General features: G+C 36.5%; 1 protein-coding gene across 2 annotated transcripts; it reads right to left on the bottom strand.

Annotated features, from left to right (window-relative positions):
- Positions 1 to 25,878: 25,878 nt before the first annotated feature.
- Positions 25,879 to 103,122, bottom strand: LOC149771765 (furin-like protease kpc-1). 2 transcript variants are annotated; one of them, XM_089948159.1, is made up of 18 exons: positions 102,744 to 103,122; positions 95,392 to 95,523; positions 93,378 to 93,467; positions 92,412 to 92,543; positions 90,929 to 90,990; positions 88,761 to 88,849; positions 86,761 to 86,933; positions 85,958 to 86,164; positions 82,042 to 82,142; positions 52,849 to 52,961; positions 47,700 to 47,817; positions 47,155 to 47,447; positions 46,431 to 46,487; positions 43,437 to 43,556; positions 42,676 to 42,795; positions 41,256 to 41,378; positions 33,107 to 33,214; positions 25,879 to 26,990 (listed from the first exon to the last, which is right to left on the bottom strand). In XM_089948159.1, exons 1-18 carry the CDS (start codon positions 102,909 to 102,911, stop codon positions 26,608 to 26,610), a joined length of 2,589 nt encoding a protein of 862 aa, XP_089804285.1. In that variant the 5' UTR covers positions 102,912 to 103,122; the 3' UTR covers positions 25,879 to 26,607. The 2 variants fall into 2 exon arrangements, with proteins under 2 accessions (XP_089804285.1, XP_089804286.1); XM_089948160.1 differs by lacking the exon at positions 92,412 to 92,543.
- Positions 103,123 to 129,235: the final 26,113 nt, after the last annotated feature.

Below are 129,235 nucleotides of genomic sequence, written 5' to 3'. Positions count from 1 at the left end.
TGTCTTGGCAAAAAATGTGACTAAAATATTTATATATACTTTGATGAATATTATATACATGTATAACAGGGGTGAAAGTTCTTCATTATGTAACGGAAATTCAGTCTTAAGAATGTCTCCACATGTCGATCTTCCAAACCATGCAAATCTGTTGAGGACAAGTCATTATATTCCACTGCTATTTGCCTCATAGAAATGATAGTGGATAGAGAGTGCTGAATTATTTGAGACATATCAGTCAATTCTATACGTCCATGTATATCTTTCTACCTACATTTACTCTTAACAAAACTACCCCCACCCCTTTGCTTCATTGAAAAGATTTTATTTTAAAAATAATTTGTTGCATTATCTTGGCTTGGTAGTCATCAGTCAGGATGAATGGATTTTTGCCTTTGTTAAATTCACAGACAATTACAGTATTATTTTTTTCTTCTCTCAATTCAGTACAGTTAAAATGTATAAATAGCTAAAATAACAGCACACTCTATTCCCCTCTCTCTCTCCCTCCCCCCCCCCCCCCAAGCAGAAACCTGACTGTTGCTCCTGTATGGAGGAAAATATGTCATCAATTTCAGCAGCTGTATGCAATGTACAGGGGATATATGCTGACCAACCTTCATGGTGAAAGCAGGAGAATGACTTTGAAACATAAAAGGCAATCAACAGTCAACATTCAAAAGCAGTGCATGATAACAGATTTAAAGCTGAGAAAATATTATTCATTGACAAAGTGAATGAAAGTGAAATTGTTTAATATCAGCTTTTTAGAATAAGCATTTGTCATTATTTATTAACTGAAAGACTCAGAAATGTTGTCATGTTTGTATTGCATTCAGATTTGGTTGTCGTTTATATATATATCTTGAATAAATCCTGATTTATAATGCACCAAACATTTCCGTTTGAATTTTATGTTCAGCTCCTGAATTTCATGTTTACAGAATGATAATGGAAGATTTGTGATGAGATATAAAGAAATGCAATTATTTGTTCAAAATTTACTGTATCAGTGGATCTATGCATCATATTAATGAATCAGAATTTTGGATTGTTCAGTTACAATTTTCATGCCAAAATGTATTGTTAAAATGACTGTTTATAGCTTCTAAAAAGCTTCGTCCCCCCAGACACAGCCCCCACCAACATTTTAGCATTGTGGATTTCCAAACTTTCACTCCAGGTACAATGAAACGAAAAATAATTTTTCATTTTACTCATCCATATATTTGTTCATACAGCCATATTTTGTTTTTTCATCCCTACTTTCATCCAGTGATGCACCCATGACCAATTAGTGTTTTCAATATGAGTCACAGTGGGTTATGGACTGAGATTTATACAAATATGACGTGTTTTCAATACGAGTCACAGTGGGTTATGGACTGAGATTTATACAAATATGACAACCTGTATTTGCTATAAATGTACAATTCATAAAGTTTAATGGTTACTGGTTAAACTTACTTTTAAATCTTTAAAGCTTATAAACCAACTATTAATTGTAAAATTGTGTTGCATAATTCTTAATTTATTTTGTGTCACTGTGTTAATGACACAAAAATGGAGCAGGAATTACCTCCACTTCATAATGTACCTGTGCAGAAGTGAGTTAGCTGGCTGTCCAACAATGACTCACTTTAGCAGAGATAATAGAGAACTGAAATATATTCAAGCAAAGAGTTGTGAAGTGCTAAATAATGAATGGAAATTTGGTCAGTAGGTTTGCCAAATTGTCATTGAGAGTGATGATAAAATGAGATATGTTGGAAACGAAATTTCAGGAATTTATACTTTTTTAAAAACAGTCATCACTATGACTATGCACCTCACCGTGAAGTGGTGAAGAGAGAAATAAAAAGAGATAGTCTTTTTGCTTCTTTATATGAACTGTGTCTAATTTTGATTGCATACAGCTGATTCAGTTAAGTGTAAATGTTGAAAAGATGCATCATCTTTTCTTCCATTCATCCCTCGTGTTTATATTTTACCATGAAAGTAAAAGAAAATCACTGTGATCTTGTCATTTCAGATGTGTTATTACAATGACATTTGTTCATTTCGTTCTCACCTCCCACCCCATTCCCCTATTAAAGAACTGGGAACAAATAACAAGTAAAATGCTTGTATGAACTGAACTGTTTTATTTTTATTGGGAGGGGGTGAGTATTATAGGATCGTTAAATTCTACAAGCAAATATTTTCTGTCGAAAAGCTTACTGGATACAGTAGACCAACTCGTTTTTACTTTAATATTATTACAATTAATATTTAAATATTTACCTATTATTATAATTAATATTTAAATATTTATATCACAGATGGAAATGCCTTGTTAACATTCCTTGATATAAACCAACAAAGTCAATCATGGCAACAAAATAAATCTTAACTTGCAGCTTGTAAAAACAAGGTTCATCTATCACATCAATTTCAACTTTCTCACACTCTTCTTACTCAAAAATTTTATTCATTTGAAGGATTATCTGATGTAGAGCAAAATCTTCCTGTTAAGGACTATTTAGAGGGTATTATCTACAATGTGAAACATTTCAATTCAACCAATTTCACAATAACATTTTTGACAACGGGACTTTTCAATCGGTTCCTGGAACAAATTAAAATGGAATTCACTTTTGATTCATCCAAGTCCAAGTTTACTATTACAACACATGCTGATGGACTGAAATGTGTACTTAGTTTTATTTTTAATTGTGCTGAAAGTTTAATAGACGTTTGGGGTTTAGAGTCAATGAAATGGAAAGATAAGAACTTCATCCGAATGGCTACTAATCTATTTTTAGAATCCCCTATGAGTGAGGATAGCTTCAATTCCACATGTGTATCAGATATAGTGGACTCAAAATGAGAGTTGTAGTCATAGAAACCAAGAATTATCTGATGAGAGTGCTGACCCATTTACTAGAGTTCCTGCAATGAATAGTACTCTAATGACTATGACCACTATGCCATCTACAGAGGGCCCTACTAGAGATCTTAGTCAGCTCTCTCCATGTATGTGTAATACTGACCTGCTGCTGACTGTAATACAAACACTCCGGAAGCAAGTGGGCAAGATGCAAAAACGGATTGACAAGCTAATAAATGAGAAGGTTAATTAGCTGCCCAGAGAGAGAAACCTTTGACTGTCATCAGACATTCACAAACCATTGGTCCTAAACCTATTTCTCTAAGTAAAAGTGTACAGGCACCCGAAGTATTGCCAAAAGAAAACCCAGTGCAGTTTTCCAACTCTGCCACTGACTTGGCCAGAATTTTGATAAAGTTAAGAGTAATAAAGCACCATACAGACTAACTACATCAATACAACGTAAACTTAATAGTTTGCCTTCTACCATTCTCCTTATTGGTAGTTCCATTTTACATGGAATTAATGGCTGAGGCACTGTGTTAGAAAGCATGCCATTTCAGGTACCAAAATACAGACAATACTGGAAGATATAAAAATATAAGATCTCTCCAAGTTTACTAAAATAGTCCTCTATATTGGAGGGAACAATGCCAGTGAAGGGACTGATCTAGAACTTTTTGAAGAACTATATGACCAGTTTCTTACAAACATCCATAAGCAAAATCAAAGCTGTCATGTCGCATTGTGTGAAATGGCCCCGTGGAGAGATTGTGATATGTTGGATATCAATGAGGTCATCCGAAGACTGGCAAGTGAATGGAAGTGTGATAGTGTTTACATGAGTTTCCAGGATGAAGAGGGACAAGTGATGCAACATTTATTTAGAAAAAGAGATAGTATCCACCTGTCTACCAAAGGGGTAGAAATGCTGGCAAAAAATATAAATGCAATTTGTGTAGTCTGGTCTTACAGCCACATTACAAACTTTATCTGTCCCTATAAACCCAGTGTAGGTCAAAACAGCATCAGGCAGTATGGTCAGAAATATCAATACAGTCAGTACACTTTGGGATGTGATTACTGTGGTGAGATCAAACATTCAGCACAGGAATGCTGGCACAGACAGCCAATACAATGCCATCAGTGGGACACAAAGCCAAAACTCAAACTAGATTTTATGCAATAGGAAAAGTCCAATGAGGCCATCTCAACTCCAAAGGAAGACTCTATTCATTGTGGGGGACCAATCTATTTATCAAGGACTGTGATATACACCAGGCATCCTTTGTCAAAACAGATTTGATCCCCTTGCTGATGGATGTTCTGAATGTGGAAACTTACCAGCTACTTGATACTTCAGATTTATACAATGATTATAAAAGTTGAAAATGCAGTTGTAGAAAAACTAATATTTGATATAGTAATGGAAGTTGTAATGATGATCACTATGAACATAGTTTTAATACTTTTAATGTCTCCTTGAGTGCCTCTAATAGCATTGACGTTAATCTCGTGAATTTAGGAGTTTCTAGTAAGGGTTTACACATAGGTCATTTAAACATTCAGGGTTTTTGTGGAAAGATTGATCAAGTGAAGTTACTGCTAACCTCTTCAAATAATAATATCCATTTATTTGGACTCAGAAACAATGTTGACAGAAAATCAGGGTGAAATTTTTTTGTATATCAATGGTTATGACAAACCTTATTGAAGGGATAGGAAAGCAGACGGTGGTGGTCACCTTGTGTTTGTTAGAACTGGTACTATTTCTAAAAGACGGGAAGACCTAGAAATGCAGGAAATATAATCCATTTGGCTACAGATCACTCCAGAAAAACCCAAGCCCTACTTAGTAGGTTTTGTGTACAGACCCTCTTCATCACATACTGATTGGTGTGAATATTTTGAACTTCAGGTGATAAAATTTCAAATGAAGAGAAAGAATTTTACATTCTAAGCATTATAAATAGAGACCTTCTCAGTGATCAAATAAAAGTGAATTGGATGGTTTTTATTTGTTGCTTCGTTAGGTATGGAGCAACTAGTAAATGAACCCACCAGAGTAACATCTACCACTAAAACACTTGTAGATCATATTTATACCAATACAAAAGAAAAGGTTGTGGATATAATGGTTCCAAAGATTGGTATAAGTGACCACTTTGCAATTTATCTAACATGTAAAGTCAGTGGCAAATCATCAAAAAATAATATCCATAAATCCATTACTTATAGATCTTTTCAAAACTTTGATACTGTTAAATTCATAGAAGATCTGAAACAGATTTCATGGAATACAGTCCAAAATTTGAAGATATTGATGATGTTTTAGATACTTTGACAGATCTGTTCATCAGTATAGTGAACAAACATACCCTTTTAAAAACACACAGGATAAAGAAAGACCACCAGCCAGGCTGGATCTCCCCATAAATTTTAGAAGCAATAAAGCAAAGAGATCAACTAAAATCAGTAGGAAATCAAGCTGAATATAGAGTTTGAAGGAATAAAGTTAATAAAATGATACGTCAAGCCAAACAAGCACACTATAAAAAAGTGCTCAATGAAAAGCAACATAACCCGAAAGCTATCTGCAAAGTGCTTACAGATTGATGAAGGGAAATGTAAGAATAAAACTAAAAATGTATCCCTCAATCATGATGGCATTTATACCAATAATCCAGCTGACATCTCAAATATTTTTAATGACTTTATCGTTCAGATTGATAAAAAAAGAACCCCGAACTTATCTGATCATCTGGAACTTAAACAGTTTTGTGCTAAAAAAAAATACCAAACAATATAAAGTTTGAAATTCCTAAAATGAGTCCAGAATTTGTGTTGAAATATATTTAAAAAATAGATGATTATATTACTACAGGACTTGATATGATTGGATCAAGGATACTAAAGGTAGCTGCACTTGCAACTGTAGAGAGTATCTAAGCTTTCATTTGCAATTAAAGTATTAGGTTTAATAAATTTCCATGAACGTGGAAAACTGCCAAGGTTACACCATTGCATAAAGCAGGAACAAAAGATGATGTAAATAACTACAGACCCATCTCTATCCTTCCTTGTGTCTCCAAATTACTAGAAAAACATGTACATGATTTGTTTCTCAAATATTTGAACACTTACGATCGTATTCATGATAATCATTCAGGCTTTCAATAGAATCACTCCCGTGAAACTGCACTTGTATCTTTGATTGATAAATGGTTGAAAGCATTAGATCAGGGAGAAAGGTAGGCACTATTATGGTTGATTTTCGTAAAACTTTTGATCTTGCTGACCATGACATTTTGCTTGAAAAACTAAATATGAAAGTATCTTTAAATGGTCAACTTTCTCAAAGTAAAAATATTAACTGTGGAGTACCACAGGGCTCTATCCTTGGACCTCTATTTGTTAACGACTTACCTCTTAAGATTGGAACTTCAATTTCTTCCACTGACCTCTATGCAGATGATACTACACTGAGATGGGTAAAACAGACTTCAAGTACGGTGCAAGGAAAACAGTATGATCATAAATACAGAAAAAAACAAAACCCCTCCTACTGTAGTTACAACACAACAAACACGAGCAAGGCTAGATAGTGACAAACTCCAGGCTCTGTTTGACAATGTGAGCCTTAATGTGACCTCTCAAGATAGAATTCTTGGTGTATTCATAGATAACAATCTTACTTATCTATTCACATTAAACATGTTTCAAAAAAGGTTAATTCTTATCTTTGGCTAATGAGGAAAATCAAAATGTACATTCCTTATCAGTATAGGGTCATCTATTATAAAAGTTATATTCAGCCATATCTGGACTACTGTAATGTAATTTGGGGTAATACCTCTAATTCAAACATGGCAACACTTTTAACACTCCAAAAGAGGGCTTGCCATTTAATTCTAGATCGATGTATAGACAATTTCCAGGATGCAATGAATAATATAAAGATTTTAACAATACATGCCTGAAAGAATATTTCTTAGAAAGGCCAAGTGAATAAAGTATCCAGAAAAAACATTCCTGTCCAAGCAATATCTTTCACCAAAGACATGCTGATGGTACTCCAAATATAAGGTCCATAACAAGTAAAAATTACATTATACCAAGGCCAAAGAAGGAATTGTTTTAAAAAGTTTTCAATTTTACTGGTCCACTGGTATGGAACAACATTCCCAGTGACATAAGGCAGGCTCCTAGCATTTCTTCTTTTCATAATCAATGTCTCAAATGGATGAAATCTTCAGACAATTGAACATTACTAGTACAATAAATACCACCTGCTTTTCTGTAATTTTGCATCATTTTTACAGTTGAATTTTTCAATGCAGGATGATATTTTATATTTTATATATGTTCACAGATGCATGTGCATGTGTTTCAGGCTTGATACTTTGATTTTTAAAATTATCAATCTTAGTATCAAGCCAGATTCTTCACATCACGTTGTAAATACTGTATATATTGTATTAAACAGATAGAAGGCCAACAGCAGGGAAGGCGAACAGACCACTTGGTTGAAATATAATTTGCTTAAAACAAAACATCATACGAAAAAAATATAAGGTCACGGGTTATTTTTCGTATGTACTTTGTTTACATATGTGAGGTCGCGCCTTCCCTGCTGCTATTAATTAAAAAAAATTATTGTTATAATAAAATGGTACATCCGGAATCTTATACTGCAAGAATAGCTCGAGAACGATTAGAAGCAATTAAGAAATTCCTTCCTGTTAGAGATTCATTTAGAAAAACCCTACAAGCGCAGCAGGAAGCACAAGTTGAGTACGAAGAAGACACTAAAAAACTATTTAAACCCGTCACTACAGCTACTGAAAAAGCTGCAGCGGCTGCTTAAAAAAGTATATGGGGAGATATTAAGGAGGAGGAGGAGGAGAGGAAAAAGGGTATTTTTCCAGTATTAAAACAAACCGCTGCAGCTCAACTTCCACCCATCGGCGAAAAAATACTTGAAGGTATTAGAAAAGATATTGGAAATACTAAAGAAGAAAAATTACCCGAAAAAATATGATTTGGTATATTTAATAAATCTGATATTTTAAAACCCGGTTATGAAAAAACAAACAATGAAACTTTTATTAAATGGGTATATCGTATATATTACAACATTAAACAAGTAAAAAATAATGATTATAGATACGATGCACTTGTTAAAGAAATAAAAAGACTTGATAGAGAGAGACTGGAACAAATAGAACAACAGCCGGAACCTTCATATCAACTTCCTCCACCTCTGCAACAGATAGAAAAACAACAATCTTCTTCACCGCAACAAAAACATTCACCTCTGCAGCGATTATATGCCCAACAACGTACTAAAATGAAGAAAAAAAAATGAGGAGTTTAAAAGAGAAAGGGAACAGATGTTGACAGGAAAGGATGATGATGATCCTCCGAGTGCTGTAGGAAGTGGTTTCCTGACTACATCAGGAGAAAATAATTCTGTTAGTCCTGATAATATCTTCAATGATGTGTCACGGTTAGAAGTTCTCATAGGGTGAAAACGTGCCGGAAATAATTCACCAGAAATAATTAATGAAGCAGCTGATATTTGTCGGCGATTATTTCAAGGTGGTATCATGGATATTGGTGTTTACCGAGAACTTATCGATGAACTTGTTGATGATTACAGTGACTCTAGTCACCATGATTAGATAAATGGTAAATAAAATAATAATGATCATGTACAATAGACATTATAGACCCGTACAGGTCAGAGCGGTAAACTCACGATTACCAATCTATAGAGCAACTTACGGAGGTGGACTTGGTGATGTTGTTCAAGGGTTATTTAGAAGATTAGCTCCAAAAGTAGCACCTGTTCCAAAACAAGGGGACGTCCATTAATTATGTCAACAATTTATGGGCAATTTTTTACCCCCTCCCCCCTTGTCAACAACTGTCAAACTTTCAGTGACCCCCTAATAAAATTTCCCCCCCCCCCCAAAAAAAAAAAACTAACAATATTTTATACGGCTGGCTTTTATGCTAAAGATAGAATTATGGAAATTAAAAGGTCTACAAATAAATTTTAATACATTTTTTTACTTGTTTAACAGATTTCAAATTGACTTATAACACTTTGAATTCATGAAAAGATCGAGAGTTTATATTCTCGCTTCTATCATCTTCCCATGGGGAAGCCAAATGTTCCTCAATTGTTATAATGGGCATAATGGCTGATTCATTAATTTCTTGTGGAACCGATACACCCGACAAGTCAACATCATCTTCATCTAACCATTCTGCGCTTAACATCTCTCCATGAGCAATAATTGCCATCAGCTCTCTCTGTCTTTTGGCAGCCACTCGTATTGGCCGAATTCTTTGCGGTTGAGGAGCATGTGGTAATTGCCTAGGCCCAAGATCGTGTTGTCGGTGCTGTTGAACATGCTTCTTCAACATGACTTGTGAAGTAACATAGAGGTGACAGATTCTGCAGATTCGTTCAAGCAACGACAACTGAATGGAAGGACAATATAGATCATATGGAAGAATTTTGAATGCCTTTGCCGATCGAGGTAGCATGTTATCAACTTTCAAAGACTGATTGAAGAAAAGAGATGGAAATCGGTGCAAGTCGCTTTCATATGCATCTGGTGCTTTAAGGCCTGTCTACAGTCTACAATCTACATTGAATAAAAACAAAATATGATGATGCAAGACTATGACTTCTTTGGCAAGAGCTCAACCGGTTTAGGATTAAACTGGTGGGCTGTTGATGGGCGAGCGAGTGGGTGCCATACGAACCCACCGACTAATTTCTTATTTTTTTATTTATTAAATTTATTGTAAAATATACCATTGATGACGTCAGTTTATCTTGAATTCCCCCCTCCCCCATGTCAACAATTGTCAAACTTCTTCAAACCCCCTCCCCCCTATTTTGTTGACATAATTCATGGACGACCCCCAATTATCTATGAAAGCTATCGATGTCGTTCGTGAAAAAGCTCCTGGTGCAATTGTCAATGTTGCTGGTAAGGCATTTTCGGTGATCAAAGATAGAATTGCACGATTAATAAGACTAAAATCCCAACCAGTAAAATTACCCAGCAATACAGATATGCCTGTAAAATAATAAATCAAGCCGCAAATAAAAAACTAGTAGCCTTGATGGATCAAGAATGTGATGAAGTACAAAGAAATATTACTGCAAATTTGATAGCAGGAAGTGGACTTCGTGTTCGTCGATAATTGATTTAAATCGAAGATACATAATAAAATGTTTAAACGTATATCCGACCCAGCATTTAAAATGGATGAAACGGTCCTCAAAGATAAATCGGTACGTGATTATCAATTTTATTCCTATGATGCAAAACAACCAAATCAGCAGGGGCGTATCGAACTTCAAATTCAGGATACAAGTAGATATTTCTTACCCACTGAGGCATTTACTGAAGTAGAAGGTGAGCTTGTAAAGGCGGATGGTACTGCAAACGATGCCAATGCACGAGTTGGTTTTGTCAACAACGGGATCATGGCATTATTTGATAGCGCCACATACATGATTGATGGAAGAAATATCGAATCGATTCAGAGGGATGTCGATGTTGCTACAACATTAATTGGTCTAGCAAGATATTCTGATGATTATACAAGATCAGCTGGTCCATCAATGATGTTTGCTAAAGATATTACCAACCACGCTGATCGTACTCAATATATTAAAGTACAAACACCACGAGGTACTGCATCTGATCCACAACCAGTTGAACCTAGATACGAAGATAACCAGGTGTTGCTTTTGATATTATAAAAGGTATTAATGGAAATTACAACTTAGGATTTGCAACACGCTGAGCAATGTTGTTAGGAACTAGAAATTTTTCGTGTGCGATTCCGCTGTCTCACATCTTCGGATTTTGCAGAGATGTTAGAAAATTCATCTTTGGAGTTAGACACACAGTTGTACTCGTAAGAAAAGGTGATGACAATAATGCGATCTGGAGAGGGGATGGTGTTGCTGATGCTGGTAGAATAAATATAACGAAACTCTCATTGTGGATGCCGGTATTAACTCCATCGGTCACAGAAGAACAGAAATTATTGTCTTTTATGGATCAAGGCGGTAAATCATTGCTATCATGGTTAACAGTAACCACAGACGCTGTTCAAAGTACCGTTAAAAATATATTTACATGGCATATATCATCACAGCAGGGTGTTTCTGCGCCACGACATATTTTTATTGCGCTGCAAGATAATCGTCGGTTGAATAGTCAGGAACGTTCACATATGATATTTGACAATTTCGGTGTTAGCGAGGTTTCGTTGAGGATAAACGGACAACAAGAACCATCCGAAGATATATCATTAAATTATACCATAAATCATGTGGCACGCGCATATCATCGTTTGATGACATTTATGGGACGTGATCTAAACATAGACACAGGGCTGCAAAATCACAGTTAGATTTTACAAAACTGTATCCGATTTATTACTTTTCGCTGGAGCATCTTGATTTATCCAAACAATCTGTCGTTGATATACACTTCCGAGCTCATGTTAATACCCCGCCAGAACTCGTGGCTGGTCCACCAGTTGTTTATGGTTATTACAGAGCAATCGCGGTTATACTCAGCGACAAAACCATGTTACTTGAAGGTGGTAGTGGTCGAATGAGCATCGTTGATGCACCAGTGGAAAATCTATAATCATTATTTGGAGCGTGGCAAATATTTATCATAAAATGTCATACAGTCATGTTAATGTCACTCTGACTGCCGGTCAGGTGAAAAAATTACAATCAAATTCAACAAAAAACTGCGGAACAAAAATAACGTTGAAACAAGATCAGATTTCTAGTGGTGGTCCAAATAAACTGTCACTAACCAAAAATCAGATTAAACACTTCAATAAAGCACTGAAATAAAAAACTGGAGTTCAATTTCATCTTTCTTCGAGTGCCATTAAAGATATGGTTAAAACAGGTGGTATTTTTCCACTTCTTGCAGCAATATCAGCGTTAATAGCTGCTGCCGCTCCAACCGTAGCAAAAGCAGCCGCGTTAGGTGCTGTTGGAACCGTTGCTGGAATGGCTCTAAAGAAAGCAACAGGAAAAGGATATTAAAAAAAGGGAAGGGGTCTAAGATTACCGGGATCTCGTTGGGGAAGACGTCTGAGGCTTCCAGGATCACTTCGTTAGACGCTTCAGCATCAAATTTTGATTTACTCGATGCTGCTAAACGATTAAAAATAATAAAAAAACTTCAGACGTGTTTTTATACTATTATTAATCTCGACTCGAATTCAGGACCCGGTACTCATTGGGTATCATACGCGGTTGATCCACGTGGAATCGTTTATTTTGATTCATACGGGTTAGCTCCACCTCGTGAGTTTATCAAGTATGTCGCGCCACTTCACGCGCAAGTTTGGTATTCAACGCTACCCACACAAACTATGACGGATCCACTAATATGTGGCCGTGAAGTAATTTATGTACTTAACGCTATATCAAATCATCCAAACCGCCACATAAAGTCGTGCATGATTATACAAGTAACCGATTCGTTTTAAACAGATCTTAGATCTTATATAATGGTTGATATTTACGGAAGAACATCTTCTACCGGCGTTAAAAAAGAAAGATGACATTGATCTGTCGAAGAACGCGACTAAAGATGAACTCGCTGATATTATGAATCTTGCTGGAGTTGACCCAGATGAGGTTGTTATTTTTCAGGATCGATATGGTAAACTAAAAACTAGCAATATCAAATGGAATGATATAGTTCGACGAGTACTCGGTGCGGTCACGGATAATATCCCTGTGTTTACTGACAGCGGAAAAATCAGGGATTCAAGTGTATCGTTTACAACTATCAGAGATAAATTGCAAAAAGCGTTGATAATCGCGTGAAACATACCGGTGACACAATGACGGGAGAATTCAGTATGAACGGGAATAAGATAGTGGTTTTAAGAGATCCAATATCCGACGAAGATGCCGCAACGAAAAAATATGTTGAAGTCAACTACAACACCGTAGATGGTAAATTATCCACGTTGCGGGCCGAGTATGACGTTCACGTAAAAGCGTTCACAAATCTCCGTAGAAATTTTAGAAAACTTAACGAAACCGCAGATAAATTTTTTGGTAATCCGTTGATCGTTGACGCAAAACTATCTGATATTAAAAAACAAAAATCATTAGATACGATCAAACAAACACAGCAATATATCGTAGCGGGGATTCCTGAAATCATTAATAAAACTATTTTGATTAAAATTCCACCCGGAATAACTCCCGGGCATTACCACCAGCAACTGTTCTTAGATACAATAATGATCCATACGGAGGCGGTAGACATGTATCCCCCGGAATCGTTAATATAACATCGACAATCACGGTTAATCTAGTTTGTGATGTGATCGATGGTAGCTATCAAATAGACCTTGGAAAAATAAATCAGGCTCAACAAGGCTATATTTTATATACGTTCACACCACAACCCCCCCCCCGCGAAGTTTAATCGTGCAAGAAGCAACTAATCCTGTTTAACTGCGGTGTCATACTAACATGTTAACACGGATACATTTTAAACTCACAGACCACCTCGGACGCTTAATTGACCTGCGTGGGGAAGAACTAGTTGTGAATCTGTATGTAAAATCGTAGATTTTTATCGTAATGATCTTTGATCAGAAATATTTTATTATTATTCTGAAATATTTTATTATTATTCTAATATTTTATTATTATTCTGAAATATTTTATTATTATTCTGAAATATTTTATTTTTATCAGAAATATTTTATTTATTCTGAAATTGGTGGGGTGGTTGATACTCAAAATCATGTAAATCGATCAGTTTGTTAATTCTCATTTGTAGTTAGGTAGTCAAAATCATATAAATCGATTAGTCTTGTAAAAAATACTACAAAAAATATCTTATTATTATGCTGAAATATTTTATTTATTCTGAAATATTTTTTTTAATTCTGAAATTGATGGGGTGGTTGGTACTCAAAATTAAAAAATCAATCAATTTTGAAATTCGGATGGGGTGGTTGGTACTCAAAATTAACAAAATCAACCAATTTTGTAATTCTGATGGGGTGGTTGATACTCAAAATTAACAAAATCAATCAATTTTACAAAAAATACTACCAAAAATTATCTTATTATTATTCTGAAATATTTTTTTATTTTATCAGAAATATTTATTTTATCAGATATATTTTATTTTATCAGAAATATCTTATTATTGCTCTGAAATTGATGGGGTGGTTGGTACTCAAAATTATACAAATAGATCAGTTTGTTAATTCTGATGGGGTGGTTGATACTCAAAATTATACAAATCGATCAGAGTGTTAATTTTGATGGGGTGCTTGGTACTCAAAATTATACAAATAGATCAGATTTTATGGAAAAAATATTTCAGAATAATAAAATATTTCAGAATAATAATAAAATGTTACATGTGCTCTTGCTCGGTCGTTTCATCAGTAACGAAGTTACTTTGGATCGTTTCACGATCTAACATAATTTTTCTTAATTGTCTTACACGAGCGTTAATTATTTTCTTTGCCTCATATTCACGAGATAACTCCAATCTAATTTTTTCTACTGCAGCAGAGAGAGGGACGAATTCCTTGACCTGATCATCTTTTACTGCAGCTGGTGACTGGAACATCGCCGCCTGAATTCGTTTTATAAACTTGTATTCAGACGACAGTGTAAAACCACCATCAATTTTACGTTGTTCTAAAAATTCAAAATCAGAAATAATCTTTTCAGGATTCAGTTCATCAGATATATTAATACCGTCTTTTTCTAATTTTTAAATAGTAACAATTACATCATTGATATTTTCATGGTGCATTATATATATATATATATATATATATATATGTATATATATATATATATATATATATATATATATATATATATATATATATATATATATATATATATATATATATATATATATACACACACGCCACTTCATTCTAGCAAGTTTAGAGGATAACACAACATATAAATCTTAACTAGTGTTTAACTTATTTCTAAGTACGATACAACATATAAATCTTAATTAAGGACAGCACGACATTAAGGACAATACTACATATACGTGGTTATTTTCAACGCTCAATAGATTTTTTCACACACCCACCCCAATAATCAGCCCGTGGGTTATATAAAACATGTATCCACCAAGTAGTGACATGGTGGGAAGGTGTTTTTTTTCTATTGAGTTTCGGCGGAGCCCCAATTAATTATAAAATCGCAAATAGGCGTAACCACGGACAGTTGTCAGTCATGGAACTCGATCGCCAGACCTCGAGTTTCATAGTTCGACGCGTTCGCAATGAGCTACGGAAGCATCTGATATATATACTTTTAAGAAATTATTATATAGTTACCTATAGTTACGGTTTCTGAATAGATTGTAAGTTATATATATTTCTGCATTAAAACAGCGGTTTCTGAATAAATCGTAAAATATCTGCATTAAAACAGTGGTTTCTGAATAAATCGCAAAAAAAACTACATTAAAACAGTGGTTTCTGAATAAATCGTAAAATATCTGCATTAAAACAGCGGTTTCTGAATAAATCGTAAATTATTTCTGTATTAAAACAGCGGTTTCTGAATACATTGCAAAATATCTATATTAAAACAGCGGTTTCTGAATAGAATAGATTGTAAAATATCTGCACTTAAACAACGTGTTCTGAACAGATCTAAAAATAACTTGCTGTATTGTACGATGTAACTACGTTTATTTTTCTATTTTGTAAGTTAGAAACCATAAAAATCCTTCTACAAGTATAATTTTTGATATTAATTACGACGTAGATGATTAATTAACTAATTACGACCATGAAAATCACAATCTACGGAGAACTATATGTTTACAGAATTATCTCCCTTCGCTCAAGTCGAAAAAAATAAGTAGTATGTGAGTGGGAATTTCTGACCAAAATATAAATAATTAAATAAATAGTTAATAAATATAATTTGAGGTAATTGCTTGCTAAAGATGATAGTTTATCTCATTAACAATAATAGAAAATAATTTTTTGTTTATATTATTTGGAAAGAGTGGATTTGGTTATATTTTCTGCGACGTATTTTATCACACGCGAGTTAATATCAAAATATCTCGCAGCAGCATTCGTTGATTGAAACATTTTCTTTTCACCGGTATCTGTGTTTATAGATAAAAATGCTCTGGCATTCTTATCATTATAACCAGTGTTTCCAAATCTACAATTCTGGATTTGTGTGACAACCCTCAGATTGGATAAATAATTATGAGTTTTATATCGTCGATATGATCGATCACAAGACCGTCTTTGATTATCCCAAAGAAACACTCGTATATAAATCGATGACAGAGATTCCTTTTCTTCCCATCAAAGTAAACATTAGATAACCAGTATTATTAACAGTACCAACTGGTCTCTTCAACCTGCAATTTCTAATCACACCATCAAGATTTGCTTCGTATTTCGTTATTGTAGGATGCTTTATAAACTCGTGGTTCATATTTTGCTCCATTTATATAATAATATTATTTGTTTAAATCATAATTTGTCTGAAAAACTTAGATAGTCCTCCACAGATTTTATTGCGTTGTTACTGTTATTATTTTTTTTGTCATAGTATCTTTTCAGTTCGCGATATTTTTTCCACCACATTTGCGCACAACTGTGTTTTTTCTGGTACTCAACACCACATCGCAGACATGTGTTGGTATTGGTCCTAAACAACCTCTACGAACGCTCTGCAAATGTTGTCCGCAGAATTCCTTTTTACAGGATTTATTACAAGGAGTCAATGAACCGATCATCAACCATTTGCATCGAGACATTGTATATATAATATTTTAATTTAAATACTTGTTTGAAATATAATATGAACGAATTTGATAGATTATCCAGAATCAAGCCTTGGAAAGCAGATAAATTTAATCTCGACAGAATATCTCCTGACCTACCCATGCAAGATTTGGTTGATCCGAAAAATAAAAGTTTGATTAATAAAATTCACGACGCCAAGAAAGAATTTCATGCAGATGGTGCATCTCATGTCTGGTTAACGTTCAAGATTATACGCAACAAAGATATCATCGACGCTACGATGAACGACAAACGAGCGGCAACTATCATTAATTACCTTGACAATCGCAAATATCTTTTCAGAATAAAATTTGTCGTGCTACCAGAGTTAGATGATTGGATTATCCGTGACAAATATGATCCTGTTGATGCTAATAAAACAAAAAACTGTCGTACTAAGTAAAGATTCCAAACCAGGTCTATTAACTGGTATTGACAAACCGTATTATGAACGACATACCCTGTAACAGCAGTTATTTATGGAATCTATCCGATAAATGAAAAACCCAGCGTTGATAATCTGCCGATGAAATTTTCAAAAATAAACTGTGTAGCTGAACGAGTAACAGAACATTTTACCGTTTCGGCTCGTGGAAATGGTTTAACAGATAAAAGACGTAAAATAATAAACGAGTGGGGAGAAATTTTTAAAGATAACGGAGCGTCTATCAAAGATGTCGCTGAGATAGGAAAAAAAATTAAAATTCCCAATAAGCGTAGCGACGATAACAGGAAAGATTTTGTATGAATCAAAATATAAATCAATAGGAGCTTCGATTAAAATTATTGATCATAACGCACACGCGTGGACTAACACAGTAACAATATTTCCACGAGATCGAACTGTTAAATTTTACCCCCCAGATAATTCTGGGGGAGGCATGTTTGATTTTATTAACGACATAAGTAAAAACGATCCTGTCAGTATGGTTGTTTCAAAGTTCTGAAAACGACGAATCAGATATGGAAGAAAAAAATAAATTTGATCAATTTATAAGACCGAATGGCGTTATTTATCGAACAGATCTTCTCCACGAGAAAATGAAAAATCTTGCACTGCAATATACTGATGACACTGACGAACTATTAAGCAACTGTTTTACTGTTCCGTCAGTTGCGGCTCATTTTGCTAGAAAGAAAAATTCGTGGAAACCAACTAGATTTGATTTTCTCAATGATATAATATCGAATTGTGTTGAATACGGACACGGTGGACTATGGAATACTAAATACGATCATAAAGATATTGTTTCAGTTGATATGGTTGCATGTTATCCGGGAAGTTTTCTCGGATACGGAGATTGTTCTGTATATTTTAAAAGATTCGTTCATCCGACACGTGAAATGACACGAGTATCAATAAATGGACCATTACCGGATTTTGACCTGGCTGGATTTGCTTGTGTCGAATCATTCGAGTTTGCTAAAGATCTTCATACTATTTGCTATGTTTGGTTCGGAAGGCATTTTTCAGAAAAAGTTTGGTTACCACAACAAAAAGATTATTCCGATGATGAAAACCCCAACAAAACTGATTATGAGAATAAAATCGCAAAAGATCTTGGAAGAAAAATAATTGGCAAGTTCACCCAAGGAGGATCATATGATCATAAACGATATTGTACAAGATTGATCATGGACGATGCTGAGTTAGATTTTATAATCGCTGATACAACGAATAGAAACACGTTTATAAGTCGAGAAATAGCTTTGTTACCAAATGGAAATAAACTAGGTACAATTGTGAGTTATATGGACGGTGAGTCACCTCAATATACTCATTTAAGATCATCAATGTTAGCGTACGTTTCAATAAATCTATTATCGATGACAAATAAGGTTTCTGAGTTTGCTGTCAGAGTCACTACGGATTCGTTTTATATCAATAAAAAATATTCAGGACTGTTAGAAAAATTAAACATAGACACTTGTGCATCGTGGGGATCGTAGAGAAAAAAAAAAGAAAATATACTTAATTATTCCGAATCAGCTGATGTTGCGGTTAAAGATATTTACCTGATAAAATCAGGCAAAAATAATCAGACATTAAAGCTATCGTCTGCATCATCGGTATACGGTCCAATAACTAGACACAATACAGTTTATCTAAACGGACCTGGAGTTCTGGTAAAACCGCTCGAGCGATCGAACTATTTCAGAACTCAGATATGATCGTGCTAACACCTACACACAGACTCACGCGAGAAATGAAACAACGAGGAGTACAATCATGTACTTATCACAGCTTTTTTAGGTACAAAGGTGACGCATGGACTCCTGATCGAATGGGAGAAAAATATATTCCGAGGATTATCGTTTGGGATGAAATATGTATTGTGTCGTTGGAAGTATTAAAAACATTTCTTGATTGGTTATTAACAAGAAATACTGCTTGCGGCGATCATGGTCAACCACCACCTTTAGTTGGACCATCTCCACATGATTGGTTGAGAAATTTTGTTGATTATTACGAAGAAATAAATGATGATCATAGAGCACTTGATGCAGAATTAAAGGAATTAACAAAATTAATCAGACTACAACCGAATAAAATTCAATGTGAAATTATGCGCGAGATTATTTCAGAAACACCCATGAACGATTTTCTACAAACGTGGAGACCAAACGATTTGATAGTTGCAGGTAGAAAGATAGTTCGTGATACGCTTCAACGGGAGTTGTTTCAGTTACAACGAGAAAAGTTTCCAACGTTGCCAGTTCCGTTATGTTATGGACCAGCAGATACGCGACGGCAAAATATTGACGTTGATATACCAGGACAGGGGAAACATAATCTTGTGTTGAATGATATTGTCGCAGTTGATGTTGATGTTGTTGAAGATGCTATACGTGCTGATAAATCCCTGTGGACGCTTGGATACGCGATGACGATTCATTCATCTCAAATATTAACTATTACTGATACAATTGTTTGGATCGTTGATGAGATCGTATCGAATGGTCGAACTTAGTTTATCTTGCAGTATCTCGAGTTAGAAAAATATCTCAACTGCGGAGAATCATCATGGATTCTTCAGTGATCAATGATGACCTCGATACTGATATAATAAGAAAAAAACTGGCTGGTTATAAACAAAGTGACAAAATAATAATCGAGAATTTGATCTTGACGTTGAATTTATTAATGCGCTGAAACAACAACAGAATAATCATTGTGCTAGTTGTAATTGTATAATGTTATGGCGGTATCTGAAAAATGATCCAAGACAATTTACCGTAGATAGAAAAAATAACAGTCTTGGTCATACACGAAAAAATACTATGTTGACCTGTCTTGAGTGTAATCGACGTAAAGGTGCTAGTTAAGTGATTTAGGTGGTAAATGAGTGTCCTCAATTATTTGTAATTGGTCACGTTGAGCAGCAGTTGAATCCAGTCTGTAGATTGCGGGTCTACCAGTAGATCTTGTTATGCTAGATATCTTTGCGTCGTAATACTCCAAATTGGATATGTCGCTCTTCTTTTTTTTTACCACCTTCATGTTCACCGGGCTCATATAAATATCTTACAGTGGTATTACCTAATACTGGCTGTGTTGAAAAATCACGTCGTTGTGTAGGTGTATGTTTTTTGTGACTACGCTAATGGGTTTCACGTTGGTTGTTCGAGTAATCTCATTATTTAATGCAGTTATCACATTTGGTAATCTTGCCACCTATTCGCGAGATCTCTAGTCATGAATAAATTCCTTCGCGTATTGATATCCAAATAACCGCTCAGCAAGTGTTCGATTAAATCATTCAACAATTCCCTGATCACGATGAATTGCAGTGTGTCCTCGTCGTATTTTGACATTATGTTGTTTCATCAACGATGATACTGGACCAAGAAATTCCTTGCCAGGATCAACCTGTAATAGTTGTGGCCATCGTAAACCACCTCGTTGATAAATTCGTTCAAACGCATCGGCTACTTCAGATGATGTTTTAGTTGATAATGGTTCTGCATCTTTGTATCTACTTGCAACATCAACTACAGTTAGCGCGTATTTACATGTTATTTGACGTCGACCTATTTTAACGGTATCATGTGGTAGAAATAATATATCAGCCGGATGAACTTCATTAGGAACACTAACATCGAAATGTGCAAATCGAATTTGCTTAGGTGGTGGTAAATAAAATTGCCATATTGCTTGTTTGGATAACCATTTTGCGGCTGTAGAATACTTGACTTTTGCAGCATCAGCGAGTTTACTAATCGCTGCTTTACCCCTCCAGTATCCAACTGGGGAATAATAAATCGATTCCATTTATATATTACCAGCACCTAGCGCTAATTTACATTTCATCGCGGATCTTATTAACCAATTAGATAATGATTCTTTTATATTTTTATTTTTTATAGAATTTAATGAACGAATCAACTTCACATCTGCAATATGTCTGTCTTGTAGGTTTTTGCTTTTATAAGTTACATCATGAACATGACAGGCTTTATCAACAGCGTTTATTGGTTCCTCGCCTGGTTTTGGTTGATCCTGATTATCAAGCCTGATATCAAGTCGAGTACCAGGACCGCAATAATTATATCCCGGTAGATGTTTTTCTCCAGAGTATTTAGCCCAGGGAGTGCCTGGGAACTTTGCCATTAATTTAGCAATATCACCACCATCTTTTCTAGGCAAAAAAGAAACTTTTTTCTGTTACATACTGCACATTTCCCACCATATGCTATTCTCGCAGTTTTTGTTGTAACCGTGGATAGATCATTAGTTGAGGTTTTAGTTCTACAGCGTAAAGAATATAGATTCATGAATTTATATAATATGGATATAAATGATTTCTCAGCGACACGAAAACGAGAACCTGTCAAACACCATCCTGCGTTACCGAACTCGATTAGAATGATAATAATAGGACCATCTGGAAGTGGAAAGACACAGTTGTTACTTAATCTTATAATGAGATGGCTAAAATGGGATAAGTTATATTTGGTAGCACCATCAGTTGATTATCAACGATGTTATGGTGTGCTTAAAGATTTTAATGAAAACGCAAGATTATTGGATAAAGAAAACGATGTTATCGAGTTTATAACCAATATTGATGAAGCACCATCAGTAGATTCCATAGACGGATTTATTAATAATTTGGTTGCATACGTTGATGTGATACTAGACAAACAGTCAAATCCTGCTAGGATTTTTTCACGTGGTAGGCATAAAAACACTAATGTGATTTATGTTACTCAGCGATACACACAAATACCAAAGGTGATCAGAGACAACTGTAATATTTTAGTTGTGTTTAATGGAGTTGATGCACATACGTTGCGAAATATTCATCAAACTTGGTGTGGCGGTGACATAGATATAAATAAATTTAGAAACTTTTTTTCACGAGCGCAAGCTACTCCGCATGGATTTATAACAATACATTTACATGATCCTCGAACACGATGTCAAATTGGACTTGATAAAATATTTGGATAAATTAATAGCAGCAGAGAAGGCGCGACCTCATATATGTAAACAAAGTACATACAAAAATAACCCGTGACCTTATATTTTTTCGTATGTTGTTTTGTTTTAGGTAAATTATACTTCAACCAAGTGGTCTGTTCGCCTTTCCTGCTGTTAGACCTCAAGGAAGATGTAAGGGGGTTGTTTTCTGGTGGGTGTCCCGCTTAATTTGGTTTTCGTTATGTAGGGGTTGACCGCCCTCGATGTTATTGCCCGGTTCGAGTAAATATAAATATAAGTGGTGAAACTTATAGGTCAAATAGATAGAGAGCTGAGCCCCCGTACATGTAAACAACAATTTAATCAATTACATAAAACAACTGAGAATTCATTACATCAGAAATATACTCTGCTTTTAGAAATAAAACTTTCACCGAATTACAAAGAAAACACAAATAGATTTAAATAAAATAGTCGATCTGTTTACTGATAGATTTAGTTCATCATAGGATCGAGTGAACAATTGAAGTCAACGTCTTGTACGATTGCATAACCTGCTAGTCCCCAGTTTGCTCTGCTTCCACTGTAGCTGTTCAGAACCTTGGATCTCAGGATGATACTTTCCACCATCCGTCTCAGGATACTCTTAGAATACGTTTCAGAAATTAATACGTCGCAGGATTACGTCACAGAAATGTACGTCCCACTGCACTTCTCTCTATACTTCTCAGTATACGTCTCAGGATAACGTCACAGTATACGTCTCAGGATAATGTCACAGTATACGTCTCAGAAGCTATTTCTTTCTCGCTTTGCTTTCAACGTTCCTCCCTCTAATCGCCAAATTAGTTCGTCGGTTTCTTTCGACAAAAGTCCCCTTTAGACAACAGTTCTTTTACGAGGTAATTTCTTGCAAATCCCCAGTCCTACTCTTGGGTTTCCTCTTGCAAGAAAAGCTTAGACTGATTAAAATTTTCGATGTGGCGATATTAAAACCTAGGAAATTTTGTGTGGGAAACACGCCACTTATTTAACGTAACCAATCAGAATCAAATATCTCTGCCGCCTTTTCCAGAGGCGCCAAAGTCGGGGTCAGCTTTACCTGGTAGTTTGATAGTTACAGAGCTTCTGCAATCTTTCAATTGTGACAACTTCACCATGAAAATAAAGTTTACCGTGTCCATAATAGTCCGTCTGGCTGCTGTATAAACAAATGCTTAATTAGGAACAAAATTCTCCCTCTAAAGGACACTACCGAACATGGAAGTATGGCGATATGATACGCTCCTGTCTCCATAAATCTAATTAATGGTTCTCTGGTCTCAACTAATGTATTCTTGTTAGATCGCCAGAAATTTGCCCCTTCGCAGTAGAATGAGTTACCTTCTATAAATATTGTCTTTATTATTATTATTATTATTATTATTATTATTATTATTATTATCATTATTATTATTATTGAATGTAATTTATTACACAGCATGAATATAGATTTCTCACTCTTCCCATTCGTTTTGACTGTTTGATGACAAAGATTACCAGAGCAGATTGTTTGACAAAACAAAACCCATTTTGATTTCAAAATATGTTTTACCAAGGAAAATTATATTATTAGAGGATGTTTTCGGTTGAGTTTTTATTATGAATATGATGTCATAGCGAGTCCCTAACAACATTTTACGCAATTTAAAACATATGTTTAGATATGTGTACATTCTTCCTACTGGAGGTGCAAAATTAGATTTAAATCTAATTATATTTGATGGTTAAAATGAAATTACCTTTTTTAATTTTTCAATTTATTTCATTTCCACTTATTAAATTGAGTTTTAAAAAGTACAAATATTTATTTTATTTTAATAAACTTTTAAAAAGTTACAATGAGGGCAAATTAATATTTTATGGAGAGACTATCACTGGGGACATCACCATCTCCACCACCACTACTACCACCACCATCATATGAACAATAATAAAGCAGACAGTGTATACTATATTAATGTGTCTTTATGATAGAATGTCCAATAACAATGTATTACACTACTAATAATAATGAAAACTGCAATAACTTTAATTCTCATCATCATTATCGGCACTGCAATAACAACAACTACCACATAAATTACCAGAGGAAATCATTGAATGCATATTTTATATATGCTACTATAAATAACTATAAACATGTATAATAATGAAAGAAAACAATTAACCAGTTACATATTTCATTGATGTTTGTGCTGCATTAGGCAGCAGTGCTTATCTTAAGAGCTTCACAACTATGTATTAATTAATTGTCCATTTATGCCCTTATTCCTTGATTCATGCCCTTATTCCTTGATTCATGCACTTATTCCTTGATTTATGCATTCATTCTCTGGAAATAAATAACAGTTTCTAAAGTCGCATAATATATTAACAAATGTCAGCCAGATATATCCATTGTAAAACAAAGTTCTGTCTGGTGTACCTTTCTTTACCATTGTTTGCTTTAGTACACTACCTTCTTATCAAAAGGGTACTTATTTACCTTGTTATCACAAGGGTACTTACTACCTTGTTCAATTTATTTGTACATTGGAACTCGCTTCTGTTTGAAACATAGTGCACAAGAAGTGTACGGTATGCAAGGTTTTGCTTAGGTGCAACTGTAGATCGGATCTGTGCAATTGTCAGGTATGTATCAGTTGAGCCTGCATAGCTGTGTATAGCACAGCGTATACAAGAACATAACATAGCATATTTTAGACCTAAACTCAACTGCACCGTCACTTGCTGTCATTTACACCGAATAAGCACAGTACAGCCGTGTAAGAATGTAACCTAGCATATATTACTGACTTACACTCAGTTAGACTCTACACCAGCACAAGCTGAGTGTCATTTACACTTGATTAGCACAGTATAACCCATGTAAGAATATAACACAGCATGTAATTGACGTACTTTCAGCTGCAATATATACAGCACATTATTTACACCTAGCAAGTACAGCGTAGCACATGCAATAATATAAAACAGCATGCTTAATTGACCTGCACCAATCTGTGTGTGTGTGTGTGTGATTTAGATTTTTAACGTACCTTTTACCAATTTTTCAGTCATATCGTTACGATGTCTGCAGTTTGACAGTTTACAGTTATGTCTAGCACTGGGGCATCATGCCGCAGACATGTATCATGATGCCCCACCCAGTCACATGATCCTGATACCAGGCAGACCAGTCCCAACACTAATCTCTTAATGCTGAGCGAGGCAGCTGTTAGTACCATTTTGTATGTTTTTGGTATGACTCGGCCGGGTTCGAACCCGCGACCTTCCGCATCCGAGGCGGACGCTCTAACCACTCGGCCACCGGAGTGGTGCACCAATCTGTACTCTAAAACAGCACACATTGAGTGCCATTGACACAGAATAAGTAAATTAGTCTTTAAGAATATATTTTACTGTCCTCCATTCAAATGTACTCTAACCGCTCTGGCCTAGTGGTTAGAGCGTCCGCCTCGGATGCAGAAGACCGTGGGTTCGATCCCCGGCCGAGTCATACCAAAGACTTACAAAAATGAATTTTACAGCTGTCTCGCTTGGCGTTCAGCATTAAGAGGTTAGTGTTAGGACTGGTCAGCCTGGTGTCAGGATAATGTGACTGGGTGGGACATCATGCTACATGTCTGCGGCATGATGCCCCAGTGCTAGACACCACTATAAACTGTCACATTGCAGACATCGTAGCGATATGACTGAAACATTGTTAAAGCTACGTTAAAAATCAAAATCACACACACACACACACACACACACACACACGTCAAATGTACTCTACAACAGTACAAATAGTGTAATTTACGCCTGCCACGTACAGCACAACATGTGCAAGAATGACAGCATGTTTTTGACCTAGACTCAACTGTATTCTACAGCAGCATAAGCTGTCATTTACACCTGAGTACACTACAGCCCTTGTAAAAATATAACAGCATGTTAATGATCTACGCTTCACATTCTACACCAGCGCAAGTTGAATGTCATATATATATATATATATATATATATATATATATATATATATATATATATATATATATATATATATATAGTCAATTCAGTACAGCACATGGAGGAATAAGACAGTTTTGTTAATGCAGTCTCTACCTGCACAAGTTTACCGTCATTTACATGTCAAATACAATGTAGCTAGCGTATGAATCTAACACAGTATATATTATTGGTCAACACTTGCACCCAACACTTATACACATGTGACATGGTAAATCCACTTAAAGTGTGCTCTATCGTATATTGGAATCAATTTAGTCGGGTTTCAACAGTTTCTTTGTTTTGTTTACCTGTTTTGTGGTGTTTTTGAAATAGTTCATAACAGCATGTGAGTAATTCCTCTCTTCAAACAGGTTTATTATCATCTGAAGTCGACATAAAATATTGATGTCCTTAAAGATTCAAGATCATTCTTGCAGTCTGGCATGGTCCAGTTATCTTCTAAACTCACATTTTCTGCCATTACTTTGGAGCAAGGTGACACTTTTGATTTTTTTATAACTTTGTGTACTTGAGTTGTGTTCTTCGAGGCTGTAGTCCTATTAGAAATTTCACTTTGTGAAGGCTGTTTATGTTTCCTATCTCCTGCCACGAATGTCATATTAGAAACTTTACTTTGTGAAGACTGTTTATGTTTCCTAACTCCTACCAAGCATAAAACAAGACAAATCCCAGAAGCAACACATGCTGCCCCTATTGCCCATTTCTGTTCAGGTGAAAGTTTATCTTCGTCTGGAGATGCATCTAAAATGTAAAAGATAATGGCATTACAAATTTACTGGTGTATGTTAATAGAATGTGCTTTCCTTTGTTACTGGTGTCAAGGACTGTATATGTAAGTCTTGGCTTGAGTGGTACAAGTTGTTAAAATTTTCATGACTTGAATGTTACGTGTTGGTCTTCAGGTAGAGGAAACTGCGGTTCTTGAAGAAAAATTGAGGCGATAAAAGGCATTCACAAACTCAAGTTAATGTAAAACAAAAATTGGAATCAAGCCAGGGGCAAAACAGGATGCAAGGTACAAAGAAATATTTTGATTTAACTGATTTTTTTAATATAAGCTTTATCATTAAAACAGAAATGAAAAGCAGCAATCTGTTTCTTTGTGTAAATATAAAACTTTCATGTTTTATTAGCTTCTGTTAATATATAAATTATATAGTGTTATGCATATTTAATTTGTATTATGTACTTTACTTTTGTCATAGTTGTAAATTGTAAAGTGACTGTTTACATAGTTCACTATTGTCCGTGATTGTAAGTTGTAAATATGTTTACATAGAAAGAGTTCAAGATCAGTCTTGTTTACATTTAGACTAGGTCTTTTGATTAGAAATCGTCACATTCTATTGCATTATAGTTCAAGTGAAAATGAGTATAAATAGGGATTTGATAAATAATTCATTACTGTTTTAGATCAATAACTGGGAATCAAGTTGTGTTTGATGTCATATATGATTCGAGAGGAATTATTTATTTAAAATATTCATTGGAATTACTAAAGTGCTAATTCACTTTTTGTATTTATGCACACTACTTCGGAATTTTGTGAACTCATTCAAAGATATTCTGGATTGCATGATTGTGATACATCTGAACATTTAATACTATTGCAACGCATGCAGAACATTTTATATTTTTAGTCATGCGATCAGACATTTTGGAATATTTGGGATTCAATTCACAATGCCATAAGCGTCTCTTGAATTTTCTCATTGTATTACTTAAATTGTTGATTTCACTTCCTTCTGTTACATATTTGAAGACCTAGAGTTGTAACAAAAGACAATCATATATTTATAGATGTCTCTGCAGACTAGCATTTGAACCTGTCTCTATGGATTTCGTACGTACAATCCTGATGAAGAGTGCACCAAAGTTGTGTGAACTTGATCCAATTCCAACATCACTGATGCTTGAGTGCTTAGATCAAGTATTGCCTTCACTAACTGATGTTATTAATACCTCTCTCTCATCCGGGGAATTCCCATCATTTTTCAAAACTGCCATTGTAAAGCCTCTGCTGAAGAAACCAACACTAGACCATAACGATTTAAAGAACTATCGCCCAGTTTCTAATCTCCCATTCATATAAAAATATCTTAGAAAAGGTTGTTCTATCCCAGCTTGTATCTCATCTGAATTCAAACAGTCTTTTTAGCAATGTACAATCTGCATATCGCCCTTGCCACAGTACTGAAACTACTCTTCTAAAAGTAGTTAATGACATTCTCTCTGCTTTGGATAGCGGAAAGATTTGTCTGCAACATTTGACACAATAGACCATGATATATTACTTCACCGTCTCCAGCATGTATTTGGCATTCATGATACAACCTTACTGTGGTTCAAGTCCTACTTGGTCAACAGGACACAAATTGTGTTTGCAAATGGAATACACTCTAGCCAAGTTGATCTATGTTGTGGTGTTCCACAGGGGCTTGTTCTTGGACCTGTTCTCTTCATTCTATACACTCAGCCGCTCTCAAGTGTCATAGATCATCATCCAGTGTCTCACCAATTGTACGCTGATGACACCCAAATATACAAATCTAGCCACCCAACTGAAGTTGATGCTACCATCCAAGATGTAGAGAGGTGCATTTCTGACGTGAAATCACGGATGACATGTAACAAGCTGCAGATGAATGATGATAAAACTGAGGCCATTCTGATTACAACACAAAGACTTACTCATTCACATCCTTTACCTCAAACAATAAATATCAGCAACACCAACATTAAATTCACATAATCAGTACGAAACCTAGGTGTTAGTCTGGACAGTACTCTCACACTGCACTAACATGTCATGAACATATGAAAGGCTGCATATCTTGAGCTGAGACACATCAGATCCATTTGCAAATATCTTTCAGTTCATGCCACTAAAGCACTTGTGTGTTCATTAGTACTTTCAAGACTGGACTATTGTAACTCAATTATGTCTGGTTCATCTCAATATCTACTCCAAAAACTTCAAAAAGTTCAAAACACAGCTGCACGGATCATACTTAGAGTACCACGATCAGAGCACACCTCCCCCGCTGCTCTGTACCCTACACTGGCTATCCATTTGATCCAGAATTAAACACAAAATTTGTTCTCTGTGCTACTTTTCACTGACGGACTCCAGTCCAACATACCTATCCGACATCACCGATGTGTACACACAGCAAGATACTTACGCTCCTCTTCTGACAATCGTATACATTATTCCCACTATGAAAACAAAGTCATATGGACGTTCTTTTGCATACCAGGGCCCAGCAACGTGCAATGAACTGCACACTGAACTTAGACACAAAGACACGGTGATCACATTCAAGAGTGCTCTCCAAACTCATTTATTTCGACTGCAAGAACAAACTTAAAGACCTAATAATGTTACCAACCTTAAATATTCTCAGCATGTTTTTTTCTATGTTTTCTAATTTCATGGTGTTTGTGTTTGCAATCATATCATTATATATGTTTTTTTTTTATCTTATAGGTGTTGTCTAATGTTGTAAAGCGCTTAGAGCTTCTAAAGATTAGGCGCTACACAAAGTCCTCATTATTATTATTATTATTATTATTATTGATATAGATAGGCTGCACATATTTCCAGAATATATGATATATGACTATCCTTATCCGAGTACGCTAATTCTGTTCCTATATAAGCTCTGTGCACTAAAATTGATGAATTTATGAAGTTGGGCAAAACAATTTCGATCTTTTCTTTATGCTCCCGCTATAACTGGAATGGGTATTTAGTGGTGTCTATGTGTGTCCGTCGTGTCATGCCACTTCCCATCTGTTACAAATTTCCATAACTTTAGAGGGATTCAATGGGTGGGGGCCACATTAGATAGGAAGCATTATATTAAGCGACAACCAAGGCCATATGTATATATCCATATGTATATATATATATATATATATATATATATATATATATATATATATATATATATATATATATATAATTTTCCTCTTCCCCTTTATAATTAAAACGTGAAAGCAGGTCGCATTTTCAAATTAGCAATGTTCCTGGGTGTAATGTGAAGGAAAAAAACAACAGATAATAAAAAAACACTACATCCCTTACAAAAATGTCCATGATACAGTTAACTTCATTCTGTTGCATAATCTGTTTTTAAATGAATGAGAATTAAGTGCTAAAGATTAGGACAAAAGGAAAATCCGTCAAATTTAGGATTTTTTTTTTTTGTTTGATTGGTTAGGTTTTGGTTCGGTGTGGTGCTCTACTGCACAGCAACACAAGTAGATTATTTTGTGCTGGGGCACTTGGTGTGACGTGCCTTGCGCAATCACACCCCACGATAGCTAACCAAGGCTGGACTGATCTTAGGATTTGAACTACACCTTTTCGGTCGTGAATTAAATGCACTAACCACTGAACCACAGTGGCTAAAGACTCATTATGTAAAATTAGATGGTCTCCCTTGGATTCTGCTATAAAGAGATTGTCCAACAATCAAAATTTTAGTTTGTGAGTGCATTTTGTTTAGATGACATGTATTGTTTATTTGCAAGATATAAATACACAATACAGCCAGTTGATTTCCCACACCGTTTTATGTTTAGAAAGTGGACCAATCTGATCAATTTGATCAATTTGATCTACCCTTTTATGCATGCTTTTATCTGCACATCTTTTTTTATCTGCAGCAATCCAGTAAATATGTATACTTGCAGTTATCACATCCATTAGGGGTACAGTTTGAAGCTATACATTGCTGCATATGTAGCAGCTGACCTTGAACTTAAATGATAACTTGTTACAGGAAACTGTCCTAAAATGAATGCTCTATATGTGTCTCAACAGACTTTCCTCACTGAGTGCTCTGAAACCCAGATGTCTCAACAGACTAGCCTCACTGAGTGTTCTCTAATCCAGATGTCTCAACAGACTAGCCTCACTGAGTGTTCTGTAATCCAGATGTCTCTGCAGACTAGCCTCACTGAGTGATCTGTAACCCAGATGTCTCTGCAGACTAGCCTCACTGAGTGCTCTGTAACCCAGATGTCTCAACAGGCTAGCCTCACCGGGTACTCTGTAACCTCGATGTCTCTGCAGACTAGCCTCACTGAGTACTCTGTAACCCTGAGGTTTCTGCAGACTAGACACACTGATCGCTCTATAACCAAGTTGTCTTTGCGGACTAGACAAACAGAGTGCTCTGTAACCCAGGTGTCTCTGCAGGCTAGCCACATACTTTCCATTTGGTAACAATACGGCTATTATAATAACAATCAAAAACCTAATTACACAAGTCACCTCTAAACGGATAAGCTTTTGAGTCCTAACGTGTTTCATAGAGAGGTGAAGGTAGAAAAGAGAAAACTTTCTGGAAGAACGTATTCATATTTCAATTTACACGAATAATCAATAAAATGAACCAATACAGTATGAAGGGACACAACTCTTAAAAATCACAGTATGATTACTGAGTGACATGCACAGGATAACTTGATGTTAATAATGTCTGCCAAGTTTTATGGTTATATATCAAAAGCTGTGGTCCAAGCTATGAACATAGAACTGATCATATTTAGTACATAAATTTAGTATCAATAAAGGGTATGACTTTAAAATTGCATTGGAATGTGATGACAGTAACTTGCACCTGCGTAATACCTAATTTCAATGATGCTGCCATGATTTTAAGAAATTCATAAAAAGAAGCGGGATTTGTTTGGTGTAAATTGTGTTATGTATATAATTAATCTACATTGAGTTAGACACAAGCGTTGATAAAATCTTAAAGCAAATGCATGCACAAGTATTTCAGGACGGACGGACAAACCTAATACAATATGCCCCTGCAATGTTTGTAGGAGGAGGATTTGAAATTGGACAATTACTAATACACAGTAATGGCGTCACCATGACGGTATTAAATACAGGTTGTACATAGGCTGGACGTTCTTTCGTTTCTTAAATTTCAATCAGAAGGAATCTTGTTTGGCAGCAGAGACCTTCAATACATACAAATTTGGAGTGAATGAACTTCCTTTGCAGCAGAGACTTTGAATATGTATAATGTTGGAATAAAAGAAATAATTGTCACGTAACAGAGACCATTAGTACACACAACTTGGGGCACAAGATCTAAGTCTAAGACACAAGTCGGAAAGGTGAGGTTTTGGAAACATTTCAGAATTTGAATATTTGTAAACAAAATATAATAACTCAAGAATTAAAGTTGACCAGATCAAACAACCGTCTTGGTATACATTTAATCTATTTTATATCCATATTTCAAATATTTTAAGGCATTTCTTCTAGAACCAGAAAGTTCTATAAATTGGCAGTCAGGTCCGTTTAAAATGATGTGAGGGCAGGAATATTTTTTACCTGTTCAATTCTGCATGTATAGATCAAGAAAAAAATTAAGATTTGTGTGCATTTTCATTAAATTTATCCTATATGGCTAGTTGATTTCAGGATTATGTCAGCTATCCATAAATCTCATATCAGGATTTTGTTGGTGTCAGATAGAATTCTAATTTGTCTTGTTTTATAGTTACTGTGGGAATTTCAAAAAGGACCAAATTTACAAGTTCCTGTGGTACAGGTTTGTGTGGGAACTTAAAAATGGATGAGCTTGCATGTTTGTGTGGGAACTTAAAAATGGACCAACTAGCATACAAGTTTCAGTGGGAACTTAAAATTGGATCAACTTGTATAAAAGTCTAATTCAGTCATTATCAAAATATATCTCGGATATTTAAGGAGAAAATGAAAAAACTGAAAATTCTGATTTAATCAATGTTTAGTAATTGAGGGGCAAAAGGATATTGATATATCTGAGATGTTAGATATGTTAGTAAGAGCATGTAGTACTTACATGAAATTGTTCGTTGACGTGTACAATTGCAGGTATAACTGCCAAGTATATTGAAACAATCTATATCTCTACAACACTGATGTTGGCGCAGCTTGCATTCATCAGCATCTGAAATGAAAACAACAGCCAATTACACACGTGGACTTTGGTGATGGATTTTTAAAACTTTGACTTTTGAGTATCACTGGACCGCCACCACTGTACTTCAAGGGGTGTACCATTAGACCATCACTAATGTATCTTAAATGTTGTATCAAATTCACCCCTAATGTAGCACAGTGGTTATATCATTGGATCACCACTAACATACATCATGGAATGGGATTGATTCTCTCAGAGAAAAAAAACCCAGTAGTTCTCTTGCTTTGTTTTTATTCCAGACCTGTTTATAAACAGTGTACGAACTTCTCAGTTAAAAAAATAAAAACTAAATAGTTTGTTATTTTGAAGGTAAGATTCACAAAAAATAATACATACTGGACAGTGCGTTACTTTAAAGGTAAGATTATAGTGTTACTTTAAAGGCAAGATTCGCATAACATAGCCAGTACTGGACAGTGCGTTTTCTTGAAAGTAAAATATACATAAATGTTAGATAGCTACTGCATAGAATACAGGTATCACTTCAGTTTGGTGCTGGAAATATGGAAGAAGTTTAACTGATATTATGTAACGTAGTGCATTTTTGTAAAGTCTTACTCATACAATTAACTTACCTACCTCAAAAAGACAATTTTATTAACACAATAATTGAACTCGAATACACAGAGTGTTAGGCTTGACCAATGAGGGTACACGAGAAAGCTTGCCAGTAGCTTCTCATGGGTTGGTGTTTTTTTTTTTCTGGGTTCTTTCTCCACTAGTTATACTGGTCACCATGTATAGTTTATCTTCTGATGAAAAGTGGCGTTAAACCCCACAACAACAACATCACAAATATCATATTGTCCTTGATTTGTTTATGCATTACATTCTCAAAGTCACATTCAAAGGTTAAAAGGACAAGTTTCTTGATCATTTCTTTGTCAGACAATAAATAAAAGTGTCACCAACTAAGCATCATTCAAAGGTGACTAGGTCTTGTTTAAACAGTTTGCGCGATGAAACATTAAAAGGTGTCAGTTAAGCTTGTAACACCTGCAAGCTATACCACTCACAGTTAAGCTTGTAACACCTGCAAGCTATACCTCTCACAGTTAAGCTGGTCACATGGGGTTGGGTAATGGTAATTGAATTAGGTATCAACGATTGGCTTCACGGTATGATATTTCTTTGTTATCCTGTGGAAAAAAATTGCCGTAAATTACCATGAAGCAATACAGGTGACGCTTGATTGCCGCAGAGGCGTAGCTATGATATTTTGCGCCCGGGGACGAACTATAAAATTGGCGCCCCAGCCCCCTCCACGTTTAATCACAGTTTTGAATATTGCCCTTGTTTACTTATTATAATGTAACGTTGTAAGCCTCATTTTGGCGCCCCTGTACCTTGGCGCCCGGGGACATATGTACCCCCCTGCCCCCCCCCCCCCCCCCCCAGCTACGCCTCTGGATTGCCGTACATTACCATGAAGCAATACAGGTGACGCTTGATTGCCGTACATTACCATGAAGCAATACAGGTGACGCTTGATTGCCGTACATTACCATGAAGCAATACAGGTGACGCTTGATTGCTGTACATTACCATTAAGCAATACAGGTGACGCTTGATTGACGTACATTACCATGAAGCAATAGAGGTGACGCTTGATTTATGCAATAAATTTGTTCCTGGGGTTATGACATAAATCAAGAATATTTTCCCCATAATACTTGTAACTTAAGGAAGTTCTTGGGTAAACTATATCTCTAAGTTCTCAAGGAATAATTATTTATGCATAATTATCAAACTGAATAATACATATAATACGTATGTGAGTTGCATGGAAGTCACATCCCATGGCGCCAGTGATTGTATAAAAACAAGCAGATTGGCACGAATATAATGTTATTTCTTTTTATTTTTATTAAATGACGTTAAAATTAAATAGTGTAAATCGAATCAGTTCAGCAACACCTTTATTGCTTCAATGTAATTTTGGCAAATCTCTGTATATAGTCATTATTTTAATGAAATGATTTTTGCCAAGTCCATATCTTTTCTCTCTTCCCAACGTACTGATTCCCAAAATGCACTTCGGCCTTCATTTATTAGATATACAGTTAAATGACCCAACTTTATTCTGTTACCAGTCAGAAAATTGAATAACAGGATCATCAATTTGTTTGTATTTCAAAGTTTTATTTATAAGTTTAAAATGAGGGTTATTTTTCATGGTCGTATTAACTAAACTTAAAATTGTTTCATATCTTTTTTGTATTGATCAGTAAGTAATTGTTAAACTCTTGTAACAGGATCAGAAATATACAAGTCCATCTCAACTATGCCCGTGTGAGAATCACAGTGTCTGGGGCCCTGTCCTGTTTTCCCAGGCAGCCCATGTAAAAATGGTTCAACTTCCTGACATGACATGGTACATGCATACCAGCCATTACGCTTTTGGCGTAATGATTGCGCTTTTTTTCCCACCAGATTGCGTCTTATGCTCCCCTGTGTATGAATTACGCTTTTCTGGTACATTAAAAATAAGAAATAAAACAATAAATAGTTGTATTTGTCATTTATATAATATAGTTTTAATTCCACTCGTCTAAATAAAAGTTAAGAATATTCAAATAAGAAAGACTGTTGCATGAAGATAACATAAGATCTCATTTGTCGAGCATATACCTACGTTTAATTTCCCAATTTTCTATTTATAGCAACTGTAAATGACCCATTTCCGAGAAAAAGCACCCCAAGTTAACGAAGGTACAAAGCATGATGATGAAATGGCTATTACGTGTCTCCAGTATAATAATGTATCACTCCTAGGCTTTGGCTAGTGATGTAATAGATTAGTACGGAAATTGAATCTCGTTCTTTTAATTATATATTAAAAGGGACAGAATGATTTATATAGCTGCTAATACAACCGTAACAAATACAATATCTTATTGGTCAGGAATTTGTTTTAAATGGAGACTCTTAACACATTGCAAAAAGGACAGAGGAATTGATCCTGAAAAGTGTGCAATTCAACAATATACCCCCCACCCCAGATGATTACTGTGGAAGAATTACCAAAATGTTTATTTACAAAGGTATTAGATAAACTAACAGTTTACAAGAGCAACTAAATTATTCTGTAGTAAACAAGAAAATGGATTGTATAAATAATATTAATGCAAATGTTTTATAATGATCCGCATTGAAGAGAGAAGGCAACATATTTAATAAGCTAACATTCAATAGCAGTCACTGTAGAGAAAATCTTTACGGGCAAACGATTTTTGTAAAATTGCTAGATTTATGGTAGTCCTTTGCTCAAAAGGTCAAAGGCTATGGAACTAATTTAATGACTATGATGTAGTACCAGCAGTTATTATAAATGAATTAGTTGATACTTTAAAATAAAAAGGAATCGACATTTAATCAGGCTGGAATATCTACTTGACTACAAGATAAAAGGCAATTAACTAGGAAATTAATTAGTAAATCCATGCACATAGGTAAATGTTGTCAACTAAACCATCTTTATCATCAAATGGTGAAAGAGCAACCTTTTTATCTTGGCATTATATATCTCGTGACGATTTATAGTTTGGTTAAACAAACCATAATGGTACAGATCTAGTGTGAGATTCCTTTTATCAAGAGGTTCTAATACCCTTACATACATCAGATTTGTATAATACCACTGCTAAAGTATATAACGTCTTGTATTAATATGCCATTCATTTCATCTTTGAACAATTCAGCGTCTTTTTTTTTTTGGGGGGGGTAACGTTATTACGTAAATATTGTCATTTTTGGTTCCGCTGTGTCGTAGAGCTGTATATTCTGTTTGATATATTTATATAGGCAGTTTGTTTCAACACTAATAAATGTAGGATCTGTAGCGGTTATTAACAACTTCGTTTTGTCAGAATATTGGTTCTTTATCTTGTTTTAGTAAAAATCACAGTCAAGCAATTTATTCAATTGTGACGGTATAATATTATTTTCTTGGTTTTTAACTTATCTAATGAAACATCCTTGACATTTTAAATATTTCCTTTCTTCATTATGTAATTTTACATCGGTCTCCTTTTCATACATTTTCCATGTGTTCTCCAACGAAGGGATTATTCATTAAGTTAAAACACTTTTCAAAGTCGTTAGTTGCTTTTTGTCTGAAAGAGGAATTCAGTTCGATGTATGATTTCATCCAAAGCTCTTGATCGGATATAATTGCTCTCTGTATAACTTTAACTTTTATTCCAAACTCAGTGTACAACTTAAGATTACTATGGTGAGTAACATATCTTACTTTGTATTTTAACATGCTTAAAAATTAGGTCTTGTAACCTCTTTTTATCTACTATTAATTTATTTTGTAGTGGAGATAAATTACCTTCATTAAAAATTAATTTGTAAATAATCTGCAAATATGTCGGTACTTCTAAATGTGTTTCTTGAACTTATCTAAATGCAGTTTTATCACTTCAAGGCAGTAACTTTCCTTTTCTATTTCAAGTTTTTAACAGGTATTGATTGACCTTGATCATCACGTATTGTATTCTACTTCATTTAGAACCTCAGACTTGTTCTCTAGAACTTTTTTTATTTACCTCTATGCTTACAATTCTCTCAGTTGTTTAGTAACTTTTTTTATTTACCTCTATGTTTACAATTCTCTCAGTTGTTTGGTCCTCGTTATAATACTCATGAATTGTTTGAGGCCATCTGTTAGGTGTCGTACTTATCCCTCCTCTATTTCTGGATTCAATCATTAAAACATTTCAAAATTACTTACCAAGTCTAATTCTACCATTATTATTTTTAACTATCATCATGAGCTAGTCCAGGTGCACCAAAATAATATGCTGGGTCTAGTTAGTAATTGTACTTACAATTATTCATCTCCTTTCACAGATATGACATATATTGATGGAATTATATTACTCTTTACTTTTATTATTGAATTTCAATTCATCGGCGTTGTTTGATCTTAGTTGTTCATAAACAGGTTTAACAATTGATTATGTATATTCATAAGTATAGTATTATCTTTTACTTACTAGTTTATACTCCTTATATGCTGATTAAACCTACTCCTGCTATATTTTTGGTAGTTTTATTTTCCATGACGTATTGGACGTCAAGACGGCTTAACTAAGTCAGTAATGTTAGCTAGTGGCTCAGTAGTGTTTTTCAAATTACAATAAATACGAAAGAGCCTTTAGATAATTTTGGAAGTTTTTAAAATTAACGTAAATATTTTATTTTGGTAGATTGTCTATTGTGTTAGATGTTTTGGTACATAATGTTTTTGTTCTTGTAATTTTAATTAAGATTTTTTAAAAATCAAGCAATTCTTATAAAATGTTTTAATTCTTGTGTTTCTTTTCTCTGGAGGTGTTACCAATCTCGATAAATCCTTAATTACACAATAATGACAATCATAATTGTTTTCTTTCAAGTATGATTAAAAGATCTATACGCTTCTCTCTTTCTTTTACCATGATGCAATCTGGTCTTATGTTTTCCTCAGGATCATTTTCATTGACTGATAGATTCAAGTCATTTTCAAATGTTTTCATATCTTGAATATTTATTGGATATTTATTACCCGATGTTAATATTTATTAAGTTATATTTGTTATGGCCTGTACGTATTATTCTATTGCATAAAAAGTTTTTTTTATTGCATATAAAAGCATCCATTATCACTATTAAGTAAAATGATGCACATTTTCTTAAGTTTATCCAATCTGGTAAATCTAAGTATGATTTGTGCGCTATTGGCATAAATTTACCAACCTTTAAATTTTACATAAATTATCTTATTAACATAATAATACGTATCTACACTTACTCACATTATGTATCTAGTATATATTTATGTAATGGCCAACAAAGATCAATAAGCTGGAAGCAGCTGCTTCCGATTTTTGATCCGTTTTTGTGATATATGTCACACTGTGTTCGCTGACTATCTTTGTAATTTCGTTCATCATGCACTCGCTGTTCTGTCGGAATTCGTTTCAGCTGCTTCTCTTGGAACGAGAACTGTCTTTTTTGCTTCTTCTCAGTCGTTTGCCCCACCGCTACGATTGTCTTATTGTTGAACATACCGCCATCACGTGATACCGGTCTGTTTACCCATTTATGCTATTACTGACCATCAGTAAGCACATCAAACAACCACTAATCAATGCACCATACTACATTGTGATCGAGAGACCTACATTCTTATTCACTTAAAAGTCGACAGTAGCGAGAATTTTTTTTTTCAAACCCTGACAACGTAGAACAGGAGGAAAAATTAAAGTTATCTCCCTTTTCTTCACATCAGTTTGAAAACTCGACCGTCATTTTCAACAATTTAATTCAAATTTCTCTTCAATCGCATTCTTCGAGTCAGAGCAGGAACTGCGCATCGCACTATTCAATGCCTTATCATTTTGGCCACGGGAACAGCGCATATAAATGGTCAACGTTATAAATGCTCAGGATATCAACATATTTTTTCTTACGGAAACACAACTAAAAACATCAGGCCAAAATACGCGGATCTAAAATACCTTGGGTATTTCATCAATTTATTGCACCGTCACTCCCGTGGAGGTGGAATTGCTATCATCGCAAAGAACTATATACTCGAAGTCATAACTACACTGCAAACTTTAAAGTCGACCATACAGCGTTTGAACTACTCCAAACCACCTTCACAATTTAAAAAGAGTCAGCCCGTTTCTTTTTCCTCAACCACCCTCCTCCTAATAAACCCCCCAACTGACAGAATCAATATTTTTGAAGAAGTTTCCGAATATGCAAATTCGATAGGTGGCATTTTGATTATTCTTAGAGATTTCAGCTTTCGCTTTGGCAGTCTTGAAATCCCATACACATCAAAACGCTTAGATTTCATTCCCGTATTAAACCTCAGCAAATCAGTAGGCCAACCCACCCATAAACATGATCACAATTTGGATTGGATTCTTCATAGATCTGATAATAATATTACATAGTCTTCATCGGTGTCCCGCGAACTTACATCAGATCACCTCTGCGTAATATGCCATCTCGACGTATCAGTCCTCCATCTTTGTTCGTTACATAGAGAGAAAACAATATGATAGAGATGAGCCAACTAATGCACGATCTCCAAGCAAACTCAACAACTTTGTTGCGTCCGACAGATGAGCAACTTGATCAGTAATTGCCTTCATTGCTTGATGAACATACTTCAGCAGCCAAGTGAATAGTATCCATTCGGAAGTGTTCTTCAAGGTATTTTTGTATTATGGACCAGTTTCACGCTGCTAAAAGAGAACGCCGTAAGGCTGTGCGGCTTTGGATTGAACCAGGTCTTACTGTTCATAAATCTAAGGAGCCACCAAGAGTAATATCAACATAGTTCATTCAGCGAAATCATCCTAATTCAGTACAATGATCCCTGAAAGTTTCAGCTGCAAATTTAAAAGAGCTCTTTGATATTACTAACAAGCTAATATTACGGAACAAATGTACACCACTTCCAACGAACATCTTTACAGTCTACCTTCCGGATTTGTTTGCTAGACATAGTGCAAACAATCTGAGATCAACTTAACACAATTTCAATCGACTCATCGTCACCACACAGATGTGATAAGGAATTTCAAAGTAACCTTTAGCAGCGCTTGAGCCTGTTTCTGTGGATTTCTTATGTACAGTCATGATGAAGTGCGCCAGAAAGTCATTTAAAATTGATTCTCTTTCCGACATCACTGCAACTTGAACGCTTAGATTCAATATTGACTTCACTTACCGATGTGCACACCACGTCAGCATAATTAAGCTCATCTTCTGACACTCGTACTCTCAATACTCCAACTATAAACGCAAAAACTTTCTTTTGCGTACCTGGCACTGCTACCTGGAACGAATTGCCTCTTGAACGTATACACAGTGATACTGTGATCTCATTCAAGAGTGCTCTGAAAATCCATAGTCTGCCTGTATAATTTCACAGTGTTGTTTTCATAATCTCTCTCTCTCTCTCTCTCTCTCTCTCTCTCTCTCTCTCTCATATCCCTACCGTGACAGTCCCCTGTAGTTTTATTGTAGGTATATCCACTAATACAGGCACAGTTGTACCCGTTCACTTGGTCTTCACAAGTTGAATTTCCCAGACATGGATTGCTTTCGCATTCGTTTATGTCTGCAATGAAGAGACAATTACGGATAAGCACCACATTAAACCATTATTGGCACATTTGCAATATTATCTGCATCTATGCTTTCCACTATAGCTGCTATGTTGTAATAATAATCTTAATAATAATAATAATAATGATAATAATAATAATAATAATAATAATGATAATGACAATGATACTTTAGTTAATAGGCGTAACGAATTTAAAGCACACGAGCTCCCTCACTACCTACAGAGGAGAATTTGACAAAGATTCACGAAAGAAATCTGTACATTATATAACAATCTATGGAATATAAAGTACTTGCTCTTATAAACTGTCCATTGTTTATTATTTTACACACACATAATCACACAAATGAGCACGCACGCACACACACAACAATAACAACAACAAGGCATAACAATCAAATGAAAGGGAATATATTCACTGAAAGATCGTTGTTAATAAAATAAAATAAAAACTTATGAGAAAAGGAATGAAGTAAATTCCCCACACATACATTTTATGCACTCATATCTACAAACATTAATACAATAATTCACTTTGACTCATCTTCGCTAGCCAAGGTTCCGATATGTTAACTCTATCTACACCTTGGCGGATCGAGCAGATATTTTTGTATTTCGGGCCTGTGAATTTCATTGGATGCGGCAGCAATCCACCGCATCCAATCAAAATTAACTTGTTTAGATTTGAACACTGTTCCGACATGATCGAGACAAAGGGAGCACGTTAACTTGAATGGACTCGTAAATAAGCAATTTTCCGCTGCCGGTCCGTGCTTGTACAAATACAGTTCTCTCAGATATACACGCAATTGCTTCTCTCTGGTAGATAGTCATACTTTCGATGTTAAACTCACAAGTATCCCTTTAAAGTCAATTGCCTCTAGAATTTTCGGCCGATGTACAATGCACCGCTGTTACACGCTATTGGTTTTTTGGCATTACATAGTAAGGCAGACAACTCATGAAATCCAATAGATGTCGTAGAACAAATCACGTAAAATATCTGCTCGATCCCGCCAAGGTGTAGATAGGGTTAACATATCGGAACTAGCTAGCGAAGATCACTTTGATTCCAATTACTTTCATTCTTTCACAGCTGCCGAAAATAATCTGGTTTCAAGTATTTGAGAGATCGAGATCAAGAGAGAGATCAAGAGAGGGAGAGAGATCAAGAGAGAGAGATCAAGAGAGAGAGAGATCAAGAGAGAGAGAGATCAAGAGAGAGAGAGATCAAGAGAGAGAGAGAGAGAGAGAGAGAGAGAGAGAGAGAGAGACAGAGAGATCATACCTTGACATTTATTAGCGGTGCGATTGTAGAAATAGCCGGTGGAGCACGTGCAGTTATATTCATTTATCAGGTTCTCACATGTAGCACCAGGGCAAGGATTACTGGCACATTCATTTATGTCTGTGATAATTAGTAAAGAATGAAGAATGTGGCACTAATATTTTTGCCTCTACGCTTTATTTTCGTTTCTCATTCAAGTTATTGCATATATATATATATATATATATATATATATATATATATATATATATATATATATATTTATATATATACCTGGAAAGACAATTGTTTTCCTTTCAATGTTAATGTGATCGGGGGATGCATTCGACGGAGAAATATGAGCAGCAAATATCCAGCAGAGCATGGCAAAATTATATTATGTTAGGATATCAGGGACAAAAAGCTGTATATAACTATAAAAGTTATTAGTACATAGAACTCGGATTTCTGCTTCGAATGCACAATATTTTAATAATTCTTTCCAATAATTACGAATATCTTATTCTTTTTTATATTGATGACCATATGGTAGGTGGATATTGCATTAGTTATTGTAGTTTCATACATTTTCATTGGTTCATATAACAACTTATTGCATATTCTCTTCTCTATGCTATCTGCTTTACTGAATCCTCAGCTCTGTTGATACGGAAATAACCTCAAAGAATTTATTGAAAAATAGCTATTTATAGTATGACTGCATTATTATATCGTCATTTAGATGACAATACGAATTAAAACTTAACAAAAAGATAACCTACCTGTCTCACAAAGTTGGCCAGTATACCCAGGGATACACGTACAGTTATAGGTGTCATACTTGGAAGATGAACTGCACGTGCTACCGTTCTGACAAGCTGAATTGTTGCAGGCATTTATTCCTAGAGAAAGTGCCAAAAATCATACATATTCAGTCTCATATGTTACATTTTCTTCAATACACACCTCAATTGCCGCTTCAACAGGTAATATCGTATGATTCATTGAAAGATTAAAAAGGGTAGATCACCACGGTCACTGAGAGGTACTGACTTTTGACTGGAACACGTACACATTTAAGCAGTGGCGTACTAAGGGTAAATGGCACCGGGAGTGCGGGGTGGGGACGATGATCCCTTCCAATGATTTTCCTTCAATTTAATTTTTACCAATTGTTTTGGCGTCCCTAAGGCCTCTAGCATCTGCCCCGTCCCCCCCCCCCCCAGTTAGAACGCTACAGCTTTTGAGAACGCTATCCTGCATTCTAGTAATCCAATATATGGCAACAATTCATCTTTTTTAACAGTCGATTTTCACGATATAAATGCTATTGTAAACTTCACAAATCCAACCTTATGCGCAGACACTTTTGCTTCTCCTTGCATACCGAGTAAAAAGTCCGCATATTCAAGAAATGTATTGGCATCCTTAACACTCAAGCCTGAAATACTCTCCAGAATTGCACAGACAACAGCCGCGCAGACAAAACTGAAGCACATTTGGAAGGACAAGAACATCGCACTCACACTCAGCTCAAAAGTCAGACTGATGCACTCACTGGTGATCTCCATGTTTCTATATGCCTGCGAATCATGGACCATAACAGTGGACTTGGATAAAAGGATACAGGCTACAGAGATGAGATGTTTCCGAAAGATCCTCGGCATCACATACAAAGACCATATAACTAATGAAGAAGTACGGCAAAGGACAAAACAAGCCACTGGGCCTCTTGATGACCTCTTGATAACAGTGAAAAAGCGTAAACTGCAGTGGTATGGGCATGTCTCACGATCATCAGGACTTGCCAAGACAATCCTGCAAGGCACTGTACAAGGAAGAAGAAAGAGAGGCAGGCAAAGAAAGAGGTGCGAAGATAACATTCGAGAGTGGACAGGTTTGACACAGAGCGACTCACTGAGAAAGACAGAAAATCGAGAGTAATTGAGGAAGCAGGTTGTTAGGTCTTGTGCGGTGCCCCAACGGTCTTCCAGACTACGGGACTGATGATGATGATGAACACTCATTATCAAAACCTATAAAAGCGTCATCGTTAACAATTCCTAACAACCTGTATTTTGCAATGTATGTATTCCATGGCACAATAACTTCAATCAAAAACTTAACGTTAAACTTCAAAAGATGGGGCCAGTCTTACAGAAGAGACATATACTCACTAACACAAATCTCAAATGACGTTGCATGACACAACACTGAACAATGCACGGGAAAAATGACTTAAACACTAAACTTCAACAAAATTACTGAAATGAAAAATGTAAGTCACAATGGTTTATTTTTCTAGAAGGAGTATTGCACATACCAATAGGCATCCATACACAAAGTTGTACAACCACTTACACGAGAAATTGATATAAATGTAAAAATCAACTGAAGTGTGACAGAAGAAAGGACGGAGGTGACGGACAAGAATCGTGAATTGGGACTAATGGTTGATATGCTGTGTTAATTTTTGCAATTGTTCACAATTAACCGTTTATTCACGTTTATGGCATCCTAATTCGTCTATCTTTCCTTACATTGCTGTTAATTGCAAGGGAAAAAAATAACTTAAGGTTAGAATACAATTCTAAAAAGATTTGTTAATGTTATACCTGGGAAATTTATTCACTTCGTTGAATACACAAGATTCGTTCATTTTTTAATACAGCACAGTGTGTGTGTGTGTGTGTGTGTGTGTGTGCGTGCGAGTGTGTGTGTGTGTGTGTGTGTGTGTGTGTGCATTAGTGCTTTTGTGTAATAAGGATCAGTAAATCATCATCACATGTATGAGTATTCGTATATAAAGCATCATCACATGCATGAGTATTCTTATATAAGGCATCAACTCTATGAGTATTCGTATAAAAGGCATCATCACATGTATGAGTATTCGCATACAAGGCATCATCGCATACATGAGTATTCATATTTAAGGCATCATCACATGTATGAGTATTCGTATACAAGGCATCATCACATGAATGAGTACTCGGATATAAGGCATCATCACATGTATGAATATTCGCATACAAGGCATCATCACATGCATGAGTATTCATATATAAGGCATCGTCACATGTATGAGTATTCGTATATAAGGCATCATCACATGTGTGAGTATTCGTATATAAGGCATCATCACATGTATGAGTGTTCATATATAAGGCATAAACACTTTATGAGTATTCATATATAAAGCATCATCACATTATGAGTGTTTCGTATATGAGGCATTAACACATTATGAGTATTCATATCACAATTGGTTTTATATATTATCTCATGTTTAATATGGAAAATTAGGTTACTAGACAAATAGATGTTTTAGATAGCAAATGACCCATATATATATATATATATATATATATATATATATATATATATATATATATATATATATATATATATACATATACATATGCGTCTGTGTGTGTGTGGCTGTGTATACTTAAGCCATCGTCATAGAGCACTTTACTTTCTAGGTCAATATGCAAAACAGAGCACTTTACTTTCTAGGTCAATATGTAAAACACATATGCTGTACCTATACTAAATAGGTGTAATAGATACGGATTGCCATATAAAAATCTCTAGTTTTCTACATTTCGTCTTGTTCACTTTTTCATGGTGATCACGGCCTTGTCACACATTAAGAAAACGAATATAAAATTACCGTACAGAATATTAAACAAGTTCTTTGTAAAATTAACTGGACGATTATTGATATCGATTTTGTCGTTTGAAAAACATTGAGAGATGAAAATGATGTTTACCTGGAAGAGGATCACTAGATGTACCATACAGTATCAGCTGCCATGACGTCAAGCTTCCTGAGGAAAAACATATCAGTATAAAAAAATAACATAAACAAAAGGTGCTTTGTTGTCTTTTATCAGAGGTTTTAAAAGACATGATATTTATGAGCAGTTCAAGAGTACAAGTTATCGTAAACTTGTAAGTCATTTTATATCATTATTGCAAACAAGAGGGTTAAAAAAGTACCAAGATTTCTGCATCATCAGCATAAGATAAAAACGACAAAGCTATGTACGGTGAATTTGTATCCTTTGAGATGAATTTATATATTGCTTGCTCGATCTACTGACGGAATTAGTGTGAAATAAACTGCCCTTCCCAAGGAAACCGCATACCAGTAATCACTGGGTGCAAACTTAAGACCTTCCAATTTCAAGTTCAAGTTTGACACGCCTGCTTTGAATCTCTATGGTCCCTGTTTCAGTTCTTGCACCGGTTCTTGCAAGGGTAAGTGGTCGTCCATCCACAGTCGCTGTATTTTCCATGTTGTCTCGCGATATTTTATTGTTCCACTTCAAACCCCACGACATGCCAACATAAAAGCGTCAAAAGTACGAACTTTAAGCTGTGTGAACATTTTGTGTTTATTCAGCTTGAAATAAACGCAGTTTCAAAATGGTCTCGATATACATCATCGCCTGCTAGATTAAAAATACAACTAGTAGTAAAACCATCTCTAACCTGTTTGATTCTTGGGGATAGTCATATAAAATGTCCAGTTTCCTGCTGCGGCCTCGCCCCAGAACTGTACGGACATAAAGGTCCATTCCTGTTCTCTGCTGACCCCACGGTCGTATCTTCTTTGGGTCATCAGCTTACTGAGAGTACCCATCGGAGAAACTAGCTTCAGTTCGACATACGCACGCTCACTGCTCTGAAATATTGCATGTACCCTGACATGCTCCAAATACCGGATATTGCACGCGCTGACCAGAAGAGATTCTGAGGTCGTTGTCAATGAAGAATTAAGCACCCTGTTTTTATAATAAAGAAGAAATAAACCATCCATGCACGTGATTATTCGAAATCTGTTCATGCCTATTCTAAAAGTATGCATTTTAGGTTCAAGGTTATATAGGTTAGTACGCCGAGAAAGCAAACAACAAGTTTTTGCCATACTACGTATTTATTTAAAAATAAAAAAAGTGAGTTTATTCTCTCTCCACAAAATTTTATTTCACCTATTTAAAAACTATAATTTATCGGGGAAAAATTGATTGGCTTACCAGTATGTGGTACTCTTGGTGTCATTGCAGATTTCTTGCTGTGGCACAGGCGTCCATGTTTCGGCGTACCTGACCATTGCCTCAGCATCCATCAGACCATAACCAAACATTTGGCCCACTGTCACCGTGTACATAAATAAAATAAATTTTAAAATGTCCATTGCAGGTAAGCAAATCTACTCTTTAATTCTGTTTTAGACTGGTCAGCTTATTGAACAACAAAAGCATTAAGACACGTTGAAGACATTTCCTTGCTTTTTGTCTTGACGGCCTGATTAAGTTCCTGCGAAATTGGTAATTTAATCCTTTTGGCAATTTAATAAGTTTTGTGAATGTGTGAAAAATAATGAAATTTATTCTAAAATATAACATTAAAGCTGACATAGCGGTGACGTATATGCTTTCCGTACAACCATCGATACATAATAGTGAAGTATATGCTTTCCGTACAACAATCGATACATAACAGTCAAGTATATGCTTTCCGTGCAACCATCGATACATAACAGTCAAGTATATACTTTCCGTACAACCATCGATACGTAACAATCAAGTATACGCTTTCCGTACAACCATCGATACATAACAGTCAAGTATATGCTTTTCGTACAACCATCGATACATAACAGTCAAGTATATACTTTCCGTACAACCATCGATACGTAACAGTAAAGCATATGCTTTCCGTACAACGATCGATACGTAACAGTCAAGTATATGCTTTCCGTACAACCATCGATACGTAACAGTCAAGCATATGCTTTCCGTACAACCATCGATACATAACAGTAAAGCATATGCTTTCCGTACAATCTTCGATACATAATAGTCAAGTATATGCTTTCCGTAGAACCATCGATACATAACAGTCAAGTATATGCTTTCCGTACAACCATCGATACATAATAGTCAAGTATATGCTTTCCGTACAACCATCGATACATAACAGTCAAGCATATGCTTTCCGTACAACCATCGATACATAATAGTCAAGTATATGCTTTCCGTATAACCATCGATACATAACAGTCAAGTATATACTTTCCGTACAACCATCGATACATAACAGTCAAGCATATGCTTTCCGTACAACGATCGATACGTAACAGTCAAGTATATGCTTTCCGTACAACCATCGATACATAACAGTCAAGTATATGCTCCGTACAACCATCGATACATAACAGTCAAGTATATGCTTTCCGTACAACAATCGATACGTAACAGTCAAATATATACTTTCCGTACAACAATCGATACATAACAGTCAAGTATATGCTTTCCGTACAACAATCGATACATAACAGTCAAGTATATGCTTTCCGTACAACTATCGATACATAACAGTCAAGTATATGCTTTCCGTACAACAATCGATACATAACAATCAAGTATATGCTTTCCGTACAACCATCGATACATAACAGTCAAGTATATGCTTTCCGTACAACCATCGATACATAACAGTCAAGTATATGCTTTCCGTACAACCATCGATACATAACAGTCAAGTATATGCTTTCCGTACAACCATCGATACATAATAGTCAAGTATATGCTTTCCGTACAACAATCGATACATAACAGTCAAGTATATACTTTCCGTACAACCATCGATACGTAACATATATTACCCTATCTCGTGTTTTACTTTTTAGTGTTATTGGTTTTGCAGTGAGATTTGACTTAAGGCGCCGCTTTATTTCCTACATTAGCATAAAGCAATTAATTTAATACATGAAAAAAGATTCAAGGATAAATATAAGAATTTATTAAAGAATGGAGTTAAATGTCAAACGTGTATTCCTTGGGGAAAAAAATCTAATTATATGAACTGAATGTATTTAGCTGCATTATTTTGTTATTCTATATACATGCAACTGATGAAATCTAGTACAGTGAATTTATTAGAATTGAAATGCTGCCTTAAAATTGTATAAGATGGAATCTACAGTAGAAAGTGTTTATTACTGATGTCCAGCAATAGTCTGCAAGTATTGATGGGCTCCATTTGCCCAGATAGCGTTTCTCCATTACTGCAATGTCATGGTGAAAACGCTCGCCGTGTTCGTCGCTCACTACTCCGCAGTTCGGTGGAAACACATCTAGATGAGAGCGGAAAAATGTATCTTTACTGATACGTTGCAAGCACGGCTTTTGTATGAATTGAGGGTTTTTTCCACCAATTTCCTATAGTTGTCTGCCTTGTTACCGAGAAAATATGTTGCCACTAACTGGAAGGCTTTCCATTGTTATGTATATTTGATTTAATTTAATTCTTTGTTTGTTAGTTTTAATTTTTTTATTCCATTGCATGTTATATTAATGTAATTTTGTTTACTGGAATTTGACATTTTCCAGAAATTAGTTTGACCTGACTGTTTTTTCGTAAACACCTCATAATATAACTTTATATCTTTATGCTGACCTAGTTCCTCACCTTGATACAGAATTAGTAACAGTTGGAGTAAACAACTTTTTTTTTTTATTCATTCCTAGTGTGGGACTGTACGCAACTTTTTACATGTAATAGCCTATAGTTCGAAATTCTGGTTTTTCCGGAATTGCGCAGTAGTCAGGTTTAATACCGGTGTTTTGAGAAATAATCAGAGTTGTACTTTTAAAACTTAGATATCAAGGTGTTTTTTCTGTTATGGCCAGTTGGAGTCACATTTTAATTTTTCGTCAAATTATTTGGATTCTAAAAGATCAATTCTTTTCCTTGGAAAATATTTAAGTGGTCATACAGAAATCTTGGAGAAGACATTTATTGAAATTTTATTCGGAATTCAAACACCGGAATATTATTTTCCCTGGTGCAACAAAGAACTGTAGACACATCAGTACTACACTGGCTATAGTATAACTCATCGCCTTCCATTTGGGATTTTCGTCGGGACTCGAACTCAAATTCATTAGAACATTTTATTACTAGGACTTCTAATTTTTAATTCTTAGATTATTCTTGGATCATTTTTTAATTTGATTCTTAAAACCAAAAGTTCTTTTTTCCATATTTACCTTGTTTTATTGGGAAATAAATTATATGTTCAATTTTACGAAGCTTGTTGTCTTCACTCTTTCCTTGTTACTGTTTATGGGAGCATAAACACGTAACACCATGCCGTCTTTTCCTTGCTACGCAGCGCACGGTTAAATGCATCATCTCGAAGAAGTTCATAAATCTGAGGACCAACAAAGACACCTTCAGAGTTCTTCATCAGACCCTGCTTGATGTGCAAGGGTGGTAACAAAATCTTCCTTGATTCAACAAGTGATGGATGCTGAACACCTTTTCTCCCAGGCTCCAATGACTGTCGGAGTGGCCAGTCTCTCTTGACGTTGTGAGAATCTCTCGCACAACTATCCCAGTCGCAGAGAAAACAGCAGTACTTTGTGTATCCAGTCTGCAGACAGAGCAAGAGAGTAAGAACCTTCAAATCGCCACAAAGCTGCCACTGATATTGGTCATAGTTTATGCACCTAAAAAGATGTTCCGTTTTTTCATAGGTGTCCTTCTTATGGACTGCATGACCAACTGGAAATGACTGCAAAACTATTATGCAGCAAAACAGATTTAAGACTCGTCTTTGATGAATCAGTAAACACTCTCCACTCATCTGGATCATGAACGATGTTGGGGACTGCCATCACATCAGCGATGTTGTTGCAGGATATAAGATCACCATCCACCTTCCATGAAGAAGAATGGGACAAGATCCTTTTGACGGTCTCGGAACATGGAAACTCTAAGATCACCTGCCTGGAGATTCCACTGCTTTAGTTTGGAGCTCAACAGCTCTGCCTTACTCTTGGATAGTTCCAAAACCCTGACAAGGTCATTCAGTTCACCTTGTGGTATGAGGTGTGGTTCAGAGGAGGAGGATGGAAGAAAATATGGGTCATGTGACATTGATGGTTCAGGACTAGAAGTTTCATCATCTTCCTCTTCCTCTTCTGTCTCAAGAGAGAATGATTCTGATGCATCAGGAACCGGTAGTCCCTCTCTGTGGGGTACTGGGCGTATAACGGATGGAATGTTTGGATAATGCACAGTCCACCTTTTCTTCTTTGACACATCTTTTCCAACTGGAGGCACCATGCAGAAGTAACAATTGCTGATTTGATCTGTTGGCTCTCTCCAAGTTATTGGCACTGCAAAATGCATAGATTTCCTTTTTCTGTTCACCCAATGGAGAAGATTTGTTGCACAAGTGTTGCATCATATACGTGGGGCCCACCTCTTGTCCTGATCTCCAATTTTGCAGCCTAAATAAAAGTGATAGACTTTCTTAACCGTAGTGGTTATACTGCGCTTTTGTGATGTCAAAGTCACTTAACCAGAAACATAGCAGAAGTTATCTGCATTATTCATACAAGCACGTGGCATCTCTGCTCACTTTGGCTAAACACAAATGTGTCCCTTTGCAAAATTACTGACAAATAAGAGAGCACGACACTGTATGATTTCTATAGCTGATATAGGGCAATTTGTTCAGCAGAATGGCGTACGCTTGGTTATGATTTTGTCGTCCATGATTTCTAGGAATAACATGATGCAATTCATATCATGTATGACGCAATACCAGCTTCAGATTGCATCATTCATTGATTTGCTTAAAAAAGCAAGTACTGTCCAAACCCAGTCATATATTTATTCATAGATCCAGTCGATGATATATTTAAGTCATTTCCGGTTTAAATTGATATCCCTTCCCTCTATAACTCATTTGTCCTCCGCCATTCTCGAGTATATACTGACCCAGTATCACATCTTTAAAACTAAAGCCAATCAACACTTTTAAGCATCAATTTCGTTCTCAGTGACCCAGAATTAGTAAAGTTTGACTATATTTATTTTTGAAGCAGTTTGGCTGTATACCAGTGTTATCAGTGTGTAATTTATGTTAAATTGATCATTGTGATTTACACCATCATTAATTAAACCGCCTTATCATTTTCATAGTCTTTCTAGTCTTGCTTGTGGATTTTTTTCGTCCAGTAAATTTTTCTAATATCTATTTGTATGTTCTCCTTCAAGGAATACTTCTATACTGCGGAAATTTGTTATATTTCCATTAGTTTGAAAATGTATTTATTTCACCTTAAAAAATCGTATTTCCTTAATTAATATGTTTTCAAAACTTACCATAGTTTCCAGCCCCGTTTAGAGTGAAGCCATAGCCCGTAGCCTCCGTCAGATTTTCATATTTGGCAGTCATTACTATCAAGTGTTGAACATCCCTCCACGAAAGGTAAGGGCTGAAATAATAGTTTTCAAAACCATTTGATTATTTTCGTCTAAGGTTTTCTTTTCTGTACTAAATAGGGTATTTTCTTCCATATATATATATATATATATATATATATATATATATATATATATATATATATATATATATATATATATATATATATATAAAGTTAATTATATTAAAAATATTCTCTCAATAGATTAAAATGGAATAAAAATAAGACTTTTCTTTGAATGTCTGCTTATCACTTTTGATATCCTTTATGTTTAAGTCCAGACGTGCATATAATCATAACTAACTGTGCATACCAAAACTCCTTTTACGTAAAAATCATATTAGTTTCCCTCATTTTGAATTTAATCGTTCAAAAACGGGGATCTCCTTAAAGCGTGTCAACTGGCAAACGATAAGTTACTAGTTACTGTATTTGGTTAATCATGTATGTTTGTGCGCGCGCATATTTGTTTGCTTTGTGTTTTCATATGTGGTTTTAGTTCAGAACATTAAAAGTAGTATGATAATGGGGCTTTGAGACCTGCTTGCCAATTCCTATGCCGAAATCTCTTCTAGATTTGCTAAGACCTTTTCCCAAAGAGGATTTTTTGTTTGCATACGCGTTGATCCGCAACTGTAATCCGGATGGGCCCCCAAACGAAGTTTCAATGAAGTGCCTTTGTATTATTTTGCTGCAGATAAATACAGACACTGAATTAGCATAGAGATCGTTGTATATACGAACAGATCGATGCACTGGCAATTGAAGTTGTTTACTCGAAGTTTATGACCTGTAAATAAATTACCTGTTTCAGTTCGATAGCGACCCGGTTGTGTATTTTCGCACGAAGTCGTTGGTGGTTTTCCATTTCAACCAGTACCATTTTGAATTATTACTTCAATAGCCACCGAGTACATCTTTAAAACTGAGATGAGACAATCTTTTATTGCTGCGAGAATATCTGAAAAGACGTGTATTTGCGAATGCAGACTTAACGCAGTTATTTTTCAAGCGCCACCCGTAACACCGATTGAAATCAATATAGTCCCGATAGCTAATCAGACTGGTGTACCGATGATGCTTGCTGTATTCACAATTTCAGCAACACCAAAGCCAACGGCGGCCTTGGCGGTGATTCCACAAATAGCGTCCACGAGAACACTAACATGTTTGTATTTTGCGAGTAAAACTTTTTTTTTATAGCGATTTCATCTGGTAATTGGTCCATCACAGTTCCTCAAGTAACATTGCCATCTTGAAGTACAAATACTCAACAGCCTGGCCTTGTTCGGGTCAACATGTACATGCACTTCTAACCAATTATTTTTCTTCACTGATACAAAGACTATGCAGTCTAATATAATATCTTCTTGGGAAATATTTGTCACTAGTGAGTGTGCGTTGTAGGTATTCAGCACCACGTTCATTTAGAAACAGATAGATTATGCTCGTGCTTGGTGTCTTAATGATCGCTCTCATTTCCTCGAAGGACTGTTAGACGGACAAACGCGTCTGTGTTGAATAACAGTCGAGATTATTCTCTTCTCAAATGAGTTAATGTTGGTTTATTATAATCAACGCTCAATTTTATCGCTGCATATTTGTCGGTAAATTCCACGTCATCGCTGTACAAAAAAAACAACCTGGCCGTTTTCACGCCTGGCGTTATAATCTGCATCTGTGCATTGTCGTGTACCAGTCGCAATGATTCCAAGCTGCCTTCGATCACCGAGGTTGTCGAAGCCGTTGGTTTCGATAAGGACCTCGTGAACATTATATCTGAGTGTACACGTGAGTCTGGCAACGCCGTATTTACGCAGATATGCATTGACAAGTGGAAAAGAATCACGACCGATATCTGCATCCCTTGTCAACCTAGCCGAAGCATCATCATCACGCGGTTATTCAGAAGCCATCATGTATATGTAGTGATAAATCTATAATAAAAAAATACACTAAAGATGGCATAGTACTCGTAAGGGTAGATGTCGATTGTTCAAACTGAATTTGATCAGTGGCAACAAATCATATCGATATTGTATATGTGGAACTGTTTTGAATTTCTCCGTACTATTAATTGTGTAACAGGTTGATTGTTAATCAGTGATGTCATTTGAACCCACCCACAATAACAACTAGATATGATATATAAATACAATCTTGACTCGCACACCTTTAAGGTGTGAGGTTTAGGTTTATCTGAGCCATCCATGTCAGTAAAATCAAGTCGACCGATTGTTAATATGATAGTTGTCAGCGGTCCTAGATTTGCTGTAAATGAAGTTACAACGTGTGGTGGCGAGGTCACCACCGCGATCTTTGTTTCCACGTAATATTTCATCTCAACATTGGTAACATCGACGTAGTCATTGATAAAGGCAACCGACATGCTAGCGGCTTTGACTCCGTAATTCTCAAAGATTTAGACCAGGTTCTTCGCAACGGCGCCTTACGACGTTAAACCAATTTCGTTGATGTTTTCGTTGAATGTTTGCAGTTTTCAAGTTTAACCTTGGAAAATCTCAAGCTCTCCCGGGTCACAGTCAACAACAACCCGGCTGGTAAACTCAGTCAAATAGGCTTTGATAGCAAATCTGAGAGATATGAAGCTGGAGTATTTTCGAAACTTCTCGACTATCTTTGCGTAACCTTTTACGATTTCATCATTGACAGGCTTGTTTTCTCTATAGTTAATAATAAAATCACCATCTGGCAATGGAACTGCAGAGGAATCTTTAAAAACCTATCAGAACTGCAGAACAAACTGAATAATACGGCTGTAAAACCAGACGTAATCTGCCTACAGGAAACCCTCATAACACAAGAACACAAACGCCTGCCCAAACTACAAGGCTATACCCAAGGAATCTTTAAAAACAGACCCATGGGGCAGAAAGGGGGTGGACTAGTAATTTTTTTAATAGATACACTAATCTACTATGAAATAACAGAAGTACCCCCTAACCTAAACATCAATAATAGCATCGAAATAATGTCAGTAATGATAATTATAGGAACCACAAACATTCAAATAATAAATGCATACGACCCAGGAGGTACCTTCTGCCCTACCAACCTAATCTCACTAAAGGCAATCACTAATAACAACAACAACAATCTAATGATCTGTGGCGACTTCAACGCATACAGTGAATTATGGGGACGTAAATAGAAAGATTAAAGAGGGAAAATGGTTGAAAAATGGATAACTGAGAAAAACCTGGTCATCTTAAAAGACGGGTCGAACACTAGATTAAACTCTGAGGATGGCACTCTCTCAGCCATAGACCTAACCATCACTACCCCAAAATTGGCTCAAATCACAAATTGGTGGGTGGATCAAGAAGATACGTTAGGAAGTGACCATTTTCCCATCACAATCAATATTCAAACAAAAACTCAACGCATTCCAAACGAAACCCCACCTAAATGGATGTACCAGCAGGCAGACTGGGAACAATTCAAATTATTACTAGCTAGAGTAAATCCAGATAACTTAGAAAGCCCAAGTATTGACATGTATTATGATAACATAACAGACACAATTATATAAGCAGCTAACCGATGGATCCCAAAGACAGCTAATATGCAAAATAAAAACCCTGTACCATGGTAGACTAAACAGTGCACTATAGCACATAAAGACAAAAAAGGGCCTTAAATAAATATAAACGCACCAAAAATTCTATCTACTTCCAGCAATATAAAGATAAAGAAAAAGCACTAAAACAAACTATAAAAACTGCTAAAATTATTCTATGGCAAACCTTTTGCTCTAAACTGAGTCTAAAATCAAACTCAAAACAAATATGGGACAAGATAAAAGCCATAAAGGGGAAAGTTACTACCTCAGCCCCAAAAATTAAAAATGCCATAACAAATAAAGATAAGGCAGACCTCCTAGCGAAGCATTTTTGGAACATGAGTAGCAACATTAATCACACCAGAAACTTTCAAGAACACAAAAGACTAATGGAGGGAACCCAACGTCAAATGTTTCAAGACCAATGAACAAAAGAATCTCACCTAAATAGCAACATCACAGTACATGAACGGAAGATAGCCCTACGATCCAAAAATGAAACATCCCCTGGTAAGGATCAGTTAGGTTACATTATCTACAAAAAACTACCTATCAATATAACAATAGCCATAATCAAACTCTTTACTAGGATATGGGATAAAGGCCAACTACCCACCAAATGGAAACAGGCCATAGTAACACCAATCCCCAAGCTAGGTAAAGATCCCAACAACATAAATTCGTACCGACCCATCTCCCTTACAAACAATATTTGCAAAGTAATGGAGACAATAATCGCAGATAGGTTAAAACACCACCTACAAACCAATAACCTACACTCCATAAATCAATGTGGCTTTCGGAACAAACGATCCACCACTGACCAACTTCTCAGATTGGAAACAGACGTCAAACTCGCTTTTATCGTACATAGGAAAACCTATCGCAACCTCATAGCGGTTTTTTTAGACCTAGAAAAAGCGTTCGACCTAGTATGGACCAATAGACTAATGGCCAAATTAAAGCAATTTGGAATAACTGGACGCTTGTTCAACTGGATTGGCGATTTCTTCACAGGCCTGAAAATTACCACAAGAATAGGCAACACCCATTCGGAAGAATTTTCACTTGAAAATGGAACACCGCAAGGCAGTGTAATAAGTCCCTTACTATTTAACCTAATGGTAAACGACCTTGACCTCAAAGCAGCCTCCACAAAAATAAACTTGTCACAATTTGTAGATGATAGTGGCATATGGAGGAATGTAAATCCTGCCAATAACACAGCAGTTAAAGAAATCCAGCAGAGCCTAGACAACATAGGGAAATGGGCGGACAAATGGGGTTTCAAAATATTTCATGAAAAAACTGGCAATCATATTCACCCCAAAATGAAATAACAACCTAGTCTATCCAAACTTCTATATACAAAATCAATTAATCAAATACGTAACAGTAGTAAAATTCCTAGGAATGTTCTTTGACAACCACCTCACATGGAAACAGCACATTGAACAACTCACCCAGAATTGTAACAAAGATCTCAATTTACTCAGGAACATCACAGGGACTGACTGGGGATCCAACCAGGAAACCCTCCTCACGATATATAAAACCCTAATTAGATCAAAACTGGATTACGGTTGCCAAGCATATAACTCGGCTAAGCAACCTGTACTACAAAAACTTGACACTATCCAGAGAAAAGCCTTACTATTATGCACAGGAACACTCCCCTCAACATCATTAGAAGAACTACAAACACTAACAGGAGAACTACCGTTAAAATTACGTAGGCAAGAACTGCTCCTCCGATACTCCATTCGATTAGATATCCACCCAGACAACCATCCCACCAAAATAGCTATAAATAAGTGTAAAGTTGTCTTCAAACCGAAAATCATATCCACCACACCAAGTGGCAAAGTAATCCTTGAACTAAGAGAAAAGATACCTCTACTAAAAAAACAGGTAACAAACAATACAGACCAGAACAAATCAGCATGGTTGCAAAAACCACCAAGGATTAACATTGAAGCTACCAAATTAAGCAATAAAGAAGGACAAGAAAACTTACTAAAACCTGTACTGGTAAACGAAATCAACCAAAAATACCCGGACTATGTTAAAATATATACCGATGGATCAAAAACAAACAACCCACCAAGAACAGCAGCAGCAATAGTCATCCCTGAATTCAATATACAAATGGGATCCAGATTACCTGACTATTGCTCCATTTACACCACTTAATTCTGGGCTATACTTGAATCACTACAATGGATCAAAGACAAGCAAATACCTAAAGCAGTTATTATAAGCGATTCCCTAAGCGTTATCAAATCGATCCAAAATCGCAATACACACTCTAGGGAACAATTCCTCGACAGAGCATGGCAATTAATCGACGATATTACCACAGCACATAAATTAGTCGAACTCATGTGGATACCGTCGCACATTGGAATCTCTGGCAACGAAACAGCAGACAAAGTTGCAAAAACCAAACTTGGAGATCAAAACTCTATCAAGCTTAACTATAGCTCTACAGAAGCAATAAGCTTCGCACAAACATATATAGACCAAACATTGCAAGATTTTTGGAACTCCTCCACAAAAGGTAAAAAGCACCATGAAACCCCCCAGAAAACGTAGATAGGAACATACAGCCACCTAAGGGTACCTATTTAGAACAGAAAACCATAAACAGGATAATAACTGGAAAAACTTAACTAGCAAGCAGTTTTGGAAGGTTTATAGGACCCAAACCAGCAACCATTAACTGCTTTAACTGCCACAAAACCGAAGATCTACACCAAGTATTCAATATATGCCCAAAATATCAACGCGCTCAGAAAATATTTATCAAAAACCAAAAAGAGATTGGATCACTACTTACATACCCAGAGTTACTTATGGACTCTAATAAAAATAAACAATCAGCATATAAAAATATAAATCAATTCATACACTCAGCAGGACTTAGGAACAAAATATAATTACTATCCCCACAAAACCAAAAGACCCAGTAACTAGCTAAATAAATTTAGAAGCCACGACATAAAAACCTATAACATATCATTAAATTTTATAAAAGTATTAATAAATAATTCACTTACGAAGCACCTATAAAAAAAACTAAGGAAACCGCAAAATCGGATGTCCTAGATGTCCTTAACGAACCGAGTAATCAGCTAGGATTCCGGTCCTAGATGTCCTTAACGAACCGTGTAATCGGCTAGGACTCCGGTCTCTTGCTAAATAAAGTATAAATAACATTCAATCTCTAAAAACATTAATTAATAAATAACTTAAAGAAGCAATATCTAAAAACTTATAAATAACAGAACGTAGGAAGCACACCCTAAACATTTCGACAAGTAATACCATAATAACCTTGAAAATCTCTCTTCATACATGATTTCTACTAACAACCTCTATAAACAGCATAGAACATCCCCCCTCCTTTTAGAACATTTTGAAGAAGAAAAAAAATCGAAGAAAAAAAATCGCAAGAAACACCAGGAAAATGCAACAAGAAACCAGCGATGTAAAGCAAGCAGGACCGTTCCCGAGCTCTCCTTCCCACTAATGACAGCCAACCATTCAACTGTAAGGGACCTTTATGGACACACTGATTGAGGCCAAACTATCAGGGTTCCTTGAATCCATAAAAGCCTGGGGGAGGTGGCACCATTCCCTTCCCCAGGAACAACTAGCAGGCTGCGGTGTAGTCAGAAAAAAGTGGCACATGCACCATTGTGCGCAAGCCACTATAATTAAACTCAACAAGAACAAAATCTATAGTGGAAGATTACACAGGCACCACTATGAAAGCCCAGCCGTGATGTTACAGATGGTGCTGAGCCTCCTTTTGTTAAATAACCAGATATGGTAAATTTCTTCAATTGTCGGTGCATTGATCTGGTAGTATATTTAATTATCTGTATTATTCACTGCATAGTGTGTCTATTCATTAGTCACCGCATATTGTGTCGTATTATTCTTTTTTCATTAGTCACTGCTTAGTGTGTCTATTCATTAGCCACCGCATTGTGTATCGTATACTCTATCTATTCATTAAACACCGCGTAGTGTGTCATCTATTTCTCTTAGTCACATTATAGTGTGTCCAGTGGTGCAATTAAATTTTAACTTTTACTGATACGTTACTGACAGTAGTGAATGGGGTCACTTTAGCGACAATGGGAATTAGCATTAAAAACCACCCTGGGTCACTTTGGCGACAATGGAAATTTAACATTAACCACCCTGGGTCACTTTGGCGACAATGGAAATTTAACATGGGCAAAAAACCCTGGGTAAGATTAGCGACAATGGGAATTTAACATGGGGAATAGAGTTTGGGTCTGTCTAGGGACAAGGGAAATTGAACATGGGAATAGAGTTTGAGCTTGCCTAGGGACAATGGGAGTTGAACATGGGAATAGAGTTTGGGTTTGTCTAGGGACAAGGGGAATTGAACATGTTAGAAAAAAAAAACTACTTTAGGGACAAGGGGAATTGAACATGGGATTTTTTTTTTAAAAAAATTTTAAAAAAGGGTAGGCAATGGAAAGTCAGTCTCTTTTCGAGAAATGTGGGTGGCCCTGAAAAGGGCCTTTGGTTTTATGTTAATATTAATATTAACATAGACGGCATCTGTCACATCTTCTTCTTCTTAAACTCCTTCTAACTGCAGGTCCATACACAAGTACCCTCTTGAGGCATCCTTGTCTTTCTATGTAAACTCTTCTCATCCATAGACTAGTATCTGTCCTATCGACAACAGTTCACTTGGACCGGACATACATGGGTATGACCGTCCTGAACATCATTGTTGACACAAGGGTGGAAGATTGAACGTCGGTCCACATCTTGAGGCTCCGAAAACAGGTGAGTGATTGCGCTGAACTGCGCTTATTTATAGGTAGAGGAAGGATTGAAACGGATTGAGTTCATTCACCAATCCGAACACGCGTTACAAAATTCAGTCAGCCCGCATCCAATCCGAAGAGAGCAGTCTGTGACGTCACGTGGTCTATATAGATTCGCTAGCGCCTGTGTGCAGTCAATCTATGCGACAGTGATTCAACATGACGGAAACTCAGAAAACGATTCACTGGGGTGCACCAGCAGTGGAGACCGCCCAAGGGAACCCGGACTTACTTTCAGAAGAGGTACATTGGGATTTTGTGGATTTTCTTACCTCGCAAGAATTTGTTCCGGAATCTTCGTCTCATTCTTCATTACCGCAAGTGGAGAATTTTAGACAGAGACAGAAAGAAGAATTGGAGAAATTTATGCAACGACAAAAGGAAGCGGAACAAGCTTTTCTCCTACAGCAACAGCAACAGCAACAGCAACAACAAGAGGTAAGAAATAAACAACAACAAGAAGAAGTAGCAGCAAAGAAACAAGAGGGTGAAAATCAAACGGTCACGGTACTGTTGGACATTTTAGCGGAGTTAAGAAGTCTGAAACAAATGTATCAGACTTCTTTATCACGACCGAAGAGAATACGACCTTTCCGAGCTAAACACGTCAACCCTGTGACTAAGCCTACCGTACCACCCTTAGTGATTTCAACCCAATCATCATCATCAGAAGTAGGCCTTGGCCGTGGCAAAGGCTTAAGGCAGTTAAAGTTGATTGCTTAAACTCACCCCTACACCAAAAAAAGGCCCTTTTCAGGGCCACCCACTTCTCTCGAAAAGAGATAGCCTTTCAATTTGCCAATAACTCAAAAATCAACACAAAAAAACCCATTTTACCTTTATAGTACGTGTCTGTGTATGAGTGCGTGAGTGTAGCTTCTTATTTAAAATCAAAACTCAAAGACACTTACCTTATATAATTAATGTATTCTTTTCTCCATAGTTACAATCCAATGCACAATTTACAACAGAACACTTTATAAAGTTCATACACTTCTTCTGTTTCTTTTTTATTCTCTCTGTTTTTTCAATTTCTTCACCGTCACAGTCTTTTCCTCCTCTTCCTCCTCACTTTCTTCCCTTCTTCTTTTCTTCTCCTGTTTCTTTTTCTTCACCTGGCTGCTTTCTTCCTCTGAAGAATCTCTCTCTTCTTCTGAAGAATCCCTCTTTTCTTCTGACTCCTCTTGTTTCTTTTTTGGGCAATTCGGAGACCAATGTCCTTTTTCTTGACAATAATAACAGGTATCTTGACTTTTGTCTTTTCTAGTCCCTGTTTTTTTTCTTTTTTGACGGTCTGTACACTCTGAAGACCAATGCCCTTTCTTCTGACAGATATATCAAGTATCTTGACTTTTATCTCGAAAGGAAGGAGAGTAGTCCGTCGGCTGGTCTGAAGAGAATTTTCTAATGACCCCTCGCAAAGCTCTGATGAAACGTTCGATTTGGTTAGCCTCTTCCATCGTTGTGCTCGGTTTGAGAGTGAAATGAATAGTAAAAGGACAAGACACACACCCTTTTATATATGCTGGTTTGCCATGACTATAAATTAGTCTATGGTGTTTAAACTTGAGTCATTTGACGTTTTGCACTCAAGATGAAACGATCCTATTCATTCGAGAAGAAAGAAGAAGAAAGTAAGAGGCAGAAACGTGATCTATCGCCTCGTACCAGAGCTGAAGTCTTGGCACAAATTCATGCCAGTGATTTTGAAGAGGACATGAGTGAACCAGTATCTGAACCCTCTAAACAAAGTTCACCACCCTTAGTCAACCCTGAAAAGTACTATTCCATTCGAGAGACGGAAAAGCGCCCTTTGTGCCGTACTTGTGCCGAAACGTGCAACCAAGACCAGCCTTGTCAGCACACCCAGGAAGAACGGGCCTTGACGGGAACCTGGGTCAGCGTAGAATTGTTCAAAGCTCTGGACATGGGATACCAACTGTCAGAAGTGTACGAAATTTGCCACTTTCCCAAGACATAACAATGCCACAAGGGTGACCCCAGTCAGAAAGGCATTTTCGCCGACTACGTGGATGCCTTTTTGAAACTGAAGCAAGAAGCCAGCGGCTATCCGTCCTGGTGTCACACTCCCGAAGACCAAAAGACATTCAAAGAGAAATACTATGAACAAGAAGGCATCTCTTTAGACCACATCGAGAAAAACGAAGGCAGGCGATCGTTTGCCAAAGTGATGTTAAATTGCTTGTGGGGTAAAATGGCACAACGACCGTGTTTACCCAAGACAGAATATTTGACAGAACCTTCCCGCTACTTCCAGATGATTCACGACAAAACCAAATACATGAAACACGTAGACGTCGTTCGCGAGGATTTGATCTTGGTCAATTACGAAGAAGATCTGGACTTTGTACAAGACGACCCTTTTGGAAATTGCATCATTGCGGCATACGTGACAGCTCATGCTCGCTTAAAATTGTAGGAAGCTTTAGAACTGTTAGGGGAACGTGTCCTGTACTTTGACACGGACAGTTGCATTTACATCCATCACCCGAGTCAACAGCACCCTGACATCGAAGGAGACCGTTTAGGAGCCTGGACAGACGAGCATCCCGACGACAAGATTTTAAGTTTCGTCAGTGGCGGTCCCAAAAATTACGGCTACGAATACCGGGACCCACAAGGAGAAGTGCACACGACGTGCAAAGTGAAAGGATTGACTCTGAATTATCGTACCAGTCGTGTGGTCAACTTTGGGGTATTGAAAGAAGCCTTGCAATCGGGAGAGGATGAACACTTTAAAGTGACCACCTATCAACCGAACAAGATTGTACGTTTACCCACTCACCACATCGTCAGTCGACCCTTGGAAAAAGTCTATCAAATCGTGTACCAGAAGCGAGTGCGACTTTCCAATCATTTCACCTTACCGTATGGACACGTCGGTATTGGTCTGTAAATAAAAAGGAACCCTAGGCAAAATTGATAGTTCATTGTGACTACCAAGCGAACAAGATGAATACTTTCAGAGAAACACAACACAAGTTTAGAAAGGCACAATTCAAGTGTGGGGCATCTGAAGTGGAAAGCGATTGTGAGCCTTGCGACTTTTTCAACCTGTGTTAGTGACAGTACCAGAAGCACCCGTCACCCAGGACAGGACTGTCGTGGACAGGCCTCAAAGACTCTTTCGGGAGGACACTTGTGTGACCTTATCCCCTATAGAACTGGTGAGAACTTTACCCAAAACATGTTATACAGACACTTGTTTTTATTCCACGTTAATGGTTATCATGTGCCTTTTATCCTTGTACTTAAGCCTTTGGCTTTTATGTATTTTTGTCTTTCGTATTCATGTTTAAAACATTCAATAAACGTGTTCTGAAAAAAGTATATAAACTCTCGTCTTGTTTGTTTTTTGTGTCACAAGTGACATTCCTCGCACTATGGCTACCGCTGCTGTCTCTGCTCCCTCTTCCTCCACTGTCAAAGTCATCGACGAACACTTAGATCGTGTCAGTTGGGAGGCTTTGTATCTTCGCCATCCCTTTAACATGCTCATTGCTGGACCTAGCGGTTCAGGCAAAACCGAATTCGTCAAACGTTTGATCGAACATAAACATCATTTGATCGATCGGCCACCTCAGTGGATCGTGTGGTGTTACAAAGAGTGGCAATCGGCGTACAGCCTCTTGCGAGAAAGTCAAGCCATCGTGTTTGTGGAAGGCATTCCTAAAGAAGACGACGGCATCGTCTCTGACTCCCGTCAAACCCATTTGGTCATTTTTGACGACATGTTAGGAGAAGACGAAGAAGAAATTAAACTGTGGTTCACGCGCAAAGGGCATCACCGTAATGCCAGTGTCGTTTACATCACCCAAAATTTGTTTCAACAAAGTAAAGCCCATCGCACCATCAGTCTCAATGCGCATTACGTGGTCTTGTTTAAAAGCCCTCGAGATAAATCGCAAGTGCAAGTCTTAGCCAAACAGTTCGGAACGCCTTGGTTGACTCAGGCGTACTACGATGCCACTCAAACTCCACACGCCTATTTACTCGTCGATTTGAAACCTACGACCCCCGATGATTTGCGATTTCGTACCCACTTGTTTCACCACTGGTGCCAAGACGGAGGGCCTGTCCTGTACACGTCTCCGTCCTCGACTTAATTTCACTCCACAAAAAAATCTATAAAAACCTCAGACCCTTTTCGTCTGTCTCACACACATTTTGAACATGACGTCCCTTCAGTCGCATCTTCCCGTCAAATTGATTCGTGCCTTGTATGGCATCAGTCGAGAAAAAAATCCACAAATACGAGCTCGTGTCTTAGACGCTAGTCTCAAAGAAGTCTTACGATGGTTCACGGTGACGGCACGTCAATTACTCCAAGGGATCATTCAGATTCCTCATCAAACCAAACGCTGTTTTGATCGAAACAAAGTTGCTTTGACCCAACTGGCCGATCCCCGCATCGACACTCAAACCAAAAAACAAATCATTTTGAAACCTGGAGGGAGCGGTACTCTAGGAGGGGTCATCATTCGCTCTCTTTTAAGATGGGATCCTAATGCCCCCAAACTTCTCCCCAAGAAAAAAGTCAAACGAAGCTCCAAGAAGAAGAAAAAGACCCGGTCCCCAAGGAGAACTTCTCCAGTGGCGGGACCCTCCTCTTACTTGACACCACCCCGGAAAAAGAAAAGAAGCCCCCAGAAAAAGAAACAGAGAAAAAGTCCCCAGAAAAAGAAAAGCCCACAGAAGAAAACTAGTCGCAAGTGAGGCACTTCGGCCAGGACGCAACTTTACACTCGCAAACCACGATCTGCCACGGCGGTGACTGCGTCTCCGGCAGCCTCAGGTTCATCCACTTCTCCGTTGATGACACCAAGAACTGAAGAGTACTTGGAGACGTTGATCACACCAAGAACATCTCCGTTGATGACCCCAAGAACTTCCCCTGTGGCAGGTCCCTCCAATTTAGCGGCAGTGGCCGCTGCTCACAAAGTACCTTCTCCCAAAATCAAAGTCCATGAAAGATCGGGCATGTTACAAAGTTTACTGGATTTGTCCAAGCAAGAACTGGCTCGATTTAGTCCGTTACGTACCCCTGCACGACGTGTCATGCCTGTCCTGAAGTTGATACGACGTAAAGACAATCAGTGGCGACGCGTTCCAGTATAAAAAAAGGTGTGTGACCAAGTAGGGTATCAGTGTTTTGGTGCTCCTGAAGATGTCACCCTCCAGAAAACATCCCTCTTCTAAACAAACCCAAGGAAAGAAAAGGAAAGGACTGCCTCCTCGTTTAGTCAAACATGGGTACATGTTATCTGTCATGTCCAAAGCTTCTCCACCTCTACGAAAAAACTCATTCAATCAGCCTCCAAAGAGGTCATCGATACCGTGTGCGAATGTTGTTTGAACGTATTGAAAGGCACGATCTCTTTGTCCAAACACCAGAAACAATGCTTAAGCAAACATCGTCACGTTCTTCGCCAAATGGTTCAAAAGAAAATTCCCATTCGTCAAAAGAAGAAGATGTTGGTCCAACGTGGAGGCATTTTACCCCTCTTGTTAGGTCCCTTACTGAAAGGAGTCTTGGGAACCATGTTGGGAGGACTGGTGGGAGCAAGATAAAAAGGTCCTCTGAAGTCTCAAGATCTCAGAATCGACCCCTGACAACCCCATGGAAGGACGAAAACTAGCTTTAGTACCTTACAAACGATGGATGGAATACCATCGTTGGCAAGAACAACGCACCCCGCATTTACCTCCCAATCCCAATTTGAGCGAGATGTCCCAGTTACAACACGAATTGCAGTCCTTGATGGATCGCCAAGATTTGTCCGAAACAGAAAAATCGCAAAAGTACGGTCAACTCTTGCAACGACTGCAACTCTTTCACCAGAAAGCTTTAGACGAAACAGCTCTACCCACTCTGAAAGATTTTAAGACCTTGATGAAAAGTCCAGCACCATCACCAGTACCAGTACCAGTACCAGTGACCAAGACAGAAAAAGGAGAAGAAGAAGAAGAAGAAGAAGAAGAAGAAGGGTTTCAAACTCCACCAGAAAAAGTACGCAAGTTAACAACACCACCTACCTCCAGAATTGGATGGATTAAAAAGATGATGGCTACCCTTTCTTCATCACAAGAGAAAAAGAAAGTGAAGACAGAAGTGAAGACAGAAGTGAAACAAGAACCGATATCCCCTGTTCATACATCCTCCTCCTCGACACCTATTGCCGGTCGCACACGCAAAGCATTGCAATCCAAGAAAGTACCCCAAGAGAAAAAGAGTAGCATCCTCCAAGAGTGGGTGTCTTATTAACACACAAACAAACACAAAAAATGGAAAAAGTGTTAGCCAGCATTTACTACGATCCCTCCCATCCTGCAGGTTACGCAGGAGTGCAAAAATTGTATCGTGCTGCCAAAATGCGACTGAAAAGTCTCCGTTTACCTCAAGTGCAACGATGGTTACAAGAACAAGCTACCTACACTTTACACAAACCCATTCGACGCAAGTTTGCCAGAAGTCGCACCCGAGTGGAAGGCATCGATCATCAATGGCAAGCCGATTTAGCCGATGTCTCTCATTTGGCCAGCTACAATCGTGGCTACAAATATTTGTTTTGTGTCATCGACGTCTTTTCCAAATTTGCCTGGGTCGTACCCTTGACTTCCAAATCGAGCAGCGAGTTAGTGCGAGCCCTGCAACGAGTGTTGAAACAAAGCGGTCGTCACCCTCTTCGATGGCAAACGGACAAAGGCACCGAATTTCTGAACCAAGCCTTCCAAAAAGAATTAAAGAAACGTGACATTCATTTTTTTACCACCGAGAATCCAGAAACCAAAGCCAGCATCGTGGAACGTTTTCAACGCACTTTGAAAGAACGCATGTGGAAATATTTTACGCATCACCACACTCTGAAGTACATCGACATCTTACCGCACCTGGTGCAAGCGTACAACCAATCTTACCATCGAAGCATCGGATGTGCCCCGCAAGAAGTGACTCCCGACAACGAAGTGTTGGTGTTTAAGCGCCTGTTTGGTACGTCCCCGACGAGGGCTGTCCCCAAGAAAAATGAAGAGTTGACCGTAGGAGATTGGGTGCGCATTGGCAAAACCAAACGTACTTTCGACAAAGGTTACTTACGTAACTGGACGACCGAATTGTTTCGTGTCACTGGATGAGTGCATGGCCGTCATCCTGCCGTCTATAAATTGGAAGACATGAACGAAGAAGTGCTCAAAGGAGCGTTTTATTTGCCCGAGTTACAACGTGTCACCAAAAAAGAAGACGACGTGTACGACATCGAAAGCATTCTCGAACGCAGAACCCGTAAAGTGGGCAAACGACGTGTCAAAGAAGTCAAAGTACGTTGGAAAGGATATCCACCCAGTTTTGATTCTTGGATCGACGCTTCGCAAGTCATCGACTATAAAAAGAAGTGACCATCATGCCCTCTCACACAGACGCAGCTACGTCGACCACTCCTTCACCCAGTTCTTCTGTGCAAGATTTACAAAAACAACCCTTGTGGGTGTGGTGTGGAGAACGTGTGCCTAAAACGCAAATCGTCTTTTTCTGCCAAATCTTCGTGGTGTATTGTGTCATCGGGGCAGCCATTGCCAATTTGAGTTTGCAACAAGGAGACAAACAATTGTGGACCATTTTATTGAGCAGTTGCATCGGTTACCTGCTTCCTAATTCCTCCCTTAAATTCACCTCGAACGGGAACCACGGAAACCTTGTGTCCAGTGCCAGTGCCAGTCACCACTCCAACCACAACCACAACCAGAACCCCATTTTAGGCGGAGACACGCCTCTGACGTCCAGTAACCCCTCGGACAGCCACAGAACTCTGGAATTATGAGGCACCAAAACCAATTTTACTTAACCTTACCCAGTGACAGTTCCATGGAGGTGTTTCCCCACAACACGTTGTGCTGTTACACGGCCAAATTACCTCAGGCCATCCCATTAGATCACGAAGCCCATTGGGAAGTGGCCTTGGTAGAAATGATTTACCCAACACAAATCAAAAACATCACTGAAACTCAAAACACTTTTGACGTCGAAATTCTGGACCCAACGGTGCAGCAAACCATGACGAACACTCCTCAAGATAGATCATTTCTTGCGAAGGACCCAATACCCCGCAGCAGCAGTGACACTTCTCCTCCTTTTAACGTTTATCACTTTAAAATTAACTCAGGCCATTATTTTAGTGGTCAACATCTGGTGGAGGCCATCGCTGACAAATTCTATGCAACATTTGACAAAGATCTGACCGGACTAAAAAAAACGTGTCACCATTGAGTACCACAAACTGTCTCATCGTCTACTCATCAAATTTGAAAGTGAGGAAAAAAGTATACGTGTTAAATTTTGGCATGAATTATATGACATTTTGCATGGAGACCTGAATTTGGTCACGGATAAAAAAGACCAAAAAGACTGAGAAAACAGAGATTGACAACAACGGGCATTTTGCGAGGTATTTTCGTTTCCCGGTAGAACTGAACCAGGGACTGAATTTGATCTTCGTGTACTCCGATGTGGTGGAGTACAACGTGGTGGGACACACCTCCGTGCCATTACTGCGTATCATTCCTTTCAAAGTAAATTCTGCCACAGCCACTGACGTGGAAGGTGGAAACACTTACCACGTCCACCGCGAATTTGTACATCCTCACTATTTGTCTCTCAGCAAGTCGTATTTGGACACGGTCAACATTGCTATAAAAGGAGATTTGGGACAAAATATTCCATTCACCAAAGGAAAAGTCTCGGTGAAACTCCATTTTCGAAAACGCTTCTCTCACGACTCGTAAGTCATGTATCCAGTGTACCGAGGGGTTGCACGACAGCGAGGACACGGTTTAGGAGATATGTTGAAATCCGCCTTTCGTTCGGTGGCTCCGGTGTTGAAACCGATGGTGACACGCGGATTGCACGCCTTGAAAGATGCGGCACTGACACAAGTCAAAGAATTTCTCCAAAATGTCATCATCGACAAACAAAACCCTAAAGAAGCCTTCATGAGGGCAGGCAAAAATGTCTTGCTGCAAACGGGCAAAGACCTTTTGGGCCGACGAGACACACCTATAAATGCCCTGCACGCTACCGAGTCAGGCATTCAGCAAGGACAAGGCAGAAAGAGACGACGAAGAAAACACCCTTTCACCAGACTTCACACGTCTAAAGCTAGAAAGACCAAGAAAAGAAGAACCGTTCGAGACTTAGACGTTTTCGATTATTGAGACACAGCAACAAAAAAATGATGCACCGAGAGTCTTGCGCCTGTTCCAAGTCGGAACTGGATCTGTTTGCCATGCCACCTGCCATGATGACGATGCAAGAATCCCAATGGGTGGAATTTAACCCTGTCTCCTCATTGACAGATTCCGCTCCCATCGAGTTTGAAATCAAGGGACAGCCCGAAGATTACATCGATCTGAATAGCAGTTACTTGTACTTGAAAGTCAAAGTTCTAGATAAGACTAGAGGTGGTATAGACGGTGACGAGAAAGTGGCTCCCGTCAACAATTTCATGCATTCCTTGTTCAGCTCAGTGGACTTGTACTTGAATAACAAACTGGCCAGTAGCAGCATGGATACTTACCCTTACCGTGCCTACCTGGAAAATCTCTTGACGTACGGAATAGGTGCCAAGAATACTCATCTCAATGCTTGTGTGCTATGGGAACCTGACGAAGCGGACAAGTTTGACGTAATAAATAAAGACAATGACGGCTTTGAGGAAAGGCGAAACAAAATCAAAGATGGAAAGAGTTTAGAACTGATGGATCGTTTGCATTTGGACATGTGGTTGCAAGAGAAATATTTGCTGAACGGGGTAAATGTCCGCTTGAGACTGAATCGTAGCAGTACCGCTTTCCATTTGTTGGCTGATGCTGATGCTACTACTGGTGGCAATCCTAAAAACAAAATCGAGGAGGCCAAACTCTTCGTACGACGCGTGGAAGTGTTACCTAAAGTGGGAAACGACATCAGTCAGACGTTGAGCAGAACGACCGCCAAGTATCCCATACGACGCGTGGAAGTGAAAACGTTCACCATTCCTGCTGGACAGCGATCCATGATCGAAGATCATCTGTTTCAAGGACAGTTACCCAAACGTTTAATCCTTGGTATGGTCAAGAATTCAGCCTTCAACGGAGACTTCACTAAAAATCCTTTTAAGTTTAAACACTTTAAGGTGAAGAAAATCGAAGTCAGTCGCGATGGCAAGACCTTGTGTACCCGACCTTTCGAACCGGACATTGATCCCACAAAGATGAATTACTTGAGATCGTACTTGTCCTTGTACGAAGCCACCGGCCAGTTAGGAACCAACACCAGTCACGGCATTACGTACGAAGATTACGCAGGAGGCTACGCTTTGTGGGCTTTCGATTTCACTCCAGACCAAGGCAGCGACGAGGGACATTTCCACCCTATAAAATCTGGCCAGATTCGTGTGGAAGTGAAAGAGACTGTGAACGTCATCCTGTATGCAGAATTCGATAATATGATAGAAATCAACAGTTTGAGAGAAGTCATTCTAGACTATTAGAAGCTATGGAAGACTGTTATCCCTCTTTACCTAGTGGAGAAACTTTGGAGATGGAATGTGAGGAGACTGTGGAAGAAGAATCTCAAGACAAAGACGAAGAAGTTATCATGATGAAGTCGAGATGGCCAGAACAAGAAGCCCATTTAGTCTCCTGTTTTGCCAAACACTTGGTCGAAAAAATGACGGAATTGATCAAGAAAAATTGCTATGGATGTCAAAACGATCATCCCAGTCAAATTCAACACGATAAATGCCTAATGCTGAGTCAAGAAGAAAAATTGAACGAGTATCTGGACGAAGCTTGGAGTCTCATCTCGGACGAAATCGTGTTGCATCAGTGGTATAAAGACTTGCGTGAACATTCTTGTCCACCATTAACCATTCAAGAAATCCATCGTATCGAAGCTCTCCTGAATCAGAGTGAGGAGACGAAACGAAGAAATGGTTATTTGTCAGACATTTTCAAGCAAAAAGTCAGGATCGAAATGATCACTTATCATTACCTGTGAAGAAGAAAAAAAAAACAACACACAAAACATGGATACCTGGGAACTTTATTACCTTTTGAACCACAGTTCGTACACGGCTTCTTGGAATCCTGTCGTCTGTGCTAAAGATGAACTCCCTCATCGCAAACCTCAAGACCATCAAGCTTATGTCATCAACACGGACGACAGTCATCTCCCAGGAACCCACTGGGTAGCCGTCTACTTTCCTCAAGAAGGATGTGTGGAATATTTCGATTCGTACGGATTGCCCCCTTTGGAAGACGATATCATTGACTTTATGAGAAGAAATGCTCAGACTACCCGATTCAATAACGTGAAATTACAAGGCACAGATTCCTTGGTGTGTGGACAGTACTGTGTGTATTTTCTGCATCATCGCAGCCTGGGCTATTCCTTAGAACATTTAGTGACTCATTTTGATCCTCGTTCTTCTTCTAGAAACGATGTGAAAGTAGATCGATGGTTTTGTGACCATTATGCTTATCTTTTGTCTCAAGCTAGGAAACGTAGTGTCCATCAATGGCCTAATGACTTCCAACAGTGAAAATCACAATTTCATTCACAACGTTTTCAGCTCTGTTTAAAGTAGATTGTGAATTGGAAAAAAATGTTTGTCATTTGAAAAAATGTTTGATGTTATATTGTTGGATTATTGTTAAAAATGTTAGAGTTGTTGGTTAGTGTTAAGTGATTTTGAATAAAAAATGTTGTGTTTTAAAAAAAAATGCCTTTGTGGTTTGTTTGGCTGTAAGAATGTTGATTTATGCTCTTTGACTTCTTACTATCTCTCTCATGACACTCATTGAGCGTTGCGGCTCGAAAACCGTGGAGGGATGTTTTCCTTCACGTCCGCGCTTTGACTTTAAGAACCGGGGTAGTTTACAGTCTAACCATCCATTGTCGACTCATCCTCCTACGAAAATGTACTCCAAACTAGCTAAGCTAAACGAAGCCTACGTGAATTTGCATAGGGTCAGACACAGTCTGATACCAAAAGCTGAAGAGATAGAGAATGTGAGAATGTTAAAAGTCACTGAAGACCTGATAGAAGAGCTCTTCAGAGAAGAAGTGAACAGGGAGAAAGAAGAATGGACAGAGAAGTACAGACTTCAGAGACAGCAGCAACAGCAACAACAACAACAGCAGCAGCAGCAGCAGCAGCAGGAACCTGAACCTGACAGAGGCTTTGTTGATTGTCGTATCGACACCAAAGAGTTCTTCTTCTCTTTCCGAAGAAGCAGACCTATCGTCAGAAAGTCTATCCTCAAAGGACGTCGCATTCTTAGAAACTAAAAGATTGCCATAGCAAACAACAAAAAAAAAACAACAGCCCTTTTCAGGGCTACCCCAATACTCTAGAAAAGAAATAACAATCGATTTGCCAATGTGTGTAGGTAGAGTAGTGTGAATATAAACACTGACTCTTTTTTTTATAGTGAGAGGGTATGTGTTTGTGTATAGGATTGTGTGTTTGTAAGTGCTCACGTACGTTGGTGTGGATAGTAGATTAAGATCATGTTTTTGGCTGTTTGAGGTGTGGGTAGATTAGATTTGGGGGTTTGATTGGATTGCTTTGCGTATGTGGATAGTATATTGAAGTGACTAATGAAATTTTTTTAGAATAGTAATGGGTAGTATAAAAAAAGTGAGTGAGTGTTTCTTTTAGGTCCACGCGTTGTTTTGGTCATGATCTAGGTAAGATCAATTTTATGTTTTGGGGGATGTTTTCCTTCACGTCCGCGCTTTCAGTATAAATTGAAACTCGCTGGGCAGTCTAGCTACCCTTGTTGATTGATGAAGAGAATGAATACCAGAATTGTGAAACTGCTAGAACTCCAGATGCACCTGGAATATGCCAGGCGCCTGTTGAATGAACTGGCCGCGGAGGCCATTGTCGAAGAGGGAATGATGAGAGAGGAGGAGGAAAGAAGAAAAAAAGAAGAGGAGGAAAAGGAGAGAAGAAATTTCAGAATCCCAGAGACAGAAAATTGGGATTCTGAAGCCACATATCCCGCCTCTGCTCTCCCCCAAAAAAGAGTGAAAAGAGACTGGGGAAGAAGATGTGTGTGTGGCGCCAGGCCAGGAAGGTGCCAGCATTAGATAGGTGCATCTGGAGTTAAAAACCAACAGCCCTTTTCAGGGCTACCCAATACTCTAGAAAAGAAATAACAATCGATTTGCCAATGTGTGTAGGTAGAGTAGTGTGAACATAAACACTGACTCTTTTTTCATAGTGTGAGTGTATGTGTTTGTGTTTGTGTTTGTGTTTTTGTGTTTGTAAGCGCTCACGTAAGTTTGTGTGAATAGTAGATTATGGGTTTGTTTATTGTTTCTTAGCGTATGTGGAAAGTATAGTTTGGGTTTTGTAACCGTTCACGTACGATTGTGTGGATAGTAGATTGTGGATTTGTTTATTGTTTCTTAGCGTATGTGGAAAGTATAGTTTGGGTTTTGTAACCGTTCACGTACGATTGTGTGGATAGTAGATTATGGATTTGTTTATTGTTTCTTAGCGTATGTGGAGAGTATAGTTTGGGTTTTGTAACCGCTCACGTACGATTGTGTGGATAGTAGATTATGGGTTTGTTAAATGTTGCTTCACTTATGTGGATAGTATATTATATGAAATGAGAAAGTAGGAGGATGTTTTCCATCACGTCCGCGCTTTTCGTATAAGAACCCACAAGGTTTGATGTTCAAACCATTCTACAAAGAATAAAAAAAAGAAGATGGAAGTGTCCCAACTGTTCAATGATTTAAGGCATGTTTATTTTTGGATGGTGGGTGGTGAATATGGAGTTGAAAGGATTGAAAGAGGTTGGAGGTTAAGAACCAGTGTGCACTATGTGAACGAACTAAAATTAGCCAGGGAGATGATAGAAGGATTAATTGAAGAAGAAGTGAAGAGACTAAGAGGGCTAATAAATCCCCCTTATGTCAGAGTGGGAACATTAAAAGAGGCCCTGGAGAAGGTAGAAGAAGTAAGAAGGTTTTTGGAAGAGATAGAAAAAAGGTCAGAGTGGCCCTTTGTCAAAAGGAGTGTTGAAAGATTGATAAAAGGGGAAGAAAAGATGAGAAAGATGATAGATGAAGAAGTGGAGAAAATAAAGGACAGGTGGGCGAAAGATAGAAAAGAAGAAGAAAATAGAAAGAAAAAGGAAGAACTAGAGAAACTGAACGCTAACTGGATAAAAATCCAACAGAAGTTCCGAGCCATGGGTCACACGGACTGGATACCAGAAACAGAAAAGAAGAAGAAGAAAGGAATGATGGAAAAAATAAGAGGATGGATAAAGAAGTTAAGGAGTTAGAAGAAGAAGAAGAAGAAACCCAAAGGCCCTTTTCAGGGCCACCCACATTTCTCGAAAAGAGACTGACTTTCCATTGCCTACCCTTTTTTTAAAAATTTTTTTAAAGAAAATCCCATGTTCAATTCCCCTTGTCCCTAAAGTAGTTTTTTTTCCTAACATGTTCAATTCCCCTTGTCCCTAGACAAACCCAAACTCTGTTCCCATGTTCAATTCCCATTGTCCCTAGACAAGCCCAAACTCTATTCCCATGTTCAATTCCCCTTGTCCCTAGACAGACCCAAACTCTATTCCCCATGTTCAATTCCCCTTGTCCCTAGACAGACCCAAACTCTATTCCCCATGTTAAACTCCCATTGTCGCTAACCTTACCCAGGGTTTTTTGCCCATGTTAAATTTCCATTGTCGCCAAAGTGACCCAGGGTGGTTAATGTTAAATTTCCATTGTCGCCAAAGTGACCCAGGGTGGTTTTTAATGCTAATTCCCATTGTCGCTAAAGTGACCCCATTCACTACTACTGACCCTCTTCACTCTCACGACCCCGTCTTTGCAGTATGACAGTCTGACCCTCTTCACTCCCACGACCCCGTCTTTGCGGTATGACCGTACCGGCAATAAATGTTCAACTGATGATTTTGTACATTTCTCATCATTAGTTGCGTCACAAGGTATCGTATAAATCTATTCATCAGGTCACTTTTATATTTTACCGTGTATTTCTGTTTACAAGGCACTTCATAGTGTTTCGTATACATTCATACATTAATCCCGTTACAGTGTGTCGTATATATTCATCCATTAATCCCGTCACAGTGTGTCGTATATATTCACACATTAATCCCGTCAAAAGTGTGTCGTATCTATTCATACATTAATCCCGTCACAGTGTGTCGTATCTATTCATACATTAATCCCGTCACAGTGTGTCGTATCTATTCATACATTAATCCCGTCACAGTGTGTCGTATATATTCATACATTAATCCCGTCATAGTGTGTCGTATATATTCATACATTAATCCCGTCATAGTGTGTCGTATCTATTCATACATTAATCCCGTCATAGTGTGTCGTATATATTCACACATTAATCCCGTCATAGTGTGTCGTATATATTCACATATTAATCCCGTCATAGTGTGTCGTATATAGTCATACATTTAACCCGTCATAGTGTCTCGTATATATTCATACATTAATCCCGTCACAGTGTGTCGTATATATTCATACATTAATCCTGTTATAGTGTGTCGTATATATTCATACATTAATCCCGTCATAGTGTGTCGTATATATTCATACATTAATCCCGTCACAGTGTGTCGTATATATTTATACATTAATTCCGTCATAGTGTGTCGTATATAGTCATACATTTAACCCGTCATAGTGTGTCGTATATATTCATACATTAATCCCGTCATAGTGTTTCGTATATATTCATACATTAATCCCGTCATAGTGTGTCGTATATATTCATACATTAATCCCGTCACAGTGTGTCGTATATATTCATACATTAATCCCGTCACAGTGTGTCGTATATATTCATACATTAATCCCGTCATAGTGTGTCGTATATATTTATACATTAATCCCGTCATAGTGTGTCGTATATATTCATACATTAATCCTGTCAGAGTGTGTCGTATATATTCATACATTAATTCCGTCATTGTGTATCGTATATAATCATACATTAATCCCGTCATAGTGTGTCGTAAATATTCATACATTAATCCCGTCACAGTGTGTCGTATATATTTATTCATTAATCCCGTCATAGTGTGTCGTATATATTCATACATTATTTCCGTCATAGTGTATCGTATATAATCATACATTAATCCCGTCATAGTGTATCGTATATATTCATACATTAATCCCGTCATAGAGTGTCGTATATAATCATACATTAATCCCGTCATAGTGTGTCGTATATAATCATACATTAATCCCGTCATAGTGTATCGTATATAATCATACATTAATCCCGTCATAGTGTATCGTATATAATCATACATTATTCCCGTCATAGTGTGTCGTATATATTCATACATTAATCCCGTCATAGTGTGTCGTATATATTCATACATTAATCCCGTCACAGTGTGTCGTATATATTCATACATTAATTCCGTCACAGTGTATCGTATATAATCACACATTAATCCCGTCATAGTGTATCGTATATATTCATACATTAATCCCGTCATAGTGTGTCGTATATAATCATACATTAATCCCGTCATAGTGTGTCGTATATAATCATACATTAATCCCGTCATAGTGTGTCGTATATAATCATACATTAATCCCGTCATAGTGTATCGTATATAATCATACATTAATCCCGTCATAGTGTATCGTATATAATCATACATTATTCCCGTCATAGTGTGTCGTATATATTCATACATTAATCCCGTCATAGTGTGTCGTATATATTCATACATTAATCCCGTCACAGTGTGTCGTATATATTCATACATTAATTCCGTCACAGTGTATCGTATATAATCACACATTAATCCCGTCATAGTGTATCGTATATATTCATACATTAATCCCGTCATAGTGTGTCGTATATAATCATACATTAATCCCGTCATAGTGTGTCGTATATAATCATACATTAATCCCGTCATAGTGTGTCGTATATAATCATACATTAATCCCGTCATAGTGTGTCGTATATAATCATACATTAATCCCGTCATAGTGTGTCGTATATAATCATACATTAATCCCGTCATAGTGTATCGTATATAATCATACATTAATCCCGTCATAGTGTATCGTATATAATCATACATTATTCCCGTCATAGTGTGTCGTATATATTCATACATTAATCCCGTCATAGTGTGTCGTATATATTCATACATTAATCCCGTCACAGTGTGTCGTATATATTCATACATTAATTCCGTCACAGTGTATCGTATATAATCACACATTAATCCCGTCATAGTGTATCGTATATATTCATACATTAATCCCGTCATAGTGTGTCGTATATAATCATACATTAATCCCGTCATAGTGTGTCGTATATAATCATACATTAATCCCGTCATAGTGTGTCGTATATAATCATACATTAATCCCGTCATAGTGTATCGTATATAATCATACATTATTCCCGTCATAGTGTGTCGTATATATTCATACATTAATCCCGTCATAGTGTGTCGTATATATTCATACATTAATCCCGTCACAGTGTGTCGTATATATTTATACATTAATTCCGTCATAGTGTGTCGTATATAGTCATACATTTAACCCGTCATAGTGTGTCGTATATATTCATACATTAATCCCGTCATAGTGTTTCGTATATATTCATACATTAATCCCGTCATAGTGTGTCGTATATATTCATACATTAATCCCGTCACAGTGTGTCGTATATATTCATACATTAATCCCGTCACAGTGTGTCGTATATATTCATACATTAATCCCGTCATAGTGTGTCGTATATATTTATACATTAATCCCGTCATAGTGTGTCGTATATATTCATACATTAATCCTGTCAGAGTGTGTCGTATATATTCATACATTAATTCCGTCATTGTGTATCGTATATAATCATACATTAATCCCGTCATAGTGTGTCGTAAATATTCATACATTAATCCCGTCACAGTGTGTCGTATATATTTATTCATTAATCCCGTCATAGTGTGTCGTATATATTCATACATTATTTCCGTCATAGTGTATCGTATATAATCATACATTAATCCCGTCATAGTGTATCGTATATATTCATACATTAATCCCGTCATAGAGTGTCGTATATAATCATACATTAATCCCGTCATAGTGTGTCGTATATAATCATACATTAATCCCGTCATAGTGTATCGTATATAATCATACATTAATCCCGTCATAGTGTATCGTATATAATCATACATTATTCCCGTCATAGTGTGTCGTATATATTCATACATTAATCCCGTCATAGTGTGTCGTATATATTCATACATTAATCCCGTCACAGTGTGTCGTATATATTCATACATTAATTCCGTCACAGTGTATCGTATATAATCACACATTAATCCCGTCATAGTGTATCGTATATATTCATACATTAATCCCGTCATAGTGTGTCGTATATAATCATACATTAATCCCGTCATAGTGTGTCGTATATAATCATACATTAATCCCGTCATAGTGTGTCGTATATAATCATACATTAATCCCGTCATAGTGTATCGTATATAATCATACATTAATCCCGTCATAGTGTATCGTATATAATCATACATTATTCCCGTCATAGTGTGTCGTATATATTCATACATTAATCCCGTCATAGTGTGTCGTATATATTCATACATTAATCCCGTCACAGTGTGTCGTATATATTCATACATTAATTCCGTCACAGTGTATCGTATATAATCACACATTAATACCGTCATAGTGTATCGTATATATTCATACATTAATCCCGTCATAGTGTGTCGTATATAATCATACATTAATCCCGTCATAGTGTGTCGTATATAATCATACATTAATCCCGTCATAGTGTGTCGTATATAATCATACATTAATCCCGTCATAGTGTGTCGTATATAATCATACATTAATCCCGTCATAGTGTGTCGTATATAATCATACATTAATCCCGTCATAGTGTATCGTATATAATCATACATTAATCCCGTCATAGTGTATCGTATATAATCATACATTATTCCCGTCATAGTGTGTCGTATATATTCATACATTAATCCCGTCATAGTGTGTCGTATATATTCATACATTAATCCCGTCACAGTGTGTCGTATATATTCATACATTAATTCCGTCACAGTGTATCGTATATAATCACACATTAATCCCGTCATAGTGTATCGTATATATTCATACATTAATCCCGTCATAGTGTGTCGTATATAATCATACATTAATCCCGTCATAGTGTGTCGTATATAATCATACATTAATCCCGTCATAGTGTGTCGTATATAATCATACATTAATCCCGTCATAGTGTATCGTATATAATCATACATTATTCCCGTCATAGTGTGTCGTATATATTCATACATTAATCCCGTCATAGTGTGTCGTATATATTCATACATTAATCCCGTCACAGTGTGTCGTATATATTCATACATTAATTCTGTCATAGTGTGTCGTATATATATATATATATATATATATATATATATATATATATATATATATATATATATATATATATATATATATATATATATATATATATATATATATATATATATATTGATTAATTACATCATAGTGTATCGAATACATCATTAATCACATCATAGTGTGTCATATTCCCGTAAAGAATCGATACAAAATTAAGAAGTACATTTACGTTAAATATTGAAAATGGAGTATTTATTATAAGAATAGGAAACAGACTGCACAAAATATAAGGAAATTCTCCAAAAGATTTCACCTACTAGTGACTAATACAGCTTATAAATAATGTCTTTAGTTCCAGATCAGGAAAACAGTAGATCACACAATAAGTCTAGGTAAATTTGAAGCCAATATTATGACTAAAGGGTTGTTAAGAAGTGTATGTAATAGCTATGTTTATCTGAATAATGTACGGTCTGGGATATTGTAATGCCTTATTTTCGTCTGTCCGTAATAATATCCTAAAACGAAGAGTGAATATTCGTAATATTTTTAGCTTAATTTGTTAAAAGGGCAACCATGTGCAAGAGGAGTATTATTGTGTGTGTGTGTGTTTGTGTGTGTTACCATGTACAAGACGAGTATCATTTGTACGTGTGTGTGTGTTACCATGTACAAGAGGAGTATCATTTATGTGTGTGTGTGTGTGTGTGTGTGTGTGTGCGTGTGTGTGTGATTTTGTACTCTATTTCTTATGTTTCTGAGCGGGGCCATACATTAAATATCTAAAATGTTCAAAATCTGTCATTTTCGAATCTTTGAAACCAAAGTTTGTCTCTGCTGACATAGCAGGAAGACGAAGATGCAAGTAATGGATTTTCAGTTATGCCCCATATCCCCCGCACAGTGCAACACTGTTTACGTGGTGGGGTGGGGTGGGTGTGGGCTGAGTGTTAAGCTCTAAACTAATGCTATTTTAAATGAGACTGTATTAAAAGAAATATAAAAAAGTAAAAAAAAAACAACACCGTGGGGACGAGGGATGACCACCCGTGGAAACCGCTAGAGATTCAGTTTAATACTGCCTGTAAGGAAGAGGAGTTTTAAAACAAAACTTACTTGGCTTGTAAGGCTAGAGCCACCATTCCAGCAGCCTGGGGAGCCGAGAATGAAGTCCCTTCGATATTGCTATCACAAGAATTCCCGTTGGATGTCGTGACCTGTATATAGTGGACACTTCAATTAAACTCATCGGGAATATATAGACCGATTTCAAGGAATGTATCAGTCAATTAGCAAGGCAGAAACGTCAGCTGTATGATGACGTGATTCAATAAACGTTTGAAGTCCAATGTCACTTAAATGACCAGAGGTTTTCCATTTAAGCATTTATCTTTAAATTAAAACACACACACACACACGCACATATATATATATATATATATATATATATATATATATATATATATATATATATATATATATATATATATATATATATATATATATATATATATATATATATATATATATATATATATATATATATATATATATATATATATATATATATATATATATATATATGTGTGTGTGTGTGTGTGTGTGTGTGTGTCTAAGCTCGTATTCTTATTTAAATCTCTGATTAAAATGACATGGAAATAATAATATACTTAATTCAGTAGGCCTCCAGCCTGTATTACAAAATGCAAGTAAATATAATGTGCGCCATGAGTATACATACATAATTTCCAATAATCGGTACATTATTTTATAAAGATGTTACTACCTCTATGTATATTATTCACCATTCGTTTGAGTTATCTAAGATTGTCTTGACGAAAAGCCGAAATGATGTAGTATGAAAGATTTCTTATAATTATTTTATTACTTTGACTCGTTAGTGATAAAAAGAATTTCTACAGACGGAAAGAGATAATAAACTTCATTGTAGTAATTCTTATATGGTCGTAAGCTTGACAAACACAAACAAAATGGAATTCATCTTCTACCAAATAAACATTATTTTTCCGGCATAGTTCACAATACCTATTATTTCTCTCAATCATATTATGCCTACCTGTCTCTATTTTCAGTGTATGCACTGAGCATCTACATTTAGCAAGTAATCTCCTTAGAAAATACGATAATCCAACCGAGAGGTATTTTTCCGGTCCTAATTCGGTTTTATACATGCTATAATACATATATTGATGCGAGTTATTAATATCACTTTGCCAGTTTTGTACTCCCGTATCTTTAATTCTTTGCAAAAATAGTGCGAAAAATTGTTTTTCGTCTACAACATCTTGATTTAGCCCAAAATACCAAAATCCGAAGCGAAACAACATGTCTTTAACTTTGGTGGCCCAGGTGACACGGTTAGTTTCATCTAATATTTTCAACATTAAATAACATTGGTGTGGGTATCGAGTTGAAGGCATTCTTACAGCCTTCAACCAGTATTTAATGCATCGTAAAAAATACGAGGTACAAAGTGGGCATATTCCTAGCTCAATCGCATTATTGATAGATTTAGAAACACCTAAATACTGCGTGCAAAAATTGTATGGCACAGTTACAATATCTCAACATAGTTCAAATCCCCAACATTTTTACCCATAGTAAGCAACTGGTTTTATTACCGAATCAAAAATTTTAAATGCGTCCTTTACACTAAGCAGCCGAACCCTTTATGTTAATTCAAAATCTTTGAATTTGCTTTCTTTGCCGTAGCTGCTAGTATCTGCTTTGCTTTCGTCCAAACCAAATTTGGGGTGAAAAATAGATCCATGTGCTTGTGATAAGGCGCACATTCAATTCGATTTTCTTAGAAAAACCATACAACATTTTGCCTGAGATATCCCCCATTTCTGAAAACAATGATTTTAGTTTTATGGAGATTGACAACCATACCAGTTTTATCACAGGAACGTTCGATAACATTTTTTGGTTTTGAACAGCTTTACTGTATCGGTGCAATTAGCGACATCATTAGCGTAAAGTACTGCAAAAATATCATAAATATCTTCTGACATAAATTCACCTCTGTTTCATGGCATGTAAAATTAGAGAGGGTGATGCCATTAATGTATCTAACAATAAAGGAAATAAAATAAATGTTTGTACACAGTGAAATACTGAATTATGAATGTTTTGCCAAGAGAAAATATGCAAAAACTGGATTATCCAAGTAAATAAAACAACCTAAAAATGAAGTGTTATAAATCTAATATACGTCATTTGGAAGGTTATAGTGTTATAAATCTAATAAAAAATAAACTATCTTTAACGAGGATAACACATTTGGTCATGGCTGACCCATCTGCCATGTGGTCCTCAGTTTTTGTAATCAAAAAATAAAAATAGAAGATCATGCACATAACCATGTATCGTCGCACACTCATTCGTACATATTTGACATGAATGACTATGTGTGACTATACTGGAAAACATACAAATACATATCAATTATGGATATGATTTTAAAGTTTTCTATTCAGAGCTTTTAATATGTCATTCCAGCTGGTCTAGAAGGAATTTCTTTAATGATATTTTAAAAGAAGCAAAGGAAGTTGAATTGCGTATCTTCATTGGTAAGGAATTCCGTACAGTAGGTGCTGATACAGAAAATGAGCTTTTATAGTGATTGGTTTTCGACCAAGGAATCTGGAGATCGTTGTTAGTCGTCGATCGGAGATTACGCTCAGTATTCGATGATCTTAGTTCAATTATGTTAGAGATATAATCTGGAAAAAGACCGTTTAAAGACTTGTATGTCATGATTCCTTTAAAATAAAGAATACGTTTTTGTATAGGTAGCCATTTCAGACGTGAAAACAAAACATTTGAGGGAGTCATAACAGGAAGTTTCAGTATTATTCGGGCTGCCCTTTTCTGGAGTCTATCAATTCTGGACAGATTATAATTTGATGTGTTTCCCCATATGGTACAGCCGTAATCTATCAGTGGTAGTATATAACCCAAAAAATAAATTTCAAGTGATTGTGGAGGTAGAAATTTTGAAAGCAATTTTAGTAGAGTTGTTCTTTTGACTACCATTGCACATAAGTGATCGATATGCGCATTCCAGCTGAGGTGTTGATCAATGTAGATACTAAGAAGTTTTTGATTTTTGACAATACATACGTCTAAGCCATTTTGAGTTAGAAGTAAATCCATGTTAGTAGATAGACGCTACCTTGTTCCAATTGTCATACATTTCGTTTTAGAGATGTTAATATGCATTTTGTTTTGGTGACACCAAACCGATATATTGTTGAGGTCGATTTGAAGTTTGATTTTAATGGAGTCTAGAGATTTATCAGATAAATGCAATGTCGAATCGTCAGCGAAAAGAGCTATGTTAGCGTGCTCTGGATACAAGGCTAAGTCATTGATAAATAGTAGAAAAAGAAGAGGCCCTAATATAGATCCTTGAGGAACACCACTTAAGACATGACTAGGTTCGGATATATGTTTACCCGTGCAAACAACCTGGTGTCTGTTTGTGAGATACGACGTGAACCAGGCAACTGAGTTTGGAGAAAACTTGTTGGCTGAAAGTTTTTTAATGAGCACCGAATGGTCAACCAAATCGAATGCTTTTTTAAAATTAATGAAGATTGCACCAGTAAGTTCACCTGATTCTACTGCTAGTAGCCATATGTATATAAGTTTTGTCATTGCAGACTGACATGAATGATTCTTTCGAAAACCTGATTGTGATCTATGGAGGAGTTGGTATGTCATTTGGAAGGTTATAGTGTTATAAATCTAATATATGTCATTTGGAAGGCTATAGTGTTATAAATCTAATATATGTCATTTGGAACGTTATAGTGTTATAAATATAATATATGTCATTTGGAAGGTTATATCCCTTTATGCTTTACGTCTGAATCATTCTAAGAACTCCATATATGTGTTAATTTTACCAAATTTGCAGCTGTTTGCTGTTCTTGCAAATATGTTATTGTTAATGATTCCGATTTGCATTCGACCGTTCAGTCTTTGAATCTTTGACAAAGCATACCATATATCTTTGATTTTTGTCTCCACTGTAAGTGACAGCCAAGGTAGGAGCGCATACTTCGGAGTACCACGCGGGTTGGCCAAGACTATTAACACTGGATATGGTCACGGTATAGATACTATTGGCGTAACCATCTGCATTACAGTTGTCTGTGGTCCCGCCATTGCCAGCCGCCCATACGTAAATTACACCTTTTCCTCCTCGGCCCTATTGATTGGGAATAATAATAATAAAAATAATTAAAATTGGCTACACTACAGCCAAAAGTGCTGACTACTACTGTTTACTGCAAATGCAATTAGTCTTCAGAAAGTAGTAAAAACGTCAAAATTAGAAAATAGGATGTTTGTTTTGTTGTTGTGGATATTACTGAAAATTGCATGAGAGTTCTGTAATAAAGGTAACTAATAAGAAACTCTTTCGCTTCAGAAAAGAAGAAATTTTTGCAAGTAACCATTGAGCCAATCTTGTGGAAACTATTGAAATTTTGAGGTAAATTGCTGCTTTGTTAACGTAGTATGATTTCACAATTGATTCTATCCTTGTTTAAATTTGAGCAACTACAAAAAAAACCGAAATCACAGTCTTTAATCTTTTATTATTCCGTCATGTTCATCGATAAAGGTACATTATTATAAAGCGTTTCCTCGAATTTTTGTATTCAGACTTAGATTAAAATATGACATGGATGTTGCCCATTACTTTATTAATTTTGAAGACTACAAAAGTGTTAATATTCCACTTAGAATTTGCACAGGTCAGATTCACAATAACGTCACTAAAATTCTTTCTCTTTAACCAACCTGAGTTACCCCTTGTTCAAAGGCTGCCGCAGTTAAAGCCCCTGGAGCGAAGTACCCGTATGAATCTGGAGGTCCCCAGCTATTGGATGAAATGTCGGTGATGTTGTATCCGTGAGATAATGCCAGCGCTTCGCTGATGTCGGTTGTGTAATTGGAGCCGAGAAGCCGAATTCCTGAAAGATTGTCACCCAACCTTTCTCAATTTGTCAATGATCACATTGATATTACCAGTACAAGAATATTAAAACGTTTAATTACATTGCAAGTATGTTGCCTGCAGATATGTAATAAAATAGCAGACGGAGAGGGAAAAAAATTATATTTTCATAACGCTATGTCACGTGTCATGTGTCTAAATTGTTTATTTCTCTTTTCATGTAGACCTATTTATTATAACTAGCGTGAAGTACATTTATGAATCGCTCTTTGTGTGTTTGTTTCCTCGATTGTTAGTTTTGTTGTTTGTTACTCTGTTCAACAGCCGGTTTCTTCAATGAATTTGAATTTTGTGTAACTATGATATCAAGCCATCCGATGTGAAGAATAAAGATGACACTCATCTTGACCAGTTTCACACTGAAATTATAGCAACTAACAACTTATATTACGTTGCACATCAAATCCAAAAAGTTGTGCTGGAGAGATGATTTTTTATATCAATCAAAAACGCCCCAAACCATACGATAAGAAGCAGAAACGTATCTTTTGTTTACTTTAGTTCCTGTATGTTTTTTCTCACTGACTCTAAAATAATGTCGCCGATAACAAAACTGATTTTGGACTGAACCTATCAGACATTTTGGGGTGTGTGGGTGATGTGTTGTTCTTGTTATTATTATCGTGACGCTTAGATCCATCGCGTCAAGAAACCGTATCCAATCAAAGCTCTGTGTGCAAAATCTGCTCAGGTTGAGTTCCAGTTTACACTTTACTAATGAGGGACATAAAAGTCATCAGCAGTTGAGATACTAACCTCCCCAAGAATCATTCTAAAACTGTTTGCTTATTTTTAAGTGGGATGTTTGTCTCTGTCTCATGTATGATTAAGAGTTATCGTGTTTTCAAGACATTAAAATGGAATAGTATCTCATTGTCTCAGGATGATGACGTGTCGTCCGGTTGTCAAGACACGTTAAAATGGAATAGTGTCTCATTGTCTCAGGATGATGATGTGTTGTCCGGTTGTCGAGACACGTTAAAATGGAATAGTATCTCATTGTCTCAGGATGATGACGTGTTGTCCGGTTGTCAAGACACGTTAAAATGGAATAGTGTCTCATTGTCTCAGGATGATGACGAGTTTTCGTGTTTTCAAGACACGTTAAAATGGAATAGTATCTCATTGTCTCAGGATGATGACGTGTTGTCCGGTTGTCAAGACACGTTTAAATAGAATATATGTCACTGTTTCATGCATGATGAAGTGGTTTTTGGTTTTGTTTTCAAACTTCGTTAAAATGATGAATCCTATATTGTTCGGATAGTGTTATAACACACAACGCACGTTTATTTTTAAACGAACAGAAAAAAAAAATGTTTCACTGGTTCCATAAACTTGTCTCCTAGATTTTACATTTTATGTTAGCATTTCGCCCCTAAGCATTTTATATTTTTTACATTTCCGTCGCCGTTTTTGTTAAGGAAATCTTTCACATTTCATATAAAAGTTTTCTTGGATAGAGCCTTTGAAAAAGTTTGCTCATGTCACTGACTTGGTACCAGTCTGAAAACAAAGACAACTTGTACTTGAAGCCTCGCCAACCTCAGAGTCTATATTATTCGGATATCAATGAGTAACTGAAATACCTTTGTCTTTTTGCATGCTTCAGTTCTTACACGTCCAGTGAAGTATGTATGTATGTATGTATGTATGTATGTATGTATACATGTATGCACATATGTATGTATGAATAACATAGCATTCGTGTGATAAAACCTGATACTAACATCTAAGAAAATGTATTTAGTTTTAAATGTATCATTTGTGATTAAGAAAATACCTATAAGTTTCGACCCATATGCCACACCTACAATACAGATGTCGTTGTCTCTTTCCGCTGCAATGAATCCTGCGACTTGAGTCCCGTGCCTTAATAATAATAATAATAATAATAATAATAATAATAATGCGATGATAATAACAGATTTTCTTCGCTAGCCATTGTTATTCGAGTCAATATGTTTCACACAAACAACATTTTTGTTCTTTTGGATTTAACGCCATTTCTCAGCGTCAGATTATATATATATATATATATATATATATATATATATATGGCGAATAATATATCTGGTGAAGGAAGAATCCGAGAAGCCCTGGTAAGAACTACCGGCCCACGGGAAGCTACTAAAAGCTTTCTCACTCCCACATTGACAGACCGCTCCGGTGGCCTAGTGGTTAAAGCGTCCGCCTCACATCCGGGAGGTCGTGGGTTCGATCCCCGGCCAAGTCATACTAAATACTTACAAAAATAGAACTTACAGCTGCCTCGCCATCATGCTACATGTCTGCGACATGATGCCCCAGTGCTAGACATCACTATAAACTGCAACACTGCAGACATCGTAGCGATATGACTGAAACATTGTTAAAGCTACGTCAAAAATCCAAATCACATACACACACACACACACAACACACACACACACACACACACACACACACACACATTCAGCACGAGACTCGAACCCACGCGGACAGAGGTGAGATGGCAGTGATCGCTTAAGGCGAGCGTTTTAGACTACAAGGCAAATAAGATGATGATAATATAAAAACTGGAAATTTTATCAGATTAATAAATTCGTACATTGGTATAAGTGTTAAAATTCACTATTTCGTTCATTGTATAATTATTACGATTTTATGGTCACTAAATAACAGAAAAAGGAGAACCAACAAGTTTTGTTAAACTTAACAAACAATTTAATCATCAGAGTTATTAAAGAAAATATGAGATGAACTTAGAGTATTATGAAGTGAATCCAAACTAATTATTATAAATTTATATCCAAGTCCTATTTTAATTAAAAGTTCCTAATAAATTTCAAAACCGTAAATGTACTGTTCATTCAAGAACCGTGACGTTGTCGAGATGGCGTTGTCCAGAATTCCTTCGAATAATATATAATAGCTCCAGAATAATATTATAGTCAAAGAACGAGTACTTTCTCTTCCACTGAACAGTCCAAACAAATGTTTTTCCTCTCGAACAATCTCTAAGTACGACACAAAACACGTCTGTAGACTTACAACAGGAGCACAAGAAATGTGAATGACTCCAAAATCGGAATGAAACTGATTGCTTAGTTCTCTCACTTAATATTTACCGTCTATTGCGACTAAATTTTGCAATAGACCCCATATGACAGATCACATTACTCATGTGGCCTCAAACCTGCCTATTCATGTGATCTAACCTAACCAATGGGAAACTACTGAATTCTTCCAGAAACGTCGAAACCCTATCAGCCAACGAGAAATTAAGCCAAAGGATTCGTTAAGTCTTCTTCTTCTTCTTATTATTATTATTAATTGTCAACACAAATTGACATTCCAAACATCAAGTTGATTCGTTTGCTTGTTTGAAAGTTTCCTTTCGGACTCAGAGAGCTCGTCTACATTGTTAACTTTATCATCTATACTTTCAAAAGGATGAAACAGCTTGTTTAGTTCATTCACAAACAAGTCTAATCAACCAAAGCCGAATGCCTTTACTACATGAGTGTACATAGTTTGTTTACAAAGTAGTTCTTAATACACTATACTATTTTAATAGGCACATGTAACATCATGGTGCTTAGTATCGCAAAATACTGCACAACGCTGACAATGTAAAGTTAACGGAGACAAAATGAGCATATAATAAAAGGTTCATACATTCGTCTATTGTGTAAGATTCTTAAAAGGCCAGATCGATCGGTGACTCAATTAGCGAAAGGGATAAAGGCATTAGAGTAAGTTATATATATATATATATATATATATATATATATATATATATATATATATATATATATATATATATATATATATATATATATATATATATATATATATATATATACATATACATATATACATATATGTCAGCTATAGCATAAATGTATTACCAACTGCCCCACCATATTCCCCCCCCCATATGTTGAATAGTTGAACAGTAATACTAACTTATAGTTGAAAGGCGGATTAGGGTCAGAGTCATTATCTATGAAGTCGTAATGGCCGTCCATCTGTAAAGAAAAATGGCGCATAATTAGCATTTGCATTTCAAAATAAGATTTTTCACTAAAAAGAAAATTGTTGCATTGATGCACTTTCATCTGGCGCTAAAACAAGACGATCAATCTTTCAGGATGGCATAAAACACCAAAGGAACCGAATGCGATATTAATTAATTTTATTTTGTTTAATATCTTGTCATATCGTTAATTAATTTCATTTTGTTTAATATCTTGTCATATCGTTAATTAATTTCATTTTGTTTAATATCTTGTCATATCGTTAATTAATTTCATTTTGTTTAATATCTTGTCATATCGTTAATTAATTTCATTTTGTTTAATATCTTGTCATATCGTTAATTAATTTCATTTTGTTTAATATCTTGTCATATCGTTAATTAATTTCATTTTGTTTAATATCTTGTCATATCGTTAATTAATTTCATTTTGTTTAATATCTTGTCATATCGTTAATTAATTTCATTTTGTTTAATATCTTGTCATATCGTTAATTAATTTCATTTTGTTTAATATCTTGTCATATCGTTAATTAATTTCATTTTGTTTAATATCTTGTCATATCGTTAATTAATTTCATTTTGTTTAATATCTTGTCATATCGTTAATTAATTTCATTTTGTTTAATATCTTGTCATATCGTTAATTAATTTCATTTTGTTTAATATCTTGTCATATCGTTAATTAATTTCATTTTGTTTAATATCTTGTCATATCGTTAATTAATTTCATTTTGTTTAATATCTTGTCATATCGTTAATTAATTTCATTTTGTTTAATATCTTGTCATATCGTTAATTAATTTCATTTTGTTTAATATCTTGTCATATCGTTAATTAATTTCATTTTGTTTAATATCTTGTCATCATGTATTTTAGATTAGCCTGGAACTTTCAATGTTTTTCATACCTTTTAAGTCCGTATTTGCCATTGCTCAGTTCTCGTTTTACACTCTTGTTTTAATATAAACCTCTCATGTTTGCAGGTAAATAATTTCCTTAAATCTCAGAACAGGCGTAAAGACAACTATTACAAACACTTAACTAAAAAAATAAACACATAACTAAAAATAACAATTAAGTTGATAATCCAAACAGAAGATTCATAGTCACATGCCTCGATTAGAATATTTCAAACACTTTGACATCTGGGTATATAGAATATAATTTTGTGATATGAACCGAGCGTTCGAAAATTTGTATGTCTGTATCTACATTTAGGTCAAGTTGTCAAAAAGGAAAAGGTGAATTTAGCAGATCAATTTTTAAACTAATATACTTTAATATATCTCAAAGTATATAGTATGTGTGTCCCGATTCTCTTTAAATGATTACGGGGTTTTCTTCACATCTGAGGACAAAATGTGAGAAATTATTTATAAGGTTTCGTGTCATTTCTCAAGGAACACTTACTCTAACATTTGCATCCAAATCAGTGTGGTGCGTTTCCAGTCCCTGGTCAACGACTGATACAATAATTCCACTTCCGTTGTAGCCTTTTTTCCAGGCTTCGACTACCTTCATGGTTGGCATTATGTCCCCATTCTGAATTATTATTATTATTATTATTATTATTATCATTATTATTATTATTATTATTATTATTATTATTATTATTATTATTAGTAGTAGTAGTAGTAGTAGTAGTAGTAGTAGTAATAGTAGTAGTAGTAGCATTGGTGGTAGTATTGTGGTGGTTGTTGTGTATTGACTGCTGTTGTTATGTGGCTTTTAATAGTGTAGGAATGTAGAATTAAACGTACTTCTATTCGTTTGGATTGAAACTTTTTAATTTTAAATCCCATTTACAAATATTTATATTTGTCAAAATTATTGGGATATAGATTTTTGTGTGTAAAGGTGATGTCAAAACATGAATGAATATGAATTAATCCCTTTTATGTCAACATTTTCCTAAAATTAAAAACTATTTAAGTTGTACTATTAATTAAAATTAATCCATGACTGAAGAAAAATATTTCCAATATCAGTACCAATTAATCTGCACATACATTTAAAGATGACTAAACTGCGAGACTATAGTTTAAATATGTGCATGTCTATAACTTAATAAAACTGTTTTATGTAAGCATACAAAATAAATTGCTCAATATATGTCCATTTTTATTTATATTTATTCTTCAATTTATAACATTGACAAAATATCCTGGTTCCGCGCCACATCGAGAACTTCTTTTATGATATGGATGTATTTAATAGAGTCCACAATGTATTCCAGAATCAGATGTCAGTGGTGGAACGTCATGACCATCTTATGCGGTGTCTCCTTATCATATTGGATACATTTGTATTCAAAGGTAGCGATGTAATATGAGGCAGTGTTGAATCGGATGTATATGGCGGAAAAATATGACTTACGATCTGCCACATGTTCGACCACTGTGTATCATTGGTAGCGAAGCTTCTCACGTGTCTCTCTAACAGCTCTATTTTATTGGTGAGATAAACCTGACAACAATAAACAAATAGAATTATCATACATGTCTTTTTAACATATCTATTTTACAGACGATGAAATCACACAGACGAAAGAAACGAGAATATATATATATATATATATATATATATATATATATATATATATATATATATATATATATATATATATATATATATATATATATATTCTCCAATTTGTGCTCTAAAATACTAAAATATATATGGCTCACCTTACAGCTTACATGAGATGCAGCTTCGGTTTGATTGATCCATTGAGGACGTGCTGCAGTTCTGCGATTTACGCTGCTCACCTTCTGCACTGCCTCTGCATTTCTCAATAGTGCATTTCTCATTAGTTCAAAATCTGTAGCTACAGTATGGATGAGACCGAAGATCGTGTGCACGATCTCCACAAGACTCAGGGTCATTGTAGAAATGTTTAAGGTACGACTTGAGGGAACCTTCGAAACGTGTCTTCTAACAACCATAAGTGGCTTTCTGTGCTTCAGCTCGCCAGACACAGTCTTATTTAGTTATCGTTCTTCGGCCATCCTCGTGATGGGGCATGTCCATCTCCATTATGCCAGTACGAGAACCTCGTTGTCTGGAACCCTGTCCTGCCATTTATCTTTATCAGTTTCCCCAGGCAGCCCAGGTGAAAATCGTTTAACTTCTTGGCATGGCGTCTTTACACCATTTAGGTTTTACAAACATTCAGCAGGACGGGCAACACAATGGCTTAAGATTTGTTTACTGACTGATGCCTCTGCGTTCCCACATATTTGCTCGCAGTTTGCCAAGGCCGCATCTATATGAACTACACTTGACAGTGTACTGTCGAAATAGACGACCTTGTCCATTGCCAGGATGGTTTGGCCATTTATGCTGAAGGTAGGCTCTATGTAAGGCTTTACCGTACAGGCTGGGGCATTATTTTTCTCTTCTACATTTCGAGACCGAAATTATCACAAGCTGAAGAGAAACAATCCACACTCTGCTGCACGCCAATCTCTAATATGGCATTCAGGGACAAGTCGTCAATATGGCATTCAGGGACAAGTCGTCAATATCGCATTCAGGGACCAGTCGTCAATATGGCATTCAGGGACCAGTCGTTAATATGGCATTCATGGACCAGTCGTCAATATGGCATTCAGGGATCAGTCGTCAATATGGCATTCAGGGACCAGTCGTCAATATGGCATTCGGGGACCAGTCTTCAATATGGCATTCAGGGACCAGTCGTCAGAAAATAGGAGCAACGCAGTATCAGTGAAATCATTTTTACTTGTGGTCAGTTTAACTGAAAAGCTTGTCACAAACTAAGAGCTACATAAAGAATGGAGGATGGTAACTAAGAGCTACATAAAGAATGGAGAATGGTAACTAAGAGCTACATAAAGACTGGAGGCTGGTAACTAAGAGCTACATAAAGAATGGAGGATGGTAACTAAGAGCTACATAAAGACTGGAGGATGGTAAAACGAAGTATATGTATAACTTATGATCTTCCAGAAACCAGCCTCTGAGAAGCTGTTTTATTTTATAACAAACACGTGTATATACTAATTCGTGTATCGTTGGAATTTGTCGTATCTTTACTTTTTACAAAAGTGGTGATTAAAAAGTGACACTACAACAGGTCCCTATATGAATGAATGAATGAATGAATGAATGAATGAACCAATCAATTAATGAACCAACCAACAAATGAATCAATCAATCTGTCTTAACTCGTTAGGTTATGCCACATGCAAATTATCTTCATATTTGAATGGACTAAATTTATGCTCCCAAAAGTATCAGAAGATAAAAGGAACAAAATATTTATGAGCGTTAAGTTTTGTTATAATTTTTGCAAGAATATACGAGAAAAAGAAACAACAACAAATGCAAGAAAAACAACTAATAATAACAGTATATTAAGACGTACATTTGGTTTTTGCCTGAAGCCTTTTACGTCCTCATTGATCTCTTCCTCCGCTGACAGGAAACTCTTCGACTGAGGTCCGGCATTTTTTCTTTTTGATCTTGCCACAAGCAGCGCCTTATTAGGGAGAAAGAACTGAAACAAATTTATCATTAGATTTGAAAACAATAACATGGTAACTCAAAAGCAAAAGAAGATATGGCGGTTGAAAGGTACATGGGATGAATATATACTAAGTTGCCCTTAAAGAGCCTATTTTTAGGTTTCAAAAATATAAGTTTGAAAACGTTTGTAATTTTTTTTTATTTATTTACAAGTGGAAACAAATATAGCTTTATTGGGATGTAATTTACCTCTGTGTCTTTGAGAATTTACAAGATGAATAGACCAACTTTTATATCTCAGTGTGTTGGAGGATTTGCAAGATTTATAGACCAATTCTTTCCATTCAGAGAAAAATGAAGAGATTCTTCATTGAAAGCAATGCATACCCAGTAAAACAAAACAACATCAGAAAATAAAGATCTTTAGAGAAACAGAATTGTCGTTTTAAATGAGACCGAGCTGAACCATTATCATTGAACGGTATGACTACAATTTTGACAGTATGACTTCACTTTTGATAGTATGGCTTTAATTTTGAAAGGTATGGCTTCAATTTTGACAGTATGACTTCAATGTTGACAGTACGACTTCAAATTTATTGTGTCTAGCACATTAAGGACTGGGCCAGCAATATGTTTTTATTTTAATCTGGAACCAGTTGCACATACAGATAAGCCATCTCTTTGGTTTATTTTATTGGTGCTTACGTCTATCATAAATGTCGAAGTTGGAGTATCAAATTACTCTATAATTGGTAGCGTCCTATAAAAAAGGTTGGCAGTCAAAGCAAACCAAAAGCTGACGATTCCTCATAAATAACAACCAGGCTGATTTAGATATTTCTGTACTTTGGGTCTGTGAATTTCATTGGCTACGGCGGCAAGCTATCGCATCCATTGAAAATTAAGTTGTTCAAATTTGAACATTGTTCCTATATGATCGAGACAAGGGGAGCACACGACTTGAATGGACTCATAAATAAGCACTTTTCCACTGCCGGTCCGTGTTTGTACAAATGCTTTTCACTCAAATACACTTGTAATTGCTTCTCTCTGGTACGTAGTCATACTTTCGATGTTCAACTCACAAAGTATCCTTTAGAAGTCAATAGCCTCCACCATTTTCAACTGGTGCGCAAATGCACCGCTGTTACATGCTATTGGTTTGTTGGCATTACGTACTAAAGGGGGTGAAATCCAATAGATGTTGCTAGGACAAAGCACTTAAATATGTGCTCGATCCGCCAAAGTGTAAGACGGATTAACATTTTGGAGCCTTGGCTAGCGAAGATGACCCTTCCTTTTGCAAACTCAGAAGGTAGTCAAAGGAGATATCTATGCCGAGGTTTATGATTCTAAAAATAGGATGCTAAAACAGAGGTTTCAAAAGTATATCCCATTAAAAATATGATAATTAAATATACACTCTCTCTCTCTCTCTCTCTCTCTCTCTCACACACACACATACATACATACATACATACATACATACATACATACATACTATTTGAATAGAATGCATGTGCATTGGATAAATTAGAGAAACTTGACCAGTGCGAGATTAGTTGTTTTGATGAATATTGTGGTATACACAAATAGATACAAATATAAATGTGGTATACACAGATATAAACTACGTACATAAGGCGGAACATGAGTATAAGCGCGGTTTTGGATTAAAGCTAGCTATGCAAGATGCAGGGATTGTTGCTCAGGAATAGTACATGCATGTTTATACGGATGTTGTCGCTCAAGAGTTAACCAGCAAACACTTTCAAAGCTATTGAAAGTGCTCAGGTTTGCAACAGCTAGGCTCATCACAGTATACAAAAATAGAAAGTCTGTACTGTGCAGCATTTGAATGCGCTACGATGGATAAAGCAGCGACAGAAGCTTGAACATAACCAAGCACACAAAAATTCCTTATTCTTTGTCATGGGAAGGACGTATTGTTTTACATTTTGGAAATCCTGCGCTAAAGCCTCCATATCGCACAGACTGTATAACGACTCAAGTCGCACTGCCTACTTAGCCAAATGTGGGATAGAAATTGGTCGTGTAATTTTTATCAAATAACATATTCTTGGAACGAAGGAAATACTGATGAGAAAACGTACTTCTTCAGGCTCAATGCAGTGGTGCTGTACTTCACATTCATTGCAGTTCCGCTTCGTGTCCTTTCGTATTGTCCAACCGAATATATTGCTTGAGTGTTAGTATGACATTATCGAGATCGGTGATGGTACTGTTTTGAGACTGTATTGCTGAAATCATCCATACAAAGGACCAGTCTGGTGATTAGCATCAAGCAACAGTTCCGATTTGTCATAATTTTGTTGGATTGGAAAAGAATATCATGAGGTACATGGAGTATCAGGATGTTTCTGCCGACAAATATGGGGTGTACGACTTTGGTCCAGCTATCTCAGCGAAGGTGATAGTTCGATTGACTTTCAGGACTTAGACTCCGCTTACTGCCATACCAAAGGGTCATCTTTCAGGACTTAGACTCCGCTTACTGCCATACCAAAGGGTCATCTTTCAGGACTTAGACTCCGCTTACTGCCATACCAAAGGGTCATCCACATTTTGAACCATTTCTTCACCACCACCCCATCCTAAACACTAAACACACACACACACACGCGCGCGCGCGTATTGAATATTCTGACAACGCATTTGGCTACGATAACGTTGGAGTCCTCTACATTTCCAGCCAAGTATTGATCGTACCTATTGTTTTATTATCTCTATATTCGCATAGAAGACCTCATAGTGCTGGGTCAGTCTTACGATGCATGTTATGCAGTCGAGACAAAACGTCGAGGTACGACTATAGCTTCATTCTGCGTTCACGAAACTCCTGAGCATACAGTAGAATGTTCTGATGTGCTCTCCAAGTGAACGCTCTTGAGTTGGTTTCGCAGGCATATTCATAAACAGCAGTTTCCTTGAAATGTATATCTGGATAAAATAGATCATAAAACCTATTAGAATGTGTTGCTTTGCGTGCATTTCTAACCTGTGTCGTTCATTGCAAATTTATATAGTAACTTCCTTTTTAAAAGTAGCTATTTGGTGTATACATGAATTTTATAGGGTTCATGATAGACACAATACTGCAATTGTGCTCGAGTTTGACAACATGGGCAATGTGTCACGTGTCAGAACAGTCGTAACGACAACATATGGTACATGGGCAATGTGTCACGAGTCGGAACAGTCGTAACGTCGACAGATGGTACATGGGCAATGTGTCATGTGTTGGAACATTCGTAACGGCGACAGATGGATGGTACATGGGCAATGTGTCACGTGTGGAACAGTCGTAACGACGACAGATGGTAAATGGGCAACGTGTCACGAGTGGAACATTCGTAACGACAACAGATGGTACATGGGCAATGTGTCACGTGTCGGAACAATCGTAACGACGACAGATGGTACATGGGCAATGTGTCATGAGTCGGAACAGTCGTAACGACGACAGATGGTTGATAAGACTATACTATCACATATGATGCATTCAGAGAGTAATATTGACCTTTCATGTCCAAAAAGAGTTCCACTTTTAAATGGCTATGTGACAAATCCAGAATTCACTCTCCTGTACCTCATGAGGATATGGATATCGTAATAATTACCGACTGTTAATGGCGACTACCCTAGTTAAAGGAATGCAACTAGGGCAAGTTACTACTACTGCTCTCTGGGTAAATACTGTGATTGGCAAACAAAAACAAAACAATGACTGTAGACTTTAGCAAGAACGCTTTGCTCTAGTGTCGTGTCATGCAGGCAAAGTCTACAAAGTTTCCACATAAATTTGGTGCTAATGATCCGTTGAAAAACAACGCTTTATGGACATCACTGGGAAGGACGTATGCTATATAAGTACATATTACATACTTAACAAATGTTATTTTATAAGAGATATCGTAAGGGCACGTACAGTCATTGGGATGGATTGGCACAGTTAAGGAACATATTCCATCATTGTAAGAAACTCATACAGTCATCGGGATGGAGCTACACATTAATATGAGAAAACCCATTAAAAATGCAATATTGAAATTATAATACAATCATAAGAAAACAAAATGACACGTAAGCAGGAATAGAGAAAACTTAAAATCTACCTGTCAAATTTCTGCTGTGAATGTTAAACAAGAAGTTCGGTATCGGTATCGGGAGTACAAGCAAACGTTGTCAGAAAACAATGATAAACTTACTGTTGTCCCCTCTGTGCAATAAGAGAAGTCAAATATAATTATTATTCAGACAGTGTTTCGACGTTTACAGTAGACTTAATGACCTATGGAGAAAAAAAAAACCTGGCCGCAAACAACCCCAAATAAACAATGAAAAAACAAGCAAAGGTTTTGATTATGTGATGAACCAAAACAAAAGTGTTACATGACACAGTAGGCTGAAGCAATTGCGGTAAAGTGCCTTGGCCAAAGACATATCAGTGTAGCCAGCCTAGGCAGATCCGATGGCAAAATTCGAACCTGCATCGTAAATAAATGTACGGTATTGTATTGTGTACTAGTGTATTTGTATTGTACTGTATTATATTATATTGTATTGCATTTTATTGTGTTGGGTTTATTGTATTGTATTGTTTTGTATTGTACTGTATTGTATTGAATTGTATTGTATTGCACTGCATTGTATTGCACTGCATTGTATTGTACTGTATTGTGTATTGTATTGTATTGCATTGCATTGCATTGATTGTATTGTATTGCATTGCATTGTATTGTATTGCATTGTATTGTATTGTTTTGTATTGTATTGTATTGTATTGTATTGTATTGTATTGTATTGAGTGCTGTGGTATGGTTTTATTATGGTATTGTATTGTATTTGTATTGTACGAATGTATCATATCGTACTTTGTTGCATAATGTGCTTGCTATTGTTCTGTATTGCAAAAAATTAAAAATATTATTTTTGTAAATTTATTTTCATTTTTGAGTGACATAAATTAAAATTTAGTTTAAAAATAAATACATTTTATTACGTTACAAATAAAAAATGTAAGATTTCGAAAGTTTCGTTAAAGTATTTATAATTTCTTAATCTATGTTGTATATATATTAAAATTTATTAAACTATTAACGAATAATATAAAGGCGAATACATTGTACATATATCAGAAAAAGCAAAAGACATTCCACGAGTTATTTGGAACATACTGTTGGTCTGTCTTTGGATTGGCTTGCCAACAAATAAGTTAAAAAGATCCGTTCGTTGTTTTGTTTTATTCAACACACTGTACGTTTGTGTGTGTATTTGGAGTTTGCGGTTAGACACGTAAACAACAATGATCACTCAAAGATTGATATAGAATGAAGAACATTACAAGTTTGGGTTAAAATTATTAACGTCTTGTGAACAAGCTCCCCATTCCCCCTTCCATACCTTGCTTGTCTCACCCTTCTTTATTGAAGCAATTGCTTTATTTCTTCTTGATTCTAGTTATTTCCTCACAAGTTATTGATCCATCCACCACAACGAATAAATGTTTAACACCGAAGTACTTAACAACTTCCATTTAAAATTAATACCAAAAAATGTTTCTTTAGCTGATATTTTATGAATGTAACAACATCACTTCACCGTAGTTTAATGGCAGATAAAGAAAATTGAACCGTGCATGAATTTCCTCCTAGAATAGTCGGAATAATTATTATTTATTTTTTAACTCAGATGACAAGTTGTCGTTCCTTAAAGTTCTGAAAACAAGAGCAACCATATGAAATCACAAGTGTTTTTATTACATGTGTCGTAATTTGAAATAGCATTCTTTCTCTACCCGCTAGGATCCTTACCCCAAACCACCCTACCCCTTTCAGGACGTTGGTCAATTGTTTTTACCTGAAATCTGTTATATCTGTTATGCATCTTACCGCTATAACTGTATATAATAAAGTTTGATTTTTAAACGGAGGCGAAACTGTCTGTAATTTTTTTAATCTATGCTTTAACGTGGACAGCAAAGGTACCAATGTTGGTTAATTTCCATCCAGTCGTTTAGATGTAAGATTTAACGGTCAGGCGTACAACGGGACACACAGACAGATAGTATCATAATATTCCCAACTCCAAAGCGCGAGGAAAAAGAAGAACATAATATATGCAATCAGTGATCGAGAAAACTAAAACCTAATAGTTTCATCTGCAGATATATTCTCAGTAGTGTTGTATTGGGTAGTCATACTTACCTAAGGTTGTACATTTTCATTTTATTGTATGCTTTCTTTTTGTCCGTCCGTCATTCAGTGTGTGTGTTCGTACTAGCATACCATATATATTGCTGGTTTAATTATCAGGGCATCAGTGAATACATTGAACTTCTAAATAAGAAAAATAACATGACCCTAACTTGAAATAGAGAGTTATGCATCACCATGCAAGGATCTCTCTCTCTTTCTCTCTCTCTCTCTCTCTCTCTTGGCATATGGGGCCCCGCATGACCGAGTGGTCTAAAGCACTTGCCTTTACCGATTGCTCCATCTCACCTCTGTCTACCTGTGTTCGAGCGTATGGCTCGGCCAATATCTGTATGTGAGAGGGCTTCCGCAGCTCCCATAGGTCAGTGTTTCTTAGTTTTTTTTTTTTAAAATCGAGTTTGTCCTCTACCAGTTATACTGGCCACCATGTATAGCCTCTCTTGCGCTAAGAAATGGTTTTAAACCCTAATATTAACAACTCCATGCACGTGTGAGTATATCCTACATTTAAAACACACTCATCTCCTGCTTATAATGTGGCGTATTCGTAACGTTGCACAATCCAGGTATAATCGATAACAGTGTTTATTCAGTGGTCTCAAATTACAGTACATTCATTAAAAATAAGTCAATACAAAGCTATTTATAGGATGCAAGAAAAGAAAGAGTTCTCAAAAGACCCATCGATCCTTTTATTTTCTATTATTCCATGGAATTTCTATTTCAAATACATCTTGGGTTTATGCCTATTTCTCATATTCATATTTATTTATCCCACAGTGTCTGTTGTCTTTCTTTCTTTCTTTCTTTCTTTTTCTCTCTTTCTCTCTCTCTCTCTCTCTCTCTCTCTCTCTCTCTCTCTCTCTCTCTCTCTCTCTCTACTTGTTTCATCTCTCGAATACAAAACCTCTTAACACTACAATTTTTGTAAGAATGAGGGAGAGGTAAAGAAAAGGAAGGTGATATGACTTATACTTTAAAATTTGAAAATAAGGAAACATTCGAGTCTTACCGATTGCTCTTCAACCACATCATAGTTTTCAATCAGTTCGTGGAAGACTTCGGTCTTCGTCTCCTCCTCGACCACCACATAGATAAGAAACATTTCGGATCCGCTTGTGAGGTGGCCATGTCCTATGTAATTCAAAATCCACACAAGAATAATTACCGGTGTTAACATGAGGATCCTATGTAACTCAAAATCCACACAAGAATAATTACCGGTGTTAACATGAGGATCAATACTTAATCGTACAGGATCTGCTAATTACATCCCAGCAATAAATTATTACGGTTACAGAAGGTTTCTGGTCTGCCTAACAACTATTATGCTTAACATGGTGTCTTCGCCTTGACTGTTTGAAATGATATACACAGTACATTATCGGCTGTTCAGTAAACTACCCGTTTCCATACCAGGAAGTGTACATGTTCCAGGTATTCGCTCCTACGTCATTTTTCTTCGACAACACAGAATATATCGACCAAATGCATATATAAAGATTTAGTTTTAAATAGATAGGTATATAATAAAGACACATGCACACCCGAACTCTCAAGAATCCAAGAATTAAAATTGAATGTTTGGTTGGAAAGTAGTTGTATCTTCTACACTTGGTATGGTTATGTTCTCTGATTGTTTAGAATTATTGTTTGATTTGGCACGATTAGAATAAGCACGTATTTCGATGGAACTTAATGGAATATCTTTCTTGTTACTACATTCTCCAGTAATGAACAAACTTAAATCAGTTATGCTTGTCACAAGTCCTAAAGTATAGAATGCTCCGAATGAACTCCAATAATATGTAATATCCTGATGTACCAAAAGTCTTAAATGTCTTGATGTACCAATAGTCTTGAATGTGTTGATGTGCCAATACTCTTAAATTTGTTGATGTACCAACAGTCTTGATGTATCACAGTGATATAATCTAGAATGTCTTCATATAATCCAAAAGTAGTGTTTTTGTCCAAACAGTAAATAAGAGTTTGTAATTCCAACGAATAATTTAAATAATTGATTCATATCAAATTTTAACCAAACACAACACTATCTAACAGAGCTTAAAACAGGAATGAATAATTTGTTTATCACATCCTTTACATACAGAATATCACCTAAAATATGACGCAATATTATTTTCTGGATATCTTCACTAAGTTGTAAAGATGATCAGGTTTTGAACTTAAATTCTTAGCAAACAAAGTGATATAAATCAGGTAGACACAACCCTCAGCCATGACAATTTTTTAGATAGTCCAGAACTCTATCTTCAGTCACGGACAAAGGTCAAGAATACAATTTAAATTAAATGTACCTGACATGTTCCATCATAAAGAAAAATAAAGATTTATTTAATAAAGCTTTCTTTAACATGTTAGTTAAAAATACAATCTATACTATGATAATTAACATTACAAAGGAAGATGTCTTATGAACGACACAAAATATGCATAAGCAATATGGCACTTCTTTACACGTGAAACTGCGTCTGCAATCATATTATCTTTTCCCTTGATATGCCCAGCGTGAGTGATGTTGTGTTCCTTCAACATAAAAATCTAGTCTTTGTTTATCAATTTATTAATGAATTTAAAGGGATTGTGATCCCTGAATACAACCATCAGAGGTGGAGCTGAACTAACATACCCTTCAAAGTGTTGCAAAGCGAATATCAAAGCCAAATATTTCTTCTCGACTGTGGAATAATTTCTGTTGTGATAGTTTTTTACGATATTTTTTAAACAGTAAAAAAATCACATTGGATGCTCCACAAAACGTTTGGTCTTCTTTAATCAATACTCCACCAAACCCAGCATCATATGAATTAACATTCATTTTAAATAATTAACTTGAATTTGTAGCTGCCAGAATTGGTGCGTTCTTAAGTATGGTCTTTAATTTATCAAAAACCTCCGGACATTTGTCAGACCAATGGAACTTGGAGTTCTTACTCAACAAATTAGTACATGGTTTATTAATTATGAAAACATTTTAGCAACATTTCCAACTTTTAATTCATCGCAAATTAAAAAGAGTTCACTAAATTTCTCAATGATTATCAAACGGAGCAGGTCAGTGTTGTAACTTAATTTCAGTTAGGAAAATGTATATGATATTAAACCTTTTAGCTTTATAACACGAGAGAGAGAGAGAGAGAGAGAGAGAGAGAGAGAGAGAGAGAGAGGCCGTAAAAAAATTATTAATTTGTTTTGATTTTTAATTTAAACAAACTGAATGATAAAAGATGAAAACATATCCTTTTGAAACCGAGCGGGTTGTAAAACGGGCTGTAAAAAATATTTGCTTGATTATGAATCGATGCTGTGCCGTTTCAGATCCCGACAAATTAGCGAACGGGCGTAATAATGAAGAAATTCTGACAAACATGTATGCCAGATTGCACTTCATGTAGATTTAGTAATGAAGAAATTCTGACAAACATGTATGCCAGATTGCACTACAAGTAGATTTAATAATGAAGAAATTCTGACAAACGTGTATGCCAGATTGCACTACATGTAGATTTAGTAATGAAGAAATTCTGACAAACATGTATGCCAGATTGCACTACATGTAGATTTAGTAATGAAGAAATTCTGACAAACATGTATGCCAGATTGCACTTCATGTAGATTTAGTAATGAAGAAATTCTGACAAACATGTATGCCAGATTGCATACATGTAGATTTAGTAATAAAGAAATTCTGACAAACATGTATGCCAGATTGCACTACATGTAGATTTAGTAATGAAGAAATTCTGACAAACATGTATGCCAGATTGCACTTCATGTAGATTTAGTAATGAAGAAATTCTGACAAACATGTATGCCAGATTGCACTTCATGTAGATTTAGTAATAAAGAAATTCTGACAAACATGTATGCCAGATTGCACTACATGTAGATTTAGTAATGAAGAAATTCTGACAAACATGTATGCCAGATTGCATACATGTAGATTTAGTAATAAAGAAATTCTGACAAACATGTATGCCAGATTGCACTACATGTAGATTTAGTAATGAAGAAATTCTGACAAACATGTATGCCAGATTGCACTTCATGTAGATTTAGTAATGAAGAAATTCTGACAAACATGTATGCCAGATTGCACTACATGTAGATTTAGTAATGAAGAAATTCTGACAAACATGTATGCCAGATTGCACTACAAGTAGATTTAATAATGAAGAAATTCTGACAAACATGTATGCCAGATTGCACTTCATGTAGATTTAGTAATGAAGAAATTCTGACAAACATGTATGCCAGATTGCACTACATGTAGATTTAGTAATGAAGAAATTCTGACAAACATGTATGCCAGATTGCACTACATGTAGATTTAGTAATGAAGAAATTCTGACAAACATGTATGCCAGATTGCACTACATGTAGATTTAGTAATGAAGAAATTCTGACAAACATGTATGCCAGATTGCACTACATGTAGATTTAGCAATGAAGAAATTCTGACAAACATGTATGCCAGATTGCACTACATGTAGATTTAGTAATGAAGAAATTCTGACAAACATGTATGCCAGATTGCACTTCATGTAGATTTAGTAATGAAGAAATTCTGACAAACATGTATGCCAGATTGCACTACATGTAGATTTAGTAATGAAGAAATTCTGACAAACATGTATGCCAGATTGCACTACATGTAGATTTAGTAATGAAGAAATTCTGACAAACATGTATGCCAGATTGCACTTCATGTAGATTTAGTAATGAAGAAATTCTGACAAACATGTATGCCAGATTGCACTACATGTAGATTTAGTAATGAAGAAATTCTGACAAACATGTATGCCAGATTGCACTTCATGTAGATTTAGTAATGAAGAAATTCTGACAAACATGTATGCCAGATTGCACTACATGTAGATTTAGTAATGAAGAAATTCTGACAAACATGTATGCCAGATTGCACTACATGTAGATTTAGTAATGAAGAAATTCTGACAAACATGTATGCCAGATTGCACTTCATGTAGATTTAGTAATGAAGAAATTCTGACAAACATGTATGCCAGATTGCATACATGTAGATTTAGTAATAAAGAAATTCTGACAAACATGTATGCCAGATTGCACTACATGTAGATTTAGTAATGAAGAAATTCTGACAAACATGTATGCCAGATTGCACTTCATGTAGATTTAGTAATGAAGAAATTCTGACAAACATGTATGCCAGATTGCACTTCATGTAGATTTAGTAATAAAGAAATTCTGACAAACATGTATGCCAGATTGCACTACATGTAGATTTAGTAATGAAGAAATTCTGACAAACATGTATGCCAGATTGCATACATGTAGATTTAGTAATAAAGAAATTCTGACAAACATGTATGCCAGATTGCACTACAAGTAGATTTAGTAATGAAGAAATTCTGACAAACATGTATGCCAGATTGCACTTCATGTAGATTTAGTAATGAAGAAATTCTGACAAACATGTATGCCAGATTGCACTACATGTAGATTTAGTAATGAAGAAATTCTGACAAACGTGTATGCCAGATTGCACTACATTTGTTCAGAATATTCGATCCGAAGTTTACTAAGCACACGGTGCATCTAGGAATACTTGAAATATCTATTGCAAGTTGTCATGGAATCACACTATGAGATTTAAAACTGCTTGATGCGCATAATTCAGGAGACTGAATTTGAGCACTTTCATTGACAGCTGCAATACTATAGAGTTCTGTGCTTGTAGTCTTCATCTTGGTATCTGTCAGGCATGATCTCCTCTCGTTTATGTGTAGCAAGTTGTTATCTTGATGCCCATATAGTCGCTCCTGATTCCTTTTAGAGGAGCTACTGCGGTGTGTGTGTGTGGTGGAGGGGGGTGGGGTGGAGTGGGGGGACTTGGGAAGAAGAACTGTTATCCTGAATATCGACATCTACTGATATGTTTCCGACTCGCCGTTTGCTGACGGAGGTCTTATACATATCCTACACATCGTTGACCAGTGGTTTTGCTTTAATGAAAACGCTTGCAATGAATGCCAACACTTTGGAAATATGTACCTATATTACGTATAAAAGGAAAATGAGAACAAATATAACTGTCTAAACACCACTCCACCACCCCCTCTCTCTCTCCCCCTCTCTCTCTCTCTCTCCAAATATACTAACACCATTGCCATAATACCTATGGAAGTAAACGTCCAACGAGTCGCCAGATATATTTGACGATTTGTAAACACTTAAAACAGAAATTCAGGGAGTGATTCATTTCCATTAGGCTTAAGTTTTGTGGCAGGGATTGTAAAAATATCAATACAAGTTTACTGCCAGCGTTATCATGATAGTCCATGACAATAAATTGAAATGTGGTAAACACGGTCAGAAAATGTATAAGGAGGTCCGAAATTTTTCAGTTAGCTTTGAAAAAAACGTATACTTAAATAAATATTCAGTATTATTTTCGTTTCTTAATGTTTGAAACCATCGCAGTATATAGATTTCAGTTTGGGACGAGCAACATAAAAATATACTGACGAACTAAAGGACGACAAACAAGACTTTACTTGTTAAAGTCCTAAAAACTTAACACCCACCCACTGACTGAAGGCGTTGAAGGACATGACGTCCACTAACACCATGAAACGTGTGTAACAAGATAACCGGGTGGGATATTTCGGATTAACAACAGAACACGTTTTGACGACACAGATATATTGTTTAATGTGGCGATTTATACGAGTAGTGGATTATGAAGATGTGTGCGTATTTATAATCCAAATATTGGATCTATTTAACAAAAAACGCACAGTTTCAAAGATGGAAAAAATGTACAAATAAATTTAGGTCAGTAACCCTAAAACACAGGATAAATGATTTCACAAATGATTCAATAATGGAAAGATGAATATAGTTCACTCAAATAGTAAACAATGTAAGCGTTTACACATAGTAAACCAAAAAATGTATTCGCTCAGGTAGCGAAATTATGTCACTAAACAAGAACGGATATACAATCTATCCTTCCAGTCCTGAATACTACACTGGGTCTTACTAACCCAAAATTAGCATACAGCTAAAAATACATGTGTGGAGATGCACTCCGTCACCCGTGCACCATATCCGCTCCACAGCTCCTCCGAATCAATTTCACAACCAATATAGACTCCGGACCCTCGGAATACTATGATCACTTGAAACATTAGACCCTCCGGACACTTGAAATATTAGACGCTCCGGACCCCCTGGTCCTTTGACGGCTCTACAGCTGGGTCACCTTAGTCACTCTTGACACTCCGGACGCTAGACATTAGACGCTCCGGCACCTTAAACGCTCCGGACACACGGACGTTTCTGCACTCTGACAACACCGGACACCCCGGATATTCCTACCATTAAAACTCAGCTGAAAATATACCCGATACAGTGTACTAAACTTGATACAGACATAACGTAAGGACGTTATACATGGTAAGTTAAAAAGATTATATTATAATGGCAATTACAAAACAGAGGTTCAATAGTAAACCTAACCCTGCTTGATAAGACAATAGTAAACAATTCTTTTTTAAAAAATGTAGCTTTACATTACCAATATAAGTCCTGCACTACGTCGCAACAAGAATAAAAAATGCACGCATTATGGTATGTAAAGAAAACTATAACAAACATGCAAAGGCAAATATGGTAATACACTAGTTATCACTTAAAATCCAAAACATTACCTACCCCTACAGCTGGAGTTGTGCGAATCCTTTAAGCAGGCCGCTTGCTGACAAAACCATTAGTATTGTAAAGGTCCTTTACATGTAGTAACGTATTTATACCTTTAGAATTTTCGTTATTCTTTATCAAAGGCACCTTGCACGTGTGGCACAGGACGAATCGTACTCACGATTTCGAAATACATAGACCATATTATAATCACCCTCGGGTATCGTTGTACAGAGAAAAAGAAACGAAACCCGATTACATGTATTTAATTAACAACATTTACACCATTCCGTGACAATACCTCCCCCTTAAAACAAAGTGGTATCACTTTTAGAACAATCACGGAATGTGAACAATGAATCATTATTAAAACTTCCAATTTTCAGACCGAACGAAATGATTTGCTAATTACACCCTACTTAAAAAATCAGCTCCCACATTTTCTGACCCTCGAATTGCCTCGATTCGAAAACTGTATGGTTGCAAAGATAACGCCCAACGCAATCTTGCATTGGTGACCTTTGCTTTATTCAAATATAAAAGCGGCTGATGGTCCGTTTGCAAGGTAAACTCCCTCCCAAAAAGATATGTATGGAATTTCCCTATTCCCCATACTAAACCTAGGCACTCCTTTTCAATCACGGAGTACTTTTCCTCTCTAGGGAGCAATTTCCTACTTGCATAAGCAATGGGCAATTTCATCCCACCTTGCTCCTGTAGCAAAACAGCCCCAAGACCCGTATCGGACGCATCAGTCCTTAGTACAAAAGGTTTATCTATTTCCGGCAACTTTAAAATTGGTGCACTTACCAGTTTGTGTTTTAGAGTGTTAAACGCTTTTTCCTGGCATACACCCCATGAAACTTTATTCGGTTGCCCCTTCCTAGTCAAATCCGTTAATGGGCTGGCAATAGCCGAAAAGTTGGGGACGAATTTCCTGTAGAACCCGATTAGACCTAGGAAAGACCTTACTTGTTTTTTTGTCTCTGGTCTAGGGGCATCCCTGATTGCTCCTATTTTATCTGGATGAGGTTGCAACTGGCCTAGTCCACCTACCAGATGTCCCAAACGTTCCAGACTGGAATACCCTATGCTACACTTAGTAGGCCTAACTGAAAGGTTTGCAATGTGAAGTCTATCGAACAGATCCCGTAATACCTTAACATGTTCATCCCATGTATGCGTGTAAACAAAGATGTCGTCTACGAAGCTGTCGACGTTTTCCGTTCCGTTTAATAATTTGCGCATGAGACGAACGCACGACGCACCGGCGTTGACTAAACCGAAAGGCATAACTTTAAATTGAAACAGTCCTTTGGGAGTCGCGAATGCCGTTAACTCGCGGACATTATCGGCGATGGGTATCTGCCAATATCCCTTGCTTAGATCTAATTTGGAAATGTATTTATGACCTGCCAATTTTGAAAATACACCTTCCATATCTGGCATTGGTTCTGCATCAAATACGGTGATCTTGTTTAATTGCCGAAAGTCGATGCAAAACCGGTTGGTCCCGTCTTTCTTTCTGACTAACACAACGGGGGACGAGTATGGGGAGTTTGAAGGTTCGATCACTCCCTGGTCTAACATTTTCATCACTTCTTCGCTGATTGTCTCCCGTGCATTAAAGGGTATCGGATATCCTTTAATCCCGATAGGCTCAGTGGTATTCAATTTGATCTCGTGTCGAATTAGACCCGTACAGCCTGGTCTGTCCGTGAACACATCTGGATATTTGGACAAAACCTCCATAATCTGTGTACGTTGACCCTCCGATAACTCAGGGCATACATTTATCTGGTCAATACTTTCTTTACCAACGTCCATGGGGTATTCAAGGGGTATTTCTGTGCTGGAGACGAATTCCGCTTCGTCACCAGACCTATCCTCTATCACCGCAACGCATACTACATTCAAAATCCCTTTATCAATCGTTTGTCCAGGTCTCGCTACGTAGAGTTTAAGCATATTGGCATGAAATGTCTTGGACTTCCCCTCCATATCAATGATATAATCCATTTCGCCTTTCACCTGTCTGACTTCATATGGCCCTTTCCATTGGACTAGCAGCTTGTTGTTATTCGTTGGGAGAAGCACCAACACTTGATCGCCTACGTCAAATTTTTTACTCCGAGTTCCTCGGTTGTAGTACTTGGCGTACCTACGACTAGATTTCGCGAGTTCGTCTTGCGCCATTTGACAAGTACTTTCTAATCTTTCGCGTAAATCAACTACGTAATGGTATGTGGTCTTAACTTCTTCATCCGCGACCTCGTCTGTCCACAGTTCACGAAGTATGCGCATAGGACCACGAACTGTCCTACCGTACAATAGTTCAAACGGGGAGAAACCCAAGCTTTCCTGAGGAACCTCACGATATGCGAACAGAAGGGCGTTCATATATCTATCCCAATCCTTCGGTCTTTCCGCACACATTCTCCGCAACATTTGCTTCAATGTGCCGTTGAATTTCTCGACCAATCCATTGCACATAGGATGGTAAGGTGTTGTGCGTAACTGTTTAAGGGACAACAACCTACTAATTTCTGCCATAAGATCTGAGGTGAATTGCGCTCCACAATCCGTAAGAACCTCTTCGGGCACTCCGACCCTGCTGAACATGTCTACGAGCGCTTCGGCTACACGTTCGGTTTCAATTGATGGCAAAGCTATGGCTTCTGGATATCTGGTAGCGTAATCTACCAGTGTCAAGATGTATCGGTTTTTCCGATCTGTATGCGGAAATATTGGTCCCACAATGTCGATGGCTACTCGTTTGAACGGAGTATCTATCAAGGGCATCTGACCTAACGGTACTCTAGTTACCCTGCCCTTAGAGATCGTCTTCTGGCAAACGTCGCACGAGCGACAGAACCGCGCTATGTCGCTATTGACGCCAGGCCAATAAAATTCTCTTAATACCCTATCCGTTGTTTTCTTTACACCTAAATGACCTGCCATACTCGACTCGTGCGCAACCTTTAATACATGTGCCCTAAATTTCTGGGGAACCACTAATTGCAAGAACTTCCTATCCGATGTAGAGTATTCCCTGTACATTAAACCCTTTCGAACAAGGAATTTAGAGGAACCCCCGTTCTTACACTTTCTCACGGTACCCGTTAATGCCTTCTCAGAGGTTGCACGTAAAGACGCGTCACATTTTTGCTCATTTTGGAATTCTTCGCGGGATATATCAGTAATAGCTTCCGGTACTTTTAACTTACGCAAAGGTTTATTTTCCTCCTTTACCTGAGCCCTAGTTTGCACTGCCTGGATGATAGGGAATCGGAAATCCGTTATGGTTGGAAGTCTAGAACCCGGTACGTTGCCAATCGTCAGTTCATAGATCGGGTTGGCTACGCATAAAGCTTCCACAGTCCCGGTCAAAAAAGGTGTATCTATCATTATCCTTGCAACTGGAACGTGGTCGATTGTCTGGTCAAGCAACATGCAAGGTGATTTAAACCCAAGCAATTGATCATCGCGGACTAAGCTCCGTTTCACGACTACAGTAGTGCATCCCGTGTCTCGTAGAACGGTGACTTCTTGTCCGTTAACAGTGCCGTTTGCGGTCGGCACCCGTGCCTCTGGAAAAATACACGTGCCGATTGATCGGATCACATCGCGACTGGTCTCTGAACGCACCACCGGTTCACGCACCGCTTTCCGCTTAACTTGCTGGGAAACATTAAGTTTTCCATTTACCGATCTTCTGCCTTTAATGGCTACCGCTACTTTCTGGACTGGTCCCTTCCGTTTAGGACAATAGTGGGAGATATGACCCACTTCCTTGCAAATGAAACATTGCATGTCACTCCGCTTCCCCTGGTTACTCCTACCAGATTTTTCAGGTTCCCTGGGTTTTCTGTCGTTGACCTGATTCCCACCTTTGACATCTCGCGTGATGACATTCTGCGAACCTCCCCGAGCTTCGGCGAACAAATCCGCCTGTGTGGCCATTTCATGTACATTTGTGAAGGATCTTTCCTTCAAGAATAAATATAACTCCTTGCCACAAGTTGTTAACAATTGGTCACGAAGCAAGAAATCGACAAGACCCTCAAATGTCTTGACGACTTTACCACATTCCACCCATCGCTGCAAATAATTGCAAGTCCTACTGACGAACTGGGTGAATGTTTCGCCTCTCTCTGGTTTACTATACTTAAACTTCTTGCGAAACCCTTGCTCGGTTAGTTCATATTTCTTGAGAAGTGCCTCTTTCAACACGGGGTAATTGAGCGAATCGGCCGTGGATAAACGCGAATACACGTCTAACGCTTTACCTTTCAATAACGCGCTAAGATGGAGCGGCCAATCGTCTTTCTTCCATTTTTGTACCGTAGCATACCTCTCGAACCTATTTAGATAACTATCCATATTATCTTTATCGTCTTCAAATGGGGGCAATTTTGGACCTCTCAGTTTAACATCATGTTCCCCCTCTTTTTTAGCTTGCAATAGCTCAGAATTTCTTAGATATTCCTTCTGCCGATTTCTATCTTCCCCTTCTAACTTCTCCCTCTCTGCTTCCCTTTCCCATTCTATTCTTTCCCTCTCAGCCTGTTTCTCTAGTTCAATCTTACCCTTCTCTAATTCTATCATTTCCCTCTGGGTTTCCCTTTTTTCCCTTTCTATTTTGTTGTTCCCTTTCAAATTTTTCCCTTTCTAATTCCCTCTCCTTTAATCTTTGGTCCCTCTCCCGGGTTTGTTTTTCACGAACGAAATTTCCAAGGGACTCCCCCTCATAACCAAACTGTTTCCCCAGTTCTACCAGTTCTTTCATAGAAGACATTTCAAAAGTTTGGTGGTGACCAACCTTAAAGTGCAGTTTTATACAAAACACGTAATTACCACAAACCGTATTTTCTTTCACGAAATGCAACAAAAATATTAAATACAAAAAATAAAGTAATATTAGGTATCTACCTAACCTTGGTGCTTTGTCAAGCGCATCTGAAACACACAAAAAGCATACAAATATAATAAAACAATTTCAGTGCTCTGTTATATCCGAAATGATCCCACTTCTGACACCATTTGTAACAAGATAACCGGGTGGGATATTTCGGATTAACAACAGAACACGTTTTGACGACACAGATATATGGTTTAATGTGGCGATTTATACGAGTAGTGGATTATGAAGATGTGTGCGTATTTATAATCCAAATATTGGATCTATTTAACAAAAAACGCACAGTTTCAAAGATGGAAAAAATGTACAAATAAATTTAGGTCAGTAACCCTAAAACACAGGATAAATGATTTCACAAATGATTCAATAATGGAAAGATGAATATAGTTCACTCAAATAGTAAACAATGCAAGCGTTTACACATAGTAAACCAAAAAATGTATTCGCTCAGGTAGCGAAATTATGTCACTAAACAAGAACGGATATACAATCTATCCTTCCAGTCCTGAATACTACACTGGGTCTTACTAACCCAAAATTAGCATACAGCTAAAAATACATGTGTGGAGATGCACTCCGTCACCCGTGCACCATATCCGCTCCACAGCTCCTCCGAATCAATTTCACAACCAATATAGACTCCGGACCCTCGGAATACTATGATCACTTGAAACATCAGACCCTCCGGACACTTGAAATATTAGACGCTCCGGACCCCCTGGTCCTTTGACGGCTCTACAGCTGGGTCACCTTAGTCACTCTTGACACTCCGGACGCTAGACATTAGACGCTCCGGCACCTTAAACGCTCCGGACACACGGACGTTTCTGCACTCTGACAACACCGGACACCCCGGATATTCCTACCATCAAAACTCAGCTGAAAATATACCCGATACAGTGTACTAAACTTGATACAGACCTAACGTAAGGACGTTATACATGGTAAGTTAAAAAGATTATATTATAATGGCAATTACAAAACAGAGGTTCAATAGTAAACCTAACCCTGCTTGATAAGACAATAGTAAACAATTCTTTTTTAAAAAATGTAGCTTTACATTACCAATATAAGTCCTGCACTACGTCGCAACAAGAATAAAAAATGCACGCATTATGGTATGTAAAGAAAACTATAACAAACATGCAAAGGCAAATATGGTAATACACTAGTTATCACTTAAAATCCAAAACATTACCTACCCCTACAGCTGGAGTTGTGCGAATCCTTTAAGCAGGCCGCTTGCTGACAAAACCATTAGTATTGTAAAGGTCCTTTACATGTAGTAACGTATTTATACCTTTAGAATTTTCGTTATTCTTTATCAAAGGCACCTTGCACGTGTGGCACAGGACGAATCGTACTCACGATTTCGAAATACATAGACCCTATTATAATCACCCTCGGGTATCGTTGTACAGAGAAAAAGAAACGAAACCCGAGTACATGTATTTAATTAACAACATTTACACCATTCCGTGACAACGTGGCCAGACGATCACCAGAATGATGCTGACAGAGATGGATCCAATACTGGCCAGACATTTAGCTCCCCTGAAGGCTTGCTGTACGTCCATTAGGGTGGCCTGTCATCCAAACGATGTACTCTTCTAAAATTAAATCCCTGCAGACAAAAGTAAATAAATAAACGCTAACAATAGGTGATGACATTGTGTAAAATTTGTCTAACAATAAAACGTAATGCCAGTTGTTTTTACCTTGAATGATTAGAAGAAGAAAAAATTAGAAAAAATAAAACAACTACAAAATAATGTTGTAAAACAATAGCTGAAAAAATTCTAAACAAAATTTGATCAAGTAGATGCATTAGCTGAAACTGGTGAATTAGATTTAAAAAAATGATATTGATAATGCATTCTTACAATGTTCTATACAAACTGTGTTCCAGGAGCAGTTATTAGAAGAATTTTAAATACAGCTAAAAATATTGCTTGGAGGAAAATGAATATTCCCTAAAAAAATATATATCCCCATATTGGGTGATTACTGGATTATATATAATATTAATGGTAGGGAGTATGTATGTATGTGTGTATGTATGTATGTATGTATGTATGTATGCATGTATGTATGTATGTATGTATGTATGTATGCATGTATGTCTTTTCCACGGATTTTAACACTATAGTATATTTGAAAATATACCCGTGACTGATAACCGGTTAGCTAAGAACACTTTTAAGTCACATTCTTGAAGATTTAGATTAACAATCATAATAGTTCAAAACACAAGACTGTATCCTTCTCAATTTAATAATTCAATTTTAAAACCGATTTTTTTAAAGTGGGTCGCAGTTGCTAATAGGTATTGTTTAAAACGCATTGTATAGGGCCTACATTGCATCCCGTGATAGCTGTCAAAAGTTAGTGTTTCCATACTTTGAATGCAGAATATATTATTTGCTCGCCGTCGATCTTTGCTTGCTCTAGGCTGGTCGCTTGGCTTGTGGAGAAACAGTTTCCATCCACAATCCACAATCCGTATAGACCCAGATCTGCTAACCCAATTATAAGATGGCAGATCTAAGCTGTTCGAAGTTGAGTGCGCTCTGTTGGGTACATACATACAAAATCCAAATATACATGTCTTTTAACTTTGAAACAGATGAAGAAAAGAAATTTCGACCAATGTCAGCTGCGGCGAGATATATTAACATCAATGCAATGATATTAATGTTTGTGGCGGATGGAACAACACGTTCAACTTTTCCAAAGAAATACAATACTTGTAACATCTTCCGAAATGATAATTAATTCTTTTGTAGGATTTCGCTTAATTCGTCTCGACTGATACAGTTGTAACACCGTAGCATTATTAAGGTTCTGTCATATGTAACACCAATAACTGCTGTTTCATTTTTCTGCCGCCGAAGGAAGAATTTTGTCATTATTTCCGTTGGTCAACATTAAGTTAACGGAAATATCTTTTTCTTCTGCCTCAGAGAAACATATTCTTATTGCATGTTCAAGTTCGAAACGATTGATGATTCTTGCTTTTTCGTGAAATCTAACGTTGTTTATTTTTATTATTTTAATAAATTAGATAAAATTAATTACAACATGAACATCCTTGAAAGACTCGCGCTTATTTACCACACACCAAGTAAAGTTTTTGAAAAAAATCATCCTGGCCAGATCCAGAAAAACTGAGTGAGACTTTGTCGTCGACGACGATGACGATAACGATTACAGCGAAATTGTAACTGTTTTCGATAAAAATGCATACAGTAAATCAACAACTGGCAGATATGATGTCAAATATCACATTGTAAAATTATATCGAAATTCGATACAAGTTCAGCAACAAAGTATACAATTCGATTTTGTGTTTGTTAAGGTTTTCAACTTATGTCGGCGGTGTTTCCGCAAGCGCCAGATCGAAAATCGTAATATATATCGTTATGCAAGCCAGTAAAGTGTAAATCGGTCTAGCTCAAATGCGAAGAAATTTACAAAAATATTATTTCACAATATTGCTGGTTAGTATCCAACTGTTAAATTTATCGCTGTAACCTCACCACTTGACAATACCTTTATTGCCACGTTTTTTGATTACTCTTTCGATAACAAGATACATCTTGATCTGTTTTCTGTAGTTCTTGTTCTTGAAAATCTACCAATAACTGGTTCGCCTGACAAATCTTTTAGCGCGTACATTACATGCATTGTCATTAAAACTTTATCAACGACAAACTATTTCTTCGGTCCAGTTCAGAGTAAATCATTTTTTCAAGTATATTTTGTGTCCAAGAAATTCTAACACGATCTCCGATCTTAAATTTATGACGACGGTACATATTTTGATTTGCAAGTACTAGATTTTTAATTGCATCGTAGATCTGTGTTTCGTGATGTTGTAATCAGATACTACTTTTTGCAAATCATCAATATATGTGTTTGTGCTTTTAGCTGTCAGATGTTTGTGGATCATTTCGTTTAGTGTACGATTAAATAATTCAACAATTACGCCCTTTCCCTCATTACCCGTAACATATGTTTTAATGTTACTTTGTTTTAGAAAATATTCGAATTTGTTATTAAAAAAACTCTGCGTCGTGAGCAGTCCAAATTTTAATTGTTTTCTTTCTGTGCTAACGATACTTTTTTTAACGCATCAACTATTGATGTTGCTGTTTTATCGGCAACAAGTGTAAAGAACGCGAATTTGCTAAAAACATCAGTAACATTACACAGCCATTTGTTATTATTATTAAACCAAGCAAGATTTGACACATCTCCTAGATCTATCGCCCAAATATCGTTAACAGTACTCGCAACAACCTTACGTCGAGGTAATTGTTTTAGGTTTGTGTAATTCCGTTGCATGCTCCTGCATTACATGCTTCTCTCTGAGCGTGTCTCTTCCGAGCGGGGCTTTATCAACCCCAGTCTCTCCGAGACCAAACTTTGTTCCAATTAGTCCTTGCACTAGTTGTCGGACACTACTCTCTCTAATTTCGTTATGCTTCATATCATGTAATTCGTTTAGCATTATTTTATCACAGTCTGATTTTGAGTTCTCTACACGAACGTTATCAGGACGCTCTATAGCACGATAACAAATATCGTGGTGCACTGCTATTGCATCAACATGATTGTAAGACTCTTGTCCAGGCAGCGTATTGTCGTTCTAGTCCAACTGTTTATCTAGCGGATTATACGGCCCAGCGTATTTGTGTCCAGGCAATATCCAGTAGCCACGTTGTTTTGGTAACTTACCTAAATGTTTGTCGATGTCAATGCCGGCGCCAATTACGTCTCGGCTATTGCAGGATTTACAATACTTAAGAATTTTATCTTGTTCGATACAAAGATCCTTGTCACTATTACAATTAGATGCCTCACTTTTCCTTTTTATTTTTTAATCATCGACAAGAATAACTCCGTTTATTGCCAGTAGAATTATTCCAGATCACGACGACGAAGTAGTTGACTTTGTCGCCGCTTCTGTATCTGTCAGGTTTTGTTTGAGGAACATACTTTTCTTATTGCCTCAATATCACAGATACTTTTTAGCATCATTCTGTTGTTTTTGTTGTGTTTTTCTTCTTCTTCTTTTCGCTCGTCTGTGTTAGACGTTTTAGTTTTGCATATGAGACAATATGTTGTCATGTTTTTGACTTTCACACAAAATTAATCGCAGGCAATATTTTGCCTGCGAAATTAATCACCAGGTTATCATTGTTTACACCTGGATATTTGTTAAACAGTAAAATAGACCATCTTCCGAACAAATATTACTCAATAGTATCCACAAGCAGACGTTCCAACTGGCTGTAGATGGTTAGAAGAGTAATTTTGTGTGGTGTTTTTTGTGTTTGTTTCTAATATATTTGTTGATGACATCACTTGGAGGAAGTCCAAATGAGTCGAAAGAATTGTCATTGCAAACAGTTATCCAGTGAATGTCGGATCCGTCATTTAAATCTTATATATTAATTACACACGAGTAACCTACTGGTGCTCTGGATAATTCGTCTTTGGAATATACTCCGTGAATTTTGTTATACTGATTTTAGTTTGCTAAGTATATCGAAATCGCCCCTGATTTTAGCGTCTTGTTCCACGGCCTATTCCGAGCAGGTTTGGAAGGAGACCACTGGCTAACCCTATTAAAAGTGGAGCAAATAGAATAATTCCTCCTTGTTCTAATTTTCATGTTGTCCTCTATTTGTGGTTGGCTTTATTTTAGCCGAGTGCGACGCTTTTTCAGTTTCTGTTTTGCGGTTGTCATTTTTATATTCATTTGCTAGATAAAAATGAAAGTTCAAAGAACTTCAAGTTCGACTATACAATTTATTTGATACCATCACCGGAGACAACTCTCTTGAGATTGCTTTTTTAGTTACTCCCGATAATGCACAAGATTCTGGTGCGAGTCCTAGTGTCCCTAGTACAGGTATTAGTTTTGGTAATACAGTTCTGGCTATTGTGTTATCTCAAATTTGTTACAGCTAATCTTATTGAATTTCCATTTGCAGCTGCGTAAGCATCAGCAGGATTAGCGATAAGATTATTGGTATCTGCACCAGCAGCACCATCAGCAGTACAAAATTCGCATGAGATAGCAACTCCAGATCCAGTGTCCTTAAACCATATCATGTTTTTTTGTCTTTGATCGTGAATAATCGTTGCTGAACGAAACCATGTTAAGAATTGTGCTTGCAACAGGCAAGTGCGTTGAAATATCTTCTCCAGTTTGATCGGTCAAATGGTATCGTGCGCTTCTAAATAAGCTCCAGCCGTTATTGACAAGTGCAATATCAGTATCAGCTACGATCATACCACCAGCTGCAGCTAATATTTGCCCACATACATCAAGTACGGCCTTGTGCGGTAAAATAAACATGTCTTCATCTTGTGTAACAAAAATTCTGAAGCCGGCTTTAATTGGTTCGTTTGAGTTTTCATCGAGATACTCAATATACTCAAATTCAGTTGCGACATCGTCGGTGTCATATTCTTCGGTAAGATCAAGCTAATTTTTAACTGACATTTTTATCAATCATTGTCACGTAGAAGTACAAGTCTGAAAGACTAGAAAGCAGAAATTAATCACACTAGAACGCCTCAATCACTGATTCAATACGTTTTGTTTTCCTTCCTAGTTTTCGTATTATTTCTACTCCTCGAGGTGATAACAATTGTTTTAGTTGCAATCATTTCCTGTTTAGTATCTGCCGTTGGTGCAATTGTTGAAATTGCTTCTGCAATCGGCTTTGGTTTTATCTTGTCGGCGATCTTTTGTCCGACCGTAGTTCCGGCTGCAGATGTCGCTCCAGTAGCAAATGCTTTTGACAAGTCTATTACAATAAGTGTAGCGTTATGCGCGATTCCTGATATATTTTCAACAATCTTAGAAAATATATTTCCAAAGAGACCTCCCACGAGTTTTCTTCGGTAAACTTTTGTCGCTCATGTCGAAGCAATTTTTTTTTAGCAAATCAATTTTTTGTTTATCCATTATTATTTCAGTACGCTTTGTAAAATTTAGCCTTCACGGTCTACACAAATTTAGTCTTACCCAAGATGATTAGATATACCACAGCGAAACATTTTCTTTGGATCACGCGCTAGTTTATCAGATAAAAGGTTGTATTTCTCTTTGTTTGCTTGATGATACAGCTCAGTAAACTTGTCTTTTGTAATATCACCATATTGATCGTTTGCAATATTTCACACATTGTTATGTTTTTAGAATCGTACAAAACATAACAAGAAAAAGTGAAGACAACAAACTTTGTAAAATTTAAAAAAATATTCTATTTCCCTCAACAGACAAGGTAAAAATTAGAAGAAAAAACTTAGGTTTTACGAATAAAATCCAAAAATAATCCAGGAACTTCTCAAGTGTTAAGGCACGAATCATTATTCTTTATCAAAACATCAATAATAAATTTAGCTACGACGCAAAAGAGATGTGGCCAATCCTCTGGAAAAACCTAGTTGATACATGTAATTTGTCATGTACTCCAAGTATGGCTCGATTTAACTTTATAAATATTACTCTGAGAAAGAATAATAAAAAATATGTTCTTTACAACAACTCTTACTGGTTCTGAATCAAGGCTAGGAACTCGGTCAGCATTAGATACAAAGTTTCTATTATTATTTGTTTACTACTGAATTCAATTTCTCGACAAAGTCAAATCCAGTAAATAAAATTACATTACAATAACATGTAATGGAATGGAAAAATAAATAAAACTAACAAATAATTAAATTAAGAGGAGAACAAAATTCAGTTAGATAAGGAAGAAAGAATGAGAGAGACAGATGCAAATGCAAAGAGAGAATGAAGAGAGGGCATTAGATTTAGAAGAAGAGAGATAGAGCTAGCAAGTGAAATACACGTTCGCACTTCACATACGAATTCAGATTTCGATATTGCTAAGAATGTTAGGTTAGTGCCAACTTTTAGAGGAAAAGATGTAGACAAATATTTTCCTTATTTTGAAAACGTTGCTAAAAATTTGAAATGACCTAAGGAACATTGGACTTATTACAGTGTGCACTTTTTGGCAAAGCCCGAGACATCTGTGCATCCATGTCAGTACGGCAAACTGCTGACTATGATCTGATTAAGGAATGTAGCCTAAGGGATATAAGTTAGTCCATGAGGCTTATCGGCAAAATTTCAGCAACTATGAAAAAGAAGCTGGACAAACTCATGTCGAATTTGCAAACGAAAAAGAGCAGTTATTTGATTGATGGTGCTTAGCCAAGGAAAACGTATTACTTGAAGAGTTCAAGAACTGTGTCCGTACTGACATACACATTTATCTTGATGAGCATAAGGTCGAAACCTTGGAAAAAAACTCGTGCTGCTGACGAATATTCCTTAGCTCATAAAGTTCATTTTGTAAATAAGACTTCTACTCAGCAGTCGTATGGTAGAAAAGTATTTCAGCCTAATAAAAGCCCTTCTAAATCTCAGTTTTGCACAAATTTTAAAATTCAAGCTTCTGAGAAGCTTGATCAAAATCGATGTCTCATTCTACGTGTGCCTATTGCAAGAATAAAGGACACGTTAGTTCTGATTGCTACAGATATAAAAAAAGCATCATAATCAAGACAGGCCTAATCCAAATGCTCTTATTTCTCAGAGGTCAAGGTCACAGTCATGTATTGAAAGCAATATATTTGTTGGGTCTAATAAACCCGTATTTTTTATTATGGAGCACTGTGAACCATTCATGGCAAAGGGTTATATCTCACTCATGGGTAATTTGGCCAATCCCATCCCTATTACAATTTTAAGGGACACAGGAGCTTCTCAGAGTCTTTCATTATCAGGTACTTTGCCTTTCTCATAGAAGTCTTCTTTTAATTAGAGTGTTTTTATTCAGGGAGTAGAGTGCGGCTTTTCTCTTCATTTTGTAAATTTGTAGTCAGACTTGGTCTCAGGACCCGTGGCACGCAGAACAGTGTCTGCTTTACCCGTTGAGGGCATTCATTTATTACAAGGCAATGACCTAGCTGAAGATAAGATTATGGTCTATCCACTTGTAACTGACAAGCCCTGTTTGGATCAAAAACATAATCCAGTTTGCAAAACAGATCCCTGATTTAAACCCAGCTTGTGCAGTTACTAGACATATGGCAAAGAAGGTTATTAAGAATGACGTTTATTAGGAAAGTATTCCTTTAACTGACATATGTATTGGTCAGGCTTTTGATGAGGTCCCTTTGAATCCTTGTTTGGATCAATCAAAAGGTATTGATCACAGTTATCCTATTTTAACTACTCATTCTCTTTATTCCAATCGGGTTGGTAAACGACAAAGACTTGTTGTCGAACAGGAAAAATGTCCTGAGATCTTCTATTTGTTTTCAAAGGGCCATAAGTGAAACTGAAACCAATGAAGTACCTGTCTGTAATTTCATTAGAAATGGAATTCTTATGAGAAAAGGAAGACCTCACAAGGTATCTGCTGGTGACGAGTGGTCAGTCTATTATGAAATTGTAGTTCCAAAATCGTACAGACAGAAATTCTTAGTCTGCACTATTAAACTCCTTTGGCTGGTCATGCAGGAATTAATAAGACTTATCACGTGATTTTGACTCACTTTTACTGGCCAACAATCAAAATTGATGTTTGTAAATACTGTAGATCTTGTCATACTTGTCAAATGGTAGGAAACCTCAATCAGCAGATACCTTAAGGATAATATGCAACCTATTCCTGCATTTGACGAACTATTTAGCAGAATAATGGTAGGCTGTTTTGGTCCCTTACCTAAGACAAAAGTCAGGTAGCCAATACTTGTTGACCATAATGTGTGTATCAACAAGGTTCCCAGAGGCAACTCATTTGAGGAATATTAAATTTAAAACAATGGTAAAAGCTTTGATAAAGTTATTTTACTCAATTTTGCCTTCCCAAATCTGTCCAGTTTGATCAAGGCTCAAATTTTCGATCTGTAACTTTCCAGCTGATTACGCTTTAACTTGTTCCAGAGCAATTCAAGTCAAAAGTGAAATTATTTTTGACAGAACTTCAATGGAGAGAACTTTTGAGTTTGGTAATAGAGTTCTGTCTCTCTTGCTCATTCTTCAACATTTTCTTCAGATTAGATATTACGGCCCTTACAAAGCTAAGAAGAAAATGAATGAGTTAAACTATTATGATAGTATTCCTGGGATCTAAATAAATTACAGGAGTACCAGTATATTGATAGAGATAGCCATGTTAGTCACGCAGTTAATTTAGTTGTACCTGTCCCATTCAATGAGGATTTTAGTGAAGAAATGCTATCGGTCTATACTGATTTTGGAGTGACAAATCTTCGGAGTTCAGAAATTATGGATAATTTGCTCCAGAAACTTTAACATTTGGAACAAAAAGAAAGGAATGAACTTAAACAGTTATTATTGGAATATGCGCACTTATTTCTAGATGTTCCTACAAGAAAAAACAAACATTTCCATGACATTGAAATTGTGAATTCCATACCTATGAAACAAGATCGGTACAGGATGAACCCTCTCAAACATTAATACTTGAAAACATAAATTTAGCATCTGCTAGAGCCCAGTAAAAGTGACTGGAGTTCACCATGTATACTTGTTCCGAAACCAGATAAAACGTTTCGCATGTGCTCTGATTATAGGAAGGTAAACAGAGCTCTGGAAAACACCAACTGATACATGTTATTTGTCACGTACTCCAAGTATGGCCTCGAATTAACTTTATGAATCTTACTCTGAGAAAGGATAATAAAAATAGTTTTAAAAACTTTATTCAATAAGTATATAAGTCAGATAAATAATATTATCTCAAAGGTATATATATATATATATATATATATATATATATATATATATATATATATATATATATATATATATATAAGAGATAATATTATCATGTCAAATTCCAACTTAACAAAAAAAGTTGCAAGTTATCTTGTTATAAATTTAGAGGCTGGTTAGTTGACAAATCTTTTTACAGTAAGAAACCTTGCCTTAGCTTATTCGATTTTAAGTCTGCACATCGCTCTCAAAAGCTACGAACTTGATGTTCTAGCATCAGCTATGGGATTCATTGATAATTTTAGTGATTATAAATGTCTTTTAAACTACACAACCTTTTACTACATTGACGACATATTTATAATATTTTCCTAGTTAAAAAGAATTAGGTTTTAACAGATGAAAGATACAAAGATCAAACATATACGACACTTACAGAGATTTTCTTAAGGACCCCCAAAAAATAAAATGTTTTATGATGTTATTGACGTAATTTTATTATTAGCCATTTAAAATTTTCTCATGCCTGATTATTAGAATGAAAATAAGAAACAAATCATCGATTTCAGTCATGTGTCAGAAAATATTCCAAAATCAGGTGTTGACCCAAAAATGCAATGTTACAAGCTTTATCATAAAATTCTTTGGTGTGTAAAAAAAAAGCTACAAATATTATAGCAGAATACTTCGGGTGATATCATATTTACCACTGCTAATGACTGGCTCTTGTATAATTTCAAGCGGATCATCATTAAACCCGTATTTGTTAATGATATCCGGTGTTGGTGTTTCTCTTGCAACAGCGTGTACAAAAAATAAGTCTCGACTTATTACTTATAAAAAGTACTTGATCAGATACGATCTTATCTGCGCGGTGTAAAATACGAGATGGACGATTTCATGCGTGAGATACGAGATGGACGATTTCATGCGTGAGATATGAGATGGACGATTTCATGCGTGAGATATGAGATGGACGATTTCATGCGTGAGATATGAGATGGACGATAATTCGTGAGATACGAGATGGACGATAATTCGTGAGATTCTTATTCTTGACAGTATGCTAACATAAATTCTCCAGATGAGAGCTAACAGGTATGAAAAAATATTATCCAAAAAAAGTATGGTGATGGTGAGTCAAATAAATAAAATGTTGTCTAAACTTTAAAAATAAATTTTGTGTAAATTTAGAAATATATTTTGTCTAAGCTTTAGAAATATCATTGCCAAAAAGAACATCAATCATATTGTCGATAAATCGCAATGGGTCAGATGTCCAGCCTCTTATTCTTTCATCATCTTTTTCGGCAAACAATCACATCGATCCATGTTTATTTGCAAGTGATAATTATTGTTTTTAATACAATCGCTTATCATCTTAGAATCAATTCCAGTATACATCAAAGCTGAATTTATTGAATCAAATCTTTTTAAAAAAAATCTATTTGTCAGATTAAATCAAACACTCTTTATTAGCGTTTTATAAAAATCCATCTCCTGTTGGGTATTCTATTGTTTAATATAATTTTGTCTAAACTTTAGAAATAATCTGGCAAATCAAATTGTCTAAACTTAGGAAAAATAAATTTTCCGAACTTTCGGAAACAGTAGGCCTTTGGTAGTCATAGCTAGAAACCTCAGAAAGCTGAGATCGTACTTGTATGGAGGTTTGTTTGCTCAAGGGATAGAACAGTCAAAACGTCGAAATTGTACTGGTTTGGATGGGTTTGTTTTATGTCCAGGAGCTAGACACCCCTCTTTCTGTTACTACACATAATGAAGCTTTTCATTGCTGTATGCTGTAGTAGTTGACCTTAAACTTAAATACTAACTTGTTAAGGGAAACGCTCATTACTTGAGTGCTAAACAGTGCTGTCTCTGCAAAATAGTCACAATGAGTTATATGTAACCATGTGGCTCTGCATATTAGACACAATAAATGCTTTGTAACTCGGGTGTCTTTGCAGACTTGTCTGATATTTTCCATTTGGTAATAATACAGCAATTCCGATACCAATCAAGCCTCATTACACAGGTCACCTCTCTCAATAGCTAGGCTTTTAAGTCCCATAGTGTTTCATAGGCGCAAGTAGAAAAAAGAAAACGTTCGGGCATAATGTATTCATGTTTCTATTTACATACTATACTGAATGAATAGAATAGGAAGGGGTATGACTCGTTAACATCACGTCATGATTACTAAACGACTTGCACATGATCACTCGATGTTAATAATGTCTGCAAAGCTTTATGGCTATTTATCGAAAGTAATGGGTCAAACTATGAACTTAGAAATGACCGTATTTGGTACATGCCTTTAGTACGAACAAAGGATATGACTTGAAAATCGCACTGTAATGTGATGACATTGACAGGCACCTGCTTACCCAGTTTGACTCGATTTCGGTGGAATTGTTTTTCTTAAAAATACTTATATCTTTGTTACTTTACACAGCCATCTAAGACGAGGATAACATGTGATATAGACATCTCTAGAAGACTTCTGCCCTCACATAACATGAAGAAAGCAGTAAGACCCATGCGTGCACAGTTGTCTATTGGCAAGAAGCCAGGAAATGGACCGCTGAAAGATAGAACTTTGTATCTGATGATCTGCACAGCCAAGGATAAAAATGGAACCAAGTATTTGGCAAGTCAAAAAGTGTATTGTTTTTAAACCTGTTTGAAAAGATAAATAGAGACGATAGCAATAACAGTTGTACAATATCAACAATTTGTGCTATTTCGAGCACATTTTATTTTTATGCAGATTATCTTTCAAACAAGGTCAATGGTCCCTGATGCAGCAATCAGCTCTCTGAATGCACGTTTTAATCTACTCACGTCCCCGAGGGCGGAACATTTTTGGATAGGGTTCATTGTTTTCATTTGGAGTATCTAATACAAATATACTGCGTAGCAAAATTTTGTCTGCATATTGACACCTTTTCAAGCACAAGACCCAAAAAACATTATGTGATTAATCAGATGTGTTATGGCCATTTGCATGGTAGGGGATTATCAAGGACTCCTGCAAATTATGTGGCTTTCTAAAGATCAATAGAAAATTTACCACCGCCTATTGTGTAGTCTATATTGTCTGCTATCTTCTTTTAAGTGTTTGTTGTCAGTTTGGTTGTGCGAGTTGAAAAATTGCCTTTAATTTAATAATGATCAAAAATGATCTAAAAAATTGTATTCGTTTATTGTATTATAGAACGTATAGCTCACACCACACTGAATTCTTGGATTCTGTGATTTGGTACAAGGCTCCGATGATTTTCATGGAGACTACATGTTTGAAGCAAGGAGTTGTAGATGCTCAGTTTTAAAAATCAGTTGAAATCTTTGCAACTGTTAATTTAAATGTGATTCATTTTGCCACAAAAGTCAAATAAAACTCAAATGGTACACTTAAATAAAAAATAATGTGCAGACAAAAAGGTTAAAATGAAATGTGACAGTTGTGGAAAGCTGAAAGAAATGGAAAAGAGGTGAAAGAGAAGAACCAAACAAAAGTATCAGATTTAAGGAATGAACATACAATATGACAATGGACATTATTAATTATCTTAAAACTATGTAAAGAAAATAATTGATGATGACGCAGATTTAACCCAGAGGAGAACTTGGTTCAACATAAGATCCACCGAAGACGTCAGTGGGATTTTTGTTTTACACTTTAAGCAATATAGTTGAAAATATCCAACTGATGTTCTTATGGTGTAATAATAGAAACCGTACCATCAGTCGTATTTACTACTGTACATTAAGATAGACACCGTACTATCAGTCGTAATTACTACTGTATATTAAGATAGACACCGTATTATCAGTTGTAATTACTACTGAACATTAAGATAGACACCGTAATATCAGTCGTATTTACTACTGTACATTAAGATGGACACCGTACTATCAGTCGTATTTACTACTGTACATTGAGATAGACACCGTATTATCAGTCGTATTTACTACTGTACATTAAGATAGACACCGTACTATCAGTCGTATTTACTACTGTAGATTAAGATAGACACCGTACTCTCAGTCGTAATTACTACTGAACATTAAGATAGACACCGTACTATCAGTC

This window comes from Sinohyriopsis cumingii, unplaced genomic scaffold (assembly GCF_028554795.1).
Source record: "Sinohyriopsis cumingii isolate HCF-2022 unplaced genomic scaffold, ASM2855479v2 utg001673l, whole genome shotgun sequence".
NCBI lineage: Eukaryota > Metazoa > Mollusca > Bivalvia > Unionida > Unionidae > Sinohyriopsis > Sinohyriopsis cumingii.
The sequence above is the reverse complement of the archived record's forward strand: the minus strand, read 5'-3'. Positions and strand labels throughout refer to the sequence as shown.

Coding starts and splice junctions, on each gene's coding strand:
- LOC149771765 (XM_089948159.1), bottom strand. CDS start 102,911: ATGTTAACACCGGTAATTATTCTTGTGTGGATTTTGAATTACATAGGA. Junction 43,557..46,430: donor ATCTAGTGATCCTCTTCCAG/GTAAACATCATT, acceptor CACTTTCTCTAG/GAATAAATGCCTGCAACAAT. Junction 42,796..43,436: donor TGGCCAACTTTGTGAGACAG/GTAGGTTATCTT, acceptor TAATTATCACAG/ACATAAATGAATGTGCCAGT.